This window comes from Hyaena hyaena, unplaced genomic scaffold (genome assembly GCF_003009895.1).
Source record: "Hyaena hyaena isolate Hyena2069 unplaced genomic scaffold, ASM300989v1 scaffold_179, whole genome shotgun sequence".
In the NCBI taxonomy this organism is placed as follows: Eukaryota; Metazoa; Chordata; class Mammalia; order Carnivora; family Hyaenidae; genus Hyaena; species Hyaena hyaena.
Window position 1 is genome coordinate 465,953 of NW_024080812.1, and position 119,047 is coordinate 584,999.

The 119,047-nt window shown below is 50.3% G+C and overlaps 1 protein-coding gene and 1 long non-coding RNA gene across 2 annotated transcripts; one reads left to right on the top strand and one right to left on the bottom strand.

The window, feature by feature from the left end:
- Positions 1-11,630: 11,630 nt before the first annotated feature.
- GALNT16 (polypeptide N-acetylgalactosaminyltransferase 16) lies at positions 11,631-101,607 on the bottom strand. Its single transcript, XM_039240749.1, has 15 exons — positions 101,324-101,607; positions 43,775-43,932; positions 40,127-40,225; positions 39,156-39,223; positions 38,455-38,520; positions 35,398-35,519; positions 33,402-33,489; positions 31,598-31,682; positions 31,196-31,299; positions 26,247-26,373; positions 24,901-24,993; positions 23,169-23,252; positions 18,065-18,206; positions 17,240-17,362; positions 11,631-13,785 (listed from the first exon to the last, which is right to left on the bottom strand). Exons 1-15 carry the CDS (start codon positions 101,498-101,500, stop codon positions 13,648-13,650), a joined length of 1,674 nt encoding a protein of 557 aa, XP_039096680.1. The 5' UTR covers positions 101,501-101,607; the 3' UTR covers positions 11,631-13,647.
- A 1,584-nt stretch (positions 101,608-103,191) lies between these two features.
- Positions 103,192-111,760, top strand: LOC120237406. Its single transcript, XR_005529942.1, has 3 exons — positions 103,192-103,371; positions 104,450-104,667; positions 110,962-111,760. It is a non-coding gene; the product is annotated as an uncharacterized LOC120237406 (long non-coding RNA).
- The last annotated feature ends 7,287 nt before the right edge of the window (positions 111,761-119,047 follow it).

Genomic DNA, 119,047 nt, shown 5'->3' on the forward strand with positions numbered 1-119,047 from the left:
CACAAACCTAATGATAACTACTTGCTAGAGTATTTGAATCCTGCGTGACCTGCATGTGAATAGCGACCATCTCTAGTATATCCCAGTAATCCCTGCAATTGACCAACCTACAGACTGGGATTGCACAGTTTGTATACAGGATTCTGTATCACCCTTCCAGTGGACCACCCAACAGTGAGTCTGTGTCAGTGCTCAACATGGAACATGCTGTCCTCAGAGTCCGTGGGTAGGGAAGGGTCACTCTGGCTTCCCGCCGTGGACAGCTTCCTCCCGCCACCCAGGCTCTGACAGCGCCCCCACCTGGCCACCTTCTGTATCGGCATCTCCCCCCCACTTAGCCTGACTTCCCACTCCATGCCACTCCCTCATGGGCCTTTCTCCTGTTTCTCCATGAAGATGATTTCACGTGGCAAACATAAGACCATATGACTGACTACCCTAATAGCACTTGTGCTGTCTACATCTCATTTTCAGTGTTTATCTTAATCCTTAGGACAAATGTAAAGCTTTGTAACTGTTATTACAAAACAATTTAACTCTTAAAATTATTGTGCATGTATATATATGTACATATATATTTGTGTATGTATATATATGTATACAGTATGTTATACTTTAATGAAGTTTATTCTTCCGAAATATTTAATACTGTTATTAAACTACCAGAAAGAAGTCTAGGAAAATTCATGTTACCATGAAGTCATCCCTGTACCTTTATAGAGGCCTGGGACTCCATGGCAGTCCAGCCACCTGCTGATCAAAGAATCTTCCAACACCTGTTGGCTCTCGAACGGGCTGTCCTGCAACACTGGGAAACAGAAGACCTGATAAGAATTGGAGGGTTGTTGTTTTCTTTACCTTCTCTATTAAGCTATTTCAAGAAATGTTTTTAAATTACTAAAGTTGCAGGACACCTGGCTGGCTCCATCAGTGGAGCATGTGACTCTTGATCTCATGTCATGAGTTCGAGCCCTATGTTGGTGTAGAGATTACTTTAAAAAAATAATAAAATCTTTAAAAATAAAAAAATTACAAAAGTTGCTAAGCACATCAGTGATGATCCAAGTGTGGGTGTGATCTCATCTTGCCTTGATCCTGTGCCTTTTTCATTGCCTTGCATTTGACACGATGTTCATATTAGAAGTCAAGGGTGAGAAAGAAGGGCCGGCAGGAGCCTCCTCTCACCAGTATAGATTCCATCAGCATTAAGGAATTATTATGAAGTTTTTTAGGTTGGGTAGTGGGGTTATTTTTTCAGTTATCTTTTAGAATCTGTACGGAACTATCATCAGATAAAATGACGTCGTATCTGTGATTTGTTTCAAAATAATCCAGTACAAGTATGTAGATGAGACAAACAAGATTGGTCCTCAATTGATCATTGTTGAAGCTGGGCGGTGGGTCTTCATCTCTTTGCTTTTTTACATGCTTGAAAGTTTCCACAATGAAAAGTTAAGCAAACAAAAAAGATTGAGAGAGCAATGACAATCCTGTCCCGACGAGTGCGTAGCTGTGGTGCTGAAGCCACCTGGTCGTCTGTGCCTCACCGCACCCTGTGTTCCCTGCTCCATCTGGCCTGGAGCTCTGCCAAGCTCCCACACGACCGGAGCCCAGGAAGAGGAAACGCCACGTTCTCGAGGCAGGACATACCTGGGTCCCCAGTGAAGCTTCGCTCTACAACCTGGCCACTCGGGCCGGAGGAACTTGAACGGAGACCAAGCTGGTTGTGCTGGGTCCGGCGGGTATTCTGCAAGCCTGAGAACAGGAGGGGCTGTTTGGAGCCACCGAAAGCCACTGCCTTTCTGACACACGCTAATGACCTTCGTTCGGGGATGTAAACAGAATCAGCACTTGAAACGAAATTCTGGGCGAATTTAACAACCTCAGCTTAACCATCTCCCTAGTCTGCTTCTGACTGGACACGCAGCGCCAATCTGAAAGGAGGCATTCACACCTTTGACAGCTTCACAATGACAGTTTTTAAAAAGCTGCTGACTCCCGCCTAGCCTCCATGTGGGTAATTGCATTTGACACATTGTTCCTGTTAGAGGAAAGTAAATGTGTTTTCTGAATATCCAATTTCAAGCTTCTGGCCCCATCCTCCTCATCTTCCCCAGTCTGGTTGGGAAGTGAGCTGTCATACTGGGGACTGTGCTAGGAGTCAGTCGGACTCCTAGCTGACTGGAGGTCACTTGGGCTGACACTTGACAGCTGATTTTGTCATGCTAACTTCAGTCCCTTCCTAAGTGAGGGCCGCCAGTCCCCCAGGAGACTGTGATCATTTCCTGTTTGCAAAATTAGATCTTTCTCTGCCGAGTAAATATGCTTTGAGTGCAGGTAATTGCATCACTCAGTTGGTTACGTGATCAGCGCGAAGGAGGCCCACACGCGAATTGCTCCTCATATAGACAGGCTAACTTTTCTGTTCCCTAAGACCAGAGGCTCCTCCTGAAAACACATGCCAATTCAGGACGGAACTCATCATCACCCCTCCCCGCTGACCCCATCCAGTACAGCCCTTCGGTCTTAAACAGGGCCACCAACCAACCAACCATTGCATAGGCAGCAGAAGAGGGGGTGTGGCTTACTGAGTCCTATGCCAAACTACAGGAAAAGCCAGAACACAGATGAATCTCAGAGTCCAATAAAACCAGAGACAGGGGCAGTCAGGAATGCCTACTAGTTCCAGTATCTGTCCCGCTTTATGCGTCAGTCCTGTTTGTCCCAGACACCAGTTTCTTCCACTCAGTGGGCAACACAGCTGCCTGCAGAGTTTTCAAGCTTCACCACTTTAGACTCATCTTTCTTTTTTTTTGGTTTTTAAAGTTTATTTATTTATTTTGAGAGAGAGGGAGAGTACAGCATACACAAGCGAAAGAGGGTCAGAGAGAGAGAGGGAAAGAGAATCCCAAGCAAGCTCCACACTGCCAACACAGAGCCCTACATGGGGCTCGAACCCACAAACTGTGAGATCAAGAGTCAAAGCTTAACCGACTGAGCCACCCAGGCACTGCATAACCAGTAGTTTTTTAATGTTTATCCTGTGCCAGACCTAATGCTGAGTTCCAGGACATAGCAGACATTTCTACCTGGAACCCTGACTCCAAGCCAGCTTCATAGGTGTACAACCTATGCACTTAAAAGTTGTACGGGGCCCAGGGCTTTGAGGGACCCACTCTGCTGTCATTTTTGAAATTCTTAATAATTTATGAATTAGGTTACCCATGTTTCCATTTTACACTGAACCCCGCAAATTATGTAGCCAGTCCTTCCCTGGTGATAACTCTAGAAAGCTCGCCAGCACTCTCAGAGTTGAAAACAGTTCAGGGACAAGCCAGTAGCCCCTGAACACTGTCAATAATTTTAACAGGACTGTCTTCTATATTTAAAGAGATGTAAAGAGTAAGTGATTTACAGAGATATTTTAAGAATATAATTCTAGGAGGCGTGACTTGGTGGTTCAGTCAGTTGAGTGTCTGACTTTGGCTCAGGTCATGATCTCATGGTTTGTGAGTACAAGTTTCGCACCAGGCTCTGTGCTGACAGCTTGGATCCTGGAGCCTGTTTTGGATTCTGTGTTTCCCCCTCTCTCTCTGTCCCACCCCTGCTTGTGCTCTGTCTTTCTGTCTCTCTCTCTCTCTCAAATAAATAAACACTGAAAAAAAATAAAAAGAGTAGAATTCTAGGAGCCATACATCCTGAGTCCAGGCCTTGCCATTTCCTGGCTGTGTGACCTTGAGCAACTCATATAATATTTTCTGACCTTGATGTCCTTGTTACAAATAGAGCGTCCAACCCCCAGAGTTGGCCTGAGAATTAAAATACTGAAAACCCATAGGTCCAAGTTCTGAGCATCCTGAAAAGGGTCCGATTGCTCAAGTCTCCTGTTCCCTTCTTTGTGCTTCCTTCCTCTGACTCCCTCCATTCTCCTGGACGCTCCCAGGTGGAAGATCTGGGTCAATGTGAATGGCTGCTAAGTGAGGAAAATATTGAGGAGAAAAACCAAGGCCTTCGGGGAAGCAATAACATTTTGCCTAAAAATTACTTGAGCAAAGACTGTTGATGGTAGCAATTTGTATGCAAATAAACTAAAGACTTCTGTATCCTGAGCCAAGACCTGGCCCTGGACAGATGCTTCAAGAAGACCACAGCTTAGTGCACGGAGAAGCCTTCATCCTTTCTCTCTGCTGCCAGTTTAAACCAAAACTTCAGATAATCCCAAAGCTGTAGTTTTCACTGCCTGAGCCTTGTCCTCACATGCATTAGGTCATCAGGCACTGATTTGGCATTAACTTGCAAATGCTGGGTCTCTTGTGCCTGATGAAAAGGAATTTTCACTGGTCACACCTCATCTGATTTCTTAAAAACCTAAATCAACAGCCAGATTAGAAGAGAAAGCTGAGGGGTCCCTCCCTGGGCGGCTCTGTCCGTTAAGCGTCCGACTCTTGATTTCTGCTCAGGTCGTGATCCCATGGTTTGGGGGGTGCTGTGCTGACAGTGTGGGGCCTGCTTGGGTTTCTTTCTCTCCTTCTGCCCCTCTCCCCAGCTCATGCTTTCTCTCTCTCTCTCTCTCTCTCTCAAAATAAATAGACAAATAGACATTAAAAAAAGAAAGAAAGAAAGCTGAGAACCCTGTGTTCCAAGACCAGACATTCTCAGAACTGAGGGAGAATAGCAGTTTTATATACTCCTTTATTCATTTGACACACATCTCTGTGCATGTGCGAGGCACTGTCTGGGGTGCTGTGGACATGTCTTTTTCTCCATGCCATTTGCAATCTAGTCGGAAAGTACAAGCAGCTCCCATACAACCCTGATTCACAGTAGAAGGGGGAAGAATGGACACTTGGGGAACCCCTAGGAAGGCCTCTTACCCAGTGACTAGGGATGGAGATGGAGAATTTCAGGGATGCTCTTGGGCATTCTTGCCCATAAATTACATCCACTGGTCCATCTCTCAGTCCCATGCCTGCCAGGATGCCTCTGTCTGCAAAGTTAACAAGGCTAACATGTATGTATCTTGAATGCATGCCCCCTTTGGGAGTCCTGGGGACCCTGGGCTAACACTGGGGTTAAGGTTAGAGTCAAGGCCCTCCCAGGGAGACTCAGTTGCCTCACACAGAACTCTGTTCACTCACTCACTCACTCACTCATTCATTCATTCATTCATTCACTCACTCATTTATTCACTCAGTCACTCATTCATTCATTCACTCAGTCATTCATTCACTCACAAACACTATTGACCCCATTCTCTGTGTGAAGTTCTGATGGTCCAGCTGCAAAAACACAAATAGCCCCTCAAAACATTTGGGCACTCCTCTGGCCAACCCATCCACGAATGTCAGCTTGTTCAACTTTTACAACATCCCTAAGAAGTACCTGCTGTTATCCCCATTTTGCCAGTGAGAGGACTGAGATTTAAAAGGGTAAAGTAACTTGCCACATGTCACCCAACTACTACGAGAAACAGCCAGGCTTCAGCTCTAGGCTTGGCCCCTGCTCTTTCTGCCCTTCCTGGCAGAGTGAACCCTGGGCCGAGAAGGGGCCGCCCAACCATGGCTTTCTCTGTGTCATTGACAAGTATCTCTGGGGCCTTCTCACCAGTGTGGCTTGGTCATCCCTTCTCAGGCCTTCTGAGAGAGGCAAGGCTGCGTCCTGTGTGCCCGCCACAGACAGAGGCCCCCGGCGTAGGACAGTCATCACAATCCCCATCCTCTCTGCTCGATGGGGCAGGCCCAGGGAGCCCTACTCCATGTCAGGCGGGCAGGGGGGAGGCAGATGAGAGGGACAGCTCAGACGGTGTTACTCCTCCTGCCTCAACCTCCTTCCTGCCTCCCATCCTGGCTTACCCTAGGAGTCTGAAGGTTTTCAAAGCCTTCTTGTGACATCAAGTCCCCTGCTGGATCTACGGTTCTTAGCTCTCAAAGATGAAAGCAAATGCCACCAAAAGAGTTTCCATAGGCTGTTTTCATCAGCAGTCTCCAGCTCACAGGAACACGAGGGGCCCCTGGATGCCCCACCTCTTTCCTAGGCAGCTTCCCACCCCCTTGGGCCCCCATGACTGAACTCTAATGGCTGGAGCATGCCCTTGGCCCTTGGAAAATCCTCAGCCCTGGGGTCTAGGAGCTCAGGCCTGGCCCAGGGTCAGAGAAACACTCCCTGTTCCCAGGCTGCTGAACATGCCTTCCAATATACAAGGCCTGCGCACAGACATTTTCCCACCTGATCTTTCCCCGTGTCACTCCCATTTCTCAGAGGAGGGCACTGAGGCTCAGGAAGCCTAAGCAGCTTGCTGGAGGTCACCCAGCACGGAATGGTTGGGCCAGAGCTGGAGCAACTGTCCTCTGCCTGCAAGGCTAGAGCTCTCCTCCTCTACCCCTGCTGGCACACGGTAAGCCAGCCCGCGAATAACTGGTGTGGACACATTTGGTTATAATGCATTTAAAATAAGCCCAGCCGCTTGCTGAGCGTGCAAAGACTCAGGTTTCTGGTTCAAACTGAGAGTGAACCCCTGGGCTCCATGAGGCACCCTCAAATCCCTACCGTAGGTGGACAAGCCAGAGCGGCAGCTGCGGAAGGAGATTCCACTCGAACAAGCACAAGGTGAGCTGTCGAGGAAAGAACACTAGCCCTGGCCGGCATTCAGGGAGCAAGTATACATGCAGCAAAGCAGCCCTTCGCCTGTGGGGCCAGATCATTCCAAGGGTCTCACCCTCCTAAGCTCCAGAGAAGACAGCTGGCCCCAGGCAGAGCCATTGGCAAGTGCTTCTGTCACCGTGACATGGAACATCGAGTTCTCTGGTCTCCCTGTTTCCTGCCCTATGGCTTTGGACTCGCCGGCCTCTCAGCCTTCATCTGTAGATGAAGAGTCAACCCTGGCCACCCTCCCACTCAGGCTACTATGAATCAGCTATGAAGATATGTGGGGTGGTGGGGGACAAGTCTGGGGCTCTGGATTGAGACTGAGAGCTTTGCATGGGGCCTCAGGTTCCTTACGTGCAAGATGGGGAAAGAACAATGCAAAAGTGTCGGTGTTGGGGGGGGGTGCCTGGGTGTCTCAGACTCTTGATTTCAACTCAGGTCACAATCTTGCAGTTCGTGAGATCAAGCTCCATGTTGGGGGCCCCGTGTCAACACAGAGCCTGCTTGGGATTCTCTGTCTCCCTCTCTCTCTGCCCCTCCCCCTACTCATGGTTTCTCTCGCTGTCTCGCACGCTCTCTCTCTCTCTCTCTCTCTCTCTCACACACACACACACACACACACACACACAACATTAATAAACATTATTTGTGGTGTTGGTATGAGGATAGGAACTCATATGTGAAAGGCAATAAAGGACAGTGCAGAGTATAGACTCTGGGTCAGACTTCACGATTTTTTCTTGATTTTTTTTTAATGTTTATTTTTGAGAAAGAGGCAGAGCATGGACAGGAGAGGGGCAGAGAGAGAGGAAGACCTAGAAACTGAAGTAGGCTCCAGGCTCTGAGCTGTCAGCACAGAGCCCGAGGTGGGACTCAAACTCACAAACTATGAGATCATGACCTGAGCCGAAATCAGATGCTTAACCGACTGAGCCACCCAGGTACCGCAGACTTCATGATTTTAAATCCTGGCTCTACCCCTAATGACTGGGTGATCTTGGGCAAGTGTGTTAACCTTTCTGGGCTCCAATTTCCTAGTTTGTAAATAGGATGATAATGAAAACACCTACCTGATAGAGTTGCCGTGAGGATTAAAGAAGTTAAAATGTGCGAAGCTCAGTGACTGGTGAATAACTGATAGGATTGGCTATGAATGTCATCAGTCAGATGGTCCATGGAAAGGACTTAGCCACATAACTCATGGTGAAATGTATGCCTGTCCTGCAGGCTGTGGGGTGCGGCGCTGATTCCTTGATTAATGAATCTTCTAGGGTGAGAGCTCTTCTCTATAGAAGCATGTCAGCCATCTGTGGCTGGTGTTGGGGAAGAAACTCATAAATCACGCAAAGCGAGGTTGGCATGTGGCATCTGGCTCAGCAGCAAAGCTTGGCTCAGCCTTGTACTCACCCACCCTCTGCCCCAGAGAGACCCATCCCAGGGCACTGTGGGAGGCAGCCTGCTTAGCAAAGCACGGCCTGCAGCCCAAGCATCAGCTCTCTGAGCCCACAGTGCCGGGTGGTGACTCATGCCCTCCAGTCAGGGGACCAGGACCCATCCCAGTCACCAAACCAGTGACTCTCAAACTTGAGTGAGCATCAGAATCTTCTGGGGGCTGGTTAACTCAGGGCAAGTGTGTTAGGCCAAGTGCTGAGTGCTCCCCTCTCCTCCCTGGGCCCCCGGTTCTCCCTCCTGCTTCAGAGGGCTGCAGACTCCAGGTGCATCTGTGTCACCTAGGCCTCTGGTCACACACAGAAATCCGGAGTCCGCAGGTCTGGGGTGAAGCCTGGGAACGGATGTGGCTTACAAGCACCTTGAGAGATTCCAGCAGGTGATCTGGGCCTAACCTTGAGAGGCACTTATTTGAAAGGCAGTCTGTTGAAAGACGGGCTTGGTTTTCAGGTGGTTTGAGTGGATCAGAGATACCCTGAACCAAGGAGGAAGGAGAAAACAAGCCTTTCTGGAACACCTGCTGGTCATTTGTATTCATTCTCTCCAGATGAGAATCATTAAAATTTTCAGGCCCTCTATTTCCACGCTCTTTCCTCTGCCTTCGCCAAATAAAGGAAAACGACCCCCCGAGGAATGGCCAGTAGCTCAAGGAGCAAAGGGTTTGTCTGTTGCGGTTAAACAGCTGCTATAGCTTCCTTCTAAAGTCATTCTATGATCACGGGCCAGTCTGCATCACCCGGATGCTGTGTGCACTGGGGTAACAAAGCCCAGGCCACTCAGCACTCCATTCCTGCTGAGTTACCAGCCAGGCTGGTATGGTAAGGTCTCATCCAGCCCGCTGCCCAGCCCGAGGCAGGCATTGCCCAGAGTGTATCAGGACTCCCTGGCCCACAGGCCACTGTGAGAGGCCCCTCCTTGCTGCTCCCATAGTTCCTGCCCTCCCTGTGGATGTCATCACGTGGTATCACTGTGGCCTGTTTGCCCATGTCCCCTGCTAGAATATTAGTCCTTAAGGGCAGTGACAGTTTCTGTTTTGTTTATTTGTGTCTCCACCCCTGGTAAGGTGCTTGGTAGGTAGCAGGCACTCTGAAAGGCACTACTTATTAATAGCAGCCCTCACACACATTGACGAAGCTTTTAGAAAGATGCTTTGCACTCATGAGGTAAGTCCGTCCTTGCAAAACCCCTCCAGGGCTATGAGGACCCCCAACTTCCACGTGAGGAAACCAAGGCTGAGCAATGAAGTAAGTGACTCAAGACCACATGACCAGTAAGTGGCAGAGTGGGGACAGACTGGCTGACAGGGGCCTGAGGTCCACACTCCTATTTTCTTTGCAGTATAGATGGATTGAATCCCACAACACAGGGCTGTCCTCAGATGGCTTTGGAGCCTCCATCCGGCTTGGTGACCACCTCGCCCGGCTGCGGGCCCAGGAGGGGACGCCCCGGCATGCCGCACCTGAGGTCTTTGCTAAGTGTCCACCAGTAAAGACCTTTTAAGATGAGAAGCTGCCTGTCCTGCCCCCTTCTTCTGGAGGAAATGGATTCAACCATTAGAGGGGACACACAGCAATACCAAGGACACTGGGGACATTATCAACCCATGAAGTTGTGGGTATATAAACTATAGTTTTTCCTTTTCCATTCCCTTGGTGGGAGAGGACTACACCCCATTTGGTGCTGAAAGATTCTCTGCAGGCGTGGGGCTGCCAGACCCCTTGGAAGACAGGTGTTGCCATGTTATCTCTCCTAACTGCAGATGGAGAGGCCCCTCCTAAGGGGCACAGGGGAGCCTCTGTGAAAACTGAAACCAAGGGGCTCCTGTGTGGCTCAGTCAGTTAAGCTTTAGAATTCTGCTCAGATCATGATCTCACAGTTTGTGAGTTCAAGCCCCAAGTCGGGCTCTGTGCTGGCAGCTCAGAGCCTGGAGCCTGCTTCAGATTCTGTGTGTCCCTCTCTCTGCCCCCTTCCCTGCTTGTGCTCTCTCTCTCAGAAATAAATAAATAAACATTAAAAACACACACACACACACACACACACACACACACTGGGGCGCCTGGGTGGCTTAGTCGGTTAAGCGTCCGACTTTCGCTTAGGTCATGATCTCGCGGTTCGTGGGTTCGAGCCCCACGTCGGGCTCTGTGCTGACTGCCAGCTCAGAGCCTGGAGCCTGTTTCAGAGTCTGTGTCTCCCTCTCTTTCTGACCCTCCCCTGCTCACGCTGTCTCTCTCTCTCTCTCTCTCTCCTAGAAATAAATAAAAAAATTAAAAAACAAAAACAAAAACACACACATACACAAACTGAAGCCAAGTCACAGAGGCAGGGATGGAGGAGCCCCGCCTTGCTGAACAAATGGGAAGCTGACCTCACGCCCATGTCCCTCCTGCCCTCCCCACCCATGTGCTCTTTGAGACTTCTGCCAGCTTCTCTAAGGCCCATTGTTGCTAAGGGCCAGCCCGAGTTTTTGCTGATCCCTCCGGGAGCTGGCTAAAGGCTACGGGTCTTACTTTCCAGAAAAAAAAGGGTCAGAGAAACTGGGCCTCCAGAGAGGTAGGTGTGGAGGAGTGCAAGAAAGCACGACGCAGGAGAAGCAGCACCAGAGGTCTTCGAGGCTGAGAAGGAGAGCAGACCGAAGGTGGAAGGCTAGCCCGGCCTGGCCGGCACGGAGGTCAGAGCAGGGCACGCTCCTTGAGAGGATGGACAGAGAGAGAGACTTCTGCAGTAAATCGCGACCTGCACCCAGTTAGCCCAGGTGGGGCTCTGCGGCCATACTGTCACCAGCCAGGGCTTTGCTCTGGGCCCGTCAGGCATGGTGGTCCGAAGTTCTGGGGGGCCCCGGACAAGCAGCCCCGAGGTGAAGGGGGGATGGGGCGGAAATGGCTGCATGCAGGAGAGGTTTAGTTGCACACTGGCCTGCCCACCACAGTTCATATGTGCACTGAGGCAGCGTTTATTTTTACCTGGGTAGGTTCAGCTTCTGTGATCAGAAGCAGTGGGGGCTTTCCATTGGTTTCCATGGAAACATTAGGCAGAACATCTGCTATCCGATCAACAAGGCTAGGCTGATAGGACTCTTTCTGGAATTCTTTGGCTGTTCCTAGCCAGGGAGATGTCCCATCTGCATTTTACTGCTATCTTCTTATGCGGTAGAGGTGGGGAAGGGCAGTTCTAAGGGGCTGGGGCTGTTGCCCAGGGAAGGAGAGAGGGTTGGCAAAAGGCAAACATTTGGAAAAATCCCTCGGTTTCCACTTCAAAGCCCCAAGTAGGATCCTGCAATGAAGTCCCAGGAGCCTGGGCTCCGGTGCCAGCCTGCCCCAGGAGTGGGAACACCTGCTGGCCTCCCTGGGAGCAGCCAGTCTGTCCTCCAGGACTCCTTGGGGTACCACAGGGCATGGAGGCCGAGGAGTGAGCTGTCAGGTGCAGGAGGGGGTCAGACCCCGGTGTGTGTCCTTTTGACCAAATGGAGGCCCCAACTTCCCCCTCCATGGTGGGGGAGGGCGGCTGTGGAATCCGAAAGGAAGGCACCAGTGCACATGTACGTGTGAGAAGTGGTTTTATTCCAGATGTGTGTTTCATAAAGACAAGGCCCTCAGGGACAGCTCGTGGCACATGCTTTGGTCAAGAAGAGGAAAAGCAAAACCAGAACAGGGCCGAGTCTCACAGAGGACGGCTGACAAGTGCAGTCTGGCCGCAGGGAAGGAACGGCTTCTCAGGGGCTTCCCTGAGCTGCAGCCGTCTTACATTCAACGAGGGAAGCGGTGCTCCCCCCTCCCCAAAGGTCCACGCTGCCTGCGGGGCGGACACGCACACGCACAACAGAGATGGGGGTGGATGAAACATAGCGACAGAGGACGGACGACCGTGGCCCTAGGGGCCAGGGGCCCCTCGCTGCGACCCAGGAGCACGGCCTAAGGGGCCTCGGTGAGAGCCAGGAAGTGAGAGGAGGCCACGGAGAACCCCCCACGGTGGGGCTGCTGGCCCAAGGAGGGCAAGGAGGAGGAAGCTAGCAGTTCAGGCACACCAGGGAGGGAGGAGGGGACACTGCAGCCCAGCCGGATGGAGGCGCCAATCCAGAGCAGAGGTTCAGATCCTTTGGGGATCGGGTACCTCTGTAAGAAGCTGGGGAAATCCACGGACCCTCTCCCAAGGAAAATGCATATACGCACACACATGCACTATTTGGGGGACAATTTCAGGGGATTCCTAGGCCCTCTGGAATCAGTGAATTCTCTAGGCGTCCCAGGCCGATTTGCATTGGGCGGGGGGATGGCCAGGGTCCTCTTACCACTGGTCTTTTGCCGAAGATCACACTGCCTGAGCCAGTGGGGCTGGGCAAGAGGAGATGGGGAAATGCAGAAGCCCTTCCGGGACCAGGCCATGGGCCCAGTGGCTGTGAGAAGGAACTGGGGGCTCTCTACACAAACAGGAGCGGCCAGCCGGCCTCCCCGCCTGCTGAGGGGCCTGACCCTCTCAGGCCTCCCTCTTGCAGTGGGGAGAGGTGAGGACGAGGCTTAGCCTGCATGACTTACTCCCTCATGTCTTAGGGAATGTTTAGCTCCAGAAGGGAGGTCCTGCTCATCCCAGCCACCTCAGTCCCATAGTACTGTGTTTACAGAGGCAAAGGTGTTTGAGAAGGTGGGAGTCCAAAGGTCTGAATGAGGATGGAGCTCAGAGGTGCATGGCGGCTGCCTGTTCCTACAGGGTCCTCACCATGGACCCAGGCAGAGGGGGTGGGGCACCAGCTGCTCTTAAGGCCCATGAAAGTGGTCTTGGCCTGACGCATGGCCACCCAGAAGTGGGATCTGTTTAATAAACTGTGTCCCAAGGCTGTCCCCGAACAGCCCCCCGCAGCCTCTCGCGCAGAATGTAGAGACCAGAGTGCAGGGCACGGCGCCTGGCACTGATCCAGTGTGGGAGGAAGTACGGGCTGTCACGGAGAGTCACTCTTGGGGTGCTTCGCTGCTTTTCCAATCCACGTCCTTTGTGCAAATGACCCATCCTCTGCTCCAGGTCCCAGCCCTCCCACACTCAGTCCAGCACCTGCCTGGGACAGGCCACCGAGCTTCTCACCTCCTCCCTGTTCTCGCCCTGCCTTCAGGCTGCCCCCTCCCGCCGCCCTCAGCCTCCCCATCCACGCGGCCCACATTCTCCTCTCATGCTGAGCCCACAGGCAGGCCCTGTGCAGGCTGCTGTCTTGTTCTCCCAGCCAACAGGGGAGGGCCCCCAAAACACCGTCCGGAACCCCAGGAGGGTGAAGGGAGGGGACAGAGGGCCAGGGGGCCCGCCCAGTCTCTGCCCAGCAGCAGTCCCGCATCCTGACCATCTCCTCTCCCCGGGGCGAGGCCGGGCCGGCAGCCGGGGCGTCGGGGCCTGCTCCCCCGCGGCCTCCCCGGAACAAGCTTTGGAGAAACGTGTGTCGTGGCAGGGGGTGTTTGCTGATGGTTCCGGCAGAAATGCGAGGAGATGGGAACGGCCTGCTTTACACTCCCCCACCCTAACCCGCTTCCAGTCCCAAAGTCTCATGCAAAAGTTACAGGAGGCCCCGGGCTACCGTCATGTGTGCGGCAACAGCTGCCACTGCTGGGCCGGGGCGTCGGCCTGGCACTTGCCGGTCACCAGCTGGGCGGGCTTGGCCTCCAGGCAGAGGCCGCTGACCGAGTGCTGGATGAAAGAAGCTTTTCTCCTCCATCTCTGGGGGGAAAGGAGGGAGACAAAAACACAATGATTAAAAATAATAATAATGTTCGGAACTCCATTTCACACATATGTGAGTGGCCGGAACATACCTAGGACACGCCCTCCTCATTTGAAGCCCACTTTGCCCCTGACCCAAGGGCTCCCAGACCCCACACACCGCCTTAACCCCTCCCCTTCTGATGCACTCTTGCCTCACGCAGCAGTCTAGATCAGAGGCCCTTGGGCTGATTGAATCTAACCCAGGGAAGTATTTTGTTTGGCCTGTGCGGTATTTGTTTAAAATTTGGCTTGGTTGTCACATGACAATCTGCATTTCCAGCTTCCCTTTAGGCGTGAGCCCAGTTTCTCATGTGGCATCAGGCCCTTGAGGCTTTCTCGCTGGAGCTGGGGCTCTTGCTGTCCATTGACCAAGGTCCTGCCCGGTCCCTACTTTCTCCTCCAGCACCGCCCTCCCCCTCCCTGTTGGCATTCGAGTCTGTGGGGCCTGGCCTGGTGCATCTTTTGCTTCTTGAAACAAGATTTCTTCTCCCTGCGGCTCTAAGCTGTCCTGGCCTGTACCTGTGCGGCGGGTGACAGACACCCTTGAGTGGGAACCGGCCGCCATCTCTGTGGCAACGAGTGAGGCCGGCGGAATGGTAGGAGCCCTGGGGTCTCCTGGGTTCTCCCTGGGGTCCCCGTCGCAGTGCCCCCCTGTGCCTCGCCTTCCCTAGGCTTGACAATGGGGAAAAGAGGTATTCCTGTGGGACCTCTGGTGGTGCCTGGTGGAGGACAGGGTGTCCTTTGGAACACTTGGGAGAAGGGGTGAGAGGCTGGTCCAGGCTTCAAGGCTCAGGGAGGAATACATAGCGAGAGAGGTCTGTTTGTCTATCCCCCGTCTCCCTGTACCCCATTGTTCTCCGTAGAGGGTGAGGGGTGCTTGCCCACACATGGAGTCCTCGGGGCGCTGAGGGTGAGGTCACACGCTCAGCTGGTGTGCCAGCCTGAGGGCTGAGCCACACCCAGCTGCAGGGCCAGGTCTAGGGCTGCAGGGGTGTGGTGGGCAGGGGGCAAGGTGGGGGCTGCGGACTCAGAACTTAGGCCTGTGGGGTGCCCACGGGGCCCCAGCACAGAGGGGTCCCTGGCCTGAAAGTTGCAGCAGTGGGTAGGACAAGGCCTTGGTCCCTCTGGAACCCCCAGCATCTGTTGCTTTGTGCCCCTCTCGTCCCTGACCTCCCGGGAGGGGCTGGCCACACTCGCTTCTCCTGGGCATTGCCGGGCCATGTCCTCCTTTCTGCCCTTGGCCAACATGAGCTGTATATCCCTTGGCACAGGTAGGTACCCAGCGCAGTGTTCACAAAAGGTAAGTGCACACATGAATAATGCATCACCTGATCAGTGGAGGGGTCCCCAGACCGCAGGATTCTCACGTCTTACCCATGCCATCATCGGGCAGGGTAAGGGCCTTACGCAAGGCCCCGACTGCTGGTCACTCAGTCCTGGGAACTCTCCCATCTCTTCAGCCTCTGTGCTTACAGGTGCCTTGCCAGGCAGGCAGGGAGGAGACAGAGGCTCAGAGAGGGGAGGCGTGGTCCGGCTGGGGTCTGCCACTTCCATCATATTGGCTCCAATACTCAGGGCCTCTTAGATACATGATGCCCAAGTGGCCTCGGAAGTCAAAAGGGGACCAAGGATGGAGGCCTCGCTTTGAGAAGGCACCAGCAGAGGGAGACCTGCTCCTCCTGTCCTCTGGGAGGAGGAGGGGCCCCAGTGGCCTAGGGCGCTGCTGGGGGCCTGGCGAGACTTGTAGGAGCAGAGTGGATGGGGCCAAGGGAAATTCCCACAAGCCCCTGGGGCTTGGTCAGCATGGAAGGGAAAGGATGCTTCAGCTCCATAAAATACTTGGGTGGTGGTCGCCCCGGGAGCTACTTCCTAGCTTGGCTTCAGTAAGGAGGAAGAGGAGTGGGCTCAGAGCCTGATCCTCAGAGAGGTCTGCAGCTCCCAGTGAAGTACAGCCTGAGGGCCTCCCTCCCTGCAGGGCACGGGCAGAGGGCAGGCAGCCTGAGGAGGCAGGACAAACTACATCTGCCAATCAGAAACTCCTCAGAAGTGTCCCTTGGGTTCAGCAAGCAGATCATGGCACACGATTCACACACATGTGTGCGCGCGCACACACACATACACCCAGAGGCTGGAGGAGAGGATCTGGCTGCTTGTCCAGAATAGAATAGCAAACTGCCAGTCATCCCTAAAGAAAGAGCTGACCCCGGTAAACAGGAAAAGGGGAGGGGAGGAAGCCCCGCTGGCCATGTCAGAGAGCCAGGCGCTCTCCTCGCCCCTGCACTGTCCCACTGGCTGGCCAGGATCAGGCACAGAGAGGGGAGGGGAGAGGGTCAGTGGGCAGAGGAAGGGCCAGAGCAGACTGCCAGCCTGTGTGTCCCATTCCTCGGGCAGACGGGCACCTCCCAACCAGGAGGGGGGCCGGGCTGACTGCCACTGGCTGCTGCGTGTTCTGAGCAAGTGATGCCGTCCCTCTGAACACCAGTGTCTTCCTCAACAGGTGGGCCTGGCCTGTCTCCCAGGATTAATGGAAACAGGGTGGGTAAGTGTTTGACAAAGGGAAAGAGCATGGCTCATGTGACGCTGTCATGCTCGGAAATCAGTATATTTGGATCTCAGTTTCCCGGCAGCCACAATCAAGAAACACGTATTAAAGGGCACCTGGGTGGCTCAGTCGGTTGAGGTTTGACTCTTGATTTCTGCTCAGGTCATGATCTCACTGTCATGAGATAGAGTCCCACATGGCACTACATGGGGCTCCGTGCCGACAGCACAGAGCCTGCTTGGGATCCTCTGTCTCCCTCTCTTTCTGGCCCTCCCCAGCTTGTACTCTCTTTCTCTCTCTCTCTCTCAAAAAAAAAAAAAAAATGATAGAAAAAGAAAAGAAAAGAAGCCCTTATTGAGCATCTACTCAATGTCTTGGGTTAAGACTGTGGGCTTAGGGGTTACGCTGACCTGGGTTTGAATCCCGGCTCCACCCCTTCCCAGCTGTGTTTCAGCTGACACATGTTCCTTAAATTTAGTGAGCCTCCGTTTAACTCACCTGTAAGATGGGGATAGTACTAGGGCCCAAGTCCCGGGGCTGCACAGGATTAGATGAGACAATCTGTAAAACCCCTAGCACGGGCTCTTGGTAAAAGCCAACGGGAGTCTGGCTGTGGTGGTTGTCAGAGGCTTAGGGACACAGTGCTGTAGGGACACAAGACAGTCCCGGCCCCCATGGAGCTCACAGGCTGGCAGGACGGGCATTTAACAAATCTTTACTTGAAGAAGTGCTTCCTGGTGAGTAAACAAGAGACTTGACCTAGATTCCGACTTGGAGTGACCCTCACTCTGGAAGGCTGACTTGAGTCTCTCTGTTTCCACCCAAGGCTCCCCCACCTGCGCGTCCCCTGGCGTCGAGAAGGCCTACCTGCCTGCCTTCTCTAGGGTTGCACGCCTGCAGAATGACCGGGGAGCCGGGGGTGACGGAGGTGGAGGTGGCAGTCAGGCACTTTCCCTGCTGCTGGATGAGATGGTCACTGAACAGCCACGCCTACAAAGCAGGGGACATCAAAGGCCGAGTCAAAATTCACAGTGATGGATGAATCCAGGGGCAGATGGGTGACAAAACAAAGATACTGCGTATTATAGTAGAATTTGCCACAAAAACCAGGAATGTAGGGGTATTCACTGTATAATTCTTTCAACCTTTCTGTATGTTTGAAAATTTTCGTAATAGAGTATTGTGGGTAGCTTGGCTGGAGATGGCCAGAGGGGAACCAAGGGTGTACGGAGGGATGTTGGGGGGACGAAGGACAGGATGTGGGGCTGGGGCAGCCAGGGGTCTCCACGACCTGTTCTAGTCTTGCGGGGGTGGGGCGCCAGCACTTGTATGTGGCACATGTACACGCATGCAGTAGTCTGAGATGCCCCGCTGCCCATCATACATGCTGACCACGGCTGCGTCCCGGGGAGAACTGGGTGCTCTGTGGGTAGCATTTCTCCCTCAGCAAGGAGAAAGTGTGTGGTGCACAGAGGGCAACTGTGTGACATGTGGGAAAGGGGACGGGAATGTGGCAGAAACAGACCCAAGGAGCAGTGTGAGGGGATAGCGTGCATGGTCCCCGGGAAAGTGATTTGTGGAGGGCGTAAGCGGAGAGAAGGAGCAGAGGGAAGTCCCACCCCCCACTCCTCGACAATGACCAGGGCTCCTTTGCCCTTCCTGGTCCGGACCTCAAGGCCCCAAGCAGCTTACCTGCGGTGCTGGGGGGTTCTTGGCAGACCCTCTGCAGATCCCCATTCCAAGCAGGAAGTTCCCGGCTGAGTCCTGGCCCTGGGATTCTAAGCAATTGACCCCCTGCTTAATGATGCCAGGGAGTACTTCCTTCACGGGCACTCTGAGAGAAGAGGGAATGGCAAGGCTTGTCCTCTGCCCTCTCCAGGCTCACTCACCCCTCAGCCAGGGGGCAGAGCTTGGTCAGCTCCCCAGGCACCATGGTCTTGGCCTCAGTCTTGTGGGAAGGGGCCCTGGGGAGCGGCCCTTGCCAGCAGGGGCAGGAGGGTGGGGACAGGGAAGGAGCAGGGATGCCTCGGGAAGACTGAGCCTCGCCCCACTGGGTCTGAGCAGCTCTGGGAGCCCCAGGGGCCACAGCACAGGTCACGCTTTGGGATGACCCTCGGGAGAGAGCTCAGACCAGAAATCCAGGGCTCCCCAGTCCAGAAAGAAGAAAGCTGGAGGAGAGGCTGGGGTCTAAATGTAGACTCAACATGCAATCTCAAAATGACAGGGAAGAGGTCCCTTTGGAGAGGCAAATTTAAACCCCACAAATGTAAAAACGCTTTCAATCTCACTAATGATCAAAGAAATACATATCAGAGAGTTACCACTACTCGTTTACCATATATATGTGCCTAAAATATATGTGATAAATATGTATTATTTCTGTGTATCTATTTATATAAAATGTATCATATACACACAATTATATCAACACCAATCAATATCAATTCCCAGTGTTGGCAATAGCTACGGGATTGGATCTCCTCACACCCTATGGGTGAAAGCATAAATTATTAGCCCAATGGTTCTGGAGGGCAATGTGGCATTATAAACTGGAAGCCTTAAAAATGGGGGTTACGAGGTATGAACTACCAGTTATAAAATAAGGCAGAGAGAAAAAAAGTACAGCGTAGAGAATATAGTCAATACTACAATAATACTGTAATAACGTTGTATGGTAGCAGGTGGTGACTACACTTATCATGAGGAGCACAGCATAATGTATAGAATTTTTGAATTGCTATGCTGTAAACCTGAAACAAATCCAACATTGTAAGCCCACTATACTTCAATAATAAAAAACACACAAAAGATAATGTGCATACCCTTGACCTAACGATCCCAATCCTAATTCTGGGAATTTATTATACTGCAGCAATAATTATGGATGTTTGCAGAGATTAAATTTACAAGACATCCATCTCAGAGTGATTGCTTATACTGAAAACATAGATACCCAGCAGTAGGGATGGGCTAAATAAATTCTGATTCATCTGTAGGATGGAAAACCCAGCAGCCATTAAAAATGACTCTGAATGAGTATCTGATAACATGGAAGATTATTATAACGTACTGTTAAGTAATACAGGCATGGTTCAAAATATTATATTAATGAAAAATTGATATGCCCAGGTAAATTTGCTTATACACACACCACACACACACACACACACACATACACACGACACATCGTCTTACTCTGTGGCTAATACACCTAAGGAGACTCGTACACATTCTTGGATTGTGGCCCCAGAGGGTTAGGGGGAACCAAGAGGGCTTAGAATCCAGCCATGTGCCTAGTCTTAACCACCTCTTGTTACCTCTGTCTGAAGGGCGGGTGGCAGAGGGGAGCATCATAACACTTCCGGCATCCTTGATGTGGACCCTTGCAGGGTCTCCACCAAACCAGGTCTCCCTTCCTCAGGGCTGGCTGGAAGCTCCCAGCGCCCCTAAACCGTGACTTACTCTCACAGCGTGTCAGGAAGACACCTTTGCTTTCTCTCGCAGGTGCGTCCACCTCCTACCCCCGCCCAGGCCCCTCTTGGGGCTTTATAGAATTCTAGATCACAGGTTGAAAACCGCCCACCCCCAAGCTGAATCTGGCCCCAGACACGTTCTGTCTGACCGGTGTAGTGTGGTTGTTGTTGCTGTTAATTAGTTGGCAATATTAAAACCCTGAGGGTGACACAAAGAAATGTGAATCCAGCTTCTCTTGAGAACAGAGGAAGGCCAGGCCACTGGCCGGAGCTGCCGCCCGGGAGGGGGTGGGGTCCCAGTTTGCCACAGTCCCTACTGCTCCCTAGTGCCTCCTTGCTTCCCACCTGATTGATGTGCCTCACCCACAGAATCGCTGTAGGATTTGAATTTGCAACCCCTGCCAGGGGCAAGGGCACTGGGATGCGCCACCAGGGCCGAGCTAGGGAATGCAGCCCGCGGTTGTCCCAGATCCTCGGGCACTTTTCCTCTCCCGGCTCCCTGCCCCCAGGGACATGTGCAGGGTGATCAGCCCTCAGAGCTGAGGTGGGCCCTGCCCACACGCATGGCATCGGCCACTGGCACAAAGGCCTGCACTCTGATGCTTACGGAGGAACCCGGGGTGGGGGGGTGCTGGGACAACAATCCCCAAACCCGATGTACTCCCGTGTGTGTGGAAACAGCCCCGGAGCAGCGGGGATGGCCCCCTTCACCATTCAGCACCCTTCCTCGGCTCCCTGGGCGAGCCAGGCTCAGCTACGTCAGCCGTGGTTCCCTCTCTGTGGGTCTCCTCCCAGCTGCGCTGCCGTGAGCCCTTAGGATGCCTTTGCACCTTTGCAGAAACAGCAAAAGGCGTCGCTTCCTGAAGATATTTTACTCCCATGTGTTAGATGACTGTCATAATATACTGGTTTTGTTAGGAGACGTTCACCGCCATCTGCCAGGAAGGATGGTAATAAATGTACAATCTCTGCGGTGTGACTGGCACCCTTGCAAATGCGGTGTGCCGGGTTGCACACCTCCTCCTGACCATCCTAATGAGAGTCATAAATTAGCCATCGCCGAGGCCACTTGCAGATCCCTGATCCGAGAGGGGGTTAGGCAGGGCTGCGCTGGGCGTACACATGTCCTTCCGAAGCAACCCGAGGCCTCCTGGCCCCTCCGCCTGAGACCCGAGGCAGAGCTCAGAGAGGGGACCAAGGATGCGTAACCTGCAGGAAGGAGGCGTGCGATTTCTATCTGACCAACGAAAAAAATCATTTGCTAAAACATCCCCGCAGTGCTAGAACAGATGACTTGTGCTCCTCGTTTAATGCAGCTGGTTTCAGCCATTCTCCCGTGTGTGATGGGTCCAGCCTTCTGATAGTGATAAAATACTTCTTCCTCTAGGTCCTCTGGGGATGACACGGGATACGGTGCGCGGGGACAGGGTGTGGAGAGGAAAGGCACGTTCCCCGTCCTCCCTGATGCCTCCCACGGGCTTCCCAGCTCCTGCTCAGGCCCAGAGCCCGTGGCTCCGGCCCAGTGTTGTCTGAACTCTGACAGCATGTAAAGGAACGACTGTGCTTTTCCCCTCAGAAATAATATGTCCGAATGAAACTTTCCCTTTAAAAGTGGCCACTGGAAAAAGGTGGTTCATTTATTATACTTTTCTAAATTAATGTTCTTCCCTTCACAGCCATCATCTGGGGGGCTGGGTTATCCTGGCCGCCAACCCGTTTCAAGGATGCTGCTGTTGCTCAAATCGTTTTGAAATCCTTGAAACCTGCTCCCAGAGTCGTTTCATTTTTTTTTTAAATGCTTATTTATTTTTGAGAGACAGAGAGAAACAGAGCACAAGCAGGGGAGGGGCAGAGAGTGAGGGAGACACAGAATCGGAAGCAGGCTCCAGGCTCTGAGTTGTCAGCACAGAGCCGGACATGGGGCTCGAACCCACGATCCGTGAGATCACGACCTGAGTGGAAGTTGCACGTTTAACCGATGGAGCCACCCAGGCGCCCCAGAATCAGTTCATTCTTGATACCTGATTCAGTCCTTGTGCTGTGTGGGACCCAGGACTGCATTATCTGGAGTAATCGCCTTATTCACTGGTCTTGGCGACACCTAACGATAGCTGTTTTCCAAAAATCTGCACTCAAAAGAACAATGATTTGCCTTTTTCAAGGACATGCAGGCTCTGAGGGGTGGAGTGTTCTGGAAAGAAACAGCAGCATCCTTGGGAAAAAGCTGGCAGTCATGGAATAACCCGTTCCCTAAGGTGACAGCTACATAGAAGGGAGAATGCTCATTTCCAAGTTATTACTATCGAGGCTTATTAACGATGCAATTTATTCTGTTAAAAATATTTATCGAGTTGCATGCCAGTTTTGTGACAGGTGCTGTTCCGGGGGCTGGAGATAAAGGAGCGAACAGGCAGATGCACACCTGTACCCTCATGGAGCTTACTGTCACGTGCGGGGAGGCGACCACAAAACTAACCGGCCACACAGGCGCTGGATGGTGAGGAGGATGAAATAGGCAGGGGTGCCGGGGGAAGGGGCGGGCTGCAAACAGAGGCTGCTTGGGAAGGCGCCCCTCAGAAGGGGACACTGGAGTCAAGACCTGAAGGAGGTGAGGAAATGAACCACGTGGATGCAGTTAAGCTGTCGAAAAGGATTTTGAAACGAGAAAAAAGGAGTGCTCGCTGCCCCACTCCAGCCTCACGGCTTCACCCACAGTCCAGAGCTCGTACACACACATTCAGACGAGCTACGGCTCCAGCGTGCACGCCGTTTGCATTCTGCCTCGAGTCTGTCAGAGCCAACATTCACTGATGTTTTGTCAGGCTTCGTGAGTGTAATCTTCATGGACACATAATATTTGTTTAGATCCATGAGTTGGGATTCGGTAAACCGATCCCCTGTTATTAGTTGTCCCTCGATTTTTCATGGCAGCAGAGAAGCCTATGCTGAACATCTGCTTGTCAATAGGTTTTTTTTTTTTTTTTTGGTTGCTTTTATTTCCTTAGGATACACTCCCAGAAGGGAGGGAACAGAATCAAGCTTTATTGCTGTGGCTTTTGCTACATGATGCAGAATTGTTTTCCTACGGGCACAAAGTCCATTTCCGGGCTATGACCCAGTCTGTTAAGAGTTTGGCTCCTACCACATCTCACTTTTAACTCCCAGCAGTGTCCTTCCCAATTCCCCCAGAGTCTTCGTGTGCATATAAATACTGACAGCTAGAAAGAGCCGGACTGCCCTGAGATGAGGAGATCTCAGGGCGGGGGTCCCCCAAGCTGCTGGCCCCACCCCAGCTGCGTGCACAAGCTGAGGGCTGCACTCACGTGAGCTCTGGGTAGACGTTATCCAGGTACCAGCGGAAGGACTTACAGTTCATCTTCTTCCTCTGCTCGATCCGTGTGGCTACACTGAAACAGAACAGGCTCAGGCTTTGGCAAGGCGGCACAGGGAGGAAGCCCTGGGAGGCCGTCCCCTCTTTCTGCCTACCGCGCCCCCCCCCCCCAGGCTGGGCAGGACCAGAGGCTGTCCAAGCCTGCCCTCCACCTGTGGCCACCTGCCGTAAATCATTCTCCGACCTGTAAGGTGACCCCAGGTCTCCTGGCCATTCCTCATTTCTTTCCTCAAATTCCTGTCACCTTGCAGGATCAGCACAGCCCACAGTGGGGGGTAGGGGTGGGGGGGGCCTGGTTTACTGTGGCTTCTCACTCCTTGACACCTCAGTATTCCCTGGTCCTTTTATTTTTAAAATTTTATTTATTTATTTATTTTGAGAGAGCGAGAGAGAGTGCATGAGCAGGGAAGGAACAGGGAGAGAGAATCTAACAGCGCTGAGCCTGATGCAGGACTCGATCTCCTGAACTGTGAGATCATGACCTGAGCCAAAATCAAGAAATCAGACGCCTCACTGACTGATCCACCCAGGCGCCCCCTCCCTAGTTCTTAGTTTCACAGAGAGCAGAGCCTTAATGAACTCCCCAGTTTTCCTTTCCTGCATTTCAGTTTTAGTAGAAGGGGTCTAATAGGACAAGCACACTTTCAACATCTCTCAGGACATTTGGCTAACGAGAACCCTCTGACGTGCCCATGGATGCCACAATTTGATCTCCCCAGCCTCCTCAGCTACACTGGCCGGAATGGCCACTGACAGATGACCCTTACTGCCTCTCTGTGCCTCAGTTTCTTCTCTGGTAAACTGGGGACATGACTACCTACCTCAGAAGGTTTTCAGAGAATCAAATGAATTAAGAGGGCATAAGAGCCTAGGGCAGGGTAGTTAGTCAGTAAACATTAGTTCCCCGCTAACCGAAATAGTGGCATAGCTTTTTTTTTTTTTTTTTTAAAGGGCGAGATAGGAGAAACAGAGGCAAGAAGATTCAGGGATGACCACTAATAATGTTTTCAGTCTTCTGACTACAACCTTAAGTAAGAAAGAAATACATTTTATATTGTGATTGAGTATTCCCATGTGCCAAACAGCTACACACACATACACATATAACTGAAATAAATTTCACCAAACAATACTTAGCCTTAACTGCAATCAAGTGTTATTTTCTGTTCTGCTCTGTACGAATGTATAGTGTTCTCGCTCTATCATTTTTTTTTTAAACAACTGTCACGACCCACGAAATTGATTTTATAACCGATCTACATTTTGAAAATGCTCAGCTAGGCTGTAGTCATACCAGTCCGGGACAGGAAAACAGGCTAACAGCACGAGGTGGCGGCAAAACCCCAAGTGTTTTCAGCAGACAGCCCGGCCCTGAGCACTCCCACAGATGTCCTTTCTCCTGCAGGCAGCCTGGGAACGGGCAGCCCTTCTTCATAAGCGAGCCAGCCCCCTGTGCTTCTTTCTCCTCAAGAGGCTGCATGCTCCTCAAGAACCCTGTCTTGTCCCACATTCCGTGTTCTACCATATCCCCCCTCTCGCAAGAGCCCAGTGGGGAGGGTCTCTGTTACCAAGGAGACCGTGAGTGCTACCCTGGCGTCCACAGGATTTCGTGTTTTCCTAACTTGGGAGGAGGGAGGCGGGGCAGGGCTGGCGGAGGGGCCCACCTGCCAAAGGCCTTTCCAATGGCCGAGGGCCGGGCCTCGTAGTAATATTGCTTGTATTCATCCATCCACACCTCTGCGGTGCGCTTGGTATTCCTAAAATGGGAGGAAGGAACACAATGAAGTCACCAGGGTGGTCACAGCTTTAGGATTGAGATCAGCTCTGTGCAGTACAGGGTGTTGAGACTTTCAGGAGTGTGTGCAAAACAATACTGATGGTGTAAATGAGTAAAGAACCGGTCAACATCCATCAGCTCGTGTCTGCATACTCTTTGATACCCCACCTGAGGCATCTATTCTGCCAGAATACCTACAAGTGGGCATAAGGACAGGTACCAAAAATCTGTTTAACAAAACATGGGTGACCTGTGCCCATCACTAGGAGAATAATGCCTTTCCTCGTCCAGGATGGCGGACAGGCCATGGAAGGGTGTCTAGAATTTAGTGTGAACCACAGGGAACGTCGCAGAAAGCACACACGGGTTGACCCAATCTGTATGAAACACAAGGCTGAGGTGTGTGCGCTGCCCTCCACGTGAACTACACGCGGGAAAAGGAGTTAAAGGGCCTGAGATGCCAGACCAGAAGTGTATTAACAGTAGTTACTTGGAGAGAGATAAGAGGGATAGGAGTCAGATGGGGTAAAGGGGACTTTTGCTTTTTTCTCTATGTATAAAATAAAGAGTAAAAAACACATATATGGACAGATACATATATAGAGTATCTTGCATTTTACAGTGGACACGTATTCCTTTTATAATTACAAGAACAAAAAAAAGGGGGCCTGGGAGAAGCAAACCAAAATAATTGAGCTAGACTGGGGAGCCACCGCTACAAACAAGGGAGCGTGGGCCTGACAAGCCAAAACACTGTCCTCAAAGGGGGTGCTCATGACACTCTTCCCTGCCTCCCCTTCTACCCCCCTCCAGGGGAGCAGGCGATGGCTGGTCTCTAGGACCTTGCCCACGCCCCCTCAAGACCAAGCACATCCTGTGGCTGGGGACATGGGTGGGCAGATGCTGACCGGGTCAGGGTCAGGAGATGGCATCCATGACCAGAACATGGGGCCCAGTGTGTGGAGGGTGGCTCCCAGTTAGTCATCGGGCCCATCTTCCAATACACTCCTGCACAAAGAGAGTCAAGACAAGGGAGGCCTGGCAGCTACACTCGATTTCATCCTTCCACCCTCGAAAGTACCCGGAATCCCAGAACTGGAGGGAAAAAATGGGGAAACTGAGGCCCAGAGAGGTGGGGTAGCTGCCCAGAGTCACACAAGTGACTGACTGGGCTGGGGTCTAGAAGCCCAGTGTCTCAGCTCCTAGCCCGGTGCCCTTTGCACTGTGACCTACCTGATGTAGGTGAGGGCATTGCCCTCCGGGAAGTTGTACGGGTGCCGTTTCCTGAAGACGTGGCCCACCCGGCTGCAGGGCACGATCTCCAGGCTCCCACCGCACATCCACACCCTGAAGGAGAGCTCTGCGGGAGACGGCGGCCGTCAGGAGGGAAGGGGCCCTGGCAGGGCGTCCTTGCCTTTGGTGTCTCCTCGAAGGCACGCGCTGGGCTCAGGGTTCCTGCGGCCATTTTCACAGGGTATGCCCATCCTTGAACGTGCTCCTGACCGCTCGCTCCATGCATGTGCACCCCCGCCTCCCACCACACACATGCCCCCCTCCATACACCCTCCACCCACACACACATACCCTCCTCATACACCACCTTGACCCACATTCCCCCCCCCACACCACACACACGCCCATGTCCCCTCCACACACACCCTCCACACATGCTTCCTGTACTCACTGCCCACATCTGACCCCTAAAAGAGGAAAGTTTTTTTTACTGTGTTTTGTTTTCGCTTTGTTTTGTTTTGTTTTGAGAGAGAGAGAGAGAGAGAGAGAGAGAGAGAATCCTAAGCAGGCTCCACATTCAGTGCAGAGCCCAACATGGGCCTCGATCCCATGATCCCGGGATCATGACCCAAGCTGAAATCAAGAGTTGGACCCTCAACCGACCAAGCCACCCAGGTGCCCAGGTAGGGAATCCAGCTTTGAAGGAACACCAAGACCATGAGCAGAAGGAAAAGCGAATCAAATGCAGCATCATTTCCAGCCTCTGACTAGGGAGCCCCATCCAGCCATCGCTAAGGAAGAAGGCATCTGCGCGTCAGTCAGCCCCAGGCATCCGTGCGGCTGGAAAGCCCACCACCTGCCAGGCCGTGGCTGCTCTTTCTGGCCCTGGACCTCCCTCTTGGCGCAGGTGGTGTCCATTTACAGGCTACCGCCGGCCCTCTGGAGACCCGCGTCCCTCTGGCGGTGGTGGGGATGCTGGATGAGCCTCTGCAGGTGACTGTGCTCCCTCGCAGTGCCAGGAGAGGCAAGAAGTGGCCATTCTGCTTCCCAGAGGGGGAAGCTGCCTGCTCTGTTCTCTACTCAGCCATCGTCACTTCTGGCAAGGACCCATCTTGGCAGCTTGCCGGACCTCACATAATCTCTTCTGATTACTCTTTCATATTAACCGTGCATCTGGACACCCTGTGACATTAAAACACCTCTTTCCTGTCCCAGAAAATACGTAATCCTTGTATGCTGGTTTTTAATTTAAAAAAAAAAAAAAAAGACCATCTTCTCATGAGTTCTAATCTCAGTCCAGCTCCCACTCCTCAGTTGGTCATACAGACATGGGTCCCCGACCGGGCCTGAGGGTTCTCCCCTGGAGCAGACGCTCAGGGCCCAAGCCCCCTCGCTGTGACTAACACCCGTCTCTGGCAAGACTGTGTGGCAGGCAACTCCCAGACGCAGGCCAGCGACGAGGACTGGACACGCAGCATATCTGGACCGGTGCTCACGCCTGCCTGTGCTAGTGGGCTTCCTAGGGTGGCCTGCAGACTGCCAGGTTGTGTCCCTTCTTCTGGGATGAGCTCTGCAGCTGGCTCAGCAACTGGGATTTAGAACTAGGGGCGCACTTGGGGGACAGAAGAGCTACCTCCTAGTTCCATTTCTGCCAGGCTAACTTGATTATGCTAGAGAAGTCACTTCACCTCACCAGCCCTCACTGTCCGTGCTATGATTGTCAAGATCCACAACGCAGTAACCATCACCCATTTACTGAGCACTTACTATGTGCCGTGCTCTTTATAACCCAGGTCTAATTCTCACAGCAAGCATTTGAAGCTAGTACTATGATCTCCATGGGCTTTTTGTTTATTTTTTTAAGTTTATTTATATTTTATTTTTAGTAGGCTCCATACCCAATGTGGAGCTTGAACTCATGACCTTGAGATCAAGAGTCACATGCTCTACCGACTGAGCCAGCCAGGCACTCCTATCCCCATGTTCCTAATCAGGCCTGGGAAACTCAAACATCTTGGATCTCTCCAAGATCACCCAAATATTCTGTTGCCGAATTACAATGTCAAGTTCACGCTTCATCCAGCAAGCTGCACTGTTTGAACCAGATTCTTTAGTTCATGCAGCAACATTTTATTGGGCACCTGTTTATAATGTGGCCCACACTGTTCTAGAATCCTTACGCTCTCATGGGCAGGCAACAGGAACTCACTAAAACAAGAAAGAAAAGTACAAGTAGACAAGAACATGAGTAAAATACGTAGTTGACGGTAGTAAGTACAATGGAGGTAAATGAAGGAGGTCGGGGCTCAAGAAGGGGGAGCTGGGGTGAGCTACAGTTTTCATTAGACTGATTGGGAAGTTATCACTCAGAAGGGGACATTGGAGCTAAGGCCTGCAGGAGGTGAGGACGCAAGTCAAGTGGCTAGGGGAGAAGCAGTCCAGGCAGAAGGACAAGCAAGGGCAAAGAAGTAGAGGCTAGCGTAGGCGGTAAGTTCTAGGTGTGGCAAGTCCCGAGGGGCCGGGGAGGGAGAGTGAGGGCGGGTGAGAGAGGCAGGGGATGTGGGCGGGGCTGGTGGTGTGCTGTGGGGGAGGGGCACATGGAAAGAGGACTTCCGGTTTGGCTACCATTGAGGAAGGAGTCCTTGCAAAGTCTCGAGCAGATGAGCAGAGGACTGACATGATGGGACTTTTTTTTTTTTTTTTTTAAAGGTTTTTAATTTATCTTTGAGAGACAGAGAGAGACCGTGCAAGCGGGGAGGGTCAGAGAGAGAGGGAGACACAGAATCCGAAGACAGGCTCCAGGCTCTGAGCAGTCAGCACAGAGCCCAATGCGGGGCCTGAATGCATGACCCGGGAGATCATGACCTGAGCTGAAGTCCGATGCTTAACTGATTGAGCCCCCCCGGCGCCCCATTGGGACTGTCTTTTAAAAGGATCTCTAATGGGAATCCCAAGGTTTTCTTGATTGCCACCTCCCTTTACGGTGGCCTCTTGGCTCCGAGTTTGGCTCTCTGAGGGGACACGAGAATGAGTCTCAGTTTGGGCAGTTCCCGGCCTTCAACAAAGTGATAAAACGAAAGGCCCACACCCACCAGCGGCTGGCCTCTCCTGGCTCAGAACGGCTGCTGAACTTCTGAGCACCCTGGCTAGCCTAGAAATGTCTTTGAATTTCTTCTAAGAAACAAAACCCTTCCCAGAAACACTCTGTGGTTCACCTTTCAAGTTCCCCAACCACTGCGCCCTTGCCTCAGGCAGAGTTTGAAGTTAGCTATTTGATCAGTCACTTGTTTCTCTGTCAATCACCAGCCTTAAAAAAAAAAAAAAAGAAAGAAAAGAAAGACAAAGGAAAAAGGCTCCTGGATGCAGGGGCAACTGTTAGTTTCCTAGTCCTCTGAGTCTTTGCAGGAAACTGGCTTTGCCAAAGCTCCAGAGACACACGGGAGGCCGCTCGAGCCCAAAACATGTGAAAAGGAGGTCAGAATGGAAGGGTCAATGCACCCTAGTTCCCAGAATTTACTTCTCTACAGGCCTGTCTGGAAACAGTTTCCAAGAGTAAGTTACAAAGGGGAGAACATTCCATGCCCGTTTCCACTCCAGTTGGTTTCGAGTTAGGATCAGGCCTGTTGGAAGCCCCACCGCTCATCTGTGTCCTGATCAGGGAGAGCGAAGAAAGACCTGCTCCTCAACTCTGAGAAACCCCACATTTGCTCTGATCACACCTCACAACATTCAAGTGGCTCTGGCAGGGGCGCCCCACCCCCTCCCGTCAGAGGCAGAGCACCCTGACCCAATCTGGAAGGCAGCGTCCACCTCAGTTTTCCCACCCAGGCAAATGGGTGCAATATCACCAGCCATACTTACTCTGCAAGAAACCTGGTCAGGATGGAGAAGGAATCAAAGGGCTCTGCAAACGACTGGGTCACCGCGAGAGCAAGAATGGGAAACCCCCGCTCATTCCCCATCCTTCACCCCTGCTCCCTGCCGCATGGGCCCACCACCAGGCTTCTATCTTATGGGCTGGCAGGGTGAGTCAGAGCGAGGAGAGGGGACAGTGAGGATGGGTGTTTATCCCCCCACACCCTCTGCCTCAGAGCTTTGGGCTGGCTGCAGGTGCCCCAAGACCCCAGCTCCTGTCAGGGGCCACCCCCTCCCCATCTTTCAGATCTAGGGTGGCTTCACCTCACAGCAGCCACCAGCCCAGCCCAGTACTGTCCCTGCGGCGTCTGTACCTTGCCCACGCTGTGTGAACAGGCTCATTAGCAACCTCCTTGAATTACCCATGTTGGGCGTTCCATCTGTACCAGCCTTTATCTAACTGAACCTCACTGGCGACCCTGGGGGGTTTGCTGGGAGTTTGCTTTCCCGTTGGAGTGAGAGGGCTCCCTCCCATCACCCCATAAGTAATGATAATGGCTGCCAGCACCACGCCATACACTGTTAATTCATCTCTCATTTAGTATTCATACCAGCCTCTTGAGGAAACTGAGGCTTAGGGATGCTTTAACTTGTCCAGGGCCAAACAGCTTGCAGGTGATAGGGCCAAAATTGTACCCAGGCCATCTAGCCCCATTACTGACATTTGACCACCAAACTCCACTGTGCCCCCCAAGTGTGGCTCTTCTGGAAGAGAAGTGGCTGCATGTTTAAGCTGCAGTCCAGGCTATCTCGGTATGTTCTTTCACACACGTCTAGCCATGTGGCCATAGTCTCCCCCTGACCACCTAAATCTCTCTGTTTGCTAGCTGTGTGGCTCTGGGCAAATTACTTAACCTCTCTGTGCCTCAGTCTCTTTATCAGTAAAACGGAGGTATAATAGTACTTACCTCAGATTATTGTGAGTTTGTGAGGATGAAACAAATTAATACATGTTTAGAACAGGGCCTTATGCATAGAAAGTGCTCGGGCAGGTTATCTATTGTTATTATTGCTATTGTTATTTTCCAACTTACCGAAATTCTCTCCCCCCCAGATGTCCATCTGGGCATCATACTTTCCCAAGTGGTTAAACCAGGACTTGTCGATCACGAAGATTCCTCCAGCTATGACGGGCGTCCTGGGAGCAAGGAGAGGATTGAGGCAATGCATGTGCTGGAGAAGCTGGGAGCCCTTCTAGATGGTTCCGGAACCCCAGGCCATTTGCCCCGCAATCCCCTGCTTGCAGAGTTCCAGGGGCAGGATGTTTGGCCAGCTCCCTGGCCACTGTCCTCTCTGTCCCTGGGACCCAGAACCGAGTCAGCCCTCAGATCGTGCACCCTCAGGAGCCCCAGCAACTGAAACGGCCCCCCAGCAGCCTCCCAGGGCCCCAACCTAGGGAAAGACAGGGTCTCTGCAGAGCCCACAGCTGCACTGACCTTATGGGCTTGGTGGGGTCGGTCCGGGCAATCTTCTGCTCAAGAGGAATCTGCTCCCACTTGAAATGCAGGCTCCAGTCAAATCCTAAGGGACAGAGCAGGGTGCAGACAGAGCTCAGGGGAGAGCCCACTGGTGGCAGCTGCTCCTTCACTCCGCCAGCCCTCGGTGCCTCCCTTGGTCAGAGCCCAGCTCACAGAGGGCCCGGGGCAGTTCATGCAGTCATTCCTTCACTCAGAATGAGACACGTCCCTGTCCTTATTGAGTTTCAATCTACTGGGAAAGACAGAGACTACAAAGATAAATCCATAAAAGCGTAATCTGCCAGTCAAAGGGGAAAAGTGCTAAAAAGAAAAGTTAAAAAAGAAAGAAAGAAAGAAAGGTATCCAGGCTATTCTAGTAAGGGTAGTCAGGAAAGACGCCCTAATGAGGTCACATTTGACCAGAATGGAGGACTGATCCATGGGGATTCCAGTTGGGGGACCAGCAAATGCAAAAGCCCTGAGGTGCTTTTCCTAAAGGAGAAGTGCGTGGCTCCCTTCAGATTTCCACTCAACTCCCAAGATCTAAGGAACTGCTGGATACGGTTTTTGGAAGTCTAGGCCCCAAATAGGAAAACCACTCTGCCCACTCACTCCTAGCAAGAGATTCTCCAGTGCAGCCTATCTGATAGCACTTTCTGCAATGATGGTAATGTTCTCTACCTGCACTGCTCAATACAGTGAGCAGTAGCCACTGAGCACTTGAAATGCGGCTGGTACAACTTAGGAAGTGAATTTGAATTTTATTTAATTTTAATTAATTTAAATGTAAATAGCCTATTGAACAGCACAGCTCTGAAGTCTAGACCAGAGCTGTCCAAAAGAAATATGATGCAAGCCAGAAATGCAAGCCACATATGTAATTTAAATTTTTCTAGTACCATATTCAAAAGTAAGAACATATGAAATTAATTTCAATAATATATTTAGTGCAATATATCCAATGTTTTCATTTCAACATGTAATCAGTATAAAGAATCACTGAAGAGATACTAAAAATTTTTTTTAATGTTTATTTATTTTTGAGAGAGAGAGAGACAGAGTGCAAGCAGGGGAGGGGCAGAGAGAGAGGGAGAGACAGAATCCAAAGCAGACTCCAGGCTCTGAGCTGTCAGCACAGAGCCCAATGTGGGGCTCGAACCCACGAACTGTGAGATCGTGACCTGCACCGAAGTTGGATAAGTCATTTAACGGACCGAGCCACCCAGGCACCCTGTGAGGAGGTATTTTACATTCTTTCCTACTAAGACTTTGAAACTCGGTGTGTATTTTACACGTACAGCACATCTCAATTCAGACTGGTCACATTTTAAGAGCTCAATAGCTAATTGTAGCTACAGCTAACTGTATTAGACAGCCCGGGTCCACCCCACCTCCACGTGTACATATTAGAATTCATGCAAAGTAGAGGGCTCCCCTCCCCCGCCCCTAAGTCACTGTCATATCATGCCTTCTGTCAGGACTTGTGGCCATGGGCCCTGGGCTGGCAGTATTGGGAAGGGTGCGTCAGTGTTTGCATGGAGGGAAAGACAAAAGACTAGCTTGGTGCCATCACTGATTGTGCCAGAGGGCTCTGTCCCCAACCTCAGGGCTCTCCACTATCCCTTTCCATTTGCTCAGGTAAGGGGGCAGAGTGAGAGGCTCCTGCACACCAGGGAAGAGAAGCACCAACCCTAGGTTGTAGGTTGCCCTCGCCTGCCTCTTCCAAGCCTGCATCCCCCCCCCCCCCCCCCCCCCCCCCCCCGCCCCCGGGAGCCGGACCCACCTCCGCGGAGATCAGCAGATGCAGCAAGGTAGGCAAAATTATCCAGACTGATGACATCAATGATGGGGCTCACCACGCGGGTGTGATCCTAGGCGAGGAACGAGAGACGGCATGAGGCCAGGGGCTCTGTGAAGAAAGGCCCAGCTGCCTGCTCTCTGCAGCGTGAGGCACTCAGCCCTTCCCACAGGACATGTCATGTTCTTGGGAGCCTGTCCTGTGACACCACATCCAGGCTCCTGGAAGGTCCCACCTGGGTCCCATGGGCACAATGCTCTTCCAGCCTCTTCTTCTCACACCATGGTGAGCCCTGCTGGGATCTCACCTCCTCAAGGAAGCCCTGCCTGATTGCCACAGGCTGAGGATTTCTTCCTCTTTGAAGCTGTTCTCACAATTACAGTCCAGACAATTCTCGGGACGTTGAATCACGTAGATCTTCTGTTATTGGTGTGAACTGTTGTTCTATTAACTGCCATCCACTTTCGTAAATGTTTGCGTTGTCTTCCCAACCGGGCCACCTGCAGCTTGAGGGCAGGGACTCCGCGGTCCCTTTGCAACCTGGGTGTCACTCTCTCATGCCACATCCACTTCAAGGATACCCTCATCCTCCTGGACACAAATCCACCTCCATTGGTGGGTAATGTCAGTTTTACCCAAGCTTTTTTTTGGGGGGGGGTGCGTAGTGGTGTTGGTGGATTATGTCATACACTTTGTGCAAAACTATCACCTGTCATCAGCCTTCTCTCTCCCTCCACGGAGGGACACAGAACACAGCCTCTTCTCTCCCGGCACGCTACGCGGGCCCTCAGGCGGGTCACTTCCCATCCCCCTCTCCCAGTCCTGACAACCACCAATCTCCTTTCTATTTCTATGGCTTTGCTTTATTCTAGACATTTCCTATCAGTGGAATCATATCATACGTGGCCTTTTGTGACCTGCTTCTCTCACTTATGGAAACATTTTTATCCTTTTTGAGACATGTATCAGCACTTCATTCTTTTTTATGGCTGAGCAATATCCTACTGTATGGTCATCTCACTATTACTCACCCATTCATCAGTTGACAGGATATGGGCTGTTTCCACAGTTTGGCTATTCTGAATAATACTGCTCTGAACACTCCTGTGCAAGTTTTTGCGTGGAGTATGTTTTCATTTCTCTTGAGTATATGCCCGGCAGCGGGAAGGGTCCTCTGGTAACTCCATGTGTCACCTTTTGAGGAACTGCCAGACTGTTTTTCCAAAGTGGCTGCACCATTTCACCTTCTCACCAGCACGGAGTGAAAAGGCTCCTAGTTCTCCATACCGTCGCCGGCACCTGTTACTGTCCATCCTTTGGTTACAGCCACCCTGTAGGTATCAAGTGCTGTCTGACTATGGTTTTGACCTGCATTTCCCTCAAGTCTTGATAATGTTGAGCTTTCTTTCTTTCTTTGAGCATCTTTTCATGTGCTTGTTGACCATTTGTGTATCTGCCTTGAAGAAATGTCCATTCAAATCTTTTGCCCATGTCTAAGTTGGGTTGTCTTTTTATGGTTGACATGTAATCACCTCATCCTATGCTCCATCTGTCCCACCCTTGCCATTCTAGTGAACAGCTGGCACGTGGTAAGGGTGCCCTGCCCTCACCTCTCCTTGAAAATACCATCCCCCTTCCTTCCTTCTCAGGCTTCCCAGCCTTGACCCACAGAGGCCCCCTGCCCCAGCACAGGACCCACCTCCCCCAGCAGGAAAACAACACCATCCGGAATAGGAGCTTTATAGCTCACTCAAGCTCTCATCCAAATGAATTCTCACAACAACCCTGTGAGACAAATATTATAATTACCCCCATTTTCAGAGGAGAAAGCTCGATAACATGAAGTCATTCTGGAGGAGGCAGACCCCTTAGGCCCCTACTCTGCCTGTCCAACTTCAAAGGTTGTTCACACGCCCTCATGCCAAGAACATGGCGGGCACGTCCCAAGAGACAGAGATCCCATAGGGACAGATGGACTCACCTCCTTTACCCGCTGTAGCATAGGCTGCAGCCACTCGGTGTTCACTTCGCAGTGACTGTCCAGAAAGGTGAGGACAGCAGCTGTGGCCACATCGGCCCCACGGACTCGGGACCGGATCAGCCCTGCGATGGGAATGGACACGGGTTGGTACTGGGACTGGGCCATCCCTACAGTCCCTCCAAAGTCTCAGGGCTCTGCACCCCTCAAGGGACAAGGTTTCCTCGTGTTACTGTGTTGGATGTTTACTTTGTATTCATTTATTTCCTTCCTCTCTCTCCTTTCTCTCATCCACCTATCAACCATCGTTACTCAAGGTCATTCTCTGAGCGCCCTCCATGTCCCAGACACTGTTCTGGGCTCTGGGGACACACTGATGCACAGTCAGTTTACCGAATGCCAAGTACAATAAAGTGTGTTTTAGTAGAAACCAAAACTCTTTCCCCCCTAACCCCAGAGACTTCAAGGCAGTCCCCTTCAGTTGCACCATTGTGTGTGACATGGATAGAATCTTCTAGACTAAGACAAGCCCAAGTTTAATGGCCCCTTCATTCACCTTAAGCATGTCATTTAACCTCTCCAAGCCTTGGTTTTCTTGTCTAGAAGTTTCAGAGAGATTAATCCCTGCCTGTCCAGGAGAGTGCTTGGTGCCTAGGATGCCTACACATGCTAGACTCTGCACTGCTCCACCCGCCCCCCCACCCCCAACAGTCTTGCCAATGGCTCGCCAACTGTCAAAGAATGGCCTTGCTTCTGACAGCTCCCTGGTCAGGGCTGGGGACTGTTACTGGCCAGGAGAGAGAGGGCCCAGCTAGCGCTGCCCACAGAACGGCCACTGGCACCCTGTGAGCTGTGAAGATGGCAGGCCTCCTCTCTAAGAGCTCAGATTGGAGAGATTTCCCCGGCCACACCTCTGCCCTGTACTTGGCCTCTTCCATCTGACTATCCATCTGTGCAAAAATCCATCTGCCCCTTCCTTCCACTCCACAGCAAGTTAGAAAGAACTTGATTAAAAGTTTACACCTGTGTTGGGCACATTCCCCAGGAAACAATATATTCCTAGGCCTAAAGGTACCTACAGCCCGGTACTTGGTAGAACCTTCTCTCTGGCCTCTTCTTTTTTTAAAAATAATTTTTTTTAATGTTTATTTATTTTTGAGACAGAGAGAAACAGAGCATGAGCGGGGGAGGGGCAGAGAGAGAGGGAGACACTGAATCTGAAGCAGGCTCCAGGCCCTGAGCTGTCAGCACAGACCCTGATGTGGGGCTTGAACCCACAAACTGTGAGATCAGGACCTGAGCTGAAGTAGGATGCTTAACCAACTGGGCTACCCAGGCGCCCCATCTCTGGCCTCTTCCATGCTAGTTAGAAGGTCTCCTTAGTCTGATGGGTCTTTCTTAATTACACCTCTCACATCTCTCTCTCTCTCTCTCTAACCTTTAGTGGCCCCCTCCTACCTGCCTTATCAAGTCGAAATGCCTTTCTCTGGCTTTGAAGGTCCGCTTCCATCTATCCTCACTCCACCACTTTCCCTGCTGACCAGGCCCAGACTTTCCCTGGCAGGGAGGAGGTGAGGGAGGTTAAGGGTGGTGTCCCTCCTTGGAATTCTGGCTCCATTACCCCGGACACATTACTGAACCTTTTAAGCAAAACAGGAACAGCGGGCTGTTATGTGGAGCGAACGTGAGAACGCAGGCAGGCAACGTGGATGTCTGCCGTGGGTGAGGGCTCAGGAAGAGGGCTGTTAGCATCACATGCGTACCACTGCCTCACCAAAGCCTGTGCCTGCAGTGTCCTCCAGCCCGGACTGCCCTGCCCGTTCCCGCTCCCCTAACTCACAACGCCCTCACCCAGTCAAGGCCCAGTCCCTGCTACCTCCCCTCTCCTGTGGTTCCCATTCTACCTCCACATAATCATGATCAGCGTGTCCCTGCAGTAGATTCTGACTCCTTGGCCTTACAGTAAGCTCTCTGAGGGCAAGGACCACGTTTTTTTTCCTTTTTTTCTTTTTATAGTTTATTGTCAAGTTGGTTTCCATATAACACCCAGTGCTCATCCTAACAAGTGCCCTCCTCCATGCCCATCCCCCCCTTCCCATCCCCCACCCCCATCAGCCCTCAGTTTGTTCTTAGTATTCAAGAGTCTCTCATGGTTTGCCTCCCTCCCTCTCCCCAACTGTTTTTCCCCTTCTCCTCCCCCGCGGTTCTCTGTTAAGTTTCTCCTAATCCTCCTATAAGTGAAAACATGTGGTATCTATCCTTCTCTGTCTGACTTATTTCGCTCAGCATAACACCCTCAAGTTCCATCCACGTTGCTACACATGGCCAGGTTTCATTCTTTCTCACTGCCATGTAGTATTCCATTGTATAGATAAACCATATCTTCTTGATCCATTCGTCCAGTGATGGACACTTAGGCTCTTTCCATGTTTTGGCTATTGTTGAGAGTGCTGCTATGACCATTGGGGTGCATGTGCCCTTATGCATCAGCACTCCTGTATCCCTTGGGTAAATTCCTAGCAGTGGTATTGCTGGGTCATAGGGGAGTTCTAGTGTTAATTTTCTGAGGAATCTCCACACTGTTTTCCAGAGCGGTTGCACCAGTTTACATAGGGATCATGTTTTATACTTCAAAAGAACTATAAAGTGCCTCTTAGAGGGCCATGTACAATCCTATGTGCTCCAAACCCCCTCTGGATTGGAAGTGAGGTTACATCTGTCTGATATTGCCCTTTGACTTCTCAAACCATTTCCACAGGGCCTATCACATTTAATCCTTACAGCAGCCCTGCAAGGCAGGAAGGGTACTATTATTGACCCTATTTTTCAGAAGAGACAACCAAAGCAGCCAGGAGTAGAGCAACTCGCCTTCAGTCATGCTGTGGCAGGGGCCGGCCTGGGAGAGCAGAAGGAAGCGTCTTCCCACACGCCTTGCGCCTGGCCCCCCGGAATGCGGCAGGAGCACGCCGGCCTAGTGTGACATGGTCAGAAGGGAGTGGGGAGGTGCGAGGGTCTAGGCCAAAACAGGTCTGTGGTGACACCTCGGGTTCAAGAACCTACCTTCCCGCCGATCATTGCGCAGGCACTTGACCTTGGGGATCCTGGTCAGGAGCAGACAGTCCTCAGCTGAAGGTGAGGAGAGGGAAGCAAGCTCATTCAGATATGGGGCATCAGGCCACGAGGGGTTTGGTCGCCCCTGGAACTGCCCAGAAGGTGCCCCCTGGCAAGCCAGGGAAGGGGCTGGAGATGGGGAGGCATGCGGGAGCACGGTCATCTCTAATGGCCAAAGGATTGCCCTGTGCCCCACTCCCAGGCCTGACGGAGGGATACCTGTACTCATGGGATTGCCCCCAGGGGGCGCCAGAGAGCACTAGTAGGTCACTGGGCCAACAGCAGCGTAGCCACACGGCAGTTGTAATAACAAGGGATGCTGCTGCTGTTGTTTCAGTTGTTTAAAAAATGTCATCTCAGTGGTGTCCCATCAAAACAACAGCTCCCTGGGATGCCTGGCTGGCTCCGTCGGAAGTCTGAGCCCCACTTTGGGTGGAGGGATGACTTAAATCAACTTTAAAAAACAGAACAAAACAAAACGCCATGCTTTCCCCTCCTTTGGCACCTGGGAGCTGAGTCAGGGAGGGCACCCAGAAAAGACCGAAGATCTGGTTGCGGGCAGAGGTCTGCCCGTGATGTCCAGGGTGACCTCCGGAGTGCTTGCATCCACATTCGGGGCAAGGAGCAAAAAGCAGAACATGGAAACTTACGATCTGAACTGAAGTCATCCACTAAAATGATCTCCTGGATGAGGCTGGCTGGAGTTCGGTTCAGGACACTGGAGCGATGGGGACAGAGGAGCCTGGATTCAGGGGCCACCTTCCATCTACCCCTCTTTGCCACAGAGCTCCCCCATCACCCAGCTCAGGGGCCAGCACACTGGCCACCGGCTGCTGCTTGCAAACCTTCCAGACCCTGATCAGTGGCTGAGGAGTACTGTGTTCCTCAGGCTCTTCCGAGGACCCGGCCGCACCTGCTGCCTGGACCTGGAAGTGCCGGGGACCTGTGCCAGGTGGGTTGTAGAAACCGCTTCAGTGTAGACACGACCCGTAGCTGCCCTGACTGCTTAGGCTTAACAAGCTCTGCCCCGGAGGCAATACACAGCTGGGCCCCTAACTGCCTGCCTAGCAGGCTAGCAAGTCTCCTTCTGGCCTGATGGGTTTCCCTTCCCTTCCCACCGTCCCTCTTCTTCCTCCGCTCCCTGGGGAAAAGACACCCATGCTTTTTTAACCCCTGGAATACCACTGCGCAATCCTTTCCAAATCCTATTTTCATTAAAGAAATGGGGTGAGTCGGAGTTAAACTGGACCACAGGGCCAAGGTTAGGAGGACAGGGGGGCACCTCCCTCTGAATCGTTGACAGACGCCTACTGGGCTGCCATCCATGCACTTGAGGCTTCATGTCCACCCTGCCTCCCTTGGCTCCTGACCCTAGAATTTTTACCCCTGTCCTGGGGACCTGACATTGTGTTTGTGCGTCCCTATATCAGTTGGATTTCTGGGGTCTCCCAGTCCCAGCTTCTCAGAAGGATAGGATTCCCCGTCCCAGTGGCCAGAATCTTTGTGCTGCCTGGCCCAGCACCTTGTCTCAATGCGCACCCCCATACCAGGAGCTTGGCAGGTCTCCCTGAAGCCTCGGGGAGCAGCACCACGGAGAGGAGGGTCCCCAGGGGCGGCTTACCTCTTCACCGTGCGCAGGAGGGTGGAGCGGGCCTCATTGTGGAAGGTGATGATGACGCTGGTGGCCAGCAGGTCCGCGGAGTAGGACACAGAGGGGCAACTGAGAATAGAGCGCGGAGGTCAGAGGACACTGTGAGAGCATCCTCAGGGCGGGCTTGAGGCTTCTCTCTGCCCCCCGGAATACTCTGTGGATCAGAAAGGCCTGCCAAAGCCAGGGGAAGCCACAGGTTGGGGTACCTGCCCAGACCCGGTCACCTTTGCCAAAGACCTAGAAGTAAAGTGTTTAGGAGGGCTCTGGCCCCACTGTGGATGGACACGCTCCAGGCCCAGACTGGGGCCAGCAGTCAGAACTCCCTGCCTGATGTGGACAGACAAAATGGGGGAGAGGAGGGAGCAGCCTCTGTTTTGTGTCTGGCACCTGTAGCTTCTTTCTCCTGGCTCACGACCTTTGTAGGATCTGGAGAGGAATCACCCCCATTCTGCCCGCATGTGACTCCCCTCTTCTTACTGCCCAATACCCATAGGAGGCCGGTGAGACTGGGCAGGGGACCAGCCTCCCTCCTCCTGGGCCCTGGACTCCTGGAGCAAACAGAAGCCTCTGAGAAGACACCACGAACAGCTCCTGCCACCCCGCTCCCTCCCCCCCACGGCTCTGGGCTCCCCATCTCTGGCTCACACAACATTTTTAGCCATTGGCTTCTCCCTCCTCAGGAAAAGGAATTAAAACAATCATTCCTGCCAGCCTTCATCCCTGTCGCTTCTGTGGACGCTTTTCTTCGTGTTCCTGGGGCCGGTGGGAAGGCAGCTGGGTTTCATGGCAATCTTCTTTATTACAATTGCTCTCTGACTATTCCAGCAGTGACTATTTTTTTATTCCAGCATTCATTTCACTGACAGCAGCTTACAGCCGAATTCCCAGGACCGTTTCCTGCCCCGCAGAGCAGGCTGGGTCAGACAGGAAGGAGTTCCACCAGCCTGGGACCCTCATGGGAGGAATCCCGAGAGGCTTTAAAATAATTCTCCTTGAGAAGTAGTGTGGGGAGTAGGAGGGGTGGAGGGGTAGGGAGACTCACCCCTGCTCCCCTGAGAAGCCAGGCTTCCCAAGTGTCTCTTTCCAGAGGCATGTGGGTTTGGGGATGGGGGTGGGCTTGGCCTGCTGAGCTGGGGAATGCCGGAAGGAGCAGCCATCTCCTGGGTGCCCGGCCCCCCAGCACTGACCTCTAGGGGCCCAGGTCTCTGACTGTGAACCCTAACTATCCTGTGCCCAGGAAGGAGAGAATCTGTGCCCATTCTTCACCTGTAAGTGGCCAACCTCCCCATACCCCATCTGGAGGGTGGACTTGACCTCCTCCCCACCTGCCCTCTCTAACCCTTTCTACTCTGCATTTCGCTGGGATTTAAAAACATTTTTTTAATGTTTATTTATTTTTCGAGACAGATAGAGTAGGAGCAGTGGCGGGGGAGAGAGAGAAGGGGATAGAGGATCCAAAGCAGGTTCTGAATCGACAGCAGAGAGCCCGATGTGGGGCTCGAATCCACAAACTGTGACATCATGACCTGAACCAAAGGTGGATGCTTAACTGACTGAGCCACCCAGGCGCTCCTCTCTGGGGTTTTTAACTATTATGATGGGGATTAATCCGGTTCCCAAGAGCCAAGAGCCTCTGAAGAGGTTTGTTCTGTGCCTGTGTGTTGAGTTCTGGGCTGGTGGGGTTTTCTTTGTGATGCTGGTAGGTCTGTCCTGCCTGGTCTCTCTGCTCCCCTTGAGGGGGGCTGCCTAGATGGAGGCTGGACTAAGACCTAGCCTGACAGTTGCAGTCTGGAGGGCCAGGAGAAGAGCGTGGCTCACCCCAGCACTCTCCCCCTACACACACACACACACACACACACACACACACGCGCACTCCCACGCACATGCACCTGATCTGAACTCGGACTTCCGGGAGGGCTAGCAGCAGCCCTGGGGCAGGTGGGGAGGCTGGCCTCACCAACCCACCCCTGCCTTAGATTTGAAGAGTCTCATTTTAAAACACACATTGTCGCAAGAGGAACTCCTCCTTTACATTCTGCAATGAACACCTGAGAAGGTGAGGGGTGGGGGCTTGGTGGGAGGGAGGGTAGAGGTGATCCAGGCTAACCCTCGGTCAGTCCAGAGATTTGGGTCTGCAGAACCTCTAGGCCTTGGGCTCTAGGTTGGCCTTGGCCACGGCTGCCAGGAAAGGTCTCCGGGTGGAGCTGTGTGGACACGGCCTCGTAGGCCCCACAGCACAGCGGGACCCTGAGAAAGAGCTTCTGAGACCTGAGCTGACCACTGGACCTGGGTGGGGGTCTTCCCAAGTAGCAAGATTATTGCCCTATTTGGTAGCATGAGTTTCTGGAGGCTGGCAGTGCTGGGGTTCCTGGACTGTGAGCACAGTTTGGGGTGCCCCCAACTGCACATCCATCTCACTCTGACGGGCTGTGAGCCCACTGGACTTCAGGCACACCTTCATGACTGACAAGGAAGGTGCTGGAAGCATGTCCCCTGCGGCACCCTCACTTCATACACCTTTCATGCTGCGGAGTAGCTGCTTCAGAAAGAAAAACAATGTTGACCCATGTCACCCTCCCCTCCCCTCAAATCAGGACCAGCCTGGCACTTAGGACACAGCTAGGTCAGCCCAGCCCATACTGGTCACGCAACACTGCAAGCACCAACAGGCCCTCACTGACCTGTCTGCACAGAGGAAGCCCCCAAACCAGCCTGGGTTGGCAAGGAGCCTTCCCCGGAGGAGAGGACACTGAGGGGAGTCGTGAAGGTGCAGGGGAGTGGGGAGGGGATTCAGGTAGAGGAAACAGCGTGTGCCTAGACAGGGAGAGGGCCAGGAAGGTATCAGACATGAAGTGCTAGGGGACAAGGAACAGAGGCTCGGGGTCAGCAGGGGTGGCTTGCACTTCAGGGTGAGGAGCTCAGACTGTTCCCATAGGGGAGGGCGGGAAGAGGGGGCTGGAGGTGGTGACTATAATCTAGACAGGACACATCAAAGGCCTGAGCCACTAAGGGGGGGCTTGATGACTTGCCCAAGGTCATCCCACTGTGTGGAATCAGAGCGAGAATCATCACGGAAGGTGACCTGGGTCTGCTCTGGGGCCTCTCCCACCTACCACACTGGCAGAGCCGAGAGCAAGGCCGGGAAGCGTTTCTCTGAGCTGCCTCGGAGGTGGGACAGCAGAGCGGGAAGAGGAGAAGGGAAGGGATGCGATGGGGGCACAGCACTCTACTGCTTGCACAGTGCGGGCCGGTTGGTGGCCCCTCTTCACTTCGGGCACCGCCAGCAGGCTTGCCCACCCCCTCAGACCTCCCTGCGGTCCCCAGGCAGGTGCCTCTCACTGGCACTCTGGACTGAGGTGCTGAGGGGCCTCCCTGGCCCCTGCTGAGTCTCCTTGACCTTCTCAGGCCCTCAGGAGGTCAGCGAAACAGAAAAGTCAGGGAAACAACTGAGGGTGAAGGTTTGAGTATCTCAGTGACTAGACTGGGTTACTGAGTCTCCTGAGTGTCTGAGGAAATCTTTCTCATTTTGTAAACCTACGTGACCAAAAGGAAACAAGCCAAGTGTTGTTGGGCCCTCCCTCCACCTTTCTTTCTCCATTGGCACAATGGAGGCCATACCTGTAATGGCGGGTGTCCCGGATGGGCCGATCTGGGCTCAGCTTGTCACTCTCTAGCTGGTTGAAGGCATGCTGCCTGTAAGGGTCCTCTCCAGCCTTCAGCTGCTTGGCTGCCAGGTACGCCTTCTCGTCAAAGCCTCTGGAGGGTGTTCCTGTCACCTGAGACAAAGGTCGGCATCAGAGACGTCCCAGGCAGGAGCAGAAAGCAGCCGCTGTGTGGTAAGTACTTACTACTAGCCCGGAGCTAACTGCATTGCCTCATTTGTACCTTATCCCAACTCTGTGAGCAGGAGATCGTTATTTCCCCCATTGTACAGACAAGGAAACTGAGGTTCAAGAAGTTAAAAACGGTACCCCCATGTGTACAGGGAGCCTATGGGACCTCTCTGTACTTTTTGCTCAATTTTGTGTACCGATAACTACTCTAAAAAAAAAATGAAGTCTATTATTATTTTTTGAAACCCAAGGTCAGAGCTATTAAGTTACAAGTTCTGGATTCAAACTGGTTGTTCTGACTCTGAAGGTCATTCTCTTGAGCAGTGCTCTTTGCTGGATTTGGAGAAGGTGACTCCCAAGATGAGGGGTCCTGAGGGGACCACCAAACAAGCTGGAGGTTGCCTGACACTGGGCTCCGCATGTAGGAAGTGCCTAATCAGTAAAACGCAGGGAGCGTGGACAGGCTGCTGCACTGTGAAGACAAGCAGGCCCCTCCCGGCTAGAGCCAGAGCTGTTAGAATGCAAACGCAATGATGCATCTTCTTGGGGACTCGCACCTGCTGCTGAAATAGCCCCACGTCAGAGCTGCTGGCTCACTGGTGCTAAGTGTGGGGGGGAGTGATGGATGACAGATGCCATAGCCCAGCCTCTCTCCTCTGAGCCACACCCCATTGTGTGCTCCCAAAGTCCCCCCATGAAAGACCTGGGGGAAGGACACATCTGAGATGAATGGATAGATAGATGGATCCTGACATCTCATTATTTTAACCAAACTGCTGGCTGGATGTTTCCCAGGATGCCTTGAAATATCACGGACTGTGAGGCATCCCAACTGCAACCCTTCTGCCTGACCAGCAGCCTGGGCGGGAGCTGTGGGCCCCCAGCGGCAGCAGGAAGGTGGGTGAGGATTTGTCCATACATAGACCCTCTGCATGAAGACCCTGTCACAGGTCTAGCCCTAGAGAGATGGTCCTGGGAAGGCAGCTGGACCTGGGGAAGAGGAGACCGAGATGTCAAGTAAGGCTGAGAACATACACAGTGGCCCAGGGCCTCCGTGTTCCCCTGGGAGCTTAGCCCCTGATCTCACCAGACAGGACTGCAGAAGGTTCCAGGGGGCAAGTGTCTCCATCAGGGCTGCCACCCTGTATTGCTCTGGCCTCCAGCTGCTTCATGTCCCAGGAGCCAGTCCCTGAGTCCCCTCAGGTCAGAGCCAGTGAGGGAGGTTTCCTCATTTCCACTGGGCCCAGCCCCACGTGACACACAGATGCTCAGGATGGTGACCACAGCTGCAGCACTGCAGTGTTTGGAGTGGGTGCCAGGCCAGGGACTGGACAGATGTGGCACAGCCCCCCTGGGCTGGAAATCCACTTCTGGAAGGAAGGAAGGAGGGAAGGAGAGGGCAAGGGAGACTGTTCTGACTTGAATCCTGGATTGCTAGAAGGTTGTCCAATTTTGAGAGTGAACACGAGAGGTCCTCTGTGTCCTTCCCACCCGGGAGAAGGTTGGGTGCTAACCCTCCAGGCACAGGTCAGAGAAATGGAAAGCAGCCTCCAGCTGATGGCCGAGGTAAAATAAAAGAAAAACTGCAGAAAGCTCCCAGAGGGAGAGGATGCCACTTTATTATCCTACGAGTCAACTGTGGGAAAGAACCGTGTTTATTTATTTAGGACTTCTGTCCACTCTGCGGGCTCAGGAAACCTCTGAGCCCTCATCCCACACTCACCCATCACCCAGTAAACACTGATGGAGAGTGGCCCATCTACCAGGCACTGGGACACCCTCTGCAAGTTCCAAGGCCCATCTGATCGTTCATTCATTCAAGAGTGCTTGAATCCACTCCCTCCTTCATCCAGCCGCTCATTCATCCAGCAGAGCTCCGCTGGGCACTCCTGTGTGCCAGAAGGAAGAAATCCTTCCCCTGTCCCCAGCCAGCTGCCTTCCTGCCTTAGAGAATGTTGTGGAAGAGCATGGGCTCAGTCCTTTCAGGGCCTCAAAACTAAGCTGGACATCTGCAAAGGTGTCCTGAAACGCCTGCTGCTCCCTCAGCAGACCCATAGCATCTGATGCTTCGACCATCCTCCAGGGTTAGACCCTTCCCTTATGAGCCACCTTGGGAAGAAGGGTGCTGTGGAAATATGGTCCCTGCTCCTTCCCAGAGGTCTTAGCTCTGCTTTCACGTTGACCCAGCATCTCTGGGGCTGGAAGCTGAAACCTTAGTAGGCCCTGAGTCAGCCCAAGTGGAGTAGACACTGTGGAAGGGTAGGATGTGACCTCAGTGGGGCTTTAATTTCCTCTATCCAGCGCCTCCTCGGCCTTACCCAGCAGACACCACCCAGAAGTCTTCTACCTGGAATCTAACCCCCGTTCACATGCCCACACCCACAGCTCATTTCCTTTGGCCCTCTTCTTTGATCTTGAGACTTGCAGACCTTTGAATGTCCCGTGGATACCTCTAACCCAACACCTTGAAACAAACTCTTTGCTGATCACCAAAACTGCTGTTTCTCCTGCTTCATGTTTTGCAGAGGTGGGCAGGGCCGACATCCTGGTCCTCCACGTAACATATCCAGGGGTCATCCCTGATGTGTCCCCCTTGATGCTCCACAGCCTGCTTGAGACCCCTGCCCTGGGCACCCACAGAGGTGTCCTGTGGGCATACCACTAGTGCTAAATCAACAAATATTTCCTGAAAGTCTGGTATGTGCAGACATTGTGGAAGAGGCTGGGAAGATAGAAATCAATACAAAGCAGTATGGACCCTGGAAGAGAAATCTAGGAGTCCAGATAGATCACCCCTCCTTGCTCCCCAGCCCCATGCCAGACATGGCCATGGAAGACGATGAAGAGATCCCCACCCTCAACTTCAGATCACAGGTAGCTGGAGAACGGGCCAAGGAACTCCATCCCACCCCAGCCCTAGCTGGCACAGTCCAGAGATGGTGCATGCACCATGGACTGGTGACCAGCGAATGCTATTCCCCTTCTCCCCTCTTCTAAAGGGTAAGTGTGTAGCTGTTCTCCTATTTTCCCACCCACACTGCTTACTAAGCAAGCTGGCGAGGGGTAAATGCATCCTTTGGCTCTAGGTTGCAGGACTATGAGGAGCTATATCTGGATCAGCCCGAGAGACCCAAGATCCTGGGCTTGGAGCCAGTTGGAGCCTCTGGATGGGAGGCGCACTGCTGCCCTTTCTGGAGGGGACCAAGGCACTTGGAGCTGTTTGTGGAATTCCTGTATCACGTGGCACTGATGTCTGTGCTTTCCTTCTCTTTCCTTTCCACTAGATGGTGAGCTCCCCACCTTTGGGCTCCCAGTACCTGGCACATAGTAGGTACTGAGTGGACATCTGCCGAATAAAGGAACGAATGAATGAACGAACGTGTATTCTGCTTATTTTATCTGTTTGACTGCTTCTCCCGAGAATATAAGCTTCACAGGGGCAGGGATCATCATCTGTTTTGTTTAGTGCTGGATCCCCAAACCCAGAACAGTGCCTGTGTGATGGTAGGCTTCAAAATCAATGGCTAATGAACACATGAGTGATGAGCTGTCGTGACCTGACTTGTCCCCCTTCCCCCCCACACACACGTACTTGGCTAACACATTACTTAGAACTGAGATGGATCAGAGTCGGTGGCAGGGTAGTTTCTGCTGGCCTTGGGGATTTCCTTCCCACTCCCATCTCCTGGTGGGGCTGTTTATCGCTGCCCTCCTGCCCCACCAACACCTCAGTCTCTGCCACGGAGGTAGGCACAGGGCCCAGGTGAGTGCACTCCTGGACACAGGGATGGGTGAAGGAATCACCATTTGACTCAATCTGGGCCAATCAGAATCCATCCTGAGAACTTATTTTTTAAGTTTATTTCTTTATTTAGAGAGAAAAAGAATGTGTACATACACACACATGCAGGGGAGGGAGGGAGGGAGAGAGAGAGAGAGAGAGAGAGAGAGAATCCCCAGCAGGTTCTGAGCTCTCAGCACGGAGACCCATGAAGGGCTCGATCTCACCAACTGTGAGATCATGACCTGAGCTGAAATCAAGAGTCAGAGGCTTAACTAACTGGGCCATCCAGGTGGCCCCGTCTTCAGAACTTTCTGCAAGATGAGCTCTTGGGGTGCCTGGGTGGGTGGTGCAGTTGGTTGGGTGTCTGACTTTTGATTTTGGTGCAGGTCATAGTCTCCAGGTTCATGGGATCGAGCCTCATGTTGGGCTCTGTGCTGGCAGCATGGAGACTGCTTGGGATTCTCTCTCTCTCTCCCTCTCTCTCTCCCTCTCTTTCTCTGCCCCTCTTCTGCTCGCATGTATGCATGTGCGCCCTCTCTCTTTCTCTCAAATAAATAAACAGTAAAATACATACATACATACATATATACATACAATAGGCAGGTTTAAAAAAACAAAAAGATGAGCTCTTTTCGTCATCTCAGCTAAGCTTGGGAGGCAAGTCTTCTTGACCTGAAGATTTCTACCACATGAAGAAATTTTGCCTGGAGAAGGAAGCCAAGAAGAAACAATCAAAGCTAAGAGATAGAAAGTGCTATAGTGATATTGTTTAGGGTCCCTGGGGCTAGTCATACCTGATTCAAATTCCTCTTCGGTTTTGTTTTGTTTGTACCTGTCTATATCTATCTGCCTATCTACCTTTCTACCTACCTACCGACCTGTCTATCTACTAGTTATCTGTCCCTTTGTGTGTGTGTGTGTGTGTGCTTAAGCTAGTTTGAGTTGACTGTCCTTCTCTAATAACCAAAAATTCAGAGATGTCAGTCCCTCAGTCATGTCAATGAATAGAAAACCATTCTCCAGAAGTAAGAAACAAAATCAAAAACCAAAACCAAAAAATGAGCCACCAATGGCAGTGACACAGTTTGGTGGTGGCCATCCATTCAAGACATCAGGCTAGTCCCTGGCATCTGGCCCAGTGACTTGAGCCCAGAGCCAGGAGGGTGAGCCCAGCCTTCCCCAGTAGGCAGGGATGTGGTCAGGCTTTGGGGTGGGGGGGCCCCATCTGGACCATGACTTAAGAGTTCCCTGGAGTTGCCTGGGTCAGGAAGGAGGGTTGGGAGATGGTGAGTGACAGCCTCCTGCGCCTCCCACAGCCCTCCAGCCTCCTCCAAGAGCTCTTGGCTGACGTTTAGATGGTGGCCTCCTCCCCAGCCGATCCTTTTGGAAAGCGCCCAACCCAGCACTTCCATGTCCAACCAGGTCAACCACATCTGAAATTGTTTAAGCTGATATAATGAGTTTGCTCTATAAAATGGGAAGAATGATTTCTCATCTTGGAGAGTTTTGTTTTCAGTCCATCACTTCAATTAAACCTTGAATCTTGCCTGCCTTGCTTCAGGTTTTTTCCAGCTAGATCTGCTTACTTCTTCTTGACTGCTAAATTTAGGAAACAAACAGCAAAGGGGGAGGTTGAAAATAAGGGAGGAAATATTTTCCACATCGTTTTTAGCAAAAACAGTTCAACCCCAAATCCCCAAGCCTTGTAAGCTTTCTTTTAAAACACACGTGTAACCCCTAAATTGAAGATTTGAACAACTCAAACTCCTTTTAAATAACTGCTGTCTAATTTCCTTTTACTGCCAGTAAAACAGGTACCTGCTAGGCTTGCCTTTCACTAAATTTCAATGAAACTGCAAATAAAAAGGCTCTGGTTCTATTTTATGGATCGATCCTGACTTTTTGTCTGTGTCTGCTCTAAACCCAAAACACCTGGTGAACAAAATGTGCTTCCCAACCACTCCCCACTCCTTGGGGAACAAAATCGTATCTGATGCCATGTCCCAAGTTGAAAGACTGCCATTCATCAGGACGGCTGGGAAACCAAGCACATGATTCACCAGCTCTAAGTGCAAGGTGTCAGACTCCACCTCTCCCAAATGAAAAGGCATGTCCCACAGGGCCTCCCTCCTGGCAAACCCAAGCCGCTGGGTTCTGGGGAAGTAGCCAACCCCACTTGGCCTGCTAGTGGTCCAACCAGACAAGCTGCTGGGGTGGCACAGGGCCGGGGACCTCAGAATGGGCACAGCGAATCTCGCCTAGGGTATTCAGAGTCCCTCAGGAGACCTGCCTAAGACATGTCCCCAAGTCCCTTTTCACTTGATCTCAAAGGCAGTTGCATAAGGGTTACGAGCCTGGCCTCTGAAACCTGAGGGCTCTGGGCTAGAGTGTCCGTGTTTACTGCTGTCCGGCCTTGGGAAGTCACTTCTGAGCATGCTTCTTCATCTGGAAAATGGGGATTATTGTGAGGATTAAAGGAGATGATGTAGATAATGTGCTTAGCACAGTCTCTGGCACGTACATTGTAATTATTAATTATTATTAGCTCACCTGCCTTTTTACCAGTCGTTCTCAACCTTGGCTGCCCGTTAAAATCAGAAGAATCAGAAGATTTTTAAAAAATCCTAATGCCCAGGCCCTGCCCAAGACCAATTAAATCAGAGCCTCTAGAGGTAGGAGCCTGGTATCAGAGTTCTTCAAGCTCTCTGGGTGTTCCAATGCGCTAGCAAGGCTGAGTCACTGTTTAATATCAAGGCAGAACAGTGAGCAAGCACTAGTAATGGGCTGGTGAGGACTGGGGGTACTTGGAGGTCATCCCCCCTGACCGTCTTCCCAAGGAGCCTTGCCATGAGTCTGGGCTTTGGCGTCCGTTTGTACTGCTTCACCATCAGCAGAACCAACTGGAACTCAGCTGGAGCCTTCATTGTTACTATAGAAACCACTACCTTGCAAAACATGCCCTCATGCCCTGGAGGCTCTAGTTCAACGATGTGCCAAAGAGCACAAGGTAAGTAAGGGCCGCCTGGGAAGCCCAACTTCCCTTAGGTTTCCCACCACATCCTGACTTTTCCAAGGGTGCTGAGGACTGTGCAGTTTGACGGCACCCATGGTCTCACCAAGAAAGAAGAGGAGTGCCTTCCCCAGATAGTCTCTCCTCAGGGTCAAGGTGATTCCAGGTCCAGTCAAGCTCCCAGGTCATATTTCCCACACTCTGCTTAGCCCAGAGGTCCTCTAGGGGTGGAGGGATTCTGAGAGAGGGCAATGTGAGGGATACATGGTGGATAGCTCAGTCTCAGCTGCTTATCCGTTAATCCAGCTTGAGCAGAGCATTCCTGGGTCTGTGAAGGGTCCCAGGGCTCTGCCTTACTGCCCCCTGGCCCCGTCAGAGCTGCTGCGGAGTGAGGAACTCTTAGGTCTCTGCTGCAGTAATGAGCTCATGCCAAGTGCTCGCCTACTGTGAGCTGGATGCTACACTAGGTGCTTATTTGCAGCTCCAAGTAGTCCTGCCAGATGGATGCTCTTCTGATCCTGACTTTACAGAAGTGAACACTGAGGCCCAGAGAGATAAACCAACATGCCAACGTCACACAGCTGCCGAGCGGCTGGGCGGGGACTGGAATTGAGGCTATCTGGCTACAGAGCCTAAGCACAAAGCTTTCTCTGTGTGTCTTCAGACTACTCCTGGGCACAGATGTGTTTGGTGCCCCCTTCCAGTACTGAGCCCCTCAGCACCCAAACAAGCTGGACTCTGGTGCCCAGAACACAACCAGGCCCTGACAAATGCAGGCTGGAGGCTGCCTCCCCTCTAGGCTCAGGGTTCAGAGCCTCAGCTCATGGCTCAGACGGGGACTTGCCCAGTGCTGTCATCTGTTGGCCTGACACAGGCATGGAAACATTTCTCTGCTTTGGCTACAAAGGACATGGAAAAAATGAGAAGTATAAGACTGTATTACTCAGACCAAAACAGCACATAACTAAATTTCCTTGGGTCAGTCCTGGCCCTCTTCGGTCTTTCCAGCCAGGCATGTCCTCAGGGCCCCGGTGACCTTCAGCAGCAGTCACAGCAAAGGGGGACAAAGACGATGCCTGTTCCAGTTACTGTCTGCTTGACCAACCTCCCAAACAACATGGCTCTGCGGCTGAGGAAGGAAGCGAGCAGAAAGAACTGCCGAGACAGGGCCACCTCAGGACTCCCGGGCCCCCCACAAACACCCTCCTCACTCACCTACGGGGCAGATCACACAAGTGTCATGTGTCAGTGTTTGTGAGTTACCATTGCACTTCTGGCGTTTCATATTCAGAAACCACTGAACTTGAACCTATCAGATATTAACTGGGAAAAGAAAAGCAATAGTGGGCCATATAATACATAAAACACATCCAGTATGACTATTTCAAGAGGGTCAACAGCCTCCTGCTTCACCCACTAAGGATCACAGCCAGGCCAGGATCAAGTCCAACCCATGAGAGCTCAGCAAGGCCCCGATCATGGGCCAAGCCTCAGTTTATAACACTTTTTGGAACAAAGAGCCAAATTAGAGTAGTGAGTGGGCACAGTACATTATTGGCACTGTAGATCAAGCTTAGAAGGTACATTGCCTGTGCTTCATATATAATTACTATAATTAGTATAATTAAACAATTAAGTTATACCCACCAATAGGAGAGAGCATTACAAAGGCAGACTTTTACAGGCAGAGAAGGACAGATACCATATGTTTTCACTCATATGTGGAACAGGAGAAGCTTAACAGAGAACCATGGGGGAGGGGAAGGGAAAAAGATAGTTAAGGAGAGGGAGGGAGGCAAAGCATAAGAGACTCTTAAATCCTGAGAACAAACTGAGGGTTGATGGGGGTGAGGGAGAGGGTAAAATGGGTGATGGGCATGGAGGAGGGCACTTGTTGGGATGAGCACTGGGAGTTATCTGGAAACCAACTTGACAATAAACTATTAAAAAAAAGAAAAATAAATAAACATTAAAAAAGGCAGACTTTTATATATTTTTATTTTTTAATATTTTAGTTAGTTGACATACAGGGCAATATTGGTTTCAGAAGTAGAATTTAGTGACTCATCATTTGCACACAGCACCCAGTGCTCAGCACAAGTGCCCTCTTTAATACCTATCTCCCATCTAGCCCATCCCCCCTCTCGCCTCCCTCCAGTAACTCTCAGTTTATTCTCTATCGTTAGGAGTCTTTTGTGGCTTGTTTCCCTTTCTTCTCTCTGGCCCCTCTTTCCTATATGTTCATCTGTTTCATTTCTTAAATTCTACCTATGAGTGAAATTGTATGATATTGGTCTTTTTCTGACTTATTTTGCTCAGCATAATACACTCTAGGCTCCATCCAAGTCATTGCAAATGGCAAGATTTCATTCTTTTTCATGGCTGAGTAATATTCCATTATATTCTACATCTTCTTTATCCATTCATCAGTCGATGGATATTTGGGCTCTCTCCACAGTGTGGCTATTGTTAGTAGTGCTGCTATACACATTGGGGTGCATGTATCCCTTCAAATCTGTACTTTTGTATCCTTTGGGTAAATACCTAATAGTGTAATTGCTGGATGGTAGGGTCATTCGATACAAAGGCAGACTTTTAAAATCAAATTAAGCAAAAAGCAAAAGGAAGGGAGGGAAACTGGAAAAAAAGCAGCCTGGCTCACGTGTGACTTTCTTCGAGGGGCACTCCACTGCTGGGGCCAGTACAACATGCACCACGCCAGCACCATGCCCTAGATGGGCACCTCCCTCACAGCCCCACCTTCTACCTAGGTGCGATATACAACATGGCCGTAACATCTGGAAACGGGGAGAATACTATATTTGTCAGTGGATAGAGCTCTTTCGATTAGTTCTTCTAGGATATGCTAAAGATGCAGTGTTATTCAAGCAGAAATCAGAGACACAAATCATCTGAGCATGGCTGAGATCAATAGAAATATAATGTTATGCACCTCATTCATTGCAGTTTCACACGGTGCACCAAACCATATATTGTTAATGAGCAACGACACAATGACTATGTCGTGCATTGTAATGTGATCTAAATAAACCACTTAGTATATATGTTCGTCCATGTTTTTCTTTGATGGCCACCCTGTGGTTAAACAGAACCTTAAAGGGAAGATGTGACTCATTCTTGAAAAAGACTCAGTGATACAGAGGTATTACTCCTCCCTGACTTGATCTATAAATTCAGTGCCATCCTGTGTGTTGGGAAGTGGGGGGAGAGAGGAGGATTCAGCCAGAAGAATTTAAACATGAGTGATCAGGAAAAACCTGAAAACAAAATGAATATAGGGAAATAGACCTACCAGATATTAAGACGTATGAAAGACTGCAGACTTTATATAGCAAGATACTATTGGTAGAAAGCCAAACAAATCAATAAAAGAAAACAGAGAGGTTAGAAATAGAACCAAGTACATATGGAAGGTTGGCACAAGATATAGTTGCATTTCAAATGGCAGGGAGAAGGGGGAGACATGCTATTCTGTGAATGATGTTAGAGAAAGTGACCAGACGATGTGGAAACAAATAAAGCTGAGTTCATTTCTTAAACCAAAATAAATTCTAGGCGGCTCAAAATTTAAATTTAACTCTTTTTTTTTTTTTAAGTTTATTTATTTTGAGAAAGACAGAGACAGTCTTTCTGTCAGAGACAGAAAGACAGTGAGTGGGGGAGGGGCAGAGAGAAAGGGAGACAGAGAATCCTAAGCAGGCTCTGCACTGTCAGCTCAGAGCTGGACCTGGGGCTAGAATTCACAAAATGGTGGGATCATGACCTGAGCCGAAATCAAGAGTCAGACACTTAACCAACTGAGCCACCCAGGAGCCCTAAAATTTAAATTTAAAAAAGAAACTAAAAAGTATAAAGAAAAAGTTATTTTTTGTTCCTTTTGTTCTTGTTTTCTGCAATCTTGGATATAAAACCCAAATGTCACCAAAAAAGACCAAAAGCTACACATAGACTTAGGATTTTTATAAGGCTAAAAATACCCCAAAGTCAAGATATAAACATCATTCTGAGAAAAAAATATTAGCCAAATATAGACCAAACAAGTAACTAATTCCTTTAAAATGCTGGGCTCCTGGGTGGCTCAGTTGGTTAAGCGTCCAACTCTTGGTTTTGGCTCAGGTCATGATCTCATGGCTTCCTAGGTTCGAGCCCCACACCAGGCTCTGTGCTGGCAGCGCAGAGTCTGGTTGGGAATCTCCCTCTCCCTCTCTAGCTGCTCTTCCTCTGCGTGTGCTGTCTCTGTCTCTCTCAAAATAAATAAATAAACTTTAAAAATGAAAAAAAAAAACACCCAAAATGCAAAGAGCTTTTACAAATCAAGAAGAAAGAACCAATAATTCAAAAGAAATGTAGACATAAAGGATATGAACAAATAGTTCATAGAAACATGAAGTACAAATGACCAATAAGAAATGAAAGAGTTCAGCTTCATTGATTATTAAATAAATGCAAATTAAGTAAGATACAATTTCTTACTAATTTGGCAAATTTGAGAATAATATATATCATGCTCAGTATTTTGGAAGTTTGAAGAAATAGGAGGCCTTATATGTTGATAGATTATAAATTGGTATGACCAAGACTCTTCAACAACATAATTTAAAATTTTTTTAAACATTTATTTATTTTTGAAAGACAGAAAGAGACAGAGTGCGAGCAGGGGAGGGGCAGAGAGAGAGGGAGACACAGAATCCAAAGTAGGCTTCAGGCTCCGAGCTGTCAGCACAGACCTGATGAGGGCCTCGAACCCACAAATCGTGAGATCATGACCTGAGCCGAAGTCAGAAGCTTGACTGAGCCACTCAGGTGCCCCAACGATATCACTTTAAATACTACTCTTTGACTCAGTAGAAGTTCCATTTTTAGGTAAACATTAACCTGGCTTTCCTGAGACAGTCGCACTATACACCTGTGCTCTCAGGAGCCCCTGTGAATTAGAATTTGTCTCAGTTTAGGTAATAGATTATATGATCCCTAAATTATAGTTTATCATTACAGTAGAGTTTTAAATAAATGTTAGAAAGAATAAGTTATGTATGTATATTATGATTCATTTTGTATAAACAGTTCAGAATACATGCATATGTAAATGAACAGGGATATCTGGAAAAATACACGGCAAACTGGTAAACTGCGGTCACCTCCAGAAAGTGGTGCAGGAGTGGGCTGGAAGATGAAAGAATTTTACCTTTTCCTTTACACAAGCCTGTTTGTTTGTTCTTTAATAAATAAATATTCTTTTACAATAAAATTCTTTAAGATGTACCTTAATACTTTTCTACCTCAGATAAAAGAATTGAGCTACATGATTGTCATCCTCAACATTATCATCTCCAGAATGAATCTCAGATATAAAGAGATGAAAAGTAAGCCCTTCCTCATCTGTAACATTTGGGGGCAGAAGTACCAGCCAGGAACAAGGTACTCCTGATGGAGAGGAGGGGAAGACAAGTTATGGGGAAAGAAAAATAATTTTCCCTCTATCTTTCTGAGTTCTTAGCTGAGACTCCTATACTAAAAGATAGATAAAGGAGCTGGGACCCGATTCCAACATGGCGGGGTTTCCCCCACACCACTAACAAGTAATTCTCAGACACCTACTGGGTGTCCCACAGTTCAATGCAATTCTGACACTGTCTACCTGGAGATAGGCTCAGATCCCACAGGTTAGGGGCTCAGTCCCATGGACTGTCCACCACTTCAGATGACAGTCACAAACTCAGGTTGTTACTTGTGTTTCTGACAAACTGGCTAAAACCCCATGACCCCCTCTTAGCTAAGGCTCAATGAATCTGCAAGAGCCACTCAGAGCTTTTTCTTTTTTTAAATGTTTTATTTATTTCTGAGAGAGAGAGAGAGAGAGAGAGCCGGAGCAAGGGAGGGTGAGAGAGAGAGGGAGGCACAGAATCCGAAACAGACTCCAGCCTCTGAGCTAGCTGTCAGCAGAGCCCGACGCGGGGCTCGAACCCACGAACCGTGAGATCATGACCTAAGCCGAAGTCGGCGCTTAACCAACTTAACCACCCAGGCGCCTCGCCAACTCAGAGCTTATTACTTGGTGGGTTTATTACAAAGGCTACTGAAGGATATGAATCAACAATCAGATGAAGAGATACATAAGGCAAAATCCAGAACAAAGGAGCTTCTGTTCTAGTGGGACTTGGGTGGCACATGAAAGCATTCTGGTTCCCCAACCGGGCAGCTCTCCTGACCCCCCTCCTTTTGCCTTTTATGGAGGCCTCATATTACATAGGTATGGTTGATTAAATCATTGTCCATTGGCAACTGATTCAACTTTCAGCCCCCTCTCCCCTCCCTGGAAATCAGGGGTTGGGACTGAAAGGCGGACCTCTCTATTCACAGGTCAAAATATTCATTCCCTTGGCAACCAGCCCCCATCCAAAAGTCACCTCATTAACATAACTGAGGACATGAGACCCAATATTATAATAAAAAATGCTCCAATTGCTCTTATCACTCAGGAAATTCCAAGGGGTTGGGAGCTATGAGCCATGCACCGTGGATTAAGACCAAAGATGCATTTTTTTATAAATAGCAACAGATCAACAAGAGAAAAACAAACACATTACTAACATGTATACATGGAAGGTGCCCAAGGAAAAATGAGTAACTCCCCAAGGTACTCAGAATTCAGGATCACACACCATCTTACTAGGGAAAGAGGATGGGGATGTAGACCTCTTAGGGGAAAGTAAATGGCTTTTAGGAAGATGAATGGTCCCTTAGAAGAACAGATGGGAGGTATGCTGGTTTGTGACAGTTTGTCTGGATGTGGTATGGACTTCTAGTCTCCTCTCTCGTGATAAGAGTCCATCTTCCTTCGTTGTTGAAACTCATGGGAAGGGGATTTATGACCAATGAGTTCCTGAAACCATGACTATACTATATGTTAATGAACTTGGGTTTTAATTAATTAATTAATTAATTAATTAATTAAAGACCAGCGAGTTCCTTTTGGAGGATCTGTGTTTAGGCAGATGATGGAAGTTCAGAGAAAGCGTCCCCCTGTGTTTGTTGGTTTTCAAATGCTTACAGCTCAAAATAATCAATATACCAAAGGCGCATATTTTGAGATGGCGGTTCTACTACCCTTCAAAGTGGAGGCGGGAGGGAGCAGTATATGGGCGCTGGGCCCTAGAGTGTGTGGGTGGGTGTTGTAGCAGGTGAATTAAACATTTAGGCAATGCTGGGAGGCCCAGCTTGATGGCTCCAGATTTCTCCCCAAAGACACAAGCCTAACAGTTGAAAACGGGGTATGGGAGGAGGGTGAGGGGAGAATCTAAGAAGCCAAGTGTTGGTCAGGGGCCGTCGTTAACCTCACCTGCACTCTAGGCACTGACCACAGAATACTCTGAAGGGATTGGTACTCAAGTATTTCCTTTTCTACTTTATCCATTTTTAACTTTTTAAAAAAAGCGTTTTGTAAAGTGTTGTGTACTGCGTGCTTAACTTAGGAACTTGGTTGAAAGGGGCGGGCAGGCCAAGGGGAGCTGAAAAGTGCTGTCAGTCAAGTCCCTCAGGCGAGCCCACAAGCCATTCTTCAGGCCTGAGGTAACCTCTGCAAACAGCAGTTTCCAAGGCTGCAGAAAGGAGGTAATGATGCTTACCGCCCAGGGGTTTTGAGCGCATTAAATAAAATCATTGCACCGGGTTGGTCCACGGGGGGCCTTCTCTCAACAACTGCATAAAAGGAGGGGTTTTGAAACAGGTGAGCAAAGGAGAATAAAAGAAAAAAGAGGCAAACCAAGACACAGACTCTTAACTATAGAAAAGGACCTGATGGTCACCAGAGGGGAGGAGTGGGGCGGGTGTGTGTGTGAAATAGGGGGTGGAGAAGGGGCGCTTGCTGTGATGAGCACCGGCTGTTGTATGGAAGTGTTGAATCACTATGTTGTACACCTGAAACTAACATGACACTGCATGTTAGCTGGAATTTAAATAAACACTTAAAAAAGGAAAGACTCAACAATTTTTAAAAAAGGAGATTTTGAGCAAAATGCTCTCTGAGGCCCCTTCCATCTTGAACACTAAATGAGCTGTAACAACATCCAGTCACCCCATCATTCTTCAATCCATGTCTCTTGCAGATCCTGGAAGACCTCTGAAGAGCCAAGGGCTTCATAAGTGACCTACAGCTGTTCTCAACACACAGTAGGTGCTCAGGAGACAGCCGTCACATCAAGAAGGTGTGTACATTGTGGCCCAGAGCTGCAGGAGTGGCGAGCGGCTCTGAGTGGCACCAAAGTACCTCCTCCTTGAGCTTTGCACTGGGGGTAAGAATGCACAGGCTCTCCAGAATGGGGGAGCTGACGGAAGAGGGTTAACCTGGGAGCCCCACCAGTGGCTCCTGCCAAATGTCCGAGCTAGGCAGCTGGGTATGTTGGCTTTGTGGCCAGGAGGGACAGAAATGTGTGTTCTATTGTGGGTGAAAGGTCTGCTGTGGGGAATGACATTGGTGTGGGTTAATGGTGGATAGTGCTTTTCTTCCTTGACTAATATCTTTGAATATTACATTAAATTGTTTTTAAGCCACCAGAATGGTTATTCAATTAGTACCCTTTTGGAAAACAGTCTGCTGGTGCATTTCTAGTGCTATATCCTTTGGCACACAGCCTTTTCTGTTTTATTCTATCCATTATCCTCCCCTAGCCATGGCAGGATGCCAGTTGGGCCCGAAATCTCTCATACATCTAGAAGGTTTAAATTGAACCTTTGGAAGGAGGGAGTAACTTCTCATCTAGGATTCCTATTTTAATCACTTAATTAGTCATAGACAAATCTTAGGCACAAAGATGTTCACAACAGTCTTATTTATAAAAATGAAAATTGGAAACAATTTGAATGTCAGCATCAGCGAAAAGAGGGAGCAAATTATGTCCCATCAATTGAAAAGAAGATTTAGCAGCCATTTATGATAATTATTCGCATCTGTGGGGAAACAAGTACATGCTTATGCTTTATTAGAAGGAGTATAAACTGGTATAAATCTTTTAGAGGCAAATGTACCAGTATGTATCAAGGGGCTGAAAATGATGTATACATATGATTCAATTTTAGGAATCTGTCCTAAGAAAATTATTAAAATGGGTTCCATTTATAAGAGCAAAAGATTGTGGAGGAAAAAACCTCCTAAATTTCCAGCAATAGAGAATTGGTTCAATAAGTTATGTTGAAGGGTATAGCCCTTCAATAGAATACATTGCAATTATTTAAAAAGATTGTAGAAATGTATTTTTTCTAACATGGAAAGATGTTCACCATACCCAGTTAAGTGGGAAAAAAGCAGGCTACAAATTAATATGTGCATTGTGACTCCATTTTTGTTTATCTGGATGTTCTAATCTGTCTTAATGAATAATTATTACATGTGAAATCAAGAAAAAATAGCGTCAACTGTATTAGCTCAGAAAGCTCTGTAGCGGCACAGAAAAATGCTTGCAGGGTAATGGGGAGGAAGGAGCAGGATGTAAATCGTATACACTGGATGATGGCAGCTTTGTAAAAATTATAGAGCTTGACCAGAAAGGCATATGGAAGAATAGAACCAGTGATCTATTAGGATGGGGAGATTAGACGAGTTTTCTACCCTTTGCGTTATTACTATGTTTATGTAATTTTTATTTGTTAAGTGGAAAAAAACCTCCTTTGAGACTTTTTCCTCTGTAGCCTCTCCCCTCCTTGGAAAGGCTGTCTTGATGGAATGCAAGGCTGCTTGCTAAAAATAATGCCTTAAAACACGCCTAGTTCTTTACAGCTTACTTTTACTTCTCCTGGGTCAAGTCTGTCATGGTGACCCCTTCACCTTTTATGGCCCACACATCTCTATTCTATTTCTTACTGCACTTTTTTTTAAAGTTTATTTATTTTGAGAGAGCGCGCGCATGAGCACAAGTGGGGTAGGATCAGAGAAGAGAGACAGGCAGAGAGAGAGAGAGAAGAGAGCATCCCAAGCAGGCTCCCCACTGCCCTCATGAGCCCGATGCAGGGCTCAAACTCACGAACCATGAGATCATGACCTGAGCCGAAACCAAGAGCTGGACACTTGGCCAACTAAGCCATCCAGGCACCCCTACCCTATTTCTTATCAGCCCTGACTCCTGACCCTAAGCACCCAGCTGCTGTTGTACTAGCCAGCCCCTCTGGCTAGCGTGGACCCCAAGGATCAAATTTGCTCTCCTTGAAGCTTACTGTCTCAGGGTCTGGACAGGGCAGAACAACCACCTAACACTAATCATAAATGATGGGTTGATGCACATTTAACTCCTCCAGAAACAGGTGCCCACATGCACAGCTCTTGAGAGTACATCCCTTGGTGGAAAACAACATGGCAAAACTATCAAAAAAGGCCTTTAGGGGCACCTGGGTGGCTCAGCTGGCTGAGCATCTAACTCATGACTTCAGCTCAAGTCATAATCTCAGGGTCATGAGGTTGAGCCCAGCGTTAAGATTCTCTCTCTTTCTCTCTCTCTCTCCCTCTGCCCTTTTCTCCCACTTGAACTCTCCCTCTAAAAAAATGAAAAATAAAATAAATAAAAAGCCTTTAGACTGTTTACCCCTTTTGGTCTACAATTCTGATTCTAGGGTGTTCTAAAATAGTAAGTCTATGAAGGTATGGGTACAAAGATATACTGCTCAGTATGTGTTATACCAGTAAAACATTGGAAATAACCCAAATCTCCAACAATGGGAGCTTGGCTAGGTAAACTAGGGTACATAAGGTTGCCATGTAAAATACAAGATGCCTAGTGAAATTAGAATTCCAGATAAACGATGAATAATTTGTTTAGTGTAAGTATGTCCCAAATATTACATGGGATATACTTATTCTAAAAACGTATTCACTGTTTCTCTGATATTCAAACTGGAATGCAGTTATACTATAAAATTATTCAATGTTTAGGGGCGAATGTTGGTTAAGCATACGACTTCGGCTCAGGTCATGATCTCATGGTTGATGAGTTCGAGCTCCGCACCAGGCTCTGTACTGAGAGCTCAGAGCCTGGAGCCTGCTTCGGAGTCTGTGTCTCCCTTTCTCTCTACCTCTCCCCCACTCGCTCTCTGTCTCTCTCTCAAAAAATAAAATAAACATTAAATTTTTAAAAAATTATTCAATGTTTATCTGCAGTTCTAGTTTACCTGGATGTCGTGTATTTTTATTTGCTAAATCCAGCAAATTACCCATACCTATGATACAATACTATGTCGCCATTAAAACTCATTTGAAAAGTAGTGGCTTTCAAATGGTTTCTTCTCCCCTTGTGCTTTAGCTAGAACGTCTCATCTTTTGTTTCATATTTTAGATTTCTGCATAAGATTTGGTTTGAAATAGGGGTTCTATTACTAACAGCAGTTTGAAAAACACTTTCAGAAAATTAACAACAGGTGATAGTACTCATAAAATAAGTAGAAAGAGTTATGTTAAAAATCATTAGGATTCTAAGTTTGCATACACACACATACATACATGGGAGAGAGAGAATGAGAGACAGGTAGGCAGCAGACATTCTGGAAGAATCTTAAGAAAAAAAAAATGGGGCGCCTGAGTGGCTTAGTCGGTTAAGCGTCCTACTTTCACTTAGGTCATGATCTCACGGTTCATGGGATCGAGCCCCGCGTCGGGCTCTGTGCTGACTGCCAGCTCAGAGCCTGGAGCCTGTTTCGGTCTGTGACTCCCTCTCTCTCTGACCCTCCCCTGCTCACACTGTCTCTCTCTCTCTCCTAGAAATAAATAAAACATTAAAAAAAAAAATTCTAAAAAAAAAAAGAAAAAAGTGAAGGGGCGTTTGGGTGGCTCAGCGTCTGAGTTTAGCTCAGGTCATGACCTCACAGTCCATGAGTTCGAGCCCCGCACCAGGCTCTGTGCTGACAGCTCAGGCTGGAGCCTGCTTCGGAGTCTGTGTCTTCCTCTCTCTCTGCCCCTCCCTCACTGGTGCTCTGTTTCTCAAATAAATAAATAAATGAACATTAAAAAATTTTTTAAAAAGTGACACTGGGATTATAAGTGAATTTCAGAAGAGTTCCTGAAGACTTTTTCAGATGTTCTACAATGAGTTAAATGTATTTACATTTTGAAAACATTTTCTATTAGAAATACCTGTCCTCTCAGATAACATTAATACTTTAATGTCATTGAGACTCTGTGTCTGTGATTCTTAAATACAGGAGTTATGAACTCTTTGGGGTTGTAATGAAAGCTCTGTACCCTAGTTTCGGAAGGTACATTCACACAAAACTTTGCATACGGTTCCCTCTCCCATCCTTTCTTGTTAGGATCCCTCCCTCAATTTCTAGAATGCCATTCCTTTACTCTGCTTGCCTATAAAGCTACTTACCCTGTCCTCATGGCCCTGGTTCTTTTTTGGGGGAAGGGGAGTGCTCACACATCTGTTCTGAGACCTTAGTTAAAAGCTAAGGGCTCTCCTCAGAAAATAAAGCACACGAAGACGCGCATGCTACTGTGGGCAGCTTCAGACTTGCACAAACTCCCTGAGTCCATTCGTGGACTCTGGGTTCAGAACTCCCGGTGCAATCCCAAGCCTTTGGCACTCACTGAAGGCCTGACTTGGCTAATTCCCTTTAGGGACAAGCTGGTTAAATATAGATTTAAAAAAAAGAGACAAAGCCAGGGATAGAATCTAGCTCAGCACTCCCAGGGCACTGCCACACAGCAGGCACTTCTAAAGCAATGGGGCAGGAGGGGGTAGGGTGGGGTGGGGGGTGTGTTGCGGAGGAAGAATAGCTGCTGGAGAGCATGAGAGCTGGCGGGGGTCCCACTGACAGGAAGAAGAACTAGAAGGGAAATCCGAAGTTGGCACCTCTTCCTTGTGTGATGTGGGCCTTTGGGAGGCTGAAGGGGCAGGGGGGAGGTGGGCGGATAAAGCAGTATTGTGTCAGCTCCGGGTCTGCCGCCCACTCCCTTTAGTAGATCTCTTAAGCAGCTGCACAGTGAACCAACTCGGATTATGCCCCCCGCCCCCCCACCTTCCAAGAACCAAGCAGGGGCCAACGACAAGGCAGGGAGACATCTGGGAGCCCAGGAGGACAGCCCCGAGGGGGGCTGGGCAGTCTGGATGGAGCTCTTGCAACGTGAAACGGGCACGCCCCCCTTTCTAGCAACCCTGCCTCTTGGCATCTCTTAAAAATGAACAAAGAAAACTTGCCCACATACTCAAGAACACCTGTACAGGGTATTTTCTGCAGCACGTCAAGGAGCACAAAGTTATCTCCCATCCATTATTGGTGATAAACCAAAATGAAATCACCAAACCCGATGAACACAATATGAATTTGCATCTCTTTTCTGAGGGAAAACACAACAATATTCTGCAGAGGGGAAGTTCCAAGCTCAGGCTAAAGCTGCCTTTATCTTTTTCATTGCACTCCTGTGTGATTGGAGGATGGCAAGGCCAGAGGGTGCCGACGACAGCCCTGTACAGTGACAGCAGCGTGGGCTTCCAAACACATGTAAGGCCAACACAGATGCCGTTCCCAGTGGGGATACCAGTCATTGTCTCTCTCTTTACTTTCATCTTGACAACAAAATTGGAAAGTTCCTCTGGAAGAACAAATATCTGAAGAGAGCCCTGACCTCTCTATCCCACCCCCACCAAAAAAGAAAGAAAGAAAGAAAGAAAGAAAGAAAGAAAGAAAGAAAGAAAGAAAGAAAGAAAGAAAGAAAGAAAGAAAATAAAAGCAATGGAAGAGACTTGCCTCTTCAGTTATTAAACCTAATCTAAAGTCTCTGTAATCACAATGATATCATGCTGGCTGAGGATATAACAAAATGATCAGTGGAACAGAATATTCTAGAACTAATATACACAAGAACTCAGTATATGACAAATTGGCATTCTCATTCAGTGACGAACAGATAGTTCGGCATAATTGGTGTTGGCATAACTGGCTAATCATATGGAAGAAAACAAAATTAGTCCCTTAGTTCACAACAGATACTGAAACAAATTCCAGATGAATTTAAAATATACATATGAAAAAATATTGTAAGAAAATTCAGTAGAATAAGAGAACATTAAGGAAGATATATATTTTTAAATGTTTATTTATTTTTGAGAGACAGAGTGTGTGCACGCAAGTGCTAGTTGGGGGAAAAGCAGAGAAAAGGGTACAGAGGATCCAGGTCCATGCTGACAGCAGAGAGGCCAACTCAGTGCTCAAACCCATGAACCGTGAAACCCTGACCTGAGCCGAAGTTGGATGCTTAACCGACTGAGCCACCCAGGAGCCCCAAGTGTGTTTAAATTTAAAACATACAGGGCATCTGGGTGGCTCAGTCAGTTGAGCGTCCAACTTCGGCTCAGATCATGATCTCACAGTTGGTGGGTTCAAGCCCCAAGTAAGGCTCTGTGCTGATAGCTCAGACCCTAGAGCCTGCTTTGGATTCTGTGTCTCCCTCTCTTTCTGCTCCTTGCCCTCTTGTACTCCGTCTCTCTCTCAAAAATAAATAAACATTAAAAAAGATTTTTTAAAAAAGAAATAAAACAAATAGATCTTTGAGCATTAATCCCAGTGTGCGAGCTTTACACAACAGAAAGAAAAGCATGAGTGGGTAAAGTCGTATGTAGAAGTGTCTCTTCTAGCACGTGTATTATGTTGGCAAAGCCTTGAAACGCCCTGAATATCTATTAGTGGCGACCCGTTAAACAAACTGTGGTAAGGCCGTCCTCCAGAATGAGGTGGACGTAAGAACCCTGTCTTGGAGGGAAGTCTCCAGTATTTTAAGGGGAAAGGAACACTGGATGGATCGTTTATAAGGGGGAGAGTCCATTTTCTGTGTAAGGAGAGAGTAAGGGAGAGAGGGCTAGCTGTGTGTGTGTGTGTGTGTGTGTGTGTATGTGTGTGTGAGTGTGCGTGCATTTCTGTGGTCACAGGGAAAAGAAAGCTGCACGGCAGGCTGTTAATGTTTAGCTCGGGGAGATGGTATTGGAGAGGGGTGGGGAGAAGGGGCAGAAGTAGAGTGTTCACTTTCCCTTTAGATAGCTCTGTTTTGTTGCATTGGCTAAAACAGGCACGTGTAGCCTTTGTGATCTTTAAAACTCGCATAATCTTTTTTAAAGAAAGGACATGGGCTTTCCTTCTTGGTTCTGCCATTCATGAGCTGTCTGACCTATGTCTTCATTGAAAGATGGGGCCCATGCCTGCCATGGGGCTCTTGCTTGCCTGCAGGGATCTGCTGAGCTCTGGGCCTTCCTGAGCTGTCTGGCTGGGCCAAGGCTGGGGGCAGGGCCGCAGCCCTCGCACCGCGCACGGCCAGCTGGCCTTCTCAGGTACTGGCCATCCATGTCCCTGGCCTCCGCCATTGGGCAGTCATTCCTTCCTTCCTCTGTCTGGGCAGGATCCCACCCCAAGGACTGCTGCTTGTAGGGGTGTGTGGGTGCACTTGAGTGTGTGCATGCACGGGCCCACGTGTGGGCAGCGCCAGTGTGCTTACGTAGGCACATGGGTACAAGCTTTTGTGTGGACACAGCCATGTTCGTGAGTATGGAGCATATGTGCATGTGTGTGACAGACACACACTCACGCTTTACGTATAAAAGCTCATCACAAGGGCAGAGGGGTTCCTCCGCAAAGGTTAGAGATCTGCTTGTTTGGTCACTGAACCATTTGTGCCGTGTGGCAATAAGGTATGAAATGTCGTTCCCTGAAGTGCGCACGCTGTATGCTGAAAGCGGGCACTAGGGGGCTTGGGAAAAGAGGGGTCTGGCTCTCTGGGAACTTTTCCCTTCATCTTGCCTCTGGGGCGGCTTGAATTCTTTCATCAGCAGAGAACAGCTCTGTCAAATCCTGAAACCCAGCAGCCTTGGTGTATTGGGAGCAGACAGGGACAGAATCCGAGGGAGGCCTTTCCGGCTGCACCTTCCACCGCCCCCACCCCCGGCCCGCCAGCCCAGGGGCCTGTGAGTCATAGCACCTGGAGAAAATGCAGGAAAGGAAAGAAGGATGGGGGTGGGGGGTGCTCCGGGCTGAGGTGGTGGGAAAGCAGAATCTGTTCCTGTGTCCTCATTTTCAGTCCCCGCGTCTACTAAAGGAGTCAAGGATGTGAGGTCATCCATCCAGGGAAACGCACAGACGTGAGATAACCACAGAGCTTCTTCCTTTTGTTCATATATTTGGGAGATTGGATATTATGGTTCTTTTTTCTGTTTTTAAGTTTATTTATTTATTTTTTTTTTTTGAGAGAGAGAGAGAGAGAGAGAATGCAAGCATGGGAGAGCAGAGAGAGAGTGAGACACAGCATCCGAAGCAGGCTCCAGGCTCTGAGCTGTCAGCACAGAGCCTGATGCGGGGCTCGAACTCATGAACCGTGAGATCATGACCTTAGAGGAAGTCAGAGGCTTAACTGACTGAGCCACCCAGGCACCCCCGGATATTACTTTTCTGTTGACCAAGAAGCAGGCACAAATCTCTCATGCATATATTTGAATGAAACAAGAGACTGCCACAGCTCTGTGTGGCCTCCAGCCCTGGCCCAGACCTCTGGAGGGCCTTTTCTCTCCTCAGCAGGGTGAGGACAGGCCTTGAGGAGCCCTGCAGTGTGCATTCCAGGGGGCCTCCGAGGGACCTGGCCTAGGAGTTTACCCGGCATGCTCCGCTGACCCTCTACAGAGCGGCAGGGGGGTAGGGCGCTGGGAGGCAGCCAGACTGGGTCTGGGTCCCAGCCCCTCATGGTGGGCAAGCTGGGTAACTGTCCAGCCTCCACCTCTGCACCTGCAAAATGGAGATGATGACAGACCCTCCTCCGCGAGGGCTTTAGTGAGCTAATTCCTGCACAGCACCGCATCTCCACTCCCCAGATCCCAGCGCTGTGGGCTGAAGCCTTTCCTGTGACCACATCGCAGGTCACCTGGTGCCTCTGCGCTCTTACAGGTGTTCATCCCAAGGCAAATCTCTGGCTCAGAGCCTGTCTCCTGGGACCCTGAGTCTAGGTGAGATCCCTCGGGGAGAAAGTGAAGACTGAACAAACCAGAGGACCAAGCCCTGAGCCTTGGACCCTCCAAAGTTTAAGGGTCAGGGAAGAGGAAGCCCCGGCAAAGACCAGGAGAAGGAACACCTGGTGAATCTGCTCTCCCTGAAACCAAGGGTGACAGGAGAAGAGAGACTGACAGTGTCAAAAGCGGCTAATAGAAAAGAAAGGTGAGGACCAGGAATTAAGGGTGGCATCTAGTCACTGGGAGGTCACTGGTGACCTTGACAGGAGCATTTTAGGGGAACGGTAGGGACAAAATCCTGGCTGGAGTGGATCAAGGAGGAATGGAAGGAGAGGGGACAGGCAGCGAGCATGGACAACCTTTTGCAGGAGTTCTGCTATTTTAACAGCGGCACAGACACAGAAACGGCACACCGCTTCCCCCGGGCCACGGCGCCCACACAGAAATGGGTCCCTAGGGGTGGACATCTGCCCTATCCACCTCATTCTCAACCTCCTGCAGACTTTTTAATGCTTTGTCCAGATTTTCTGGCTGTTCTCAGCGGGAGGGCTGCCCTGATACATCATAGCTGGGAGCAGAAGTGCAAGGCCTTGGCCTTGGGTCATGTCTAGAGCTGGGTCCCCAGCTCTCTGAGGACACAGGACGCCCCTCTGGGCTGGCACTTCAGTCACCGCCCCTGCGTGCAGCCCAGTGCCCCAGAAGACACCTGATAAAGCCTCTAGCAGATGCCCACTGGGCCCCCCAATTTGGTTTATTAAATTGTCTTCTGCCACAAGGACCACTTACTCACAATAGCTGTTGCCGTGGCAACCAAGCAACCGGCCTGCTGTTCTAGTTAACAGCCACAGGGCCTCCCGCTGGCTATTTGGCTGAGCAAACTCAGGGCAAAATACCCTCAAAGTGGCTGAGAGAACGTGGGGAGGGGGGGACGTGGGAAGGGAGAGAGGGGAATGGGAGGGCGTTCATGAAGCTCAGAGTTCAGGGCTATGACAACTGTTCCATAATTCCTCACCAACAGGTTGGGGCTGGGAGAGCTATCCGCTGACCAGTGCTGGATGGGTCTCCACATCTCCTTGTGATGTAGGCCACTCTTCCGGCAGCGGGTCCCCCGCCCCCTCCACTCCCTTTCTGCGGGCTAAGGGGGCAGAGAGGGGCAGAGAGCCAGAAAATCCTGCAAATGCAGATGGGCACTGACCCTGAGGCAGCCCTGCCGCCTGACAGAGCGGGCCCTCTGGAGGTGGTGTCGGTGGGCCCCAAAGTTGCTTTCTAGGGGCCGTAACCCCCCCCACCCCCCGCGCCCTCCTGACTCTTCCTGAGAGAGGGGCTGCTTTCTTTGAACCAGGCCTGAAACCCTTTAGTATGACATATAGTTTAGTGGCCGGGGCCTTTGAAGTCACACAGATGAGAGTTCAAGCCTTGGCTCCTTCACTTGCTGCCTGTTTAACAAGCAGGCAGCTTACCAACCTCTCTGAGCCTCAGTTTCTTTAGCGGTAAAATGGGGTGAGCACAGCCCCAACGTTGCTAAATTATTTCAAGGGTCAGTTGAGACTGAGTACATAAAGGTACAGCACGCAGCTCTGCACACAGCAAGCTCACTGTGAGTGGGGAGTATTCTCATCGGTATTGCTGTTGTTACCATCGTGATGGTGATTATGTTGATAAGCAGCCCTAGAGGTTTGAGGACAAGAGCGAGGGACCTAAAGAAACTGAGATTGACAAAAGCAAACCTCAGCATAGTATATCTGCTAGGTTCCATTTTTGTTTAAATTTTTTCAAATTTATTTATTTTGAGAGGGAGCATGCGTGCGAGTAGGGGAGGGGCAGAGAGAGGAGAGAATCTCAAGCAGGCTTGGTGCCATCAGCACAGAACCAACGCGAGCCCCATAACCACAATCATGGGCTGCTTAACCGACTGAGCCACTGAAGCTCCCCACACCATTATTTTGTTGAAAAAGAAATGTTAACGATGAATATCTGTGGGTGATGGCACTATGTTATTTTTCTTGGTGCTTTCTCTTTTTTCCAAGTTTTCTGAACTAAACAGGTATGGCTTCTGTAATTAGAAAAAAACATGTTTTTAAAAGGTTAGAGATGAGCATGAAAAATGAGCTACAGGCTAAAAACGACTGAAGGGTGTGCTTTAAGTGGGTAAATTGTATGGTATGTGAATTCTGTCGCAAAAGAGCTGTTAACAAAAATGCTTTAAAAAATGACTCAAGGTGGGCAGGGAATCACCCATTCAAAATTTCTTAACATAAAAATGTATACTCTGACACGAAATAAGAAGAGAAAGAGAGAAAATGAGGTGAGATCTGAACTATTATGCAAAAGTTTTTTTAAAAAAGTTAAAAAGTCATAACTGTTGGCGAGAAAATGGCGACTCAAGCGCTTGAGCATATTGCTGGTGTGGGTGTAAATTGGTACCACTGCCAATGGGGGCAAATCAATGAAAATTACAAATGCTGTGAATGCATATACTCTGACCTGGCAATTCCTTCTTGGGAAATTTATCTTATAGATATGCTGGTATAAGTGGGAAATGATGTACGTACAAGTTTATGAACCATGGCATTGGCTGTGGAAGACTGGAAACAGCCCAAATGTCCACCAGTGGGTGGCTGGCTCAGTAAGTTAAGGTACCTCCATACAATGGAATTATAAGAAGCTCTAAAAAATAGAAAGAGAATAAGGAAATTACCTTCTGATATGAAAAGACTTCTAAGCTATATTATTAAGTGAACAAAATCAAGGTGCAAAATAGTATAATAATATATGCTACCTTTTGTGTGAAAAGTGGGCAAAGACTATATATATTCATATCTTCTTATATATGCCTTCTGGTAAAATACATCAAAATAACAGTAGTTGGAAGGCACTGAGTGAAAACTGAGCAGATGGGGGATAGAAGTTTCCAGAGTGAAACTTTTCACTGTATATCTTTTATACTCTTAGAATCTTATGAATACATTACCTATTCAAAATAAAATAAAAATTCATTTCCCTGAAGGAAGACATTAAAGACTGAGATGATAGGACATCTGAGAAGGTTCTAGATGAAACAACAAGGGCGGATGTGAATGCTCTTGTTGAAGCATTAACAGGATGGCTGTGGTGGCTCACTGCAGAGTTGACAGTTTTCACAATAAATTATTAAACTTTAAAAGGTTTTCATGATAGTTAAAAGGTGGAATTAATCTAAATGTCCATCAACTGGGGAACACATAAAAAAATGTGGTCTATCCATACAATGGAATACTACTCATCAATCAAAAGGAACAAACTACTAATGCCAACTGGGAGTGGATGCACCTGAAAAGCATCCTGGGAAGCGAAAGAAGCCAGACACGTGACCACCTATTGGAAGGATTCCATTTACATGCAATGCCCCAAAGAGGCAAATCCACAGAGACAAAGAGTAGATTGGTGGTTGCCCCGGTCTGGGGTGGGGCTGGGAGGTGACTGCATATAGGCAGGAGAGACCGTTTGGGGAATCATCATATAAATGTGCTAAACTTGATTATAGCGATGGCTGCACAAGTCTGTAAATTTAGTAAAAGTCATGGAAATATACTGAAAACGAGTCAATTTTGTGGTATGCAAATTATACCTCAGTAAAGTGGGTTTTGGAATTAAAAAGAAAAATTTTTTTGAAGATTTTATTTTTAGGCAATCTCTACATCCAACATGGGGCTCAAACTCATGACCCCAAGATCAAGAGTTGCACGCTCTACCTACTGAGCTAACAAGGTGCCCCAGTAAAGTGGTATTTTTTTTTTTTTAAAAAGGAAAGGAATTGGGGCCACTAAGAGATGGTAGTGGTTAAGTGCATGTGTTGCGGCATTAGACTCATTGGATTAAAATGTCAGCTCTCCCCATTTAGCTTGGCAAGATACTTGCCTTCCAACATCCTTGTCAAGTGGTCTGAAGTAACCAAGTCTCACTAGAATGCCAGGCACTATTCTAAGTACATTACATTGTTCACCCATTTAAGCCTCACAACTTTCCTGTGGTGATCATTTTATAAATGAGGAAACTGGGCACAGAGAGGTTAAGTGACTTGCCCATGGTCACACAGGTTCTTTGACTAGGAAGCAGCAGGGCAGGTAGCCTGATTTTAAGGGCCAAATGCTTACCCAATACTGCACTGACAATAACACCACCTAACTCAGGTTAGTATGAGAACTAAATAAAAATAATTAACACAGAATGCTTGATATACGGTAAGTACTCAATAAATACTGGCCAAGGAAGAAACCACTATCTAATTGACTCAAATGGCTTGGGGTTGTCCAGTTGTATTTTGAAATGTTTATGCAATAAACAGCCAAGTTTAAGAAAGAGTTTGTCTGAGAGAAAAGTGCTAAACCCTATAGTGTAGCCATAAAGAAATCCTTTTTCTATCTGGTTTAAACATTAAGGGGTGGAGACGGTAGAGAGGAGTCACCGCAATCCCTAACGTGTACCTCGGCGTCCCTTTCTCTGCAAGGCAGTGTGACACTGTGCTGGTGAGTTTGCCAGCAAAGACTTTGGGGCAAGACAGAATGGAGTTTGATCCTGGCTTGTCTACTGATTTAGCCATCCAACCCATGACAAGACACCTAATTTCTGTTAAGACTCAGCTTCCTCACCTGTAGAATGGGTTTGGCGGGGGGGGGAAGTACCAGCTTGGGGGTTGTGAGGACTACAATATGTGTCCTGTGATCAACATAGGTTCATAGCGTGCACTTAGTGCTTAACGAACGGGGGTGATGTCTTCTAAATTTCTTGTCACCTACAGATACATTTCTCTTGCAGATTGTTAGGAAAGCATTGCTCTTTGTAAAGGAAGATTAACCAAGCACTTATTCCTCCCAGCACTGTGATCCGACTCTTCACATTGGGTCAAGGACGCCCAGTGGGCCAACCCTGTCTTCACGCTGGAGGGACGAGGGGGTACTGCAGCCACTGTCCCCAGGAGGCATCTGTCAACTTCCCCACAGGGTGCCTGCCAATCAAACAGGTGAAGGCGAGCCAACAAGAGTAAAGAGCAAAGGATGAGGGATTGAAGTAGATATATGAGTTTGGAAAAAGACGTGTTGTTGTGTGTGGGATGGAGTAATTCTCCACCTCCCCAGAGAGCAGAGAGAGCATGGCTAGGTCTAAGTGGGGGCAGCAGTCTAGGAGGGTAGCATAAAGGATGTCGTGTGGGCCACGAGACCAGCGAAGGGTGTGGGAGGGGCCCCGCCTTGGTGTCTTTAGGGGATGACTGATGAGCAGTCAGATATGCTCCCCTGGACTCGGGGATAGTGCTCCCACTTCCTACCCTGCATGCCCTGCCTTCCGTCTCTTCTCCTGGGAGGAGCGGGGCCCCGCACCGGCAACACCATCAAGCAGCTGACCCACCTTTCCCCCTCCGTCCCAGGACAGAGGTCATAATGGGAAACAAAGAGGTAACCTGGAACAGAGGCTAAGAGCACTAACTTAAGAAGGAGACAGCCTGGTAGGGAGTCCCAGCCCTGTCCCTTACTAGCTGTGTAGCCTTGGGCAAGTTGCTTAACCTCTCTGTGCCCCACTACCTACCCCACAGGGATATTGGGAGAAGAAAATGACATTGTGCGTGTAAAATGCTGAGCACGGTGCCGGGCGCAGAGTTAATGCTCCACCAATGGCAGCTATTATTCAGCTAGTGCGGAGGCTGAGACGAAGCCAACAGGTCCCCTTTCTCCCCCCAGGTTCCTGTCTAAAAGAGGAACCCATCGGGACTCCGCCCACTCTGTGCCTAGGAGGGACATCTGAACCGAGCCGTCCGCTAGATAGCAGTGCCTGTGGTGTCGCGCCCAGTATAGGACTTGGAGAACCCACTACACTAATGACCGTGGTTCCTTATCCTTTTATGACTGTGCAGACAGCTCAGAGCCTGGAGCCTGCTTCGGATTCTGTGTCTCCACCTATCTCCGCCCCTCTCCTGCTCGTGCTCTGTCTCTGTCTCTCAAAAATAAATAAACATTAGAAAAGTAAAATACAATAAGATAAAATAAGATAAAATAAAAATAAAATAAAATAAGTAAAAAGAACAGGACAGATAGAACAGGCCCTGGCCCCACCAAGCTGTTCTGTACCAACCGTCTGCGCAGCTGATCTGCCTGGAGTCACCCGGTGTAGACATGTGGGAGAGTTAGAGTTGAGTCCCCCCATGAGTCTTTGGGGACAAACTTCAAACATTTCTATGTAAAATTAGAAAATATTAAGTATAATGAAAAAACCAAACACTAGTCCTTCCAAAAAGAATTTCTCTTATAAAAATCTCCCTTATCCCTTAACCCTAAGGTACAGACCATTGAAGTTGAGAATTTAAACATGAAAGGAGGGTCACTGAGCCCCAGGGGGTCTGGAAGACCTCCGACCCCCTCTCCTGCCCTGGGGCTTGTAGCCCCTACCTCCTCTGGGATTCATAAGTGGCCAGGGAGTGTGCCATGTGTCCTGGGAAGGCTTTGGGGAGCCTTCCCAGGTGACATTTGCTTCCTCTGACTCCATTTAACGGTCATCAATAATGGAGCTGAGATGGAGGGTTTTGGCATTTCATTCTTTCCAGACAGGGTGGAAATAGCATTTTCATTCCCCACCCTCCTTTGCAAGGGCTGGTAATTTTCTGAGACCATTACCATTTGGGCTGCTATTTTTTTCCCCAGCCCAGAGGTGCCATGCACAGGGGATTTTCCTCTGCGGGTCGGAGTGCTGGAAGGTGCTCTCAGGAGTCGCAATCTTAATGTGACTCTTTCAATCACGTTCTACCATAGCATCTTGGGGTCAATGAGAACCTTACTCTTTTTATAACCTTTGTATTTGCTTCTGTCAGTTGAAAGTCATTAACAGTGAAACCAGAGGGAAAATTCCACACTCCCCTGGGGGGGTGGTGGGGGGAGAGGAACCAGAGATGGAAGAATGTGGAACCACCCCGGCAGATCTGGGTTGGGCTCCTTGCCCATGGCCTGGGACAGTTTTCTCTTCTGCCACCTTCCTGTTTGCCTGGAAGGCCATCCAAAATGTTGGTTTCCGGAGGCAAAGCATCCTTCTCCTGGGAGAACTTGAATGCAGTGAAACAGCTGCCTCCTACGAACCTTGCAAAGATCGAGCAAGACAGTGTAGGTCAAAGGATAAACTTGAGAGCACCTGCAGATGTGAGTTCTGACACTAAAGATGCACATTTGGGTAGGCAACAATAATTAGCACTGTGGCACGGTCTTTCACTTTTGAGAATGTGACATATTAGATCATTGACACTGACCAACAAAGCATATGGTCAATTGAGTTAATTAACAGAAGATAATTAATAAAAAGATAGCTCAGAACAATTTGTACACTGGGCGTGGAAGACAGTCTCTGTTTTTGGGAAGCCAGTATCCATTTCCCCTTTCAAAGAACAATCCGGCTTCCTGGTAAGGAACTGCTTCTTGTCTCTGAGGGCAACCTCACTGGGAGGGTAAGTCCAAGGGTCTTTTCCCCTACCTCCTCCATCATCACCACGGAAGCCCAAGAGGTCCTTGTAGGCTCTTCTGGAGACACCCTGCTTCTTCCTGCCAAAGGGTAACCACGGGACATAAGCCCCACAGTGATAGAATTGTGGTCTGGGTCTTCTAGAAACATGAAGCCTTCAGAGGTTTTGACCACCTGATATGGCTGGTTCCCAGCCTTCCAAGTATCCTAGCACTACATCCCCCAGGACTTAAGTTTGTCACGCTGACTTACCACAGAGACTCCAAAATGGCGCTCCCATCAAAGCAATGACTTCCACGCAGGCTCAGCCACTCTCAGCCTCTCCAAGGCCTCCAGCACCTCAGCACCCCTCAGAGGCCCCAGTGGAAAAGGAATTAAAGACATCTGTCCACTGGCCAAGAAGAAAGTCCATGTCAACATCAGACACAACCATGAGCCTGGGTCACGCATACATTCATTCTCTCACTCTCTAGGCGTTGACTTTTCCAGACCCTGGGATGAGTTTTTAAGTTTCTGATGCTTTAGAGACTGACTATTTTCCAATCCAGAGAGAGTTCTGGGTTGGTGGAACCCACTGGAAACTTCTGGTCCTTGAGGATGTACCCTATGAAAGGCCCATGAATCTCACCATGTCTGGGTGATTCCTGGGGCCACACTCACTGGGTCAGGCTTGGAGCTCATTAAACGCAGAAGTAATGGAGGCAATGTCATTAGGCTCCAGGGACACTCTGGCGCTGGGATTCCTGGCAGGGGTGCTGCGGTCTTGAGGGCCTGACATGTTAGTGTGGGTCGGGTTTGGTAGCGTCTCTGCTGAATTCATTCACCAGCAATTGTCTCAGAGGTTTCTTCGCAGCTGGCTGTCGACCCATTCCAACTGCCTTCTGGTCCGCCCTAATGCAGAACAACTGTCCTGTGGCTTTCTAAAGAGGCAGCCTGGTGTAGTGGGAAGAGTTGTGGCCGGAGCCTGGGCGGCCTGGATCCCAGCCCTCGTCTACCCAAACAAGCTGTGTGACTTTAGACAGGGGACCTTCTTCATTTCCTCCCCTGTAAATCAGACCACTAGGTGGCCTTCCAGGTCATTCCCTCAGGTCCTGCCGGCCCTTCTTCCAGTCCCTGCTGGAAAGCAGGGTGCTGGGACTTGGGAAGGGTGGTGGCAGACACTTTTCGCTAGTTTGCTTTGGACTTGCAGGGTCACTAATTCCAGGGAACATTTCGGTTGCTTAGCACCCAGTCTTTCAGGACTCAGGAAGCTTCAGGGACAATTCAGAGCTCCTTATACTACGAAGGCTTTGTGTGAGGGCTCAGACTTATTTACTCGATACCCAGACAAGGATCAAGCGGAGACTTGTCTCCTGGATTTGGAGTTAGGAGACATGGCTAGCGCATCTCACTCTGAAGCAGTTGCGTCGTTTCCAAGCTGTGGCTTCGCCTCAGACCTGAGCACAAGAGGCAGTGTGGTCCAGGGGAAAGAGCTGTGGAGGCAGGAGAGGGGCGTCTGTGTTGGCTCTCCTGTCCGTGCTGTTTGCCTTCGGACAAGTCCCTTAACTTCTTGGCATCATTTTCCTCAACAGCAAAATGACAGAACTGGGCTCAATTTTATTCATCGATTGAGTACGTATTCCCTGTAGCATTTGACATGGGAATGCAAAAAATCCAGAGTTGCTAAGTGAGGGGAGGGGGTAGCCCTCCCACTCCCGGAGAGCGACCCCAGGCCACCACAACAGCTGTCCTTGCTGTATTGAATTTCTCCCCACGCCAAAAGGGAGGCTCTAGGCACTGCCTAGTTCTCACCATTTGCTAAAAGAGAGCTTAGCCATCAGTCAGGAGAGAGGCGCTTCTTTCCTGCACTGAATTCTAATGTTCACTCAGCCTTGCATGCAGCCAGCAAACATTTACTGAGCATCTGGCAGAGGCCCAGTGTGCTGGGCCTGCAAAAGGAACCAGACCGGAGGCCCTGGAGACGGGGCTTTTATCTCGGGGACTTCCACACAATGGAAATACAACAAGGATTCTCAAAAGACGCTCACCGTAAAGCGGAGGGTGGGGCACAGAGCTGTCATTCTACAACAGAGAGCAAGGTCCCAAATCCCCTCCAGGGATGCCCCTTTCCAGGGACCTGGCTTGTCGGGAGCCTGGTCTGGAAAACCGGGAGTGGTGGATGACTCACCCATATCCTAGACACTCTCTCAATTATTCAGCCCCTCTCAGCTTCTGACAGGAGCGAGATGCTGGTCAGGCAGGGCTGAGGCCTCTCTGTAGCAGGCCTGGGGCCCGGGCGTCCTGGAGGAGGAGCAAATTGTGTTGAGATGCCAGGCAGTGCCTGGCTGCTCGGGCTCCTTTTCTTTCTCTGTTAAAGCTTTTACATTTGGGGGGCCTGGATGGCTCAGTCGGTTAAGCGTCTGACTCTGGATTTCGGGACATGATCTCAGCATCCCGGGATCAAGCCCTGGGTCAGGCTCTGCGCTGGCAGTGTGGAACCTGCTTCTTGAGATTCTCTTTCTTCCCCTTCCCCACTCATCCTCTCTCTCTCAAAATAAATAAACATTAAAAAAAATTTTAAACATACTGAAAAGTTGACAGAATTGTATATAGTGAACACTCACGCACCCGCCACCTGGATTCTACCGTTAGCATTTTGCTAGATTTGCTACATCATATAGCTGTCCTTCCATCCAGGCTTTCGTCTGTCAATCAGTCCGTCTTCATGGTTTGGTGAAGTCAAAGGAAGCTGTAGACTTCAGTGTATTTCACCCCTAAATACTCCCAGCACGCATGTCGTTCACCAGAGTTCAAATTTGTTTAAGGTTGTGCGTGTGCGTGTGTGTGTGTGGTTGTAAAATCCTAAGAATACCTTTAATTGAATGTTGATAAATGCATACACCTGTGTAATCCTCATCTCTACCAAGAAATGGAACATCAGTATCACTCCAGAGAGCTCCTCAGCCCACACCTTTTTAAAGGACTCTGCCCCTCTGTCCACCCTATCCCCAGGTCCCCCACTGCCTCCATCTGTGTGTTCTGTGCCCTGTGAATATGAACACTTTGATGCAGCGCCTGACCCAAGGCAGCCCATCTAGGTGTCGACTAGTGACCTTTAACCTCTGTGGCCAGGTTTAGCAGGATGACCTGGGCCAATCAGAGTCTCTCTCAGGAGGTGGGAAACAGGCTACCCTGGTGGGCAAAGACACTGAGCTTAAGGTAGATCTGGGGGTGGAGTCACATGGTCATGGGCCACATGCTGGCAGAAGTACAGAGAAGGCAGGGCTATTGAGGAACACGGGGTGTGTACCCAGGAGACACAGAACCTGTGTTCGAGGGGACGACATGGTCCATAAGGGAGGGACAAGAGGAAGGTCTGTTTCCTTCAGGTCTCCGGTGTCTGAGGAAACCTGGTGGGTCTCTGTATAACTACAACAGTGCCCCTGAAAGAGGAATGCAAATGATGGTGCATAAAATAGTTTGTTTTGAAAATGAGGGATCTTGGGGCGCCTGGGTGGCTCAGTCAGTTCAGAGCATCTGACTTCCACTCAGGTCATGGTTTGTGAGTTCGAGCCCCACCTTGGGCTCTGTGCTGACAGCTCAGAGCCTGGAGCCTGCTTCGGATTTTGTGTCTCCCTCTCTCTCTTCCCCTCCTCCGCTTACACACTGTCTTCATCACTCAAAAATGAATAAACATGAGGGGCGCCTGGATGGCTCAGTCAGTTGAGCGTCCGACTTCAGCTTAGGCCATGATCTCGCAGTTTGTGGGTTCAAGTCTTGTGTCAGACTCTGTGCTGACAGCTCAGAACCTGGAGCCTGCTTCGGATTCTGTGTCTTCCTCTCTCTCTGCCCCTTCCCCACTCATGCTCTGTCTCTCTCTGTTTTTTCAAAAATAAATAAACATTAAAAATTTAAAAGAAAAAATGAATAAACATTTAAAAATTTTGGAAAAAAAAGAAAATGAGGGATCTTTCTTATATGACAGCCATCCTATTTCTGTGTGGGATGGGCTATAGGTATGACCTAAATGTCCCTGAAAATGATAACAACAATAATAAATAGCATCAGCAAAATAGATGATAATAAAGCCACGTCCAATGCGACAGGTGTTGATGTATAATCCCATCTGATCTTCACATCAATCTTCTCTCTTTTCTTTTTTTTTGATAGAAAGAGGGAGAGAGAGACAGCACAAGTGGGGGAAGGATAGAGGGAGACAGAGAGACTGAGAATCCCAAACAGGCTTCCACTGTCAGCACAGAACCGGGAGCAAGGCTCGAACTCACACACCCTGAGATCATGAACTGAGCCGAGATCAAGAGGCAGACGCTTAATTAACCAACTGAGCCCTGCAGGCGCCCCTCACAGCAGCCTTCTTCAAGTAGAGGCTCTCTGCGGGGTGTCTGGGTGGCTCGGTCGGTTGAGCGTCTGACTTCGGCTCAGGTCATGATCTCATGGTTCGTGGGTTTGGGCCCCGCGTATGGCTCTGTGTTGACAGCCAGCTCAGAGCCTGGATCCTGCTTTGGATTCTGTGTCTCCCTCTCTCTCTGACCCTCCCCTGTTCACACTGTCTCTCTCTCTCTCTCTCTCTCAGAAATAAATTTAGGAAAAAAGAAAAAGTAGAGGCTCTCTGCTTTCACTGTCCCCATTTTGCAGTGGAGGAAACAGACACAGGACGGAGACATAATTTGTCCAAGTTCACAGTAAGTTGTGGAAGCAGAGCTTCCCACCTTTGGGAATTGTGGGTCCCCACGTTTAGCTGGAAGAGCAGCTTGTGCGTCTGAGCAGGTGCTCAGTGAAGGCCCCAGTGTCGGGTGCGGGGTGTGCGTGGCAAGTTTTCTGCCTTTGAATAGTTGTCACAAGTGAGCAGCCCATGTGTAAAGAGCGCCTTTGTTCTGGCTCTTGACCATCACCTTTCTTGGAAGGCGTGGGCAGGGTGAATGGCCTGCGGTGGCAGCCCAGGGACGACCCAGGGCAGGGCCTCCCTCGGTTATATCCACCTGTGCGTCACCGCGCCTGCGCCTGCCAGAACAGCGCTGCTGCTCTACCCTCATCCCAGAGACAGCTGTGTTTATCTGTCCCTGCTGATGGTGACAGGCCCAGGGCCCCCCCTCCCCACCCCTGAGGCTGGATGGCGGCAGGATAGGGGCACTACTAGCATCAAGGAGGCCGCTCTGCCCCCTGCTCCCTGTGGCTGAAGAGCAGGCACCCCTTCCTGGGGGAACCGCAGAAGGTGTTTGGGGTAGAAGCTAAGAAAGAGGTGCGGGGTCTCCAGGGCCCTTGCCAGCTCTGAGAAGTTAGGATGATTCTAGTCCCAGGAAAAGGCCAAAGAGATCGTTCAGCAAGGCAGGTGGGAGCATCCCAAGGCAGGAACCCATTTTTCCAGAGCAGGAGGGGCACACGGCTGAGCTGAATCCTTCTTAGGTGTGCCCTCCTCTGACATTTCTCCAGGCCCCTGTTGTCACCTATTCCCATGCCTAGGGGACAGAGGCCAGGATGTCTTGTTCACCTTTGGTTCCCTGGCACCCTGCCTAGTCGGTGACACACAGTAGGTGCTTAATGAATCTATCTTAAATGAATGAAGACATGACACCAGGAAGCCGAGAAAGCAGAGGATAATAATAACAAAAGTAAGGTAGCATTTACTAAGTGCCAGCCGCCATTTTAAGAGAATACTCACAGTGAGTAATTGAATCCTCATAACCACACTGTGATGCAGGTACTAAGGCACAGACGGGTTAAGTAACTTGCCCAAGATCACGCAGCTTGTAAGCAGTGGAGCTAGAGTTGAACCCTGGCACAGTCCACGGTCTTAGCTCCTGGGATTCCCAGCACACTATCTTTCCTACCCTGGAAACGCCCCCTGGCATATTACATCCAGTTCCTCCCCTGCCTGAGGCCAAGTGTGAACCTAGCAGACACGCCAACGTGCTGGCCACCCAGACATGTGAGGGGCGGCCCACAAGGGCCGTGTCGTGAGCATCCCCCAAATGGTCAGCTTCCCTCCAAGACTATCAACATTTGCTGTATACCTGCTAGGTGCCGGGCACTGTCTGGCGCAATGAGGCAGACAAATCCTAAGCTCTCCAGGAGCCCTGAGTGAACGACATTAGTGACCCATCACTGGTGAGGTGACTTCTCTGTGCCACACGCCACGTGTGTGGTAGAGCCCTTTTACTGTGTCTCTCGGGACTAATGGTGCCCACCGCACAGACGAAGAGACGGAGGCTTGAGAGGTCGGCTCACTTGTAACGACATATAGTGACAGCCATCTACATGGCAGCCTGTGCTCTGGTGCACAGAAGGGCACCCCGCACCGTCTCTCCTCTCATGGGCTGCGCAGGCCAGGGGAGGGGGTGAGACGGAGAACAGTAAGGAGCGCCTACGCAAGGTCACTTCCAGGACTGACAGCTGTGTGGAAGGCAATGACACAAGGTAAGGGGCTGGAGGGGGCTGGAGAGAGGGGGCGGCCATGGTCAGCTTGGGAGTGGCAGGGGGCCCTGGGCAGAGGGACAGCCCATGGGCCTGAGGCAGGACAGCTTGACATGCCTATGGAAAGTCAGGAGGGCACTGTGGCTGGGGCACAGCGAACAGGGAGAACAAGATAGATCAGTAAAGGGGGCGGTCTCGAACCAGGCCTGATCACGTGTTCCGGTGCACGACACTGTGTCTGGCAGGCAGTGTGCAAGGGAACCCCACAGAAATCATCTCTGGAGGACAGGGGTGGTCTTGGACTCCAAGTCCCTCTAAAGGGTCTAAAACCTCACCCTGCAGCTTGAGCCGTCCATCGGTGAAGACAAACCATATCAGCGAGTGCGGACATCATTTTTGTCAACTCTGACATCTCTCAGCGGTCCTTTGGGGGCAAATCCCAACACCTAACTTATGAACAGTCACAGTCCAAACTCTTGGTCTTCGAAGTGCTCCGTGTATGCGAGCGCTCACCAGCAGGAAGTAATTGCAGAATGAGTTTTGTTTTTCTAATGACCGTCCTAGTGGTGTGGGGTTTAGCCAGGGGCTCCTCGCCAGCACCCCCACACCGGGCGGAGGGCTGTATCTGGAGGGAAGGGAGACTACTTTGGTCCCCAGGCACGAGAAATATCAGGTGTCACAAACACCACAGGCCAGTGTCCTGGGAGAAGAGAGTGATGTCAGTGTTCCTAAGTAAGCCACGTCTCTCCTGGGTCCCATGAGCACGCGCAGCCCAGGAGGGAGGAGGGCGGAGGGTGGAGGGTGGAGGGCGGAGGGCTGGGCTGGTGTCATGAGCACATAGTCCCGCTGGCTGGCAACAAAGGGGACGGATTTCTGCCGCCAGAGCTCACAAAACACTGAAAAGCTGGGAGGGCAGATGAGCAGGGCGCTGGGGTCCACTGGCTATGAAACCGCCCTGTTTCTTCTCACAAGTCTCCTTCCTCCCACTCCTCCTCCCTCCCACTCTGGGGAGCCAAGCTGGTGCCCCCACCCCCACCCCATGCAGCATCAAAAACCTGAGTAGGGGCTGGAGCTGAAACGGATTTCCCTCTCCTTAGATGAGCGTGTGGTGAGGAGCCCAGTGCCTGCCTCTCATCGCAGCGCTGTGACTGATAAGCTGAAAACATCAGGCAAGTCACTCACTCTCAGAGCCTCAGTTTCTCCATCTGTCAAACGGAGATGTCGACAGTCTGTGGCCTAGTTAAGTCCGAGAAGGAGTGTTTAAGTCCTCCAGGCATGGCACACAGCAGGCCCTGCAGGCTCAATGATCATAGAGTCCCTGAGTGCTCACCGTGTACCAGGCACTGCGGAGGTCAGGGACACAAGTGTGCAAGGAATAGCTAAAGCAGAGCAGTCTAGAGTGTGGCTGGGCTGAGACACAGGGCGGCTGTCCAGGCACTCAGGGAGTGGTGTCGGCATGTGACACACTCCCAGGGATTTTTAATGTTTACTTATTTATTACTTATTATTTTTTAATTTTAATTTTTTCAGAGAGAGAGAGAGAGAGAGGAGCATAGGGGAGGGGCCGAGAGAGACGGAGAGAGAGAATCCCAAGCAGTCTCCGCACTGTCATAAGATCATGACCTGAGTGAGCCGAGCTCAAGAGTTGGATGCTTAGGGGCACCTGGGTGGCTCAGTTGGTTAAGCGTCCAACATCGGCTCAGGTCATGATCTCACAGTTTGTGGGTTCAAGCCCCACATCGGGCTCTGTGTTGACAGCTAGCTCAGACCCTGGAGGCTGTTCTGATTCTGTGTCTCCCTCTCTCTCTGACCCTCCTCTGCTCATGCTCTCTCTCTCTCTCGGAAATAAATAAAAACATTAAAAAAAAAAAAAAGAGTTGGATGCTTAGCTGACTGAGCCACCCAGGTGCCCCGAACACTCCCCGATTTTATTTGTCATAAGCTGCCCAAGCTGATATTTCCTCCTGAACTTGGGTGACTGAAATTGGACCTGTCTGTCCTTTTCTTAAGAGTCCCAACTGTCACTGGCAACTTTTGCACCTGATGGCTGTGAAGCTGGGGATGGGGGTGGGGGCTCCCTAAGGGCTGTATCTTCAGCTTCTACCCCAAGGGGAGGGAAGGGAGGAGTAGGGAGGGTGAGGCGTCTCATCTCCCAGGATTGATGAGGGCCAGGCCCTCTCAGAGAGCCCAGAGATAAAGAGCTTCTGGTGCTTGGGATTGGCACCTGGGTTCAAATGTGTTCTGTCCCCCCTCGCCCCCCTCTAGCTGTGGGGTGTTGGGCAAGTTTCTCAACCTTCAGGAGCCTCATCCAGGCAACTAGGGCTCCTTGCATACTCACTGGGGGCAGGCACTGTGCTGGGTGCCACCGCTGCCTCATCGGGTATGAAAACAATAAGACTATGGGGCTACAGGGCGCCTGGGTGGCTCAGTCAGTTAAGAGTCTGACTTTGGCTCAGGTCATGATTTCGTGGGTTGTGAGTTCAAACCCTGCATCGGGCTCTGTGCTGATAGCTCAGAGCCTGGAGCCTACTTCATATTCTGTGTCTCCCTTTCTCTCTGCCCCTCCTCTGCTCACACTCTCTCTTTCTCTCAAAAATAAAGAAATAAATGTTTAAGTAAATAAGTAAAATAAAAATAATAAGACTAGGAAAACAGTATGGTAGTTCCTCAGAATACTAAAAAAGGAATTACCATATGACCCAGCAATTCCACTTCAGGGAATATACCCAGAAGAATTGAAAGCAGGGTCTCAAACAGCTATGTGTACACCCATGTTCATAGCTGCATTATTCACAATAGCTAAAAGTTGGAAGCAACCCAAGTGTCCATTCATGAATGAACTGATAAACACAATGTGGTCTATGCATACAATGGACTATTATTCAGCCTCAAAAGGGGAGAGAATTCTGACACAGGCTACCACCTGGATGAACCCTGAGGTTCTCATGCTAAGTGAAGCAAGCCAGTCACAAAAAGACACACACTGTTTGACTCCACCACTTCTATCAGGCGCCTAGAATAGACACATTCAGAGAGACAGAAAGTAGAATGGTGGGGAAGGAGAGGTGGGGAGTTAGTGTTTAATGGTGAGTTTGGGAGTATGAAAATATTCTGGAGATGGCTGGTGGGGGTAGTTGCACAGCAGTACGAGGGTTAATGCTACTTCATAACATTGTGTACCATTACAATAGTTAATAAAGGGGCACCTGGGTGGCTCAGTTGGTTAAGCATCCAACTCCCGATTTCGGCTCAGGTCATGATCTCATGGTTCATAGTATCCAGCGCTGTGTCGGGCTCTGAGTTGACAGCGCAGAGCCTGCTTGGGATTCTCTTTCTCCCTCTCTGTCTGCCCTTCCCAACACTCATGCACTCTCACACTCACTCAAAATAAATAAACTTAAGAAAAAGTATTAACAAAAAAATAGTTGATATGATAAAGTTCATATTATGGGTACTTTGCCATGATTAAAAATAAGAAAACGAAGAAGAAATCAAATTAGGCATCAGTGTCACGACTGATGTCACATAGGGAAGGTGGCACCCCAGGAAGTATGAATGGACTGTTGCAGGCTGGCCTTCCTGCAGTCAGTGTGGCTTGGGGACAGGCGGATATGGGGCTCAGGGCAGGATCCCAGTGTCTCCCGCTGCCCCCCATTCTTGGCCCAGTCCTCCTCCCATACGAACAGAAAGACTCGGACCGGGGATTCCCACACTGCATCTTGGCTCAGTGCCTGATGTCCTTTTCTCTTCGGGTGCAGCCAGCATGTGCTCGCATTAAAGACTCAGCCCACATGATCACCCCTCCAGTGCACGAGGCAAAGACTTCACTGTACCCAGCACATGCGCTGTGACCGCAGCCACCACCTTCCCCTCGCTGGCGGGCTCCCTGACACGCCCTGGCAGCTCGAGCGCAGAGATGTGGTCTTACTCACCCAGGCACCCCAGCTGCTGGCTTAGCGCCTGTCACGTGCTGGACGACAAATGTTTTCTGAGAGGAGATGACATGACGCTTATGAGCACACTTATTCTGGATGCTGTTCTGAGACATTTACAGGCCTCACTCACCATGACAACTAAGAAAGAAACAATACTGCTATCCAGGGCCAGGAGCAGGGTGAGCCAGTGAGGCACTCACATTGGGCGCAAAACGTAAGGGGCATCAAACGAACTCAGGAATCGACATAGATTTTTTTTTTTTTTTTAAGTAATGTCTGCACCCAATGTGGAGCCTGAACTAAGATCCCAAGATCAAGACTTGCAGGTTCTACTGACTGGGCCAGCCAGGTGCCCCAAAATAAATATTTTTAAAAAATACTCTGAAAAAAGTCAAAATCAATGCCAAGTATCCAGAATGAACAAACACTAGCATTTGAGATACAGATAGATCTGGCCCTGACTTACGTCCCTCACCCCACTCACCTCTCCCTAATCCCTGCCCTGTCTGATTGTGTCTTAACCGGAATTTTTGATATTGTGTTCAACAATTCCATTGCCAGCATTTTATCTAAGGAATTAATCAAGGCTACGTGTAAAGGTGCACCTAGAAAGGTGTTCGTTGTTGTGTTGTTTATAAAAATGAAAAAACTGGAAAACATATTTGCTTGAACCATATGAAACTTCCAATAATTGACCATTTTTGACCTAAAAACAATCCAATTTCATATTATCCTATCCAATCTAATCTCCGGAGCCCACGAACCATGACTGTATGAATAACCTGTGGAATATTCACCCACTGAAAATCTAGAAAGCCATTAAAAAATATTTAGAAGACTATGACATAGAAAGGTGTTCATGATAACAGTGTTAAAAGAACCAGTTACAAAACAATCTAAAACGTATGGCTTCATTTTTTAAAATCCACCAAAAAGATCTGAATTGATTATTCACCAAGATGTTAATCATGGTAAATCCAATGGTACGATTTGGGGTGATTTTCATCTCTTTCCTTTTGATTTCCTGTCTTTTGTATGTTAAACATGTACTATGTCTAAAAGGAGAAAAAAGAACAATAAGGAGAAACCTCATACCTTTGATCTCATACCTTTCAGTCAAAAGACTTCTCCAGTCCCTTCACCCCTGACAGAGGGGTAGAGACACCCATTTTGCTATCCATGTCTTTTCACAGATGGAATTCACAGGCTCTGGCTCTCCAGATCTCTTGCCTGGGCTCCTGGCACCTGACCCTTCTTTTCCACCTGCTGTTGCACCCCCAACACTTGGGCTTTGTTGGAGAATGTGCTTTCTCCACCGTCACTACATTCACTGCCGCCCCCTCCTCGGCTGATCTGCAGGTAAGAAGACACGCCTGAGCTCTGAGGATTGAGAATCGCTTTGCTGTCCATCAGGCAAGTGAAAACAGGGCTGCGTGGGTGACAGGCTTTCTGGGAGCCTGGTGGGGGGTAGGGGGGTGGGGGCAGGAATCTTGCCTTCAGTCTTCCACTACCCTCCTCCATCTTTTTAAAGAAATGTTTATTTATTTCTTTTGAGAGAGAAGAGAGAGCCAGAGAGCACGTGTGAAGAAGAAGTGGGGGCCCTCTTCTCCATCTTCATGCAGCTGAGACCCAGCAACTTTGGGGGACCAGCTGTTTCTTTCCTTTTAAAATGTTTTTAGATTTAAGGTGTTTTTTTGTTTTCGGTTCCAAAAAGTACAGTGACAATGAGGAAGACAAGGAATCACCTGCATAGCTACCCAAATTAACAACTTGTTAACATTTTGTCAGATTGGCTTCAAGCCTTTCTTTTCAAAAACAACCGAAATAAAATGTTGCCAATAAAGTCAGACTCCCTGTGGGTTCCCTCCTCCGTCCCTCTCCAGGAATACTAACTGCTCTAAGTGCCCTGTATCCTCTCTGCCCGGTCGTTACACTTTGAGATGTACATGCACACATACATAGTACATCCAGGAACAATAGACACAGCTGTGTTCTTTGGATTTGCATAACTGTAACATACAAAATCCTCTGCATTCCCCCTCTAACATCATGTTTTTAAACTCCGTTCATGCAGATATACATTGATCTAGTTCATGTGTTTTACTACTGCCATGTAGGTGGGCCTGATCTCTCTGCATGGAACTCTCTAGGGCGCACAGGTAACAGGAAGTCTTCCCTTGACCTCAGAAGTTCTGTTAATTTGGAGATCCTAAGCTAAGTGCAGGGACCTTCCCTGGCCCATACCTTTCGGTCCACACAACCCTCTCAACCTTGCCCCAGCCCTTTGATCTCCCCCGGGGCTCTGGCAGGTGCTGAGATGACCAGGACCCTGCTCCCTTCCCTGTCTGACCTGAAAACGTCTCTTGGCTTTCTTGGGTTCCCCATTCTGACTTCACAAAGTACAGGAATTAAGGTCCTTCACAAAGTCTGTTTTCTCGCGTAAACAGTCCCATCGTGAGGTGGGCACCCTGACCGGTTGTGTGTCTCCCCAGACTTTGATGCCTGAGTAAATCCTGGCTCTGGTGGCAGATGACTGCCCTCTCTGGGTCAGGTTCTCTATCTGTAAAATGGGGGTTGGAACACTCAGGCCATCGGTCTGCTATGATGGAAGAAGAGGAGAGTATGGTGAAACACAGCTGGCAGGCTGCCGGCACATGCCAGGCGGTCAGAAAGTGCTTCCGTCCTTGCCAAAGCCTCCTATTCAGACCTCCTGTCCTTTCTCAAACCAGCAGCCACAGCGGTCTCTCAAAATGGAAGTCAGACCACATCCCTCCTTTGTTTATGTGACTCCCCAGGTTAGGTCAGGATGTCTTTGCAATGTCCACCTTGGCCTCCCGGAATGCTTGCTGCAGGCAGAGCCAGCCACCACACCATGAAAACACTCAAGCAGGCATGCGGGGAGACCCATGTGGAGAAGACCCAAGGCCTCCTGCCAACAGCTAGCACCAGCCGGCCAGCCATGGGAAAGAGCCACCCTCGCTCCCTCGGATGCCTACAGCCCCAGCTGACATCTGGTTGCAACCTCACTGAGAAACCCTCAGCCAAGCCCTTTCCAAATACTTGATCCACAGAAACAAGGAGAGAGGATAAATGATTATTGTTGTTTTTATCCATTGAGTCTTAGGGCGATTTGTATATTTCATTGTAATATACAAATGAACAAATAATGAGAATTTATAATATCATTACTAACTTGTATACTAACACTAGTATAGCACTTATTATGTGCAAAGCATGATTCTACACACTTTACAGGGATTAACGCATTTAACCTTCATAGCAAGCAGCCATTTGAAATGGGGCTAGTATCTCCATTTTACATACAGGAAAACGGAGTTTAAATAACTCACTAGTAAGGGGCAGGGCTGGAACATGAACACCGACACTCTGGGTCCAGTGGCTACGCCCCTGGCCACTCTCCTGCCATATCCTGAGCAAAGCCATAACCAGAATGTGGCACCAAGAAGCAGGAAAGGTTCTAAAGTTCACAGAACCCACTGTTAAAGGAGGGAAGATGGAGATGAAAAGGAAAAAAAACCCACCATTTTCTCTTCCCTCAGACCCTCCAAGTTTCTACCCTGCTCCTCGGGTTTACAGCCCTTTCTCTATGCTGCCAAGAGACTGGTCCCAGACCAGAGCCAACTCACCTCTACTGAGTAAGTGAAAAGGTGCTACTAAATGTCTGCACAGTGATTTAAAGCTCTTGTCGCATCGCCTTGGTCAGGGTTCTGATCCACCGAGATGACCAACTTCCCCTCTGCACATCTCCTGACTCAGCACAAGCCTCATTCCTGCTTCTGCAAAGTGGCCAACTTTCTAAAACATGCTGGGGCTTGCATCAAAATTCTCAAAGAAGACAACTTCATCAGGGCAGGATCACTATGTACAAAGCACGTGTGCTAGAGTGCCAGTCCGTGCCCTTTACAGACATGGCTAATCGATTGCCTCTTTCCTGCTCAGTTCTCACACAGCTTCAGAATCCTTCTCACCACAGTGCTGTGGGCTGCCACTCCCACAGGCTCTGGGCTACCAGTAGAGCTGAGACCTATTCATTATTCTGGCTCTAACAGGATAAAGACAAAACACCAAAAGCAACAGACTGGAACTAATCCCTCTAGTTTCCAAGGGAGTAAAAGGCTCCCTGCCTCCACGGCTTCTACCCCTCCTACCTAAAACCCATTTTCATGACAGTGAGAACTTAGAAGGGATTTTGAAAAGAGAAGAGGCTGCAAGAAAACATTGACCTTGGGTTTAATGATGGTATGAGGACGAAGGCCCATGCTGGGAGGTATGCTGTGCCCATAGATGATGGTGCATTAGGAACCAACGACTCAGCAGCAGCTGGACGGGAAAGGACTTACCCCAAAGTCAAGGTAAACTGGGAATGTAGCCACATTCTTTATACAAAACCTTCTGCCGACAGCCTCCTAGCACTTTGAGAGGGGTCATGAACACACTTAAGGACCAGCACAGCCTGAAGACATAGAGCGCAAGCCACACAGGGAATTTCCAAATTTCTAGTAGCCACATTAAAAAAGTAAAAAAAAAAAAAGTAAATTTAATTGTAATCATATATTTTATTTTGCCCAATACATCCAAGTATTATAATTTCAAAACACAGTCAATATTTTAAAATATTTGTGAGATACTAAAAAAAAATTTTTTTAACATTTATTCATTTTTAGGGGACAGAGAGAGACAGAGCATGAGTTGGGGGGGGGGGGCAGAGAGAGAGGGAGACACAGAATCTGAAGCAGCTGTGCTGACAGCTCAGAGCCCGACACGGGGCTTGAACCCAAGAACCATGAGATCATGACCCAAGCAGAAGTCAGATGCCCATCCAACTGAGCCACCCAGGCACCCACCTCATTGTGAGAAATTTTAATGCTTTTTCTATTGTACTAAGTCTTTGAGGTCCAGTGTGCACTTTACATTCACAGCACATTTCAATGTAGACAAGAAATTTTCACGAGAAAATACCTGATCTATACCGAGACCTCATAAAATTTACAGATGAAAATGCAGATTCCACAGACTGAGTGTTTTACTAAACACTCCTAAAAGTTTACCAATAATTGAAATGAGTGCTTTTAAATTTAAATCAGTTGAATTTAAATTAAATGAAAAGCTCAGTTCCTCCACACTTCGAGTGCTCAGTAGCACGTGTAGCTGGTGGCCACGTATTAGTCAGTCCATGTCTGGAGGGTGCAGGGCTCTCCCTCCTCATAGGCAGGTGCCATCCACCAGAGTCCCTGTGACTACTCAGGGTACCAGTCGGCCTGGCTTTTCAGAACTGTCGCCTGCAACCAGTTTCTCTCCCTGACCAGGCCAGGCCCTTTCTAACTCTCTCTGTGTGGTTTGCCTCCCGTTTCGTCCCAGCTCAGCCTTCACAACCCCCAGGTGCCATGCTTTGCTGTTCTCGGACTAGCCCCACCCTAGACATGATTCAGGGACCTTTCTTAACAGGAAGGGCTGAGTAGGTGATGCTGCATTCTCTGCTATGCAAAAACAAAAACAAAAACCAAGGGTTGGCAACCTTGGGTGCACCCAGCGGCAAGCTATTTGCTTTCCAGATTTTGGGAGAAGGCTCTTGCCATTTTCGTGCACCCACAAGGTGACACCAAGGCTAAAACATTACCATGGGCAACCTCTGCTCTCTACCTGGCAAACCTCTTTTGGCTTATGCCTCCAAAAAGCCCTCCATCACCTTCCCTCGTCCCTGCAGTGTGTGTGCTCAGTCCCTTGATTCCCTTTCTCCCCCTGGTGAATGATCTGGGGGCTGTGGCTCATTCCCATCAGTTCAGTCCTTCAAGGCACCCCCACCCCCACAGACATCACTAATCCATCACTTGTTCTTTCTCTGGAGCCTCAGGCAGGGTTCTACCTCCAACCCTGGGGGTAATGCCCCCAACCTCCCCCACTCCCCTCAGCCTCTCCCAGTTCTCCCCTCTCCTGGAGGAATTTCACAGGGAGGGGGGAAAACGGCTTGTAAGCCAAGAATCTGGTCAGAGACTTGTGAGGCACCAGAAGCTACTCCCCCACTCCCCAAAACTGCGTACAGACTTGGCAACTTGGCAACATGGGTCCCCTCTGGCTGTGGCCTCCTGGGGCCAGACACCCCCCCCAAAATGAAAGACCTTGAAATGTCAGAAGTACTCCCCAACAGTTGGTTGAAAGAAGCTAAAAGCCAGCGCTGCTGTGAGAAGATAAAGGGATGAACATGTGAACTCTGAGAAGCCGCATCTAAAAGGGCATGGCTGACAGCGGTCTGGAATTGAGTTTGTGCAAACCTGAACCACAAAGAGAGAGCGCGGCAGCTTTCCGGGGACACATGAAGCCACATCGTACCGTCCCCAGGGGCACAGGCAAGCCCCCTGAACATCAGAGGGCACGGTCTCAGACCCCAGCACGGCCATCTTGCTCCTAAAGGCAGCCCCTGTCATCCACTGCCGGCCTGTGCAAGGTCCTTGATCCCGCCAGGCCTCGGGTGCCCACCTCCCACCTCCGTGCCCAGGGGAAGACCCTGGATGCTGCCGCCATTGGGCTCTGTTGCACAGAAGGGGAACCTGCCGACTGAGGGCAGAGGGGACCAGACTTCCAAGTTCCTGCATTGCCGGAGGGCTTCCTTTCCAGAATCCCAACTGCACCTGAGGAGGGCGCAATGAGCCAGACAGCAACAAAGGGGGACTTGATCAGGGACCACCGTTTGGAGGAATTCTCCTTCCCACACAGACTCTCTCTCCGGAGACAGAGCCCTCCCCCACCCTGCTTCCCTCCAGTATTGCAACAAGGGCCCCATTATCTTTTGTCTTTTAAATCTCTTCAGGCACCAGCACCCTCCCTTCCCCCTCACACACACACACACACACACACACACACACACGTACCTCATTGATCTCACAGTATAAGGAAATGAAGGGTACCAGCTGAAGAATATTTTAGGTATACCTCTTTAAGAATCAACACTTCCTATTCCATTCAATCGTATTTCTGGAAAATGTTCTGAACTGAATGACAGTCCGCTGACGTACCAAGCCCATACACTGACTGTAATTTATCACTTCCTGATGACTCAGGGACAGGTTTCTGGGCCCTCTTTACCACAGCCTAAAGGCCTAATGATCTGGACTTCCACCTTGGGCACTCTTACCCGGGCTGAGTCTGCCCCAGCCAAGTGCCCAGAGCACACTCCCTGCAGAGATTGTGCCCTGGGCCTTGACCGTCTGGAACACTCTCCCCCCAGATGCCTCTATGATTGACGCTTTCCATTCGCAGCAGCTCAAACACCATTTAGTCTGAGAGGCCTTTCCTGGCCCTCCTTCTCTCATCTTTCCCTTTTTGTGACTTTGCTTTATTTTCCTGGGACTCGCCCCCACCTAATGCACTGTATATTTATCTGTTTATGGTCTCTCTCACTGGGATGCACACTGCTCAAGAGCAGGGCTTTTTCCCTGTTCTGTGATCTCCACAGCCTGGAAGAGTCCTGGCACATAGTAAGTGCTCAGGAAGTAATTGTCAAGCGAAGGAACAAATGATGCTGTCAGCAGCGCTGACCAGTGTGTGCCTGTTGGGGGAAGGGGGTTCCTCCAATCTCCCATGGCCCTTCCTGGTTGGTCCTTTGCTGTCATCTGTCACTTCTCAGTGTAGCGGCAGCTGCTAGCAAGTCTCTCATCCTGTGTCTTCTAATCTGTTATGTTTGTAACCCAGGAGAAGTGGAAGGTTGCGGGAAAAGGCCAACCCCCTGAACTCCTTAAACTGATTTTTATTACAAATGATGATCATTTCCAGGCCGTGGCCTACGGGCAATTCCACACCCATCTTCTGAGTCATGTCCAAGGGCACTTGACTATTAATTCTCCACTCAAGGCTCTTGGTCGCTTCCTTCTGATCTTCCCAGGTTGTTGAGATGTCTGAAGTCCACCCATCAGATGGACATTCCTACATAGGTGTCTGTGAGCCGCCGCAGACACACTCACACATACCTTAGACTTTCAAGGTAGCAGAGGGCAGCTGCATAGCGCCGTCAGTGTTTTAAGAGAATGGGGAGAGGTCCAGTTTATTCCTTACGAGAATTTAAAGGCTTCATGCTCTTTTGCACACAAGTGGTGTGGGTTTGTGTACACCTCAGCCTCTGGCCTTACTCTCCTTCATCTAAGCACCGTCAGACCTTGAGCCCTGGCTTGGGGCCACCTCACTTTTGCAGAAGTGGGTCAACAAAGTCAAAGATGGTTTGAGTTGGGAGGTACCTTGGAGATCCTATAGTTCAACCCTTATCTGACAGATGAAGAACTAAAGCTCAGAGAGTGGAAGTGACTCACCTAAGAAAACATAGGCGCTTGGGGGCAGGGCTGAGCCTAGAAGCCAGTCACTTGGTTTTCATTCTCCATAGTCTCTCCATCCCCTCACCCCTTCATCCCTGGCAGCCAACATCTGTTTCCATTCTGGGCTACTCTGTCTTGCCCGGTCCCGGCCCTGCTAGGACCCATCATGGCAGGTCTCATACATACTCTGAGCATGTTAAGAGATGCCACCCACCTCTGAGCTCTGAGACAATGCTGTCCCTGACCTACACTGAGCCACGTCTCACTTCATGGAATGGGGGAAAGAGGCATCGGTGCCCTTAAGCTACACCTGAAGCTCTTTCCAATGGCTCCAGAAAAGTAGAGAGGCCATATCTGAGGCACTCTTGCCTCAATGTCTCCTCAAAGGTGGCCTAAGCCTTGTCTTGCCTAAGGAGTAAATTGAAAAGTTTCTCCCATTTGCTTCTCTGTTCCCAAATCCCGCAGTCCTCCGGGGTGGCCACGCCATCTCTAGGCAGATACTGTCACAGGGTGTAGCTGAAATTCAGGGTGTGCGGGAGACAGGCAGCGCCGAGCTGCAGGCAGGCAGCAAACCTTGGCAGGGGCCTGGGGCTCGTTCTGAGGAAGAGAAAAGGCACCACAGCATTTGCTCCGTGGCAGCTTAGCCTCTGACCAGCCTTGGCGTCCTCTCCTTCCCTGCGTGGCCGGCTTCAAAGGAACAGGGAGGGGACAACACAGCGGCAGTTATGGGTCCTTTAGTCATCTTCCTCCTTGGCCTCCGTGTGCCCAGCCAGCCCTGCTTCCTAGGGCGCCAGGTCTCTCGCAGAGCAATAATTGGAGCCTATTTCAAACCCTGTTACAGAGCTGCCTGACATTGTAGGAGACGGGCTGGAAAACAAGCCTTTTCTCACCCCCTCATAACTGTGGCGGGAAGGAGGCGCTGACCAGTTGACAGGGGATGTGATCGGCCTTTGGACTGTTCCAGTGATGGACGGTTCAGTGGCAAAGTGTTCCTTCTTCTCTCCCCCGGCAACTTCTACCCACCAGCCCCAGTTCTATTCCTTCACACCCTCCTGCCTCCTGCCTTTTCTGTTGGCTCAATGCTAAGCCCTGATGGGATATTCAGAAGGGTGAGACACGGTTAAGGTGTTTACTTTCATTTGAGGAGTCCAGAGTGATTTTATTTAGTCCTCAAATACTTTTTAAAATAATTATCCTGGGAGCGCCTGGGTGGCTCAGTCGGTTAAGGTTAAGGTTCGATTGCGGCTCAGGTCATGGTCTCACAGTCCGTGAGTTCGAGCTCCACGTCGGGCTCTGTGCTGACAGCTCAGAGCCTGCAACCTGCTTCAGATTCTGTGTCTCCCTCTCTCCCTGCCCCTCTCCCACTTGCTCTCTGTCTCTGTCTCTCAAAACAAAATAAAGACACAAAATTTTTTTAATAAAAAATAAAATAAAATAATTATCCTGATGGGCTTTGTTACTATAATGTTAATAGATGTTTAATATAAAAAATGTAGAAAAAGCCAAGAGAGAAGAGAGATTACCCATAATCCTGCTTGCCTACTGCTAACATTTGGTTCTATATGGTTTTTGGAATTTTCCCCCAACAAATATTTCTGTAGTAAACACAGAGCAAGGTGCTGATCTAGATGCTCCAGGAAAGACACACCAGTGCTTTAGACTTGAATCTTGCCCTAAAGATGCTTCAGGGGAAAGAAGATACAGCATGGGCCTCTGAGGCAAAAACACCTAGGTTTTGTGTTTTTTAATGTTTATGTTTATTTATTTATTTTTGAGAGACAGAGCATGAGGGAGGGGCGGAGAGAGAGGGAGAGAATCCCAAAGATGCTCTCCACTGTCAGCACCGAGCCCAGTGCAGGGTTTGAACTCATGAAATGTGAGATCATGACCTGAGCCGAAATCAAGAGTCACAAGCTTAAATGAAGGAACCACCCAGGGACCCCTAGAAATACCTAGTGGTTTTTTTAAAAACATTTTTTATTTATTTTTGAGAGACGAGAGAGACAAAGCATGAGCAGGGGAGGGGCAGAGAGAGAGAGAAGAAGACAGAATCTAAAGCAGGCTCCAGGCCCCGAGCTGTCAGCACAGAGCCCAACGCGGGGCTCAAACCCACAAACCGTGAGATCATGACCTGCGCTGAAGTCAGACGCTTAACCAACTGAGCCACCCAGGCACCCCTAGGAACACCTAATTTTAAAGACACATCCCAGTTGCCTGATTGTCAGTGAGTCAGCCTCAGTTTACTCATGTTAAGTGGACCCAATAAGGGCACCCACCTTGTTAGGTCATTGAGGGGAGTCAGAGAAGTTAAAGTCTGTAAGACATCTAACATGGTGTGGAAGTGTCCAATGAATGGAGCCTCTCAAAATATCATACGGAGGTAAGGGGCATTACAGAGGCCAGTCGGGTACAGATCAAAGACCACAAGTGTCCATTCAGAGGAGGGAGCCCAAGCCCCGGAAACTGTTTCAGAGCTAGCTGCACACCATCTGTGAATGTACCAAATTGTCGGATTCCATGAATGGAACCGCTGCCCGACCGTGACCATCACTGACATCATCTGTCCCCGTTCCTTTCAGAAGCCCTGGGTTTCCTGTCTATTTAGCCTCCCTGTGTCTTTCCCCTCCACTCACAGGGAAGATTTCAGGTCTCCTGCAGAAGCAGACGGGATAAACCTTCAATCTCCTAACGGTAATGAACTGCTCGGATAGAGGCTCACCTCTGACCCCAGGGCAGCTTCCTCCATTACTGCAAGACTGTTCCCGGGGCAATTCAGCCCAGCCTTGCCTATCAGTGCCCCTCCATGGCCACTTAAATGGCATTTCCAGACCTGAGGGCCTCCTCTGCTCACAGAGCTGATAAACTCGGCTACCCGAGGAGACAGCCAGCCCCAATGCCTGCAGCGGCCGGTGGGGTACGGCACAGAAACACAGGCCCGTTAGTGGAGCGAGTGGCCCCTACGACACATCCTGGGACCTCGGGCCTCGGGCCCCCTGGGGAGGGGGCTCTTGGGCTGTCAGGCCCTTACCGGTCTTGGTGGCTCTGTGCTGTCCCCAAGTCCTACGAGCGGGTCTCAACATGACCCAGATGGGACCCCAGTGACGGGCAACCAGGCCCTTCCAATCTGAACACTTTGGCAAAAGGAATTGTGGGTATTTGTGCATCTCCCTCCCCCTCCCTCTTTCTTGTGTGTGGCACCCAGATGAATGACACATAAAATCATTTTCTGTCATTTAGGCAAGCCGTATTCCCACAGCTCTGAAATGCACACATTATAAATAAAATATAAACTCATCCAGATCTGACTGAAGCCTCTGCTCTCAGAGGACAGCACCAGAAAAGCCATCGTCTGTGTCCCCTCCTGCTAGGGAAGCGGGGTCCCTGCGAGGACTCCAGGGTTCCCGTGGGACCTCCTCTGGACAGGGGCATGTCCCTCCACGAGCAAGAAACCTCACAACACTCTTTGGGAAAATTCCCTGAAAGCCATTCATTTGCTTCTAGAAATGAGGCTCTCATCAGCTTATCCAAGGATCAACAAACCTTACAAGTCATTTAACCCCAATATAACATAAATAACCAAGGTGCAGAGATATCAGTATGTTGTCCATGGTTAATCAGCAGTATTCCAATTGTAGGATGAGAAACTCCAGTTTAGGAAAACTCTCGCCTAAAAGTTCTAGGGTTCCAAACAGGAAACGTTGCAAATGAGTACCCCTCTCCCGAAAATATTCATAATGGACAGCCTTTTAAAAAATATGTCTGTAGGGGGGCCTGGGTGGCTCAGTCACTTAAGTGTCTGACTTTGGCTCACGTCACGATCTCGTGGTTCGTGGGTTCAAGCCCCGTGTCGGGCTCTGTGCTGACAGCTCAGAGCCTGGAGCCTGCTTCTGATTCTGTGTCTCCCTCTCTCTGCACTCCCTCGCTCCCACTCTCTTCCTCTCTCAAAAAATAAATAAACATTTAAAAAATTAAAAAAAAATATGTCTGTAAAGCAAAACTCCGTGTAACACTGTAGCATCCCACCCGTGCGTCTTAGAGAACTGCATGTGGGACACCCAGGTGCCAAACCAATCACAAAGGTTCTTTCTGACTGTGAGGTCTGAAGACTGAAGGCCAGCCGCGTCTGCTCAGCCGCCTGCTTTAGCTGCTGCTCAGGGCCAGCATGCATCAATTCGAGTGGATTTCCTCAAAGCCACTGCCTTGCCCGTAAAATACAGCATGAAGAAATCACAAACCCAGCCACATCGCAAGCAGCCGTTGAGGGATGGAGTCGGGATCTCCCTATAGTTTCACACATCCCATTACCAATTTTTCACATCAGAATTTGTGACACATGGGCTGACAGCAGGGCAGAATATTAAAAATCAGGACCTCCTGCAGAAATCAAGCCATACGGTTGCCATGCCGACACCCCACAATGCCAAACAGCGCCTCCAAGGTCCAGAAACAACTTGGCTGGCTTCGAATAGCCCAGACAGTGTAAAGGCAGAACTACCCCCTGGCCCAGGCTGTTATGCAGACCCTCCCTTTCCCAGCTCTGCTCTCTGTTCCCCAGGGGAGTGACGATGACGTTTGTCTGAATTTTCTCAGCCTCTGTCGGCAGGGCTGGCCACATCATCCCCTAAGAATTTGAAAATCCACATGCAGTGCCCTGGCCCAAGTAGACGGGGACATGTTCTGGAATGGCAAGAAGACCTGTGAGAGGTTTGCCGCGGCGTCTGGGGAGGGAGCAGTCCTTAGCTGCACCTACCCCTTTCAAGTTGGACATTGGATTCTTCTCTCAGAGAAAAGGAACATGTAGTCCCCTCTTTCCTTAGTTATAGTCAGATTGGAGCTCGGAACAAAATACTGGGGGCAGGGGGGTGTTATGAGGCTTGGCCGCTACCAGAGATGGGCAGAAATCCTACCTGATTTGCCTAACAAGTACTTAAGTCTTTCTGTGTGCATCAATGTGGGGATGTAAGAAGCTTCCAGCATAGTCCCTGTGTGATGGCATATATGACTAAGAACCCCCTGGAAATACCTCAGAAGGTAGGAAGAAAATGCAAGGCTGTGTCTAGGGAGGTGTGCGACCAGGGATCAATGCCTATAAAACAGACAGACACCCAGGGCTAAAATTTAAGAACAGAGAGGTAGCTGGTCAAGCCTGTAAGTGGCCAGAGAACTGTCTGGGGCTCCCTCCTGGGGAATCCCCACTCTCCCTCTCTTCTTGCACCCCTCCTCCCTGCTCTGGGATCTCCCTGACAACCGTTCACACTTTAAACTTCACTTCCAGTTCAACGCCCTTTCCTAATCTGCGGCAAATCAAACCCCAGGAGGACAAGGAGAGGGCCAGGGGATGCTCACTGGGGCCGCCCATGACCTCCAATTCCAGCCCTCAAAACAAGTGCCTTGTGCCTCCCGCAGAGCCCAGCACACCCTTCCAGGGCTTCTGAGTGGCCCTCCCGGCTGATCTCAGAAGGAAGGAGGAGTGGGGAGAGGTCCAAGGGCAAGGTCAGGATTCTGAAGCAGAGGCAAAGGTGAGAAGACTCACCAGCAGCAGTTTCTTGGTCTTCCCCTCCCTTCTGTTCCCCTCCTCTCCTTTCTCCCCTCCTCCTCCCCCTCCAGCTCAGACCCTCCTCCCAACACATCACCATAGAAGGACAGAACATCTGGCCAGCCTGCTTCTCCCCTGGTGCTCTGAGCCCACCGACCCTGAGCCCCGGGCTGGCCCTCTCCCGGTGTGAGAACCGGGCAGCTTGTACGGATCGGTGCTGTGCAAGCTCCCTGCGGGTCTGGGGCCACTACCGATTTGGCCACTTCCCACTCCAGCCTGTCCGGCTGCCCAAAGCCCAACACTCTGGGGTCCTTACACTGGAGGCTTGGCTGTATCCTCATCAGCCTTTCGGTCCAAACATCCTCAAACTGCTTTGGAAACAGTTCCTAGTGAGAGGGATCCTCAGCCTAGAAGAGAACCCTCCACCTAATCGGACTCACCCCCAGAGAGTTCAACCTGACAGGGATCTGGGAGTTGGAGGCGGGGGCTAGAAAACCCATACACCCCAAGGTCTCCTCAGGCAAAGCTGGGAAATACGGTTCCTTTGCAGATTTTTACTTCTTCCCAGGGGGATAACAAGACCCGGCATCTGGGGCAGGATGGGAATAGAACACTTCCACACTAACACCCGCCTCCACCGTATTCCTGGGGCTCAGCTGCCTTTGCACAAATATATCAGATTCTAGTCCACACAAGCCTTCACCCTCCTGAACCTGCAACCTCCCGGAGCAGTGCCACGCCCTTCCCTCCCCAGGCCCAGTTATTTCCCACCAGAATGGCCACTCGGCTCTATTCTCCCACCCTCGGCCCCGCACTTTGCTCTCCCTCCTCCTGGTTCTCTCCTGGCCAAGCTGCCCCAGCCCAGCCGCTCGTCTCGCGGGGGGCGGGGGGGGGGTGTAGCCGAAGTCTCTTGCCCGCCACCGGCTGGGTCGGCCGGCCGGGCAGAGCCTCTCCGCGGGTCCCAGAGCCTCCCGCCTCAACAGGTGCCCCTGCTACACCGAGCTGTCACGAGGGGCCCGGGCAGAGGCGGCGGCAGGCACGCCCCCTGCAGGGCGGCGGGGTCTCCGAACGCCTCAGCCTAAGTCCCCCGAGCGTCTAGGGCCCCAGCAGCACCACGGAGGCCCCCGCCGTGCTCCGCCACCTTTGTTTCCTTGCTCGCACTGGTGTCGCGGGGCCGACCTCGAAAGAGGGAATCTCCCAGCCCTAGTGCACACGCTGCCAGCAAACCCATCGTGATGGACCCTCGTGTTGGGGTGAGGAGCGCAAACAGAAAGAGACCTTTCCCGGACCCGGAGAATGCCGCGGGTTTTAGTGGGGAGTCCTCCGTGCCAAAGAAGCAAGTTCAAGTTGACCTGTGTTGAAAAGGGGGCGCAAAGCCCCCTGCGCCCCTAGAGACCCTACATAACTCAGCGCCCCCACCCCACGTCCTTTGCCCCCAGGAGACTGGAGAGGGGGTGCGCACGGCCACCTACGCGCTCAGCGGCACGAGGTTCCCACTGCCGGCTCTCTTCGCGCATCGTCCAGCCGCCTTCCCGGGGCGGACGAGGTGCGGACAGCCCCCGACCGCCGGTCCCCGGCCCCGGCGGCGCAGTGCCCAGAGAGCCACGTTCCTAGCCGCGCGCGCACACCGGGCCCACCAAACTTGCAGCACTTTCTCCCAGCCCCCACCCGCTGTCACCCTCCCTCCATCCGTGCGCCCCGGCCCCGCTGGCCCGACAGAGGTTGCCATAACAACGGGCAGGAATGCTCCAACATATACAAAGCCGGCAGGGTGCGGCGGGCACGCAGCCCCCGGCCCCGCGCCCTCTGCAGCCGCGCGGGGCTAAGGACGCGCGCCGCGGCTCCCCGGCCGGTAGCCCGGCGCGCAGGGCGTACTCACAATGAGCGGGATGGTGCGGTCCTCGCGGAGCTGCTCGGGCCTCCGGCCGGCCCTCTGAGCGACCCGGCCGCCGGAGGATGCTGCGTGGGCTCGGTTGTCCTGCCATAAGTAGTAGAAAGTGCCCAGGATCCAGGCTACGGTCAGGATGGCGATGGCATTGGCGCGGATCTTCCTCATGGTGGGCGGGCGGGCGCCCCGAGTGGGGGCCCCGGGCCGGCTTGCTCTCGGGGCCGGGGTGGGGGCGCTCGCAGCCCCAGCTGTTTGTTTTCGCTCGCGCCTGGCTGCTCAGTCCTGCAGAGCAGAAAAGGGAGAGAGGTGGGGGGTGGGGGGTGATAGGGAGAGACAGGAGCGCGGAGCGATCCTCACGGTCCTAATGCCCTTCAGCCCCGAGCGCGCGCGTCCCCCGGGCGCCCATTCATTGGCGCGCAGAGCCCGCCCCGAGCTCCAGTCCCCGCCGGCTGCCCGGGCCGCTGCGCACCGGGAGAGGAGCGCGGCGGGTGCGAAGCGGTGCGCGAGCCAGGCCCGGGGAGCCAGACGCCCGCGGTGGAATGGCGATGGGCCAGAGACAGCCTCTGCTCCCACCGCTCGGCGACCGAGGACCAGGCGGCTGCCCCCGCGCGGCCCTGGTCGGTCCCGCCTACCTCCATCCACCCCCCGCCCGAGCGGCCCTGAGTCACCGGCTGGAGATGCGCGACCCCGGCCCGGGCCCGAGCCGCGAAGCTGCAGTTCTAGGCTGCGCTCCGAACTGCGCTCTGGCGCGGGGTTTAAGGTGTGTTCGGCGAGGCCTTGGGAAGGGATGGCTGGGCGGGAGGAGAGTGGAGTTTGCACGGGAATCCTCCGCAGCCTAGGATTCCGAGCCGGCCGAGGGCCGGCCGCGAGGAGGGATTGGAAGCTGGTGCACTTGACATTCGAAGAGAGCGAAGGGGACGCGACTCGGCTTCACGGCCAGTGAAAGGAGAATGGGGGTACAACCCCTGCACATCTTCCGCTGGCGTGGGGCTCCCAGCTTTCATAAGGCTCCCCTCCAGACCTCTCACTGCCCCCTGCACAACCGTGAGGTGTCGTCACCACTATTTCCCCAGGAAGAAAGGAGGCCAGAGAGGCTGGAAGATTGGCCAGAGGCCACACGACTAATTAGTGGGCAGAGCCCAGTCTAGAAGCCGACTCTCCGTTTGCACTTTCCATAAAGTGCAAACACCGTGCTGAGACACGGACACAGTAATCACTTGCCCCAGGCCTGGAGGCATTGAGAATACTGCTCTCCTGTCCAGAGCAGAAGGAAGTATGGACTAGGAGACCAGCACAGTGTCGGCCACAGAGCAGACTCACAGTGAATAGATGCTGCATAAACCAAGTAGGGAGGCAATATTGCATTGCAAGGGGGTCTTTGGATAAGCTCTTGAATAAATTCTGAAGAGGTAGGGCAGGGGGAGGTATCGGATGCATGAATAGCCAGAGCAGAGGTCCAGAGGATGGCAGTCTTTGATGCGTTCAAGGACAAGAGCTGCTTGGTATTGCTGGGGCCAGGATGCGGAAAGGACCTGGTGGGAGTTGACCTTGAGCAGGGGCCCTTGAATGCCAGGGTCAGAGTTAGCAGGGAGTTTAGTTCTTGCCGGTGCTACAGGACGCTGGCTCCCACACGGGGTCCCAACCCACATAAGTTCCTGGCCTCTAAGTGAAGCTGCCTTAGGAATCAGGCAAAGGGGAGGGCACAGTCATGCCTTCCCCCAACCACCCCCATCAGCACCACTCATTTTCCCCTGTTTCTCCAGTGTGTGGGACTGAACCTTGCATGTTATACATGCTTCGTACATTTCTGTTGGAATGAAGTAAGATGAAGAAAGAAAACCCTAATAAGATTTGCTGCAGAAAGATCATTGTTGCAATTGTAGTACCCGCTTCCTGACTCAGAAAACTAACCACGAGGACACGTACACCAGTCCAAAAAGACCCAAGAATACGACCCTGGAAAGAGAACGTACAAAGAGAGCCTCACAATGAGTAGCAGGGAGTCTGAGGCCCGAGCCACGCGGCGGTCAGGAACAACGGTAGGTGGGTGTGAGGAGGCCACTGGCCCCGAGCAGTGGGCCAGCCTTGCTGTCCCAGGTGTCTCTTGTCTGGGGAGCTTAATTAGATTGAAGTAGGGGCCCAGATTCATTCCCATGGATGGAGAAAACCACCACCAAGCCATAGCCTGGTTTCCACAGGGGCCATGGGCTTGACCCAGTGGTCATGTCCTCTCTGGGAAGCCAGGGAAAGTTTGTTGCTTAAGGGTCAGGCCCCACAGCATCTCCAAACAACAAGAACATGTGAGAAAATGGCCCCTCTGGTGTCCCCGCTTCCACACAGGCTCTCAGGTCAGCCAGGTGGAAAGACTTAAGGAATGACCTTCTGCTGCCTCCCTCAGCCCAGCCTGGCCTATGTGTGTCTAGTTGCCTTTGGTCTTGAGAAAACCAGGTGAGAGGATGTGGGACCCAGAGACACCCCACCAACCCCTCAGGAGAAGCTCCAAACTCACGCCTAGTCTGGGGAATGAAGCCAGAGACCAGAGTCAGGCTGATGAGGTTTCTGGTGGCTCTGGAAGGAGGGCTGTATGAGGTGAGGGAGGGAAGCGGCACGTAGAGTTTGCCACATGTCTCACCTCTTATTCGCCAGGGGTCAGTGGTGAGGATGCTACACCTCTGAAAACAATTGTCACGCCCTGGTAGCTCTGTCCCCAAAAGAAGGCTGTTTCCTCTCCCCCCTGCCCCCTCCACCCCCAGCACCATCCAAAAGCTCCAGAGAGACATAGCCTCTCTGGATGATGTTAGACTTCAGAGCCAGCCCTTCCTTAGATAGACATAATAAACTTCCCACGGTGGCAGGGAGTGGGGGTGGCATAAGGAGCAGGTCATTACCATGCTCATTTGGCCAATAGAAACTTGACACAGGCGGAGGCTAAGCAATGGGCCCGAAGCCACAGCACGCTGAAAGAGCTGGGAACTAGCACCTGCTGCCTCAGCTACAACCCATGGTTTTTCTCCTAGATTTGAATTCTAAGCAGGTGCAGGCCAAGGCCCAGCCCTCCATGAGATGGATTTCAGTGTTCAGAGATAACAGGAAGCATTGTTTCCTCTCTGGTCCTAGGAATGGATTCCAGTAGAGCCACAGAATCAAAGCAACACCTGAGAGACTTGGTGTTGCCCACCACGCATTGAACTTGGAAAACAACAAGAGGGATAATGAGCCGCCGTTCACTGGGTACCCAGCAGGTGCCCACTCCTCACACATGTGATCTCTGGAGCACCCACAACCCGCATACCAGGACTTTGCGATGCTCTTGATTGCCGAAAAGCCGTATGTAGGTGAGAGGTGGGGCTAGGTTTGAGTCCATTCTCTATGCTACTGTCTGGGTCCAAGGACAGGGCTGCTGAGCACACTGGCCAGTCTGTAGGGTGGTCAGAAGTTCTGTATGCAGGGACCTTACTTCCCCGCTGGGCCTTCAATTTTCTCCTCTGGGAAAGGAGGCATGCCGGGAGATGACCTCTGAGGTCCCTTTAACTGTGCGCCCTTTTGGACTTCTGGTTCCTTGGACAGTTTCTCCCTTGTGGCATTATTCTCCGGCATGGTCCCTTCTCTTTTAAAGCCAGCAAAGCCAGCACTCAGGTGAGCTGGGAAAGCCGTGTGCCCCTGGTGCTCCCAGGGAACTCTCTGCCCCCGTGCATTTGATGTGGGGGTGGATAACAGAGGAGGGATAGGGCGTATAGTTCCGATGAGACCCTAGCTCTGGAGTTGGACAGCCTGCATTCAAATGCCAGTTTTGTCACACATTAGGAGAGTGGCTTGGGCAAACTCTTACCCTCAGTTTCCTCAATTGTAAGGGGTGCTGACAGCCCTTAACTTGCTGCACTGTTGGTAAAGGTGAGAAATAAAGCATGTAAACCCACTGCTGGTAACCAACTCAGGCCCCCACCCCAGCTCGGCCCCTTCCCAGGCACTGCTGGTGGCTGCTGGGGCAGGGAGCTCGTGCACGAGGCTGCTCAGCAGTGCTACGAAGGAGAAGAGACCCCAGACAGGCCGAACAAGGATGATCATGCTGCCCCGCCTGCCCACCCCCCTTCAGAGCCCGTGCTGAGCGGCCTGGGGAGGGCAGGGGAGAGGCCGAGCGCAGGGCCCCAGCTGCATCCATTCTCACCAGCATACCCATTATCCTTGAGACTAGTGGGCCTAGAAGCTTCTTGCCCTGTCTGCAGCTGCAGTGGGGACCCAGAGGGTGGGTGAGGGAGACTGGTTAGACCCCCATGTCTGCTCTAAGCAGGAAAGGAGACAGAGGCGGGGAACAGAATGTCACCACGCAACAGGTGCTGTGCCAAAGCACGATGGCAGAGTACTCACAATGACCCTGTGAGGAAGGCAGGACCCGTGCCTTCAGAGGCCACCCAGCCATCCATGGCACAGAGGCTCCCCACTGCCAGCTGGCACGTAGCCGCACTTAGTACATGCTCATTAAGTACTTGTTGATGGAAGGGAGGGAAGTAGTAGCTGCAGTGCGGCATCCAATTCTCTCTAAAGTCCGGCACCTGAAAGACAGTGCAGGACTGGAGCCCAGAGACAGGGAGTGGCTTGTCTGGGGTCGGCGTGGGCCAGCGCAGTGAGTAACCCGGGCTCCCCAACAGTGCTTCCTCGGGAAAGCTGCCCCACCCTGCAACCAGGGGACGGGGTGGGGGGTGGCAAACGCTGCTGAGCCACGATGGGGGTGTGTGTGTGTGAAAGATCCTCTGTGGTTCCATCAGAAGTTGGGGGAGGGACCCTGGTTCTGGGGGATTAACTGCAGGAACCCCCAATATTATTACTGATCATGGAATGAGCCAGCTGTTGCATTTGGAAATAATAAGTAAGAATGCAGAGGCTGAGGACTAATTAGAAATGTTTCAGATGCTTTTTCTTAACAGTAAGGAATTTCTACAAAGGAGAAATGCATAAATAGAGCCAGCTGGTCAGCAGAATTGGTCCCGGAGGCAGAGTCCTTTCCAAGGCCTCCCTGACCTCCCCATCTCTTATCATGTTCTCCTTCGGCCCTTCCCTCTCTGCATGGCTCCCGCGAAGATGAGTGACAAAGGTCCTCAGAACAGAACAGATGGCCCAAAATGCCAGGGCAGTCCTTGTCACATGCCCGTCTCTCACCCTTGAGTGGGAATTCCTCTGAGCAGGGCCTGGCAGCCTTCTTTTGTGCCCCTGGTCTCTAGCACAGTATTTGGGCATCGTGGCTGCACTCTCTGAATATGTGAGCAATGAGCAAAGGAGTGAATAAATACCTAGGGTGGCAGGCCGCTCCTACTCCCCCTTCTGTCGCACGAAAATGCCCTACGCCTGCTCGGACGGGAAAGCCTGTTTACGCACTGGGGTGGTATTCTCAGTCCCGTCCTTTCCTGCTCGAGTGCTTACCACGCCAGGCAATTCTATGTTCCAAGGACACAAGAATGAACAAAAGCTGATCGCAGCTTCTGAGCAGCCCAGTAACTGACCATGGGGAGATACACATAGATTTGTCACAAGAGGCTATAATGGAACTCTCCAGGGGGCTTCTTCAAGGAAGAAGTCATCTGAGAGCTGTCTTAAAGGACAGGCAGGTAGGCGAGAGGTGGAAGAATGTTCTGGGAAGAGGAAGAGGCAAACAAAGGGCACTGAGATGTGCAGGTGCATGGCAGCACAGGAAACGGGGAGGGGATTGGGTGGGTGGGGTAGGGGGCGGTGACGGCAATGAGGTTTGAGGGGTAGGAGTTGACCAGTTAACAGACGTCTGCTGGGTCTTTATAGGAAATTTGAACTTACTCTGGTAAGCCGTGGGGAGCCACCCACGATTCTAAAACAGGGAATGAGATGATCAGTGATAAATTTTAGTGAGGAGGCTGGAGACGAATGGCTGGGGGTTACAATGAGACTGTAATGGTCCAAGCAAGCAGTGCTGTGGGCCTGGATGAGGGCAGAAACTGGAGGAGAGAAAGAGGGTGGACTCAAAGGATGTGGAGATCAGCTGGAAGTGGGGACAGAGAAAAATTAAGAATAGCATGTGCATTTCTAGTGTAGGAGACAAGTGCTTTGGTGTAAGGTAACCAACCATTAACTGAAATGGGCAGTGTGGGAGGAGGAACAGATTTGGGAGGTATGTTCAACTGAACTTGATTTCTCTGTGGTCTGTCCAGAAAGGCAGCCGTAAATCCAGGTCTGGTGCTTAGGAAGGAGAATGAAAGAAGCTGTTCATGTAGAGAGGAGAAAACCAGAAGCACAACTGGGGCAAATGCACTGCCCAGCACCTAGGCATAGGAGAGAACCATGTGCATGACATTAGGACTTCTGGATCCCTCGAATGAAAATGGGGCCACAGAGAATTGGCAGTTTTTTCCGCTTCCATTAGGTAACCTGTTTCAAGACCCTGGACCCAAGCTCTTGGGAATACTCATTTCTTTTTCGAGGACCCCATCACTGGGTGCTTATTAACATGGACCCCTAGACTTAGGGCTGGAGCAAAATTTGGCTCAGAGATTAGGCAGTAAGACCAGAGAGAATCTGACGTGGAAAGAGAGCCCTGTTCCTTGTAGCTCCTTTGGTCTAATTGTGCCTGCAGTTGATACCTCCATTTTCCCTGGGAAACTCGGGGGGTGGAAATTAAGGGAATGTTCCTGGGATTGGTACATATTTTGAAGCTCTCAGCAAGGCTGAAAATATCCATCGATATATTTTGAAGTGTAATTTCCACTCCCTTACCAGCCAAAATAATTGAACAGGAAGAAAAAGCTGTTAATGCAGGAGGCGTGTAACATCAGATCCACATTGCCTGGAAATTTACCATTTCAAAGCAATTGAGGGTTTTTACTGCCAGTGTTTACAGTCATACATGCCCCCCTCTCACTGAAGCCATCAAAAGGCCCATCAATCTGGCTTGGACACTGAAGTCGTTCACGATGTCTGGAGCCGATGTCAAAGCAGACAGAATTTTTAAAAAATTATCCTGCCCTTTTGTCAGCATATGCATCTTGGGGCGTCTCTTCCCAGAAGGTGGGATGAACAGTTGGGGCTGTGTGTGCTCACGGATGCAGTGGTGGCAGGGCTCCGTAGTGCCATGGCCAGGCGCCCCCTCCACGTACCCCTCAGAGTCTCTGGCCTGGGGTCCGTGTGTGGGCTGTCCTCTTATCCACGTCCAGGTGGTCATGTCGCCCTCCTGCCCAACAAACAGGGCCTGTCTCTGCCTCTGCCTCTAGCCCGATGACACCAGGTCTGAGGGACGCAGGTCCCTCAGCAGAGTAACGTCATGCTGCCTCTCACAGCCTCTGCCCAGCTCAGCAGGACAGACGACAGACAGTAGACTTTGCAGACTTTTGTCTTCTGTCCACCGCCAATGCCCGTGTGCGTGCGTGCGCGTGCACGCACACATATGCTATTTCTCAGTTTGAAATTTGACTTCGGGTTTTCCTGGAAATTACTGAGTTTTTTCCCTATATTTGTGTTCAACAGAGGAAAATTTTAAATCCATACCCAATCATTTGTCTTTCATTTCGGAATCCATATCTTTCCAAAGGCCTAAAAAGTACCATTAGCTCACTTGGCCACCCTGGAGAAGTCACTTTCTGGGCCTCTTCTGTTTGAAATGAAGGCTTTGGTACAAAGGGTCTTGGAAGGTCCTTTCTGGTGCTAGCATTTTAAGACTCTATTTAGTTATTTTTTTTAATTGTTTTTTTTTAAATGTTTACTTTTGAGAGAGAAATAGAAAGAGAGAAAGCATCAGTAGGGGAGGGGCAGAGAGAAAGGGAGACAGAGAATCTGAAGCAGGCTCCAGGTTCTGAGCTGCCAGCACAGATCCCGACGCAAGACTTGAACTCGTAAACCTCAAGGTTATGACCTGAGCTGAAGGTGGATGCTTACCCGACTGAGCCACCCAGGCGCCCCAGTTACTTTAATATTTCAAACCATTCCTGCCCCAGCAAGAATTATTGGCAATAAACTGAGAAACAAGTTTCTTTATTATCATTTAGTCCTTCCACACACATTACATACATACATATACATCCAAACAGTTTCAAATATTCCATTGGATCAAAAATCTAAAAACTTGTAGATTAACAGACCTAAAAAGGAGAATGTGCAGAAATTGGTACATCCATGATGCCCAAAGAGGGGACTTCAGAACAGAAGTGCGAGACTTTTCATCATCCATTCGTTTGTATCTTTTGAATTTTTTGCCACATGCACTTATTACCTCTTCAGTTTAAACGTTGTTTTTTTTTTTTTTTTTTTAAGCAAGAGAAGAGTTTTCCTTTTTCTTTCTTCCACCACAGGCCTCTCTGCAGCTTAGCTCCTGGGCATGGAGGAGACCATGACGGGCCGGGTGTCACACCCCAGAAGCCACCCCTCAGCCCAGGCCCTGCCCGAGACGAGGTCCCAGCCCTCTAGCTGGGCTGGGCTGGCCCACAGCCCTGCTCCCTGCTGCCCCCGTGCATGGAGGGGCTCTGCGGGCGCGCACCGCTGCCGGCTGCCCTTGCTGCGGGGTCTCCGGCTGGCTGGGCAGTCAGGCTGGCACAGGGACTCCGCTCAAGGTGTCCCAGTAAGGGGCTGGCGTGCACGGCTCCAGCAGCCTGATGCACAAAGGGGCCCAAGAGTCCAGTAGATGGGGAAGTGCATGCATCCAGCTTTAAATTCTCCAGGTCTGGTCATTCCCTTTCAAAGACGGACTGCGTTTTGTTTTGTTTACTGCTAATGTAACATGAGGGCAGGAACACGAAAGGAAAAAGAACAAAAGGGCCAGAGATGCATGGGGAGAAAGGGTCTTTGAGGCTCCCCTTTCACCTGGCCACACCCTCTGCTTGGTAGAGCTGGGCTCTCTCACTGGTCTCGCCCCCCTGGTTTTCTCCCCTAGTAGAGCCCCCGCTCAGCTTTCCCTTGTGACAGCTGGCTACCACCCGGCCTCCTTCTTCTACCTCCTGTTCTGATTATCACCTTCAATGGGTGCTGGCCATCGTCACTTCTATTGTCCCCCATTTCCCCCCTTCTGACTTACCTATTTCACTGCCACACTGCCCAGTGACAGCCGCCATCTTTGAGGTCCACTACCCAGACTGGCGGTGTCACCTGCTCCATGACTGGGATTGCTCAAGGTAGGGTCCATTCGAAACCCCTGCACCCAACTTCTCTCCAGGGTCAGCAGAGCCCAGGTGAGGGCAGGCTGTCCCCCAGCAGGCCATGGGAAGGTACGGACAAGGGGACAATTGAGAAGCCATGGCAGAGCAGCAATGGAGACAGCAGATGGAGACGTGCACTTGACCGAGTGGACACAAGAGATGAAAAGATACAGAGTATGAGGTAAAACAGCTTCAGGGAAGGAAAAAGCAGAGAGCGAAAACCAATAAAAGTGTAATGAATACTAAAACCAGACAGGCCTGAAAAGAAGCCATCAGGAGAGCTTCGAGAAGAGGCAGGTCAGGGAGGAGGAGCAGGAGGGCTGGGAGGGGGCAGTGTGGGAGGGGCTGGAGGCAGGAGGAACAGTGTGACAGAAATCTCTCAGGAAGGGTCGTTCACCTCCCAAGCTGTTGGGCTTATTGGCTGCAGCAAGCAGGATCTATTTAAAACACAGCAGGCATTTTGCCTCGGTCTGTTTCCCCGTCTAGGGAAGGCTGGAGCCAAAGGCTTCGGGAACCATTCCAGCATTAGGACCCTGCACGGATGACAGAGCTGAGACCACGAGATCCTTGCCCCCTCTGGGGATCAGCCCCCTCTCCCCTGAGACGAGCTGCCAGGCCACTAAACGCACAGCACATTGATCTGCGTCCCAAAGGCTGCTTGTGTTCTCGCTTCCACTGGGAAACTCTCAATGACTTCCTTCATTTGGTCTTCAAGCTTGTCAGAAAGCAGGTGCTGCTCAAATGTGACAGCTGCTCTAAAGGGCTGCTCACAGCAAGCTCCCTGACCAGTGGGAACATTTGCAACGATGACAGAAGAGGCCTTGGGTGATGAGACAGCAGCAAGACAAAGAGAAGAGGGCAGCAAAGGATGTCACCGGTAAAATGGCCCCAGGGAAACCACAGGGGACCCGAGCTGGAAAATACCCACAGCCTCGCGCCTTTCTCTGGACTGTGTAACTTTGGGAAGCTTTAATCTGGGGAAGACCTGACTCCTCATCCACCTGCCATAGAGGAGTGCAAAGTAAGGCTGGGAGCTAAAACTGGCTGAGGAAAGCCGTCTGTCCATCAAGCTTTGGTTTCTCTCCATTTGAGAAGTCTTCCTTCCCTGGCTCTTGAGCTTGTAAATTGTGTAAAATACTGTTCTGGGCTTAATATAAGTTCTCTGCTTTGCATGACATTTATATTCTTGAAAAATGTAGTGTACAAATCAAATCAAATTTTGCCTGCCAGAGAAGCTGGCTTTTCAAAATAAATCTGAGGTCAATCCTATGTTTCAAGAGACGAATGGCTTGTGAAGGTGAATAATTATCCCAGTTCATGTGTGTAACCTTGGAATTGTGAATGTCTGACTCACGATATCTGTGGGGGTGGGGGTGGGACTGTCTAGAAATCCACCTATAGTCTGCTTACAGGTTGCAATTAAACATTATTTTAAAACGAACAAACAAACAAAAAAACCACACAGATAAGCATGTTGCAGGAGCCACTGCTAAAAAAGTACAGATTTTTTAAAAAGTTAATTATGGAAAATTTCAAATATATATCTTAAAAGAAGTAAGCCCAATATAAAACAAGCCAGCTCCCACAATTGTCGACTCATGGCCAATCCTGTGAGAAACTTGGACTTCTGGGCCAGGTGACAGATAAAGAGAATGAACTTTACAGGGCAGGACAGACAGGATTAGTTGTCCTGAAGCTGTAGGTCCAAGTTTCTGCATAAACGCCCTACACCAGAGCCGAGAGTGTAAACAGAAGGGGAGAGAGACATATTCTCAGTTAAAAACTAAAGAACAGAGCTGGGACTTACCCCTGCCCCTGCCCCTACCCCCAGGCGGAACAATGCACAAGTAACAGGAACGGTGGTTACCTTCATCGAGCGAAAGGACTAGGGAGGAGATTCCCTTTTCATTATGTGTTAAAAAAAGAAAAGTTTTGGGGCGCCTGGGTGGCTTAGTCGGTTAAGCGTCCGACTTTCGCTTAGGTCATGATCTCGCGGTTCGTGGGTTCGAGCCCCGCGTCGGGCTCTGTGCTGACTGCCAGCTCAGAGCCTGGAGCCTGTTTCAGAGTCTGTGTCTCCCTCTCTCTCTGACCCTCCCCTGCTCACGCTGTCTCCTCTCTCCTCTAGAAATAAATAAAACATTAAAAAAAAAAAAAGTAAAAAAAAAAATTAATAAAAAAAGAAAAGTTTTTGCACTATGTGCACATATTACCTATTTTCAGAAGTAACTTGTAAAAAACAAATATCACGAAACTCTGCAGTAACTGCATCAACTAGATGGGACAACGGAGCAAACTGCCCCAACTCAGATGCCAAATCTTTATCCCAGTTTGACCTGGATTTGCTGTCTTATAGGAATTTGCTCAGGTAGATGAGTGCACAACCTTCCAATCCCAGGCTGTACATCATCAGAATAGGCGTTCCACGTGACATAAGAAACCTCAATCCCAAGAGCTGGAGTAATGGGACTTGGTGGGGGGTGGGAGTCGCAGTCCCGGAGCCTGAGGGGCTGGCACTGGCGCTGAGCCCAAAGCCCTGGGTGGGAGCCTGGCCAAGGCTTGCACACCCCGCCCCACCTGCTCATCGGTGCCCCGATCCACGTGGAGGTGGGCCCCACCATGGTGGGTGACGAGCACTCACATCCAGAGCCGCTCAAAGAAAAGCATCTTGGGAAACCACTTTTGTGAGTACTTCATCAATGACCCCTCCTCACAGTCCTGGACAAGCTGGAACGTAAAGGCTACTGTGCGCTGAGCGTGACGGGGGGGGGCCGGACAATGGTGTGGTGTCCGTACACGGGGTGACTCACACTGAGGAGTGGATGGGGCACTCCCTTTTTGAGTGGTTTCCAATCCTGAGCCCCCCATTCACTCATTGCCTAGCTCCTCTCTTCCCAAATCATCACTTTGCTCAGCCCGGTACCACTGAGCAGCGAACAGCCTTTTCTGAAACTTGCCTCAGCCAGTGGGAGAGGTTCAGGCCTGGCTGAGCGCCCTAGAGGAGACCATGTGCTGTGGGCAGGCTGAGGGGCTGTCCCTGGCCAGGAACTGGGAGCCCCCAAGAAACACGGCCCCAGGACTGGGCAGGATGGCCCTGCTTAGCTGCCAGCCCAAGCCAGTAAAGGGCTGTGATGAGTGGTTGCTCAACAAAAGAAAAGGAGAGAGAAAGGAAGCTGAAAGGGAGGGGAAGGGAAATGAGGGGAAGGGAAGGGGAAGGGGAGGGGAGGGTTATATGGGCACATACGATTTGTCCTAATTCATGAGCTCTACTCCTAAGATTTGTGCTTTATGTTCATTATGCTGCACATCAATAAAGCATTATTAACAACAACAAAACCCCTAGCCCTTGTGAACAAATGAGTCCAAGAATCACCATTTGGGGGTTTACTGGGCTGGTGGTTCAGAAAAACTGTTGTTTTGCGAACATAACATGATGTAGGCTTTTTGTAAAAACTTGTTCTTTGGAAACCATCACTACAGCATGTGCTTTTGGTTAAGCATTCCAGGGCTGAAACGCAACTCTATGCTAAAATGCCGAGAGGATGAGGCACAATCTTGGCCAAGGTCAAGCTCTGCTGATGGTTTGAGAGGGGGACGGCAGCCAACTCCTCTGCACTTGTATAACATTTAAAAAAGAAAAACTAACCCCAAGCCATCTTCTGCCCCTTTTCTGAGCCAACATTAGTCCTGCTCATTGTATCCATGCACTCAGAGGAAGCCGTACGTGGCTACAGCTCAGGCCAACCAAACCCTAGGGCCAGACATACATACTTTGGTTAAAAAAACCTAAGAGACTTTTACATTCAGAGAACACACTGAGGATTGCTGGAGGGGTGTTGGGGGGGGGGGGGCTGGACAAGGGGCACTGAGGAGGGCACTTGTTGGGATGAGCACTGGGTGTTATACGTAGAGGATGAATCGCTGGATTCTACTCCTGAAATCATTATTGCATTATATGCTAACTAATTTGGATGTAAATTTAAAAAATAAGTGAATAAAATATTGAAAAAATAAAATAAAAGCAAAAAAACAAAAACAAAAACAAAAAAAACCCCTAAGCTAGCAGACTGGGATTCTAGTTGGCTCTGTGGGATATAACAAAAGATGTCAGAATTCTAGATAAAAATAGTGTTTGTCAGAGCTTTTTCCCGAACTACAACAGCAAAATAACCCTTATTTGGTAGAAACATGAAGGTTCATGTCAATATCTAGGTGATTATTATAAAAAGTGCTTCAGGAGCACCTGGGTGGCTCAGTTGGTTAAGTGTCCAACTTTGGCTCAGGTCATGATCTTACAGTTCATGGGTTTGAGCCACGCGTCGGGCTCTGTGCTGACAGCTTGGAGCCTGGAGCCTGTCTTCAGATTCTATGTCCCCCTCTTTCTCTGACCCTCCCCTGCTCATGCTGTCTCTTGCTCTCTCTCTCAGAAACACATAAAACATTGAAAAAAAAATTTTAAAGCCCTTCAAGTCTAGCACATTTGGTCCAAATCTGTACTACACAAAGAAAAGCCACACCCTCTTTGGGACTGAAACAAAGCACTAAGGATGAACTGGGAAATATATTTTCTGTCAGGTCATAGGGAATGAATATATATCTATATATCTATATCTATATCTATATCTATATAGATATATATATATAGAGAGAGAGAGAGAGAAACATCTTCCAGAAGCTTATTAAATACAAACTTCACATTCTGCACATGTGTGTCTTGCTGGTGGCCAGGCAAAGGTAAGAGGGACAAAGGGTTATACAAGATTCAGACCCCAGAAACTACCCAGGCTCCCTCTGAGTTGATCATATCTTGGGACTTACTGATGGACAACAATGTGTTAACATTTTGGATCCCTCAAATTTTCTTAGGCAGTCATGACAACATAAAAAAAGAGAGAATATTTTTAACTTATTGGTTTAATGTTTTCCTTTTAAAGTACCTAATTCTATTCAATCCTCTACAGTATAGCCTTAATTTCTCCTATCCTTAAAATGAAAAACACTCACTCTTTTTTTCTCAGTATCTTCCCATCTACAATAGCTGGCAAACTTGCCTCATTTCCATTCTGTGCTTATCTCTTATTAAACTTTATAGCACTAGCAACGAGGGTGAAGATAAAGCTTTCTCTTCTTTCTTTATTGTTAAATAGTGAACTCAGTAGAAATGTGAGTTCCCTAAGGCCACACACTGCACATCTCTGGTGAGAAGCGTATTTCAACCCCAGGGGGAGTGCCAGATGGAGGAAGCAGGCTTCTCTCTAGTCAATGAGGCCACGAGGCCACAGTGTAGCATCCTGCTTTCCTCATTTCCCCCTCTCCATGCACAGTCTCCATTTCCAGAGCTAGAGGCAGGATGAGAGTGTGCAACGAAGGAGAAGGTACACAGCTCCCAAGGGAAAGCACCACATAAGAAACAGGGGATGTGTTACAGGAAGCTACAGCTAGGAGGGTCCTTAAAGCACTCATAATTGCAATTTCTAGCTTTATTGGTAAAGAAAGGGGTCCAGAAAAGTTAAGCAATGAGTCCAAAGATACACAGCTAATGGCCAGAACCAAACCCCAGGTCACCAGCCCACTCCTCTGATCCTCCAAAACACGACAGAACTGAATACAGGGAAAAGCAAAAGAGAAAGTTAAGTCCATGGGATATACCTCCTATCAACCCCACTAACCAAATAAACATACTTCTTTTAAATCTAGCCATGTCTTAATCTCCCATTTCTTTTCAGCTGTTAGCTTACTAAGCTCAGATGTTTGGTTTTTATCCAGGACTTAATGGATACCCTGGTGGCCTGAACAGTCAGAATTTCAACTCTGCCCCAGCATGTTGAAGCCTGAAAAGGGAGATCTTTGGGAAGCTGGAATAGAATATAACTAGCCTCTCTAACTCAGGAATATTCTGGACCACACATCACGCTTATAATAATGCTGACTTCAAACTCAGCAACTTTTGGAGCTTATGCAGGCAGAAAGGCAACAGACTACCCATTTAGCAAGAGGAAAATGGAAGAATTAGTAACCAACAAGGAAGCCAGAAGGAAGGCAAATGCTCTGAGTTCAGTCTGGAGGGTAGGAGATTGAGTACTTCTGGGGAGAGCAGAGAAGGACCTTTTAAGGCAGCGTGCACTCACTGGAAGAGGATACAACCCAGGACGGGTGAACTAGGTGCTCTGACGTCCCCTATTCCTATGCAAAGGAAGTGAGTTCTTGACTGTTTACCCACTTGGTCCAGTAACCCACAGTATCTTGGGGCCTCCAACAATAGTGGGGGTCAGACAGAGCTGGTCACATGGAAATAATAGTCTGTGCTTCTCACCCTCCCAAATAACATCTTGGCATTAAGGCAAGGGCCTCGATGCCTCAAGCAAAGGGGGCAACGAACACATTTCCAAGCAGGCCGGTGGGATAGGTGATTTGAACAAGTGAGCTCTCTGGCCGTATATAAGCCCTGCTCCATCGCCTGCTGTGGAACTGCCGCAGGGCAGGGCACGGGCAGAAGGTGTAAGGCTCCAGCATGAGGAGACAGCTTGGTGAATGCCTACCATGTATCATGGAATTCCAAAGCAGAAGTATTCTGGGCACTACGTACTATGTGTATGTTATTCAGACTGAGAGTTCATCGCAACAAGGTCATTCTTCCATCCTCTTCCAGCTTATTTCATCCGAGAAAGACTGAATCCCACTGTATTCTCTAACGATTAGGTATCCAAAAATGGCCACTACTCAACAGAAAAGATAAGAGATCAGAAAGGACCCTTTTAAAATACATAATAATCAGTAAACTAGCCTACTGAGAAACTATCTTCTTTAAAAGTAAAAAAGTGATACCTCTCATGAGGATGAGACAGAATGAAGGGGGGAAAAAAGGAAAGGATAAATGAATGAATGAAAAACTCAGAGAGGTAAAGTAAACTAAGAATTTAAATTATAGTCAGATCTTACAGCCCCAACTAACAGGTAGAAAAGGAAGCTGAACAAAAGCTCTTTCTGCCTGCTGGGTTCCTAAGAGTTTAAAATGAGGGATTAAAATGGCTTTATTTCAACAGAACACATTTTGTCATCAGATCCCCATCCGTGATGTGGATAAGAATAAGTAACTTACGGCTGCACTCTTAAAGGCAACAAAGCCCTAAGTCGTGTGCATTTCACTTTATGATAGCAAATCTCTGATTGCTTGTGTATCCTGCACACAAAAAAAGAACTGTCTGTAATTTTTATTTTACCTTTTTTATTTTAAAATAAATAGCGTTTCAAAAAAACACTGACTGTAAGAGGAAATGAGTCAGTAAAGGACGGGAGACAGAGGGGAAGCAGAAAAAAAGACTCAGCCTAGAAATAAAACGATCAGGGCACACTCAGAGAGGCCCTTGCCATGACCCTGTCCTCTCACTGCTGCTCACACGGAGGTGCAGCAAGTGTCCAGGGACACGAGCTAGAGGGTCAGAGAGAAGCACTCCCTTGATATACACTCCTAAAAGGTGGTATCAATTGGTCCTCGCTCCAGCAATGTGAGCCCCCGCCTCCTCAGCCACTTTGTAGGATTCTATCCTAAGGAAATTATCAAGGGTATGGTCAAAGATTTATACAAAAGACAGCTCATCACAGCATCACTGCCATTAACAAAGGATCTCAAACAACCATAATTGTCAACAGTGAGGGAATGGACAACTAAATAAGGCAGGGCCACTAGAAACTTACTTTCACAGGAAATTAATTACTTGTGCTACCATGTTAAGTGAGAGGAAAAAACCAGGATGCCATGCTGTATATATGTATGACTCTGAGTTCTGTTTTCATTACGTGCATTTTTAACTAGTGAAAGGAAATTCACGGACATACCAGCAAAGGTTAGGTGTGTTCTAGAAGGAGGGAAGACAGATGATTTTCATTCCTTCTTTTAGACTCAACTCTAATGAACATACGCTACTTTTCTATCAGCAAAAACTAATACATATTTATTTTATAATATGCCTCCTGTAAGATGTCTCATTTGAGATCACCACTGTCTTAGGGAAAGGCTGTTACGGTCCAAGGCTCACTCAGAGAATAAAGAGTCAGATCTACACTGTGACCTGTGAGAAGGAGCAGAAATGTCGAGTGCCAGTCTGGTGGCTTTCCCCAGGCTAGCTGCTGCCGCAGGAGGCTCTGTTGAGAGAATCCATTCCTGCTTCCCACAGCGACTGCTGCACCTAAATGACCTCGGATGTGTTTCTCTCCTCTTATGAGGATCACAGGAAAAGAGAACGAAAGCACCCTCCTCCCAGGTTTCAGAGGAAGAAGTTTTCCTAGTAAACCTACCAAAATGACCCCAAATCGGTTACACCGATTTGGCAACGTAAGTCATCAGTTATATTCAGGAACCATGTATAAAATGCCTATTTCTCAAGAATGAATATAAAGCAAAATCTATGAGTGCCACCTTGTGGCAAGCCTGCCTGCTCTGACGACCACCCCTCAGTCTCCGTGATTCTCCACACCCCGGGCTCCTGAGCATGGGGTGTAGCCGCTGCCATGCAGGCCCCATAATAACCCCTAATAACTGCCCCAAACATCCGTTCCCCAAGGTGGCTGGTACTGT

Coding starts and splice junctions, on each gene's coding strand:
- GALNT16 (XM_039240749.1), bottom strand. CDS start 101,500: ATGAGGAAGATCCGCGCCAATGCCATCGCCATCCTGACCGTAGCCTGG. Junction 43,933..101,323: donor ACCGCACCATCCCGCTCATT/GTGAGTACGCCC, acceptor CCTTTGTCTCAG/GTGACAGGAACACCCTCCAG. Junction 35,520..38,454: donor GCGCAATGATCGGCGGGAAG/GTAGGTTCTTGA, acceptor TTCCCATCGCAG/GGCTGATCCGGTCCCGAGTC.